The 144,179-nt window shown below is 44.7% G+C and overlaps 2 protein-coding genes across 3 annotated transcripts in view; one reads left to right on the forward strand and one right to left on the reverse strand.

Annotated features, from left to right (window-relative positions):
• The window catches only part of Snrpd1 (small nuclear ribonucleoprotein D1 polypeptide), an 18,174-nt gene extending 239 nt beyond the window's left edge, over positions 1–17,935 (forward strand). Inside the window, exons 1-4 of one of the 2 annotated variants that reach the window (XM_045135082.1) lie at positions 11,459–11,581; positions 13,079–13,155; positions 15,172–15,363; positions 17,758–17,935. In XM_045135082.1, the coding sequence (XP_044991017.1) occupies positions 11,496–11,581; positions 13,079–13,155; positions 15,172–15,363; positions 17,758–17,834 (432 nt within the window). In that variant the 5' untranslated portion in view covers positions 11,459–11,495 and the 3' untranslated portion in view covers positions 17,835–17,935. Of the gene's footprint in view, positions 1–11,458; positions 11,582–13,078; positions 13,156–15,171; positions 15,364–17,757 lie in introns of those variants that run through there. The other variant, XM_004654826.3, reaches the window with a different exon arrangement.
• Positions 17,936–42,306: 24,371 nt separating this feature from the next.
• Abhd3 (abhydrolase domain containing 3, phospholipase) lies at positions 42,307–99,930 on the reverse strand (the record flags this gene model as incomplete). The annotated part of the gene is made up of 9 exons (XM_045135133.1): positions 42,307–43,180; positions 48,451–48,616; positions 48,701–48,749; positions 51,793–51,966; positions 57,179–57,291; positions 76,632–76,677; positions 97,891–98,073; positions 98,864–99,027; positions 99,535–99,930. Coding segments are annotated over 9 exons (1,470 nt in total), but the record flags the coding sequence as incomplete, so codon positions are not given.
• Between the last annotated feature and the right edge of the window lie 44,249 nt (positions 99,931–144,179).

Consider the following 144,179-nt stretch of genomic DNA (forward strand, 5'->3'; position numbering starts at 1 on the left):
GCCTGGTCGGAGGAGGCCGGGCCGCCGCGATGGCGGGGAAGCGGGAAAGCCGCGTGCGCGGCCTGCTAACGGCGCCCGCCGCTCCGGGGCGCGCGCGCCCATCTCGGCGGTGCCGAGGAGTGCCCGAGCCCCCGGCTAAGGGTCCGGGCCGCGCCAGGCTCCGTGAGGTTTCCAGAACGTCAAGGCCGAGCCGCTTTCTTGTCGACCCAGAGGCCTTAAAGGTGCAGGCAGCGGCCCATTGCCATTGCGAGTCTGTGCAAGCTAGCTGCACTTAGGACAGTGTAGAAAGAAATAGCAGGACCCGTGTCGGGGAACGACGCCGCCCGTTTGCAGAATGTTTTAACTCAGGGTTGCGTTTACAAACTTGTGGATTTTAATATGTAGTTGTTGTTTTTTTTTTTTTTTCCCGAGGTAGGGTTTTACTGTAGTCTCAGGCTGGCCTCGAACTCATGGCGATCCTCCTACCTCTGCCTCCCTAGTGCGCCAACACGCCCGGCTTTTTTTTTTTTAAGTATATATATTTATGATTGATTATTGGAACTACATGACCCGTTCGTGTAGGTCTTTAGTTCGTGAAAGTCACCCAGGGTGGGGCATAAGTCGACTTCATACCTGATGATCGCAGGTGATAAATGTTCCCCTGTTTTTATTTCATTCTGTTGGTTAGTGGAACTGTTTGCCAGAATAAGGAATTAACTACTAACTATAAATAGATCTGAGCATAGGGGCAGAGAGACTAGATGGAAATACGTAGTGTCTTTTCCATTGGATCAAGGATTGTAGTTGTTGACCAAACTGTTATTGGACACCTGTATACTGTACACATATAATAGAGTGCTTTATAAGCATCGTCCCTGCTGTTTTTGAACTGTTTTTTTTTTTTTCCCTGAAGACAGAATAGATAAGTAACTTTTTTTCCTCCTGGGGGGGGGGTGTTCTTGTAGAGAAGACATTGAGGATAGTTTTAGCGATTTATGTATTTATTTACCTATCGAGTGATTGGTTGGTTGGGGTCCTAGAGGTGGAACCTAAGGCTTCCAGCAATTACCGTACAACTGGGGCTACAGGGCTAGCCCCAAGTTCCTTGTTTTGGGGTTTTCTAGGTAGGGTCTTGATCTAGCCCATGCTGGCTTTAAACTCAGAGATCCTCTTACCTCTGCTTTCTGAGCGCTGAGATTGAAGGCATGTGTTACCACGCCTGGCCTTTTCTGTAATTTATTTCTTTATTGTTTTTCCTGAGGTACGGTCTCACTCAATTCAGGCTGACCTGGAATTCACTCTGTATGCTCAGGGTGGCCTCGAACTCACGAGGATCCTCCTACATCTGCCTCTGAGTGCTGGAATTAAAGGTGTGTGCCACCACACTGGCTAGTCTCTCTTACTCTCTTATTTTGATGCCATCATCTTTTCCTCCTATTATTAGGGTCTTGTGGAGGTAGTGCTAGGTACTGAGAGGACATGGTTATCAAGGCCAATTTCTGTCTAACAATTGCATTGTAAGCAGTCCTTTACTTCCTTTGGCTCTTACATTCTTTCCACCACCTCTTCTGCAATGGGCCCTGAGTCTTGGAAGGTGTGACAGACTTTGTGGTGCTGAATACTCCTGTCACTTCTCAGCACCATAGTGCCTTTTGGGACATCCCAGTGGTCATGGCCATCTGAAAAGAGGAGCTTCTCTGACCAAAAGTGAGAGTAGCAGTAATATATGGGTACAGCTTATAATTTCATTCCTGTGTGTGTGTGTGTGTGTGTATCTCAGGTAGAGTTTCACTCTAGCTCAGGCTGATCTGGAATTCACTATGTAGTCTCAGGGTGGCCTTGAACTCATAGCAAATTTCCTACCTCAGCCTCCCAAGTGCTAGGATTAAAAGGTGTGCGTCACTACACCTGGTTTAACAAATATTTTATGTAAATGAAAGAGAGAGAGAGAATAGGCACAGCAGGGCCTCTGGCCACTGCAAAGGAACTCCAGACGAATTGCCACTTTGTATATCTGGCATTACATAGGTATTGGGGAATCCATCTCAGGCCTTCAGGTTCTGCAACAAAGCACCCTTAAACTGCTGAGCCATCTGTCCAGCTCTAGTCTGCATTTTTTTAAGCTTTGTATTAACAGCTTCCATAAGTATAGACAATAAAACTGTGATAGTTCCCTTCGTCCACTCCCATTCCCACTTCTCACATCCACCCTTTCCCTTCCAATTGATCTCTTTTATTTTGATGTTACCATTTTTTCCTTCTATTATGGAGGTCTTAGGTAGGTAGATTCAGGCACTGTGAGGTCATGAATATTGAGGCCATTTTTGTGTCTGGAAAAGTGCATTGTAAGCAGTCCTACCCTTCCTTTGGCTCTTACATCTTTCTGCCACCACTTCTGTAACAGACTACAAACCTTGGAGGGTGTGATAGGGGTGTTTCAGTGCTGAACCCCTCTCTGTTACTACTTCTCAGTGCTGGGGTGCCTTTTTTTTTTTTAAATAAGCCTTTCATATAAAAAATATTTTTATTTATTTACTTGAGAAAGAGGTAGAGACATAGAGAATGGGCATGCCAATGTTTCCAGCCAATGCAAACAAACTTCATATGCATGCACCACCTACATTTGGTTTATGTGGGTTCTGGAGAATTGAACCTGGGTCCTTAGGGTTTGCAGGCAAGCAACTTACCACTAAGCCATCTCTCCAGCCCTGTGGTGCCTTTGGAGTCACCCCAGTGGTCACTGCCATCTGAAAAGAGAAGTTTCTTTTCTAACCAAAAATGAGAGAAGCATCGAATATGGGTATAATCATTAAGAAAAGTGCTAACAAAGCAGTTTGGTGGGCCTAATACATGCACTTAGCCAGACACCAGCAGGTGTTACTTCACTAGGGCTGTGACCTTCCCTCGCCACAGACTTTTGACGCGGGTTTTAGTACCAGGCCTGTACTCCCTCTGGTGGAGCAGGCCTCCAATCCAGTTAGCGAGCAGTTGGTTTCCTCCACAACAGACATGGCACTAGTGCAGCAGTTGGCACATTTTAAGTAAATTCAGTCCTACTTTATTTTTATTATTTATTTGAGAGCATGAAGCAGAGGAAGAGAGAGCGAGAGACAGAAAGAAAGAAAAGAAAAGAAAAGAAAGAAAGAGAAAGAAAGGGCTTACCAGGTGCTCCAGCCACTGCACACAAACTCTAGCTGCATGCACCACCTTGTACATCTGGTTTACCTGGGTCCTGGGGTGTTGAACCGAGGTCCTTTTGCTTTGCAGGCAAGTTCCTTAACCACTAAGCCATCTCTTCAGCCCCTAGTTGGCACTTTTGGCCTAGCCAGTCTTAGGGTTTGCAGGGTCCACTCCTGTTTCCAACTGTAGATGTTTTTTCTCTCCCAAAGGGTTGCATGCAGCCTAAGCAGCGTAGTCTTTGGCAATAGGGTTTTACCGTCTAGTTCTGGTGAGCAGCCAAGACCTCCCCTATGGGGCTGGGGTTGTAGATGTGCAAGGCCCATTTTTTTTTATCTTTTCACAATTTTTATTAACATTTTCCATGATTATAAAAAATACCCCATGGTAATACCCTCTCCTCTTGCACTTTCCCCTTTGAAATTCCATTTTCCATCATATTACCTCCCCACCTCAATCATTCTACTTACATATATACAATACCAACCTATTAAGTACCCTCCTCCCTTCCTTTCTCTTCCCTTTATATATCTTTTTAACTTACTGGCCTCTGCTACTAAGTATTTTCCTTCTCATGCAGAAGCCCAATCATCTGTAGCTAGGATCCACATATGAGGGAGAACATGTGGCGCTTGGCTTTTTGGGCCTGGGTTACCTCACTTAGTATAATCCTTTCCAGATCCATCCATTTTTCTGCAAATTTCATTTTTCTTTACTGCTGAGTAGAACTCCATTGTATAAATGTGCCACATCTTCATTATCCACTCATCAGTTGAGGGACATCTAGGCTGGTTCCATTTCCCAGCTATTATAAATTGAGCAGCAATAAACATGGTTGAGCATGTACTTCTAAGGAGATGAGATGAGTCCTTAGGATATATGCCTAGGAATGCTATAGCTGAGTCATATAGTAGATCAATCTCTAGCTGTTTCAGGAACCTCCACACTGTTTTCCACAATGGCTGGACCAGATTTCATTCCCCCCAACAGTGTAGAAGAGTTCCTTTTTTTCCACATCCCCGCCAACATTTATGATCCTTTGTTTTCATGATGGTAGCCAATCTGACAGGAGTGAGATGGAATCTCAATGTAGTTTTCATCTGCATTTCCCTGACTAGTGACGTAGAACATTTTTTTAGATGCTTATATGGCAAGGCCCATTTTTAAGGCAGGGCTTTACATTATAGCCTAGGCTAGCCTTGAATTTGTGGTAGTCCTTCAGTGTCACCAATGATGGGTTCTCTTCTATATCCAACAGTTAGGCTTTTTTTCCTAAATAGATTTCTAGTTGAAGCATCATCGTTTGTTGAAACTGTATCTGTGCCTATTGGACTGACTGACTTGCACCTGGGCTCCCCAGTAATCTAGAGGTGAAAGGTGGACAGATGTCTGGTGCTCCCTTTGGAGGTACAAGAGGCCTTGATGCGCTATGCACGTGCAAGTAAGAAAAAAAATATTTTTTGAGAGAGTGAAAGAGGAAGAGAATGGGTGTGCCAGGGCCTCAAGCCACTGTAAACAAATTCCAGACACATGAGCCACTTTGTGCATCTGGCTTACACGGGTCCTGGGAAATTGAACCCACGTCCTTTGCTTTGCAGGCAAAAAAGCCTTAAACGCTAAGCCTTCTCCCCAGTCCCATAAGTATATTTTTTAAGTTGACCATATAGATGTGAGTCTGTTTGTTTACTGACCTGCTTGTTCCTTATGATCCTGTTACTGTTTATTTATCTGAGACAGGGAGAGAAAGAAAATGGGCATGCCAGGGCCTTCAGCAGCCGCAAATGAACTGCAGAAGCATGAGCCAATTGTGCATCTGGCTTATGTAGGTCCTGGGGAATTGGACCTGAGTCCTTTGGCTTTGTAGGCAAGTGCCTTAACTGCTAAGCCATCTCTCCAGCCCAAACGTGATCTTCTGTGGGGCTGAGGCGATAGGTCAGTCAGTAAGTGCTTGTCTTACAAGCAGGAGGACCTGAACCACATCAGTAATGCTGGTGTAGTGCCACTCACTTGTAATTCCAAGCAGAGGCAGGTGGATCCCTGAATTGTCAATCCCTAATTGTCAATCTCCAGGTCAGTGAGAGACCCTGTCTTCAAAAAGTGGTCAGAGGTGGGGAGGGGTATGATGGAGGATGGAGTTTGAAAGGGGAGAGTGGGGGGAGGGAAGGTATTAACATGGGGTATCTTTATAATCATGGAAGTTGTTAATAAAAATTTGGAAGAAAAAAAGTGGTCAGAGGGCTGGAAGGATTGCTTAATGGTTAGAGCACTTGTCTGCAAAGCCTAAGAACCCAGCTTCAATTCCCCAGGACCCATATAAGCCAGATGCACAAGGGGGCGCATGCATCTGGAGTTAGTTTGCAGTGGCTGGAGGCCCTGACATGCCCATTCTCTCTCTTTCTCTGTCAAATAAACAAATAAAAATAAAAAGGTGATCAGAGCTGAGCGTGGTGGTGCACACCTTTAATCCTAGCAGAGGTTGGAGGATCACCATGAGTTCGAGGACGCCCTCAGACTACATAGTCAATTCCAGGTCAGCCTGGGCTAGAGTGAAACTGTACCTCAGGGGAAAAAGTGATCCTCATGCTTGAGGATCAATACCCTCATGGCTTCCATGTGCACATACATGCATGTACACGTGCAGAAAATTGATCTTTTTAGATGTCTGCCCTCAGTTTTCTTTACAATATGAGTATGGCTTTAGCACTCTTAATTCAGCAATGGGACTTCCTTCTGTGTTTCCTAATACTAGAATTTGATCCCAGGGCTTCACCTGTTCTGGCCAAATGTTCTACTGCCAAGCTGTACCTGTTGAGCCATTTTCCCAGCCCCTCTAGCCCTCTTTATTTGTATTTACTTATTTATTTATTTTTGTTGTTGTTTTTTTGGAGACAGGGTCTCACTCTAGCCAGGTTAGCCTGGAATTCACTAGGTAGTCTCAGGGTGCCCTCGAATATATGAGGATCCTCCTACCTCTGCCTCCTGAGTGCTGGGATTAAAGGCCTACACCACCATGCTTGGTTTAACCCTCTTTGTTTTTTATTTTTATTTATTTTTTCAAGGTAGGGTCTCACTCTAGCTCTGGCTGACCTGGAATTAACTCTATTCTCAGAGTGGGTTTGAACTCACATGGCAATCCTTCTACCTCTGCCTCCCAAGTGCTGGGATTAAAGGCATGTGCCCCCACGCCTGGCCTGGCTTAACCCTCTTTGTTTTTGAGTCATGGGCTCACTTGGACTCAGTGGCTCATGCTGACTTTGAACTTAGTATTTTCTTGCCTTAGCCTTTTTTTTTTTTAATTTTTTATTTATTTATTTCAGAGCGACAGACACAGAGAGAAAGACAGATAGAGGGAGAGAGAGAGAGAATGGGCGCGCCAGGGCTTCCAGCCTCTGCAAACGAACTCCAGACGCGTGCGCCCCCTTGTGCATCTGGCTAACGTGGGACCTGGGGAACTGAGCCTCGAACCGGGGTCCTTAGGCTTCACAGGCAAGCGCTTAAATGCTAAGCCATCTCTCCAGCCCTTGCCTTAGCCTTTTAAGTAGCTGTTATTACAGCCTGTGCCACCAGGCCCAGCTGTCCTAAGGGAATTACTTCTTTTTCATTTTTTAATTTTTATTTATTTGAGAGCGACAGAGAAAGAGAGGGAGAGAGAATGGGCATGCCAGGGCCTCCAGCCACTGCAAACGAACTCTAGAAGCATGCACCATCTTGTGTATCTGGCTCATGTGGGTCCTGGGGAATCAAGCCTTGAACCAGGGTCCTTAGGCTTCACAGACAAGTGCTTAACTGCTAAGCCATCTCCAGCCCCTTTTTAATTTATTAATCCATTAGTATCTGTAATTACTTTGTATCTTGTTTTGTTTCTTTTTATTTTATTAGAGAGAGAGAATGGGCATTTCTCTAGCCTCTGCAAATGAACTCCAGGTGCATGCTGCACCATGTGCATCTGGGTTACATGGGTTCTGGGAAATCAAACCTGGGTCCTTAGATGTTGCAGGCAAGTAAGTGCCTTAACTGATAAGCCATCTCTCCAGCCCATCATTCTGTTTCTCACTCACAAGTCTTGCTTGTTTTTTTTTTTTTTTTTTTCTTTCCCTATCGTGTGTTTCCAGTCTCCACCAGGATCTGACTCCCCAGTCATGCTATGTGTACTGTGTTCTTGGAATGCTTTTGTAGTCTCCACTGTATTTTGCAATTACCGTCATATTAACATACAGACCTTGAGCCCCTGTAGAGTCCCAGCTTATTCATGTTCAGCCAAACACAGTAGCTCACACCTAGAATCCCAGCATTCTGGAACCCGAGGCAGAAAGGTTACCACAAATTTGAGGCCATCCAGGGCTACACATAGCAAGACCCTGTCTCAAGAAAGAGAGAAAAGTTACCAAGATGAAATCCTTATTACCAAGCATAGGAATGATGACATACTTATCCAAGAAATATCTTTGGAATGTGTTTTGATTTTTTTTTTTCCCAGAGGGTTTTTGCTTCATATAACAGATTAACTGATAGCTGCATTATTTTATTTACTTTGATCCTGCATATTTCCAAAAATAATTTGAAGAACTGTCACAGTGAAAGTTACTACTAAGCAGGAAAATTAAAAATAAAACCAAAGACTTGGTGGAAGGAAGCCACTGGATCAGAATTCTAGGCTAATAAACAGCTCATTGAAAGAGCCTCCTTTTTTGCTTGGGTGTGGTGTGTGTTCATGCGCACATGCCCTTTTGGTGCCCTTGTGCTCACCTGTAGCAGGGAGCACTCGCCTGCTGTGGCTGGAGCATTTTAGCCAGTTTCTTTTTTTTTTCTTTTCAAATTATTTTTTATTAACAACTCTCATGGTTATAAAAAAATGTCCCGTGATGATACCCTCCCTCCATCTCCACTTTTCCCTTTGAAACTCCACTCTCCACCATATCTCCCTCCCCAATCAGTCTGTCTTTTATTTTGATGTCATCATCTTTTCCTCCTGTTATGATGGTCTTATGTGGGTAGTGTCAGGCACTGTGAGGTCATGGATATCCAGGCCATTTTGTGACTGGGGGAGCATGTTGTAAGGAGTCTTATCCTTCCTTTGTCTCTTACATTCTTTCCACCACCTCTTCCGTAATAGACCCTGAGCCTTGGAAGGTGTGATAGAGATACTGCAGTGCTGAGCATTCCTGTCACTTTTCTTTCCAGCACCATGATGCCTTCTGAGTCATCCCAAGGTCTCTGCCACCTGAAAAGAGAAGATTCTGTACCAAAAGTGAGAGTAGCATTAATATAAGGGTATGAACATTAGTAGAAGTGCTTACTGGGCAGTTTGATGAGCACAGTATATTTAGCCAGACAGCAGCAGGCGTTACACCCCTAGGGCTCATGACTACCTCTCTTGTAGGTTTTTAGAATCAGGGATGTATTCCTTCCCATGGAGCAGACCTCCAGTCCAATTAGAGGGTGGTTGGTTTCCACCATGACAGACACGCCACTATTGCACCCATTGGCTCATTTGGCCTGGCTAGCCAATTATAAGGCTTGCAGCGTCTACTGTTGAGTGTCTTCACTGGTGATTTCTTTTTCTCCCGTTGAACTGCATGCAGTGTGGCTTCTTCCAGCTTTCTGTCAGCTGGTCTACATGGAGGAGGTTATCCGCTCAGTTCCAGCAGGATTTCTCAGTGGCCTTGCAGCCCAAGTATGTGGAGTCTTCAGCAATAGGGTCTTACCATCTAGTCCTGGTGGGAAACCAAGGACCTAAGTCTTAGCCAGAGTTTCTTACTAATACTGGAGCTTACTGTTTTTCACGAGTCCAGGCGATTCCCTGATCTCTGCTCCCCTTTGTAGGACTGGGGATTACAGGTATGCATGGCCAGCCCAGCTATTACATGGGATCTATAGATTGTAATTTAGATCTATTCCAACCCTTGTGCTTGCCCAGGAAGCACATATAACAGCTGCACTCTCTATCTAGCCTGAAACTTTACTTTTTGAAAAGGATTCAATACACATGCATTAGTATTTTTAGTTTAGGGTTTGATGTATCCAAAAGTAAGTAATTTTGAGATGGCCATCAATACCATTAGAAAGGGTGGCATTATGAGGTTGGCTTGCCTTTGGTTATTCAAACATTCAGCCAGTATTCATTGTTAATAGCCCAGGTCTAGCTGTAGAGAGGGCCCGATCCTTATTCTCACAGTAGACTGGTGGGGGGAATAGAATAGGCAATAGGATATGTGTCCTTCGGTGTGGGTGCTGTTACAGTGTACAAAGAATATTGTAGACTGCCGGGTATGGTGGTGCATGCCTTTAATCCCAGCATTCCGGGAGGCTGAGGTAGGACTATAGCTGTGAGTTCAAGGCCATCCTGAGACTACAGTGAATTCCAGGTCAGCTGGGCTAGGGTGAGACCCTACTCACAAAATAAAAAATATTGTAGAATAAAGCCAATAGTGGTACATGCCAGTAATTCCATCATTTTGGGAGGTAGAAGCAGGAGGATCAAGAGTTCATAGTCTTTTTTTTTCTCAATTTTTATTAACATTTTCCATGATTATAAAAAATATCCCATGGTAATACCCCCCCCCCCACTTTCCCCTTTGAAATTCCATTCTCCATCATATCTCCTCCCCATCTCAGTCTTTTATTTTGATGTCATGATCTTTTCCTCCTCTTACGATGGTCTTGTGTAGGTACTGTCAGGCACTGTGAGGTCATGGATATCCAGGTCATTTTGTGTCTCGAGGAGCATGTTGTAAGGAGTCCTACCCTTCCTTTGGCTCTTACAGTCTTTCTGCCTCCTCTTCCGCATTAGACCCTGAGCCTTGGAAGGTGTGATCGAGTTGTTATTCAGTACTCCAGTCACTTCTTTCCAGCACTATGATACCTTCTGAATCATCCCAAGGTCACTGCCATCTGAAAAGAGAAGATTCTCTACCCAAAGTGAGAGTAGCATTAATATAAGGGTATAAATATTAAGAGAAGTGCTTACTGGGCAGTTTGATAAGCATAGTATATACATTTTTCCAGACATCAGCCGATGTTACACCCCTAGGGCTCATGACTACCCTGTTTTAAGTGTTCAGTATCAGGGATGTATTCCCTCCCATGGAGCAGGCCTCCAGTCCAATTAGAGGGCAGTTGGTTTCCACCATGACAGACCTGCCACTATTGCACCCGTTGGCTCATTTGGCCTGGCTGGCCAATTATAAGGCTTGCTCTGTCCGCTGTTGAGTATCTTCACTGGTGGTATCTCTCTCCCATAAGAGTTCAGTCTTTTAAAGGCACCATAGTACTGAAAAGGGACAGAGGGAGTGTTCTACACTGAGACATCGCCAACACACCCTCCAAGGCTCAGGGTCCATTGTGGAAGAGTTGGTAAAAAGAATGTAAGAGCCAAAGTAAGGGTAGGACTGCTTACAATGCTGTCTTCTAGACAAAATGGCCTGACTATCCATGACCTCGCAATGCCTGATACTACCTACACAGGACCCTCGTGATAGGAGGAAAAGATAATATCAAAATAAAAGGCTAGGGCTGGGGAGATGGCTTAGCAGTTAAGGCGCTTGCCTGCAAAGTCAAAGGACCTCTGTTCAGTTTCCCCGGGATCCACATAAGCCAGATGCACAAGGTGGCGCATGCATCTGGAGTTTGTTTGCAGTGGCTGGGAGCCCTAGCACTCTCATTCTCTCTCTCTCAATTAAATAAATGGAGCCGGCTGTGGTGGCGCACGCCTTCAATCCCACTACTTGGGAGCTGAGTTGGGAGGATTGCCATGAGTTTGAGGCCACCCTGAGAATTCCAGGTCTGCTTGAGTTAGAGTGAGACTCTACCTCGAAAATCCCCCCACCAAAGAAACAAATAAGTAAAAATAATTTTTTTTAAAAAAGACTAATTGAGAGGGGTAGGGGATATGATGGAGGATAGATTTTTGAAGGGGAAAGTGGGGGGGGAGGAATTATCATGGTTTATTGTCTATAATTATGGAAGCTGTCATAAAAAATTCAGAGTTGAACCTGAGTCAATTATGAGAACCTGCCTCCAGTAAATATGTGTATCAGAGTAGAAAGTATGTATAGAAAGTGTATATGTAGTGATGTTATGGAATTATTTCATCACCTGTGATTGTGGTATTACGCTTACAAGAGAACATCCTCATTCAAAACTACATACTAAAGTATATGCCTACAACTATCAGGTAGTAAAATGGTCATGTGAGTTCTGTGTTGAAAGGTAGCGAGGGGGAGGAATGACAACGTTTTAATAATTTGAACCCTTCAATTTTTCTTTCTGTTCTGTGTACAGTATAATAAAAAATGAAGGAAACAGCCTAGATGAAATGAGGAATAGATGAGTTATTCAGTATGCGTAGAGACAACTGCTGTCCACTTGAGGAAAAGAATGAAAGCAGATTTTTACCTCATACTCACAGGAAAGAAAAGAATTCCAGGTAGATTAAATTTATAAATATAAAACTAAATGAAAAAAAACCCTGTTTATAATATAGTCTTGGCCTGGTTAACATATTAAAGCTTATGCCCCCCAAAGGACTGACAGATTTGACAGGATAAAACAGGAAAGAAAGCACGCCAGGTGTGGTAGCTGCACTTGGGAGGCTGAGCTGTGCCGTTTGAGGCCAGCCTGAGTAACTCAGAAGACATAGTCTCAACAAAGAAGCAATAGAAAACAAAGCCAGGCGTAGTGGCACGCGTGTACTGCGGGGTGGGCTAGGTAGGAGGGTGCCGAGAGTTCGAGGCCACCCTGACACTACATAGTGAATTGTTTCAGGTCAGCCTGAGCTAGGGGATCTGACCCAGGGCTTGGTGGGCCTTTAATTCTAGTGTGGACCCCCAAGGTGGGTGGTCACGTATCCTCTTGATCTTCTGCCTGCCTTACTTGAAACAATCTCTTGCTGACCCTGGATCCCATTGGTTTTCATCTAGACTGGCCGTCTAGTGAGCCTCAGTGACACTTGTGTGTCTATCCCACTCAGCTCTGGAGTTACAGGCATGTGTGATCACACCTACTTTTTTTAGTGCTGGGGGTCAAATTCAGGTCCTAATGCTTGCATAGCAAGTTTCCTTACCCTCTGGTGCAGTCAGCTTCAAGCTGCTGTATAAACTCTGACTAAGAGCAGCTTGTGGGAGGAAAGGGGTTATTTTGGCTTACAGGCTTGAGGGGAAGCTCCATAATGGCAGGGAAAATGATGGCATGAGCAGAGGGTGGACATCACCTACTGGCCAACATCAGGTGGACCACAGGAACAGGAGAGTGTGCCAAACACTGGCATGAAACTGGCTATAACACCCATAAATCCATCCCCAACAATATACCACCTCCAGAAAGCTTTAATTTCCATTTGCCATCAGCTGGGGACCTAGCATTCAGAACACCTAAGTTTATAGAAGATACCTGAATCAAACCACCACACCCTCTTAGCTATCTCCCTAGGCACCCAGTTTCTTTTTCTTTTCTGTTTTGTTTTTTTTTTTTTAATTTTTTTTAGTTTTTCAAGGTAGGGTCTCACTCTTGCCCAGGCTAACCTGGAAACATGCGTAGTCTCAGGGTGCCTCGAACTTATGGCAGTCCTCCTACCTCTGCCTCCCAAGTGCTGGGATTAAAGTTGTGCGCCACCACACCTGGCCCCAGTTTCATTTTTGTGGCTTAAAATGAGTCTAGGATCTTGAATGTCTTCATTTGAGGTCAGGTTGTATAGTGACTAGAATCGGATTTTAAAGTAAGTTTATTTGGAAATGATGCTTCTTTACAAATACTGAAGGTATGTACACTTGAGGGAATGGAAGGCACTGTGTGGGTTACAATAGGAATTGTCACCGGTAGCATTTAGCAGATTCAGATCATCTAGCAGTTTCACCCTTCCACCTTCACAAGTATGATTTTAAATTGTTAAAGGTGAAAGTCCACGAGTTTATGTCTACTTTTATAGGTTTTTGATGAAATTGAGTCATGAAACTGTAACCATCGAATTGAAGAATGGGACCCAGGTCCATGGAACAATCACAGGTAAGGAGGTGGGTTGTCTTAGAATGTTTGTTTTTGTGTGTCCCCCTTCCATTTGTGGAACAGAAATTCTTTTAGCCTTTTAGTTTGTTTGTTTATTTGAGAGAGAGTAGGAGAGAATGGGCACGCCAGGGCCTCCAGCCAGTGCATATGACCTCCAGATGCATGCAGCACCATGTGCACTAAGTGGTTTCTGGGGAAATCGAACCTGGGTCCTTAGGCTTTGCAGGCAAGTGCCTTAACCGCTAAGCCATCTCTCCGGCCTACTTTTTTTTTAAGTTTGAAATGTTTAAAGTTTATTTGAATGTTTTTTAGGAATATCACTAAAAAACATCAAACATATCTATATACATGAATAAGAACTGTCAAAAATTATTCACAGAACAAAAATCTTTAGAACAAACACAGGTAATAAAATGCAGATATGAATTTCATATATGGAACAATCTTAAGTGGTACTTAGCACAAGCCCGGCATGGTGGATTGCTGTGAGTTCAAGGCCACCTTGGCACTAGAGTGAATTCCAGGTTAGCCTGGGCTAGAGAAAAACCAAAAGTAAATAATAAAATCTTGGGTTTTTTTTGTTGTTGTTGTTCTTTTGTTTTTCGAGGTAGGCTCTTGCTCTAGCCCAGGCTGACCTGGAATTCACTCTATAGTCTCAGAGTGGTCTTGAACTCATGGTGATCCTCCTACCTCATCTTCCCAAGTGTTGGGACTAAAGATGTATACCACCACACCTAGCTAAAAATAATATTAAAAAATATTTATTTGAGAATGGGTTCGCCAAGGCCGCCTGCCATTGCAAACAAACTCCAGATGCATGTGCCACTTTGTGCATTTGGCTTTACTTGTGTACTGGGGAACTGAATAAGACAAGCAGGCTTTGGAAAGCAAGTACTTTGAACTGCGGAGTCATCATTTCAGTCCTTATGTGGGGTTTTAGTTTGCTGTTGGCTCAAGTGTATTTGGTGAAGGTTCAGACAACGAGGTGCTTCTGCGGTAGTGTCGCATATTTAAACAGAAACCTTGCTTTTATATTTTGCAATAATCAAACTAAAATAAATGGCTTAAACCAGGTGTGATGGTTCGTTTGTACTCTCAGCACTTGGGAGACAGTCAGGAGGATCAGGAGTTGCATATCAGCCAACCTGTGCTACAATGAGATCCTGCCTCAGGAAATAAAAAGTCAGGCGTATTGGTTCACAACTTTAATTCCAGCACTTTGGAGATTGAAGTAGGGGGATTTCACTATGTATATGAAGCCCTGGCTTTGATTCCTAACATTACAGAAATAAAAAAATAAATAATAAATAAAATCCCCAAACAGAAGACCAATTAAACTGGGTATGGTGGTACATACCTGTAATTCCAGCCCTTGGGAGACAGGGATGAGAAGATTGAGTTCAAGGCTAGCCTGGAATACAAGAGTAGACCCTGTCTCAGGAGGATTGGGTAGGAGCCATGTTAAGGACTTGGTAATAAAGAAACGTGCTATGGGACTATAAAGCAAGGTGAGCACGGCTTTGGCGGTGTGTGAGCCGAGGACGTTCTCAGAACCATGGGAGAACCGTGCCCTATGCTCCATCCAAACCTGAGGCCGGGGCTAAAGCCGAGGAACGTGAGTGCAGAGCCCAAGCCGCACTCAGGCCCTCCAGGGTCTGCTAACATTCAGTTCCTTTTTTTTTTTTTCCCCCTAGACATAGGGTCTTAACTCCAGATCGTCCAGGCTGACCCAGAACACACTGCGTAACACTAGTTGGCCTTGAACTCACTCATAGCAATTCTCTTGCCTCAGTTTCTTTGAATGCTGGGATTACAAGTGAATCACTACACTAATACATTTACTGATACAGGCAGTCTTAGCTATGTATTGGGGCTGGGGAATACGCAGGTAAGAGTGCTTTTTACTTGGATGAGGGCCTGAGTCTGATTCCTCAGCATCCGTGCAAACAGCTGTGGCTTGATAGGTCGCCTTTTCTGGGCTAGTAACTACTCTGCCTTTTTTTTTTTTTTCTCTAGGTGTAGATGTCAGTATGAATACACACCTTAAGGCTGTGAAAATGACCTTGAAGAACAGAGAGCCTGTACAGCTGGAAACATTGAGTATCCGAGGGAACAATATTCGGTATTTCATTCTTCCAGACAGCCTGCCTCTGGATACACTACTTGTGGACGTTGAACCCAAGGTGAAGTCTAAGAAGAGGGAAGCTGGTAAGCTTGTAGGGTTATATATGTTTTATGTCTGTATATTTCAATCTTTACCCACTATTCAAATACACTTGCAAACATTAGGGTTTTGTTTGTTTTTGGGTGGTGTTTACGATTTCCTATACAGGCAGGCGTGGTAGTGTACTCCTTTTATCCCAGCACTTGAGGTAGGGTTGCCATGAGTTCAGGCCACCCTGAGATTCCATAGTGAATTCCATTCCAGGTCAGCCTGGGCTAAAGCAAGACTACCCTTGAAAAACCGGGCTGGGTGGGGGACGGGACGGGACGACCATACGCTTAGGCTCACCTGGAATTCACTATGGAGTCTCAGGGTGGCCTTTGAACTCACGGCAATCCTCCTACCTCTGCCTACTGAGTGCTGGGATTGAAGTTGTGCACCATCACGTTCCACCGATGTTGCTTTTGAAAAGACAGGAGATGTTTCAGTGAATAAATTGCCTGCCATGCATGCGTGAGTGCCTGAGTTCAGGTCCCCAGGACCCACATAAAGCTGGACATTGGCACCAGCTTCTGTGGTCCCTGTGTGCCTGCAGTGAGAAGAGATGTAGACACGAGAGTTCCCTAGAATCTCATGGGCCAGGAGCCCACCCGGTGAACACAGCATGCTTCATTCACATGGCTGCCTGCACTCCACACCCATACCTACACCAAAAAGAGAAAGACTGGTGCCATTCTTATAGGGTGGGTAGATGGCTTGGCCTCTCGCTGTTCTCACCAGAAGATTTGAAGAGTGATTCTTTTTAATCACTTCATTCAATTCTTGCCAGAATTTATCACTGGGCCTTATAACTTATTCTCTCTCTGCATTTCTTTGTTCTATCTTCTGAGAAGTATTCTTGACCTTACTTTGTATTCTAACACAAACTTAATTTTCCAGCTTCTGATGTTGATCATTTTTCATATAATCCTGCCCTTATTTGTGGGTATCATAGTCCTCCTTGTCATTAAAAGTATATACTAGGGCATAATTTTAGTTTTGCCCCCCCCCCCTCCTTTTTTTTTTCAAGGCAGGTTCTTACTGTATACTAGTCTGACCTGGAACTCACTGTTAGAGTCCTAGGCTGGCCTCAAATGCCACATTAATCCTCTTTATCTCTGCTTCACCACACCCAGCTTTTTTTACTAATTGGTTATTTTACTAGTAGAAATTGAAAATGCTGGGCTGGAGAGATGGCTTAGCTGTTAAGGCACTTGCCTGCAAAGCCAAAGGACCCAGGTTCACTTCCCCAGGACCCACATAAGCTGGATGTACAAGGTGGCACATGCGGTCTGGAATTTGCTTGCTGCAGCTGGAGGCCCTGACACGCCTGTTCTCTCTCTCTCTCCCTCTCTCTCTCTCTCTCTCTCAAATAAATAAATAATCAAATAAATAAATAAATAAATGGCTGGAGAGATGGCTTAGTGGTTAAGGTGCATGCCTGTGAAGCCTAAGGACCCAGATTCAATTCTCCAGGTCCCACGTAAGCCAGATGTACATGGTGACACATGCATCTGGAGTTCATTTCCAGTGGCTAGAGGCCTGGCATGTCCATTCTCACTCTCCCTCTCTCTGTCTCTAATAAGTAATAAACAAAAATAAAATATTTAATAAATAATTAAAAAAAATAAATTTGAAAACACTACTAATCCCATGTCATTAGCTGTCTGGAGTGAAATAAGCAGTCCCGGTGCTTCGTTCTTTGTTGGTGACAGTGAGCTAGAATTAAGATGACCAGATTCCAGGGATATAGCTGTGTGCATTACAGTTCTAGAATGTGGTTAGGTGAAGTAAGTTATAAGATTCTGATGTTATGCAATTTTTTTTTTTTAAGGTAGGGTCTTGCTTTGTTCCAGGCTGACCTGGAATTCACTACAGGGTGAATCTCAGGGTGGTCTTGAACTCACGGCAGTCTTCCAGCCTAGCCTCTGCCTCCCAAGTGCTGGGATTAAAGGCGTGCACCACCATGCCTAGCTATGATTGTTTTTTTCACATATGAACTTAAACTTTCCTGGCTTTGAATTAACTTGCTGGGATTCTATTTGGTAATTGTGTGAGTACAGTGTTCATCTCACTGAGAATCTCTTTTACAAACTCTGTGAGGCTAAATCATTTACATTTCAGTTTGTGGTAAATTTGAGAAGATGCAAAGAACACGTGTTTCTAAAGAATTTCTCAGTAAGTATTAGGTGAAACAAATGCAGTTGTGTCCCTGCCAGCAGTTCTTGGTTCTGCATAGTACTGGTCCTCATCTGAGAGAAACTGAGTTAAAGTTTCTCATACCATAGCTGCTAACTGAAAGCCATGGGGCTGGGAGAGAGGTGGAGTGTCAGTGCTACTTGGATGCCGGGTGGCCTCGCTGCGGAAGAGAACTTAACCTGCCTTGTTTCTTCCCTCAGTTGCAGGAAGAGGTCGAGGCCGGGGAAGAGGACGAGGACGTGGCCGTGGCAGAGGGAGAGGGGGTCCTAGGCGATAATGTCTCTCAAGATTACTGTTTCAAAGTGTTCGGCAATTTGGGATATTTTTTGTACAGGTTTTGTTTGTTTGTCAGTTTTTAATAAACTTAAATGTGGGATAGAGTTGTCTCCTGATTCTATCAAATTGGAGTTCTACTTGTTTCTGTTGTAGACAGACACTATAGGTAGCACAGCTCTTAGATGCTCGGTCACTGAATTTTAGGAATATGTGAAATAGAAGGGATACCCTTTTTTCCACATGTAGTGTTTATGCATTTTATTTTCTTGATTTATATTTCTTGATTGTGTGAAGCCTTGGAGGTGAAATAAATTCATTTTAGTGTTTGTGAAATTTGAGTCCTTTGGGATGGGACCTGAAACATTCTACCTTCCTATTTTAAGATACTCCATGGAAACCTAGATGTAAAAGTTGATATTGTCTTCTAAATCAGAAGCCATTGGTTTTAGGCTGGAAATATAACTCAGCCATAGAGCCCTGACCTAGCATGACAAAGGCTGTAAGTTCAAATCCCAGTTCTGGAGAGGGGTAAATTACATTGATTATTTTTGTGTGTGTATGTGATTGTTATGGTTTTATTTATTTGTTTATTTGCAAGTAGAGAGATGAGAGAGTGGGCGTCCCGGGCCCTCTAGCCACTTCAGACAAGATCCAGATGTGGGCACGACTTTGGGAATACAACGACACATGGGTACTGGGTTGATAGGCCTTTCAGCAAAGCAGCTAAACCTCTGATTTTTTGAGGTACAGTCTCACTGTAGCCAGGGCAAGCTGGTCTTGAATTCGGCAATTCTCCCACCTCAGCCTCCTGAGTGCTGGGATTAAAGGTGTGTGCCATCAGGACCAGTATTGTTAGTGTGTTCTTTTGTGGTTTTTTGTTGTTGTTGTTTTGTTTTGTTTTAATGAGAGAGAATTGATAAGCAAGGGCCTCTAAGCCACTGCAGTCAGACTCCAGATACATGTGCCAACTAGTGTGCATGCATGCTTGCATGACCTTTTTGCTTTTCAATGGGTTATTAATAGAATATACCTTTCTGTTCTGAATTAAAATTCCAGATCATGATCTTTGAGTATTTGTGAACAGTGTTGACCTCTTAATGTGGACTGTACCAGTCAGTGGCTCCTTTATCACATATTCTTATGAGTCTTAAAACAAAAGATAAAAGACCATTTTATTTAATAGCAGAATGATTCTAATAGTTTAATAAGGATTTTTAGTTTTTTTTCCCTGTAGGGTTTTGCTCTAGCCTGGGCTGACTTGTAATTCACTGTGTAGTCTCAGAATGGCTTTGAACTCATTACAGTCCTACCTCTGCCTCCCAAGTGCTTTTTGTGTTTTTGAGACAGGGTCTTGTAGTCCAGGCTGTCCTTAAATGCTGACCTTAAACTCCTCATCTTCCTGCCTCCCTCTCCCATGTGTTGGGGATTGGAGATGTAAACGACTACTTTTCACCAGATGCACATGGTGGCACATGCATCTTTAGTTCTTTTTGCAGTGGCTAGAGTCCCTGGCATGCTCATTCTCTCTCTGCCTCAAAATAAGTAAAATGAAATAAAAATTTTAAAAAGGAACATGATTTAAAGGGTGGGAGGCTTGAGAGATGCCTTAGTGGTTAAGGTACTTACTTGCCTGTGAAGCCTTAAGAGCACCTCTTTGAATCTACAGGTCACATAGCCAGATGCAAGTGTGCAACGTCGCACATGCCCACAAGGGGGTATGTGTCAAGTTCATTCACAGCAGCTGAAAGGTACTGGTATGCCCATTTTCTCTCTCTCTGTCCCTTTGTTTCTCTGTGTCAGTCTCAAAAATTTAAACAAAATAGGGCTGGAGAGATGGCTTAGCGGTTAAGCACTTGCCTGTGGAGCCTAAGGACCCCGGTTTGAGTCTCGATTCCTCACGACCCATGTAAGCCAGATGCACAAGGTGGCACATGCACCTGGAGTTCGTTTGCAGTGGCTGGAGACCCTGGCATGCCCATTCTCTCTCTCTCTCTCTGTTGCTCTCAAATAAATTAATTAATTAAATAAACAAAAAAAAATTTAAAGAAAGGTTTCCCAGTACCCACGTAAGCCAGATGCACAAGGTGGCACACGTGTCTAGTGTTCATTTGCAGTGGCTGCAGGCCCTGGTGTGCCCATCCTCCCTCTCTCTGATAAAAAAATTTTGAAAAGCAAAAACACCAAGTGTGGGGTAATGGAGAGATGGGTCAGTGGTTAAGGTGCTTGCCTGCAAGGCCTATATAGACCTGAGTTCAATTCCCCATTACCCACATAAATACAGCCAGATGTACAAAGTGACATATGCATCTGGAGTTCATTTGCAGTGGCTAGAGGTCCTGACCTACCCATACTCCCTCTACGCTCTGTAGTCTCAGCGTGGCCTTGAACTCATGGCGATTCTTACCTCTGCCTTCCTAGTGCTAGAATTAAAGGCATATACCACCACACTGGGTGTTTTGTTTTTTTTTTTTTAAAGCATGTGTTGGACTAAAGGCTGGGGAATTGCTGTGAATTTGAAGTCAGCCTGTCTTAAAAAAATATTGCCGGGTGAGGTGGCGCAAGTCTTTAATTCCAGCACTCTGGAGACAAAGGTGGGATCACTGTGAGTTCAAGGCCACCCGGAGAATAGAAAGTGAGTTCCAGGCCAGCCTGGACTAGAGAGTGAGACTACCTCTGGGGGAGGCGGGGGTTGGGGGGGAGGATGCCCCATGTGGAGTGAGTATCAAAACCAGGGCCATGTGAATGCCAGGCACGCTCTCCACCAAGTAAGCTATATTCCCAAGCCCTTTCCTCTTTTTATGTCTTTTTTTGTTAAAGGAACTTATTTATGAATTTGCAAGCAGAGAGAGAAGAGATACAGAGAATAGGCACTCCAGGGCCTCCAGCCGCTGCAAACAAGCTCTAGACATATGTACCACTTTGTGCATCTGGTTTTACATGGCACTGGGAAATCGAACCCAGGTCAGGCCCTGCAAGCAAGCACCTGAGCTATCTCTCTAGCTCCTTTACTCTTCTTGTTTCTTGTTTTGAGCCAGTCTAAGCCTAGACTGGCTTTGAACTAATTGTTTCTCAGGCAGGATTATAGCCATGAACCACAACACTCAAGTATCTAGCTATGAATTTTTCTTTTCTCTCTCTCTCTCTTTTTTTTTTGAGGTAGTGTCTCACTCTGGCCCAGGCTGACCTGGAATTCACTATGTAGTGTAGTCTCGGGGTGGCCTTGAACTAATGGCAGTCCTCCTACCTCTGCCTCCCGAGTGCTGAGATTAAAGGCATGTGCCACCATTATTCAATTTATTTTATTATTTTATTAGCTTTTTCAATCAGAGAGAATGGGCATGTCAGGGCCTCTAGTCACTGCAAACAAACTCCAGATGCATGCACCACCTTGTGCATCTGGCTTTATGTGGGTACTAGGTAATCGAACCTGGTCGTTTGGCTTTGCAGGCAAGCACCTTAACCATTAAGCCAACTCTCGAATCCCTAGCTATGAATTTTTTGTTAGGAGACAATTTTTTGTACCCCTGGCCTGCTTGGAACTTGCTTTGTAGACCAGATTGACAACAAATTTGTAGAAAATTCTGCCTCTGCTTACCAAGAACTGGGATTACAGGTGTGTGCCACCAAACCTGGTTATGAGTATTTTTTCATAGTAAATATAGTTCCTGATGTGACCCCTCTATACCCTATATTATGACCCAATACATTAATGTACATGTGTGAAAGTTGTCAAAAAGTTGGGGGTGCACACTTGTCATTTTCAAAACTTAGGAGACAGAGGATAAGGAGTTCAAGGCCAGTCGGGGATTCTTGAGACCTAGTTTGAAAAGGTAAATTTAAAAAACATGTCTGGCCGGGAGTGGTGGTGCACGCCTTTGGAAGGCAGAGGTAGGAGAATCACCATGAGTTCAAGGTCACCCTGAGACTATATAGTGTCAGCCTGAGCTAGAGTAAGACTGTACCTAAAAAAAACAAAACAAAAGTCTGGGGGGATGGAGAGATGACCTAGTGGTTAGAGCCCTTGCCTGCAAACCCAAAGGACCTAGGTTCAATTCCCCAGGACCCATGTAAAGCCAGTTGTACAAAGTGGTGCGTGCATCTGCAGTTCATTTGCAGTGGCTGTAGGCCCTGGCATGGCCATTCTTTCTCTCGTCTCTGCTTGAAAATAAATAAAATTAAAAATATGTCTATACTGAGTATGTATAAACACTTTGTGTCATCCCCAATACAGGACAACATACAACTTTATGAAAAAATACATCGTATTTGGTGTCAGTAATAGAGAAGATTTAAGTTTGGCAGTGAGGAGGCTGGGCCTGTAGCTCAGTGGTAGCGTTTGTGTGTGTGTGTGTGTGTGCGCGCGCGCGCACGCGCACAGTCCTGAGCACAAAGTATAAAGATTATACTCTGGTTTCTCTTCAGATCGCATAAATCTTTCACCTTTTACAAAGTATGCAGGCTAGAGTGCATAGGTTATGTTCAAATAACTGCAGGAGGTACAGGACCCAATCCAAGTAGCAGCAGTTATGTGTTAAGATACAATCAGCATAATAAGTATGTGATTTTCTGGACAAGTTCTCACTGTACAGCCCAGGCTGGCCTTGTATGAACTATCCTGCCTCATCTGAGTCATGTCATGACTACAAGTGGGTGTCACCATGCCCCACCTCCATGATTTATTATTATTTTATTTACTTTAAAATTTTTCCCTTATTTATTTGAGAGAGAAATAGGCAGGGAGAGAGAGAGAGAGAATGGGAGTGCCCTTTTATGCATCTGGCTTACATGGGTCTCAGGGACTCAAACCTGGGTCCTTTGTAGGTAAGTGCCTTAACTGCTAAGCTATTTCTCTATTCTCTAGCCCTGTTACTGTTTTTTTTTTTTTTTTTTTTTTTTTGGCTTTTCGAGGTAGGGTCTCACTCCAGCTCAGGCTGACCTGGAATTCACTATGTAGTCTCAGAGTGGCCTCGAACTCACGGCGATCCTCCTACCTCTGCCTCCCAAGTGTCCCAAGTGCTGGGATTAAAGGCGTGCACCACCACGCCTGGCTGTTGTTTTTTTTTTTAATCATTATTTTATTTTTATTTATTTATTTTTGGTCAGACAGGATCTTACTCTAGCCTAGGCTGATCTGGAGCTCACTCTGTAGCCCCAAGCTGTCTTTGAAGTCTTGGCAGTCCTACCTCAGCCTCCTGAATGCTGAGCGCCATACCTAAAAAAAAAGTGTGGGGCTGGAGAGATGGCTTAGCGGTTAAGCCCTTGCCTGTGAAGCCTAAGGAGGCTCAATTCCCCAGGACTCACATTAGCCAGATGTACAAGGGGGCGCACGCATCTGGAGTTCCTTTGCAGTGGCTGGAGGCCCTGGCACGCCCATTCTCTCTATCTGCCTCTTTCTGTCTGTCACTTTCAAATAAATAAATAAATAAAATAATTTTTAAAAAAGTGTGGGACTGGAGAGATGCGTAGTGGTTAAGGTGCTTGGAAAGCCAAAGGACCCAGGTTCAATTCCCCAGTGCCCATGTAAAGCCAGGGGCACAAGGTGGTGTGTGTGTCTGGAGTGCATTTGTAGTGGCTAGAGGCCCTGGCACACCCATTCTTTCTCTTCTTTCTCTCTTTCTCAAATAATTTTTTTTAAAGTGGCCTGGCATGGTGGTGCACAGTTTTTAATTAATTAATTTTTTTATTAACAACTTCCATGATTGTAAACAATATCCCATGGTAATACCCTCCCTCCCCTCACTTTCCCTTTGAAACTCCACTCTCCATCATATCCCCTTCCTCTCTCAATTAGTGTCTCTTTTATTTTGATGTCATGATCTTTTTTTCTTCCTATTATGGTCTTGTGTAGGTAGTGTCAGGCACTGTGAGGTCATGGATATCCAGGCCATTTTGTGTCTGGAGGAGCACGTTGTAAGGAGTCCTACCCTTCCTTTGGCTCTTACATTCTTTCCGCCACCTCTTCCACAATGGACCCTGAGCCTTGGAAGGTGTGATAGAGATATTGCAGTGCTGAGCACTCCTGTCACTTCTTTCCAGCACCATAATGCCTTCTGAGTCATCCCAAGGACACTGCCATCTGAAAAAAGAAGGTTTTCTACCAAAAGTGAGAGTAGCATTAATATAAGTGTATGAACATTAATAGAAGTACTTACTGGACAGTTTGGTGAGCATAGTATATACATTTAGCCAGACAGCAGCAGGCATTACACCCCCAGGGCTCATGGCTAGATGGTTCACATTTTTAACCACAGCACTTGGAAGGCAGAACTATGAGGATCACCATGAGTCCAAGGTCACCCTGAGACTACACTGGATTACAGTCAGCCTGGGCTAGAGTGAGACCCTACCTTAAAAAGAAAAAAGTGTGGGCTGGAGGGATGGCTTAGCGGTTAAGGTGTTTCCCTGCAAAGCCAAGGAAAGGACGCAGGTTTGATTCCCCAGGACCCACGTTAGCCACATGCACAAGGGGGCACATGCATTTGGAGTTCATTAAAGTGGCTGGAGGCCCTGGTGCACACATTCTCTCTCTCTCTGTCTCTCTCCCTCTTTCTCTGTCAAATAAAATAAAATAAAATAAAAAGTGTGTGTGTATGAACATACCAGGATCTCTTGAAATGAATGTCAGATGGCATTATTATTATTATTATTATTATTATTATTTTGGTTTTACACTCTAGCCCAGGCTGGCCTGGGATTCACTGTGTAGTCTTAGGGTAGCCTTGAACTCTCAGCAATCTTCCTATCTCTGCCTCTGGAGTGCTGGGGTTAAAGGCATGCGCCACCAGGCCTGGCTATTTTGTTTTGACAGAGTGTCTAGGATGTTTGCAATGTTTTAGTGACATGGGTTCCAGGTGAGTTTAGTCCACTAGAGGTCATCATTTCATTTTCATGTGAAAGGGCTAAAATTGGGTGACTAAGAAGTTGTTTGAACTGACAAAGGTGCTTTGCATTGTAACCCGTTTCTCTTCCCTGTCCCCAAAGAAGCTTGCGGAATCTTAGTGCTGCTGCAAAAACCATCGACATCTCAGGATTCTTTTCTCCTTCTCCTCCTCCCCCTCCCCTCTTCTTCTTCCTCCTCCTCCTCCTCCTTTTTTTTTTGAGGTAGGGTTTCCCTCTATCCCAGGCTGACCTGGAATTCACTATGTAGTCTCAGGGTGGCCTCGAACTCATGATGATCCTCCTACCTCTGCCTCCCCAGTGCTGGGATTAAAGGCATGCGCCACCACACCCAGCAGGATTTTTTTTTTAATTATTAAAGAATTATATTTATTGAGGAAACTAGAGCCAAGGAAAGGCACCCATGTGGCTAGAGATCCCACGTGGATGGCCTGGGGAAAAAAAGTGTGGAAAGAAAAGAGAAAAGAACGTTCAAGGAGCTCCTGCCATGCGGAGAGTTGGAGGGGATAAAGAGCCCATGTGGAGAGTTAGGGCTGGGGACCCCCTCCCGCCTGGGCCCAGCCTAGGGAAAACCTCACCCACAGCTGGAAGTTCCCAAGTGACAGAGAGCAGGATTTTTTAAATATAAAATTTAATTTACCTTTTACAAGATTGATTACAAAAAAGCCCTAAGAAGCTGTGATTGCTAAGGTTTGCTAGCTCTCTCATCTAAAGAATTCATGAGCTCCACGTTGACTCAATGAGCAGCCCTGTCTCAGAGGATAAGGTGCAGAACACCCAAGAAAGATCCTCCACAGGGACAGACAAAACCTCAGGAAAAACATCAGAATATCAAATTTCACAGAACCTTTTAAAATATGTTGTAATTTTATATATATTGTTTTAAATTATTTATTCGAAAGTGACAGAGAGATAAAGAGGCAGATAGAGACAAAGAGAATGGGCGCGCCAGGGCCTCCAGCCACTGCAAACAAACTCCAGATGCAGGCACCCCCTTGTGCATCTGGCTAACATGGGTCCTGGGGAATTGAGCCTTGAACCGGGATTCTTAGGCTTCACAGGCAAGCGCTTAACCTCTTAGCCATCTCTCCAGCCCTATATATATATATTTAATAGTTTACCCCCCATTTATTTATTTGAGAGAAAGAGGCAGGGAGAGGGAGAGAATGGGTGCACCAGGGCATCCAGCCACGGCAAACAAACTCCATACACATGTACCACCTTGTGCATCTGGCTTACATGGGTCTGGGGAATCAAACCTGCATCCTTTGGCTTTTCAGGCAAACGCTTTAACCACTAAGCCATCTCTCAACCCTGTTGTAATTATATTTTTACATCATTATGACTAAATATTTTGAAATGTAATATAGTTATCCCACAATTCACATGATCCTCTGATAGTTGTCAACATGACACAAAGAACAGCTTACTGTGCATGCCTGTAGTCTCAGAATTCAGGAGGATCAGAATACAATTTAGCTACATAGTGAGTTCCAGACCAGCCTGGGCTACATGGGACCCCTCCCCCTAATCTAGAAATCAGCAATGACAATAAAAAACTCATTCCTGAGCATCTTTTAAAAAATATTTTATTAATTAATTTATTTATTTGACAGAGAAAGAGGGAGAGAGAGAGAAAAGAATGGGCATGCCAGGGCCTCCAGCCACTGCAAATGAACTCCAGACGTGTGTTTCCCTTTGTGCATCTGGCTAACGTGGATCCTGGGGAATCGAATCTGGGTCCTTTGAGTTTGCAGGCAAACATCTTAGCCACTAAGCCATTCCTCTAGCCCCTGAGCATCTTTTTTTTTTTTTTTTTTTTAAAGAAAACTGACATGATTTTATTTTTCATCAGATTTACAACTAAGAGGGCTGGGAGTGTGGGTCAGTGGCAGAGTGCTTGCTTAGCATACAGGAGGTCCTGAGTTCAGTCCCCAGTACTGCCAATACAAAACACAGCCCTCAGATTTATAACTTAGACTAGATGTCCTGGAACAAGAGCCTGCCCTTCCCAATACATTGAACAACAACAAATAGAATAATAAAACAGCTTCCATACTAAGAGGCATGCCACCGTTAAAAATATATTTATTTATTTGACATAGAAAGAGGAGGAGAGAATGAGAGAGAGTGAATGGGCGCACCAGGGCCTCCAGCCACTGCAAATAAACTCTAGGTGCATGCGCCCCCTTGTGCAGGTGGCTAAGGTGGGTCCTGGGGAATCAAACCCCTGAGCACCTTTTTGAAAATATTTATTTATTTATTTATTTGCAAGGAGAGAGAGGGGGAGAGAATGGGTGCACCAGAGCATCCAGCCACTGCAAATGAACTACAGACGTATGTGCCACCTTGTGCATCTGGCTTACTTAGGTAGGTACTGAGGTATTGAACTTGAGTCCTTAGGCTTCACAGGCAAGCACCTTAACCACTAAGCCATCTCTCCAGCCCCTGGACATCTTTTAAAAAATGTTTTTGAGAGATGGCTTAGCGGTTAAGCGCTTGCCTGTGAAGCCTAAGGACCCCGGTTCGAGGCTCGGTTCCCCAGGTCCCACGTTAGCCAGATGCACAGGGGTCGCACGCGTCTGGAGTTCGTTTGCAGAGGCTGGAGGCCCTGGCGCGCCCATTCTCTCTCTCTCCCTCTATCTGTCTTTCTCTCTGTGTCTGTCGCTCTCAAATAAATAAATAAATAAATAAATAAATAATTTTTAAAAAATGTTTTTGCCGGGCGTGGTGGCGCATGCCTTTAATTCCAGCACTCGAGAGGCAGAGGTAGGAGGATCGCCGTGAGTTCAAGGCCATCCTGAGACTCCTTTGTGAATTTCAGGTCAGTCTGGACTCAAGTGAGATCCTACCTCAAAAAAAAATTTAAAAAAAAATTATTTATTTATTTATTTATTTGAGAGTGACAGACACAGAGAGAAAGAAAGATAGAGGGAGAGAGAGAATGGGCGCACCAGGGCTTCCAGCCTCTGCAAACGAACTCCAGACGCGTGCGCCCCCTTGTGCATCTGGCTAACGTGGGACCTGGGGAACCAAGCCTCGAACCGGTGTCCTTAGGCTTCACAGGCGAGTGCTTAACCACTAAGCCATCTCTCCAGCCCCCCCAAAAATGTTTTTTATATATTTATTTGCAAGCAGAGAGAGATAGGAACCAGGCAGTGAGAATGGGCATGCCAGGGTTTCTAGCTATTGCAAATGAGCTCCAGATGCGTGCGCCACTCTGTGCATCTGACATTATGTGGGAATCAAATCTGGGTCGTTAGCTTTGCAGGCAAGCCCCTTAGCTGCTGAGCCATCTCTTCAGCCCCCTCATTCCTGAACATCTTAACTAGATAATACTTCCTTAAGAAATATGAACCAGGCCAGACATGGTACCTTTAATCCCAGCATTTGGGAGGCAGACGTTAAGAGGGTCTCCATGAGTTCAAGGCCACCCTGAGACTACATAGTGAATTCCAGGTCAGCCTGTGGTAGAGGGAGACCCTATCTTGAAACACTGTCTCCCCAAAAAAAGAAAAAAATATCAGGGCTGGGTAGATAGCTCAGAAGCTAGGTGCTTGCTTGCAAAGCCTGCTAACCTGGGTTCAACTCCCCAGTACCCACATGAAGCCAGATGCACAAAGTGGTACACGAATCTGGAATTCTTTTTTAAAATTAATTAAATTAAATTAATAAATTTGTTTAAGAGAGAGAAATATACATATATATATATATGTGTATATATATATATTTAAGACAGAGAGTGAGAGAAAGAGTCAGAATGAGCATGCCAGGGTCTTCAGACATAGCAAACGAACTCCAGATGCATGTGCCACATTGTGCATCTGGCTTACGTGGGTACTGGGTAATTGAACCTAGGTCCTTAGGCTTTGCAGGCAGGCACCTTAACTGCCAAGTGATCTCTTCAGCCTACTTCTTTCTTTCTTTCCCTCCCTTCCTCTCTTTCTTTCTTAACACAGGGTCTCCTAGGCCAGTCTGGCCTTGAACTCACTAGGTAGCTGAGGATGACCCTGAATTCCTGATCCTTTTGTCTCTACCTCCAGAGTGCTGAGATTACAGTTCTGCATCAGCACACCTTGCTTGTTCTTTTTACTTTTTTGTTTTTTCGAGGTAGGGTCTCACTCCAGCCCAGGCTGACCTGGAATTCATTAGGTAGTCTCAGGGTGGCCTCGAATTCGCAGCGATCCTCCTACCTCTGCCTCCCGAGTGATGGATTAAAGGTGAGTGCCACTACACTTGGCTTTGCTTTTTTTTTTTTTTTTAATGCTTTATTTTATTCTCTTGATTTACTAATGTCTCACTCAAGGCCAGCCCTACCACAATTCATATCTAGCTACACAATTCCCCTGGGTCCTTTGGCTTTGCAGGCAAGCACCTGAACTGCTAAGCCATCCTTCCAGCCTAAACTTGGCATTTTTTGGGGGGGGGGGGCGGGGGAAACCATGTACATTATCTGAGGGATATGTATTCAAAAATGCTGGTAGAGGGGCTGGAGAGATGGCTTAGCGGTTAAGCGCTTGCCTGTGAAGCCTAAGGACCCCGGTTCGAGGCTCGATTTCCCAGGACCCACGTTAGCCAGATGCAGAAGGGGGCGCACGCGTCTGGAGTTCGTTTGCAGTGGCTGGAGGCCCTGACGCACCTATTCTCTCTCTCTGTCTATCAGCCTCATTCTCTCTCTGTCTGTCCCTCTCACATAAATAAATAAAACAGAAAAAAAATTGGAAAAGTGCTGGTAGATTCAAGAATGCCTAGGCACACATCTTTAGTCCCAGCACTTGGGAGGCTGAGGGAAGAAGGTTGCTGTGAGTTCAAGGCTACTCTGGGGCTACAGAGTGAGTTCAGGTCAAACTTGACTAGAGTGAGACTCTACTTTGAAGAAAAAAAAAATAAGATTTAAAAAAAGCCAAAGCTAACCGAGCCAGGCATGGCGGTGCATGCCTTTGATCCCAGCACTTGGGAGGCAGAGGTAGGAGGATCGCTGTGAATTTGAGGCCACTGTGAGACTACCTAGTGAATTCCAGATCAGCCTGGGCTACAGTGAGACCCTACCTGGAAACCCTCTCCAGACCCCCCCCCCCAAATAGCCAGTAAACTTAACAGGGGACTGCTATAGTGCCTTCTATAGACACAGCGGGTAGGAGAAACATGGCCAGATTTATGACAAGGAATTGTTGGCTCATGAGCTCCGCATCAAGGAGGGCAGTCTTGAACAAGCTCATCTTATCCAGAAACAGTGCTACAGATGCAGCTGGAAACACTGTTTTATCAAATGTCTGGACACTCCTGACCTAGTCAAGTAGACGCAGAGTTAACGGCCACAGGACCCAGCTTGTCTGTCTCGGTTTCCTCAGTTGACTATTTGCTCGGCATAGGCTACTTTCATCCTATCCGCATTTTTCCCGCCCACTAAACCACACTTGTGCTACTCTGAATGTCTTTGAACATTGACTCCTTTTGTGTATAACACTGACAATATCTATGCTTTAAATTTGTTTAATTTTTATTTATTTATTTGACAGAGAAAGGGGAGGAGAGAGAGAGAATGGGCACGCCAGGGCCTCCAGCCACTGCATACTCCAGACATGTGCACCCTGTTTGCATCTGGCTAACGTGGGACCTGGGGAATTGAACCTGGGTCCTTAGTCTCCGCAGGCAAACGCCTTAACCGCTAAGCCATCCCTCCAGCTCTGTATGGTTTTTTTAAAAATATATTTTATAAATTTGAGAGAGAGAAAGGCAGAGAGAGAGAGAGAATGGGCACGCCAGGGCCTCCAGCTACTGCAAACGAACTCTAGATGCATGTGTCATCTTGTAGCTTACGTGGGTCCTGGAGAATCAAACCAGGATCCTTTGGCTTTGCAGGCAAACACCTTAACCGCTAAGCCATCCCTCCAGCCCCTGTATGTGTTTTGTTATCGTCTGTAGTAGACAGCTCCACAATGCTGGGATGAACTTCCAAACGGACACCGTTTGTGGAAGGAACGGGATTTATTTCAGCTCACAGATCCAAGGACGTTCCATCAGTGGTGGAAGAAGCTGGTTCCCTTTCATAGACACAAGCAGAGGGGAACCCCACAAACCAGCAAACACCAACAAGCAGCAAACAGGAGCTAGCAGCAAATAGGACCCCAGAGCTCAGACTGCTCCCTTACACCTTTGGGCTGCAATTCAGATCTGCCCCCGGGACAACTTAGGGCTAGACTCCAGTTCTTGCCCCCCAGTGACACCTCTTCCAGCCAGGTAGCTGGAGATCCAAGTTACAAGCTTAATTTTAACATCTGAATCAATGGGGAATTGACTCACACCAGGGCCTCTTGCCACTGCAAAAAAATTCCAGACACATGTGCCATTTTGTGTATCTGGCTTTATGTAGGTACTGGGGAATTGAACCCAGGCTGTCAGGATTTGCATGCAAGCACCATTAGCTTTCGATCCAGCTCTCCAGCCCAATTTATTTGTTTATTTTTTTCCTTTGAAGTAGGGTCTCGCTCAAACCCAGGCTGACCTGGAACTCACTATGTAGTCTCAGGGTGGTCTTGAACTCACAGTAATCCTTCCACCTCTGTGCTGCACTTTTGGTTTGTGAGGTAGGGTCTTACTCCAGCCCAGGCTGACCTGGAATTCACTATGGAGTCTCAGGGTGGCCTTGAACTCATGGTGATCCTTCTACCTCTGCCTCCTGAGTGCTGAGATTAAAGGCATGCACCACCTGAGTGCTGGTATTAAAGACATGCACTGCCATACCTGGCTCTCCAATTTATCTTTTTTTTTAAGTTTTTTTTTTTTAACTTTTATCTTATTTATTTGAGAGAGGGAGGGATAAAAGCAAATATATATGTATACATACATATATATGGAGAGAGAAAGAGAGAGAATGGGCATGCCAGGACTTTCAGCCACCACAAAGGAACTCCAGATGTGTGTGCCACCTTGTACATCTTGCTTATGTGAATCCTGGGGAATAAAACCTGGGTCCTTTGGCTTTGCAGGCAAGTGCCATAACTGCTAAGCCATCTCTGCAGCCCCTATCTTTTTTTGTTTTTTGTTTTCCAAGGTAGGGTCTCACTCTAGCCCAGGCTGACCTGGAATTCACTATGGAGTCTCAGGGTGTCCTCGAACTCACAGCAATCCTCCTACCTCTGCCTCCCGAGTGCTGGGATTAAAGGGGTGCAGCACCACACCTGACCCTATCTCTTTTTTTTCTTTTTAATAATTTAGTATTTATTTGTAAGCAGGGAGGAGGGGGGGGGTATGGGCACTGCATAGCCTCTTGCCACTGCAAACAAACTCCAGACATATGTGCCATTTTCTGCATCTGGCTGTATGTGGATAATGGGGAATTGAACCTAGACTGTCAGGTTTTGCAAGCAAGCATCTTTTTTTTTCTCAATTTTTATTAACATTTTCCATGATTATAAAAAAATATCCCATGGTAATACCCTCCCCCCCCCACTTTCCCCTTTGAAATTCCATTCTCCATTATATCCCCTCCCCATCTCAATCATTCTACTTACATATATGCAATACCAACCTATTAAGTACCTTCCTCCTTTCCTTTCTCTTCCCTTTATATCTCCTTTTTAACTTACTGGCCTCTGCTACTGGGTTTTTTCCTTCTCACGCAGAAGCCCAATCATCCATAGCTAGGATCCACATATGAGGGAGAACATGTGGCGCTTGGCTTTCTGAGCCTGGGTTACCTCACTTAGTATAATCCTTTCCAGATCTATCCATTTTTCTGCAAATTTCATAACTTCATTTTTCTTTACTGCTGAGTAGAACTCCATTGTATAAATGTACCACATCTTCATTATCCACTCATCAGTTGAGGGACATCTAGGCTGGTTCCATTTCCCAGCTATTATAAATTGAGCAGCAATAAACATGGTTGAGCACGTACTTCTAAGGCAATGAGATGATTCCTTCGGATATATGCCTAGGAGTGCTATAGCTGGGTCATATGGTAGATCAATCTTTAGCTGTTTTAGTAACCTCCACACTGATTTCCACAATGGCTGGACCAGATTGCATTCCCACCAGCAGTGTAGAAGGGTTCCTCTTTTTCCACATCCCCGCCAACATTTATGATCCTTTGTTTTCATGATGGTGGCCAATCTGACAGGAGTGGGGTGGAATCTCAATGTAGTTTTTTTTTAAATTTTTTTGTTCATTTTTATTTATTTATTTGAGAGTGAGAAAGAGGCAGATAGAGAGAGAAAGAGAATGGGCGTGCCAGAGCCTCCAGCCACTGCAAATGAACTCAGACGCATGCGCCCCTTTGTGCATCTGGCTAACGTGGGTCCTAGAGAATTGAGCCTCGAACTGGGGTCCTTAGGCTTCACAGGCAAGCGCTTAACTGCTAAGCCATCTCTCCAGCTCTTAATGTAGTTTTAATCTGCATTTCTCTGATGACTAGTGACATAGAACATTTTTTTAGAAGATTATATGCCATTCGTATTTCTTCCTTTGAGAACTCTCTATTTAGCTCCACAGCCCATTTTTTTTAAATTTATTTTTATTTTTATTTATTTATTTGAGAGTGAAAGACAGAGAGGAGGCAGATAGAGAGAGGGAGAGAGAATGGGCACGCCAGTGCCTCCAGCCACTGAAAACGATCTCCAGACGCGTGCGCCCCCTTGCGCATCTGGCTAACGTGGGTCCTGGGTAGTCGAGCCTTGAACCGGGATCCTTAGGCTTCACAGGCAAGCGCGTAACCGCTAAGCCATCTCTCCAGCCCCATAGCCCATTTTTTGATTGGCTTGTTTGATTCCTTATTAGTTAACTTTTTAAGTTCTTCGTATATCCTAGATATTAATCTTCTGTCAGATATATAGCTGGCGAAGATTTTTTCCCATTCTGTAGGTTGCCTCTTTACAAGCAAGCATCTTTAACCACTGGGCCATCTCTCCAATCCTCCCAGATAAGCAACATTTAAAAAATATATATTTTTATTGCTGGGCTTGGTGGTGCATGCCTTTAATCTCAGTACTTGGGAAGCAGAGGTAGGAGGATCGCCATGAATTTGAGGCCACCTTGAGACTACATAGTGAATTCCAGGTCAGCCTGGGCTAGAGTGAGACTCTACCTCACAAACCAATATATATATATATTTGCAAGGAGGGAGAGAGAGAGAGCATATCAGGGCCTCTAGCTGTTGCAAATGAACTCCAGCTACAGGTATCACTTTGCGCATCTGGCTTTATGTGTGTATTGAGTCATTAGTCTTTTCAGGCAAGTGCCTTAACTGCTGAGCCATGTCTCCATCCCAGATAATTTCTTTTCTTTTCTGTTTTTCTTTCGAGGTAGGGTCTCACTCTGGCTCAGGCTGACCTGGAATTCACTATGTAGTCTCAGGCTGGCCTCGAACTCATGTGATCCTCCTACCTCTGCCTCCCTAGTGCTGGGATTAAAGGTGTGCACCACCATGCCCAGCTTTCCAGATAATTTCTTAAAGGGATTTTTTTCTATTGCCATGCACAGAGTCCAGAGGAAGGCAGCATGGGGTCAGCAGCTCAGGAATGTTAGGAGCCAGGTCTCCAGTTCTCTCAGACTTTCCTTCAACAACGAAAGCGAACTGCTATAGCTTGAGGTTTCATCTGTACTATCGGGAGGACAAAAGGAAGAAGGAAGGGAGAAGAGGAGGGAAGGAAGGATAGAAGAGTAAAAGGCCCAAGCCAGATGAGACTGTCCCTTTTATCTGAAAATAGTTTTCCCAGAAGCTCTTATGAGAGATTTCCATTTATATATCATGAATTGGAACCAGGTCATAGGGTTTCCACTTAGTACAAGGTAGCTGGGAAATAAGAGTTTTCTAAAAACATTTTTTTAAGTTTACTTATTAACATGCATGAGAGAGACAGAGGGAGAGGAAGAGGGAGAGAGAGAATAGGAGTGCCAGGGTTTCTAGCCACTGCAAACGAACTCAAGATGTGATGATGCACCATCTGGCTTATGTGGGTTCTGGGGGGAGTTGAACCAGAGTCCTTAGGCTTTGCAGGCAAGCGCCTTAACCACTAAACCATCTCTCCAGGTCGAAAACAAAGCTTTTAAAACTAGCTACATCCCATTTCACATGCTAATGCTGGCACTTGGGAGGTAGATGCTGTAGGATCAGGAGTTCAAAGCTTGCGATGGAGGCCAACCTAGGTTACATGATACCCTGACTCAAGAAATCAGTGCTGGGGGCCAGAGAGATGGCTTCACGGTTAAGCTCTTGCCTGGAAGCCTAAGGACCCTGGTTCGAGGCTCAATTCCCCAGGACCCACATTAGCCAGATGCACAAGGGGTCGCTCACGTCTGGAGTTTGTTTGCAGTGGTTGGAGGCCCTGGTGCGCCCGTTCTTTCTCTCTCTGTGCCTCTTTCTCTCTCTGTCTGTCTGTCACTCTCAAATAAAAAAAAAATAAACAAAAAAATTAAAAAGAAAAAAGAAATCAGTGCTGGAATTAAAGGCATGTGCCCCCATGTCCGGCTGCAAAATATTTTATTTATTTTTATTTGATACAGAGAGAAAGGGAGATTAAGAAAGAGAAAAAGGGAGAGAGAGAGAGGAGAATGGATGCACCAGGGCCTCTAGCTACTGCAGACAAGCTCCAGACATATGTGCCACCTTGTGTGCCTAGCTTATATGGGACTTGGAGAATCGAACCTGGGTCCTTAAACTTCACAGGCAAGTGCCTTAACTGCTAAGCCATCTCTCCAGCCCTCCTTTTATTTTATTTTGATTTTTCCAGGTAGGGTCTCACTCTAGATCAGGATGGTCTGGAAATTACTCTGTGGTCTCAGGGTGGCCTTGAACTTAGGGTAATCCTCCTACCTCTGCCTCCTGAGTGCTGGGATTAAGGCATGTGCCACCACACCCAGCTCTTTAAAAAAATACTTTTAATACATAAAAATATATAAAGCTAGACACATTCATATTTTTCCTCAAATCAGGCTCAGTTAAAAATAGAGAATAGAGCCGGGCGTGGTGGCGCATGCCTTTAATCCCAGCACTTGGAAGGCAGAGGTAGGAGGATTGCTATGAGTTCAAGGCCACTCTGAGACTCCATAGTGAATTCCAGGTCATCCTGGGCTACAGTGAGACCCTACCTCGAAAAACCAAAAAAAAAAAAAAAAAAAAAAAAATAGAGAATAGCAGGCTGGAGAGATGGCTTAGTGATTGAGCGCTTGCCTGTGAAGCCTAAGGAATTTTTTTTTTTTTTTGACAGCGACAGATCCAGAGAGAAAGACAGATATAGGGAGAGAGAGAATGGGCGCGCTAGGGCTTCCAGCCTCTGCAAACGAACTCCAGACGTGTGCGCCCCCTTGTGCATCTGGCTAACGTGGGACCTGGGGAACCGAGCCTCGAACCGGGGTCCTTAGGCTTCACAGGCAAGCGCTTAACCGCTAAGCCATCTCTCCAGCCCAAGCCTAAGGAATTTTAAAAAATTCTAGCCAAGTGTTGGAGGAATGGCTTAGCAGTTAAGGCGTTTGCCTGTGAAGCCTAAGGACCCTGGGTCAAGGCTCAGTTCCCCAGGACCCACATTAGCCAGATGCACAAGGGGCGCATCCGTATGGAGTTCATTTGCAGTGGCTGGACGCCCTGATGCGTCCATTCTCTCTCTTTATCTGCTTCTTTCTCTGTCGCTATCAAAGAAATAAATAAATAAAAATAAAAAAAATAGAAAATAGCCACTCTGAGTTCGAGGCCAGTTTGAGATTACATAGTAAATTCCAGGTCAGCTTGAGCTAAAGGGAAACCCTACCTCGTAAAACAAAACAAAACAAAAAAATAGAGAATAGCAGCCAGGCATGGTGAGGTAGGAGGAGCATCATGAGTTCGAGGCCAAGCTGGGGCTACAGAGCAAGTCTCTACCTAAAAAAAAAAATAATAATAAAAGACAATAGTGTATACAGACTAGTTATTGGGTCAGTGAATAACAGCGCATGCTGTAGACTCCACAAGGTAAAACCTACCAAATTTCAATTTTTGACATTCATGACTCGTAGTTGACCTCAAAAAAAAAAATTTTGGAATTCACTATGTAGTCTCAGGGTGGCCTCGATCTCACGGTGATCCTCCTACCCCTGCCCCCCAAGTGGATTAAAGGTGTGCACTGCCACGCCCAGCAGAGTGAGAATGGGCGCACCAGGGCCTCTAGCCACTGCAAACAAACTCCAGAAACATGCACCATCTTGTGCATCTGGCTTTACGTGGGTACTAGGGAATCGAACCTGGGTCCTTAGGCTTCACAGGCCTTAACCACTAAGCAGTCTTTCCAGCACCCCAATTTTTTATTTGTTTATTTATTTATTTGTTATTCTTTGTGTGGAGAGAAAGTATGAGCTCACTATGGTCTTTTGCCATTTGCAAACAAATTCCAGATACATGCAGCACTTTGTGCATCAGATTTTACGGGAGTACGGAGAATTTGAACCCTGGCCAGCAGGCTTTGCCAGTAAATGCCTTTAACCACTGAGCCACCTCTCCAGCCCAAATTGCTCTTACTTCTATTATGTTTCTGAATGTCATCCTAAATTAATTTAGGGTCTTCTTTATATTTTATTTATTATTATGGAGAGAGAGAGATCAAGTATGGGCTCACCAGTGCCTCTTGCCCCTGCAAACACTCCAGATGCACGTATCAGTTTGTGCATCTGACTTTTTGTGGGCACTGGAGAACTGAACCTGGGCCAGAAGGCTTTGCCAGCAAGTGCCTTTAACCACTGAGCCATCTCCCCAGCGATGAATTCGGATTCTAATAGAGAGTGCTCAGACTCTTGCTATACTTTTTTTGGTTTTCATTCTTGTCCATCGGGTTTGTTCAGCTAACTCACTAGGGACAAGATGAATCAGCAAGATAATGATTTACACTTCGTGCAGTTTGGCAAGCCTTTGCTTGTGTGTCAAAGAGCATATGAGGTTTTTATGGAACAAAGTGATATTGCAGTGTGTCTTCCAGAGCTTTAGATCAACAACGATGCTTGTGATATACTGTGGCACTGTCTGCTTGCAGTAGAATTTTTATTATTATTTATTTATTTGAGAGTGATAGAGAGAAAGAGGCAGAGAGAGAGAGAAAGTGGGTGCACCAGGGCCTCCAGCCACTGCAAACTCCAGATGTGTGTGCCCCCTTGCGCATCTGGCTAATGGGTCCTGGGGAATTGAGCCTTGAACCAGGGTCCTTAGGCTTCACAGGCAAATGCCTTAACTGCTAAGCTACTCCTCCAACCCTTGGCTAGAATTTTTTAAAATTGGAAATTAGCTGGACATGGTGGTGCATGCCTTTAATCCCAGCACTCGGGAGGCAGAGGTAGGAGGACTGCCTTGAGTTAAGGCCACCCTGAGACTACGTAGTGAATTCCAGGTCAGCCTGGGCTAGAATGAAACCCTATTTCAAAAAAAAAAAAAAAAAAAAGGAAAGTAATTATATCTTTTTAAAATAGGTATCTTCCACTGGAATTATATTTTGTCCTTTTCATCTTTCTTTCTCTCTCTTTTTCTTTCTTTCTTTCTCTCTTTCTTTTTTGAGGTACAATCTCACTTTCTAGCTCAGGCTGAACTGGAATTCACTATGTAGTCTCAGGGTGGTCTTGAACTCACAGCAATCCCCCTACCTCTGCCTCCTGAGTGCTGAGATTAAAGGTGTGCACCACCATGCCCAGCTCCTTTCATTGTTTACTATTTTATTTTTATTTACTTATTTTAGAGAGAAAGATAGAGAGAGAGAGAGGCAGATAGAGAAAGAATGGGCATGCTAGGGCCTCTAGCCTCTGCAAACAAACTCCAGATGCATGTGCCGCCTTGTGCATCTGGCTTAGTGGATCCTGGAGAGTTGAACATGGGTCCTTAGGCTTTGCAGGCAAGTGCCTTAACAGCTAAGCCATCTCTCCAGCCCTTGTTTTCATATTTTCTTTGTGTACCTTTCAAACACATGTAGAATTGCACACGAAGATCCCTACCTTCAACCATTATCAACTGTGGCCAACCTCATTTCATGTACATTTTACGTAAGCCTGCCTCAGCATCCACACTTTATCCACTCAGATATCTTTCTAGCCCACATTTTTTTTTGTTCATTTGTATACTTTAAAAAAATATTTTATTTATTTATGAGAGAGAGGAAGAGACAGATAGAAAGAGAAAATGGGTGCATCAGGGCCTTTCTGTGCTTGAAAATAAATAAAAAATATTAAAATTATTTATATATATATGGGTTAGGGAGATGTTTCAGCAGTAAATGTCACTTGCTTGATAAGCCTGCAAACCAGGGTTCGATTCCAGTACCCACATAAAGTCAGATGCACACATTAGCTCATGCAAATAGAGTCTGTTTGCAGCAGCAGCAGCAAGAGGCCCTCGTGTGCCCCCGCCCCCCACATTGTTCTCGCCTCGCAAATAAATAGATAAATAAAAATAGCCAGAGCTGAGTGCACCAGTCCATGCCTGTAATCCTAGCACTTGGGGTATAGAGGCAAAGATTAGGAGTTAAATGTCAATCTGAGCCATTAAAAAAAAAAAAAAAAAGTCTCAGAGGCCCGGGATTGGGAATCCGGAATCAGGACAAATGCAACAGTTGAGAAATTCACAGTTTCGGCGCGCTGCCAATCAGCCTTCGGGAAGGAGCGAGCTGAGGCGATTGAGCCAATAAGGTTTCACGTTAGTCCAGGTTGACCAATCAGGATTCACCATGAAATCTCAGGGCGGCCTCAAACTCACGGTGACCCTCGTACCTCTGCTGGGATTAAAGAGACTCCTTCCCCAGCTGAACACAGAGCCAAGGTGGATCATACTGTGGTCGCAGCTCAGGGTTCTCAGGCTTCCAGAAACGTCAGCGACGATCCTGAGGTCATCGAGCTGCAAGATATTTCAACCTTCCAGCCTCTTAAAAGCGCTGGGCGTCGCGGGGCGTGGTGGTGCACGCCTTTAATCCCAGCACCCAGGAGGGAGGCAGAGGTGAGGAGGATCGCCGTGAGTTCAGGCTACCCTGAGACTACTTAGTGAATTTCAGGTCAGCCTGGATCAGAGTGAGACTCTACCTTGAAAAACCAAAAATAAAATATAAAATAAATAAATAAATAAAAATAAAAGCGCTGGACGTAGAAGATCATGGCATCTGGGCATCTCCCTGTCATCTGGGGAGAGCCTTCCAGGTGCGTCATGATGTGTTGGAGGCTATCACATGGCAAGATAGAGCAAGCTTGATATTTCCTTGTCTCTGTGTCTTAAAAAAAATATTTTATTTATTTATTTATGAGAAAGAGACAGATAGAAAGAGAGAATGGGCACGCCTGGGCCTCTAGCCACTACATACGAACTCCAGACACATGCGCCCCCTTGTGCCATCTGGTTCACATGGGTCCTGGGGAATCGAACCCGGGTCCTTAGGCTTCGCAGGCAAATGCCGTAGCCACTAAACCATTTCCCCAGGCCCTCTTGTCTTTAATTAAGCCATGCATGCTCTCATGGGGCCCCACCCTTAGGACCTCACCTAAACCTAATTACCTCCCAAAGGTCCCGCCCCCACATGCCTGCTCTTCATATATGATTTGGGGGACTAAGTTTCGCCACAAGGAGATGACAACCTGGTATAATAGAACATAAAACATCTTAGGTAGCCATTTGTATTAAAATGTACTTCTGGCCCCACTGCCAGGTACCGTCCTGGTAATCTTACATCACTAATGTTGTTTAAATGGCTCGGGCAAGAGGGCTGCACTTGGCCTTCTTCCCTGATTTCAAATGCTCCATGCTGTACTTCTTCACGACAACCAGCCGTGCTTTAGGTGATCCTTGTGTCCTTTTTTTTTTTTTTTTTGGTAGGATCTCCCTCTGGCCCATGCTGACCTGCAATTTACTATGTAGTCTCAGGGTGGCCTCAAACTCACTGCAATCCTCCTACCTCTACCACCCCGAGTGCTGGGAATAAAGGCATGCTCCACCAAAAAAAAAAAAATAAATAAAATAAAAATAAAAAAGAAATTCACAGCTTCCCATTACATATAGCCAAAGCAGACAACATTGTTCTTCCATTAGCACAAACCCCACAAAAATAGACATACCCACCTCATTACTTACAAATAGGTCTTAACGGGGCTGGAGAGTTGGCTTAGCGGTTAAGGCGCTTGCCTGCAAAGCCAAAGGACCCAGGTTCGATTCCCCAGGACCCACATAAGCTAGATGCACAAGGTGGTACATGCATCTGGAGTTCATTTGCAGTGGCTGGAGGCCCTGGCATGCCCTCTCTCTCTCTCAAATAAACAAATAAATAAAATATATTTTAAAAAAAGAAATAGGTCTTAAAATTAAAATTACATGCTGTCATTTTTACACCATTAGGTTTCTATCAATACTGATATTATAATGTAGAATAAAAGAATATAGTTTTTATTCTGCAAGCAAGTGCCTTTAATTGCTGAGCCATCTCCCCAACCCCTAGTTTCTGTTCTGTATCTTGGCTTGTTCTTAGAAAAATGAAGGGCCAAAATATTGTCTTTTAGAATGAGACCAGGAGCTAAAATAGCGTATTTCCTAGGCATTCGTTGTCACCTGACCTTGTGACTTGTCCTCAATGGCTCTCAATTAGGTTGGAAGAAGCTAAGTGCTTACCTTGTGACGAGCACAATACTGGGCTCAGCGTATCTGTGAGATTTGTTGTTATTGTTGGTTTTTCGAGGTAGGGTCTCACTCTAGCCCGGGCTGACCTGGAATTCACTATGTAGTCCCAGGGTGGCTTTGAACTCACAGCAATCCACCTACCTCTGTCTCCTGAGTGCTGGGATTAAAGGCATGCACCACCATGCCTGCTTCTTTGTCCTTCTTTCCTTCCTTCCTTTCTTTCTCTTTCCTTCTTTCTTTTCTTTTTTTCCTTCTCTCATTTTTTTTTTTTTTTTTGAGGTAAGTTTTCACTCTATCCCAGGATGACCTGGAATTCACTATGTGGCATTAAAGGCATACACCACCACACCTGGCAATGCCAAGTTTTATGTGGTACTGGGGATCAAACTTGGGGCGTTCTGCATGCTAGGCGAGTACTCAACCAGCTGAGCTGCACCCCAACCCTGTGTATTTAAGTATAACTGATAGACCTGGATGCGGTGGAGCAAATCACTTTTCATTTTTCTTATGAATACGCTCATGAAATTACCATAAATTATTTTTCAGGGATTACTTTTTGGGCCCATTTTTGTGGATTAAAAAATCCCAAAGGAGGCTCCTTAGCAGTTAAGAAGCATGCAGGTAAAGCCAAAGGACTCAGGTTCAAACCTTCAGTACCTACCTAAAGCCAGATACACAGGTAGCATATGTATCCAGAGTTCATTTACAGTGGCTGGAAGGACTGGTGTGCCCAGTGTCTCTCTCTCTCTCTCTCTCTCTCTCTGCCTCTTGCTCTTTCAAATAAATAAATAAAGTACAAAAAAATATCTCACAAAGAGCAGGGTGTGGGTGGCGCATGCTTTTAACTTGGGAGGCGGAGGTAGGAGGATCACCATGAGTTCAAGAAGATGCTGAGACTACAGAGTGAATTCCACGCCAGCTTGGGCTAGAGCAAGACCCTACCTCGAAAAAAAAAAAAAAAAAACAACTCACAAAGAAACAATTTAAAATGATATAATTTATTTTAATATAGTGATATATATGTATGCACACATACTATTTTAAAAATAAGCATTACATTATAATAATTATAAAACATAAATCAGCCCTAATTTAATATAATCAGAGTAAAAGAGCATGTACAGAAGGCATTCTCACATTGTTGCACTTGCCTCTTAAAGTCAGCACACAGAAAATATCTAGCACATTATAATTTATCTTTCTTCAGTTTCACGTACCGTTAAAGTATAAATACTCTTAGGAATGTGCCATCTCATAACTTACATTCGAAGACTCAAAATACCTTAACAGTTATCAAAGTACTATGAAATCACCTAAACTGAGTGGTCTACAAAATACGAGCCTAAATTAAAACCCTGAGGAATTAAAATCTTTCCACAACAGTTTTGGTTAAGTGCAATTCGTGTGTGTAAGGACTACTTTATTTAAGGTCATACTTGGTAAGGCGTAGTAAAAATAAAATCTACGTAAGTAACAATCTAAACTATATTTCATTTCTTGCTACAAAGTTGTTTGTTCCCCTCCCCCACACACCAAAAGTCATTTTTGCGTGTCATTCTGGACCTCTTGACCCATCTGCTGGCTTATCTGCTTTATTATATACAGTGGTTAAAATCCGTGCACTAAGCTGAGATGCCTTTACCACGGTGGTTCACACGTAACACACCCTGAGAACTACATGGTAGACAGTTCGTGGCCATGCTCCACCATGGCCTGCACAAACTGCTTGAAGACACGATCCATATATGTGCACTGCCTAGGCCAGATTCCTTCCAGAAAACCAATATGGCCTCCATAAGAAGTAAGGACCAGAGCGACGTTAGGGTTCTTCTTAGCAGTTTCTATTGGGATAGCTTGAGGGAGGGGAGAGTGGCAGGAGACGAACCAGGGAGACATGGGAAAGGGCGAGAGGAGAGAGGGAGAGATCATTAACATTTTCTGTTAGGAAAATTACACAAGCCTGAATGATTTCTACTCAATATTACATAAAAACACTACTAAGCAAGTGCTTGTAATGAATGCGGCTAAGGAATGAATGGCTAATTTATAGCATTCATCTAGATGCTTGTAACAATTCATATTTACAATCATGTACTGGGTCATCTTTTTTAAAATTGTATTTACTTATTTGCAAAGAGAGAGAGACAGACAGACACAGAGACAGAATGGGCACATCAGGGCCTGTAGCCACTGCAAACGAACTCCAGACGCATGTGCCTCTTGTGCATCTGGCTAACTTGGGTCCTGGAGAATCGAACCTGGGTCCTTTGGCTTTGCAGGCAAATGGCTTAACTGCTAAGCCATTGCTCCAGCCCCTGAATTATCTTTTGTGTGTGTGTGTGTGTGTGTGTGTGTGTGTTTTGTTTTGTTTTTTTTTTTTCCAGGTAGGGTCTTGCTCTAGCCCAGGCTGACCTGGAAATGACTATATAGTCTCAGGGTGGCCTTGAACTCATGGCGATCCTCCTACCTCTGCCTCCCGAGTGCTGGGATTAAAGGCGTGTGCCACCACACCCGGCTCAAAGATGGTTTTGTCTTTCCATATCTTCTCTGAATTACTGTTTATACTCTAGAGAAAGAATTCAGTGTAGAAAATAAAGTTGCTGTATTAGGGCTGGAGAGATGGCTTAGCAGTTAAGGTGTTTGCTTGCAAAGCCAAAGGACCCCGGTTCAATTCCCCAGGAACCATGTAAGCCAGATGCACAAGGTGGCGCATGCGTCTGGAGTTCATTTGCAGTGGCTAGAAGCCCTGGTGTGTCCATTCTCATTCTCTCTCTTTTTCTCTCTCAAATAAAAAAAAATATATATTAAAAAAAAAAAGACCCAGGTTCAATTTCCCTGGATCCATGTAAATCAGATACACAAGGTGGTGCATGTGTCTGGAGTTTGTGTGTAGTGTTTGGAGGCCCTGGTGTGCCCATTCTCTCTCTAGCTTTCAAATAAATAAATAAATAAAAATAAATAAATAAATATAAATATACATATACATACATACATATATATATAAATGGCTGGAGAGATGGCTCAGCAGTTAAGGCGCCTGCCTGCAAAACCTAATGACCTGAGTTCAATTCCCCAGTACCCACTAAAAACCAGATGCACAAAATTCCCCAGTTCCCACATAAAGCCAGATGCACAAAAGGGGCACATGCATCTAGAGTTCATTTGTTTGTAGCAGCTGAAGGCCCTGGTGCACCCTATTCTCTGTGTCTTTCTATCTCTCTCTCCTCTCTGCTTGCAAATAAATAAAAATATTTTTTTTAAAAAAAGAAAATATAGTTACTGTATTAAATACAATTTGCTAGTAATAACCTTTTCATGTACTCTACCAAGTCAGCTCTGAGCAGAAACTTAAGGATGTGAGTTAAAGTTGTTTCATTTTCTCCCATGCTAGTTCAGACAATGAAAAAGGAAGCGTGTGTGTGTGTGTGTGTGTGTGTATGTGTGCGCACACACACATGCATGCACATATGTGTACCAAAGATTAGAGAAGCTTCACCCCCAAGCTTCACTCCCAGACTTGCTTGGAAATGTTCAACCCTGATGGTTACAGTCATATAAGAACAGAAGTTTGCACCACATTGGAGTCGTGTGAAAAATGTTGACTGCTGGTTCTCTCGGCCAGTGGACAATTGTCTACTGTGTGGCAAGGCTATTTTAAGGGCTTGGGGGTGGGGGTGAAGAAAGAATGAGCTCAAACATCTCCCTAGTATGTTAGGCTGAATGCTGGAACATTTCTGTTGGTAGCGGGGCCAGTGAAATAAAAAATGGATGGAGAAACAATAGACTTCCTTAACCTAATGCAAATATACTAGCAATCACTAAGTCATTTCAATGTTATGAAAGATAGTTTCATTTTCTGATTGTAAATGAAAGGTCAAAAATTCTTGCTATGAAGCCAGGTGTGGTGGTGCACGCCTTTAATCCCAGCACTACGGAGGCAGAGGTAGGCAGATCACTGTGAGTTCAAGGCCACCCAGAGACTACATAGTGAATTCCAGGTCAGCCTGGGCTAGAGTAAGACCCTGCCTGGAAAAACCAAAAAGAAAAAGAAAAAAAAAAAGTTCTACCTATGGACTTGAGAGACGGCTTAGTGGTTAAGGCACTTGCCAACAAAACCAAACGACCCAGGTTCGAGTCCCCAGTGTTCACGTAAAGCCAGATGCACAAGGTGATGTGTGCACATCTAGAGTTTGTTTGCCGTGGCTAGAGGCCCTGGCAAGCCCATTCTCTCTCTCTCAAATAAATAAATAAAATATTTTTAAAAAAGTTTTAGCTATGGAGCCTGGAGTGGTGGTGCACACCTTTAGTCCCAGCACTAGGGAGGCTGAGGCAGGAGAATTGCCATGAACTCCAGGCCATCTTGGAACGAGAGAATAAATTCTAGGTCAGTTTAAGCTAGAGTGAGATCCTGCCTCAAAAAACAAAAGCAAAAACAAAAAAGTTCCAGCTATCAAAAATTACTTATGGTGGGCTGGAGAGAAGGCTTAAAGGTTAAGGCACATGCCTGCAAAGCCTAAGGATGGAGGTTCAATTCTCCAGTACCCACATAAGCCAGATGCACATGGTGGTACATGTGTCTGGAGTTTGTTTGCAGTGGCCAGAGGCCCTGACATGTCCATTCTCACTCTCTCTCCCTCTCTGTCTCTAATAACTAAATAAAAATAAAAAATTAAAAAAAATTACTTATGGGCCCATTCTCTCTCTGTCTTCTCTCTCTAGCTCTCTCTCTCTGCTTGCAAATAAATAAAATCAAATTATACATAAAAAAAAGATGCAGGGAATGGTGTCACACACCTTTAATCCCAGCACTTGGGAAACAGAGGTAGGAGGATCACTGTGAGTTCAAGGCCACCCTGAGACTACATAGTGGAGTCCAGGTCAGCCTGAGCTGCTAGAGTGTGACCCTATCTTGAAAAAAAAAAAAAAAAAAGATATGGGCTGGAGAGATGGCTCAGCAGTTAAAGCACTTGCCTGTGAAGCTAAGGGACCCAGGTTTGATTCCCCAATACCCATGTAAGCCAGATGCACTTGGTGGTGCATACATCTGGAGTTTGTTTGCAGTGGCTAGAGGCCCTGGTGTGCCCATTCTCTCTATCTGTCTCTTCTCTCTACCTCTCTGCTTGCAAATAAATAAATTAAATTAAATTAAATTATTAAAAAATGCCTATGGAAAGGTGGCTCAGGGGTTGAAGGCACTTGCTTGCAAAGCCTGAAGGTCTGGGTTTGATTCCTCAGTACCCACTTAAAGTCAGATGCACAAAGTGGCTCATGTGTCTGGAGTTTGTTTGCAGTGGCATTAGGCCCTGGCATGCCCATTCTTTCTGTCTCTCTTCCCTCTTTGGTTGCAAATGAGTAACAAAAAATATTTTAAAAATTACCTGTGGTTAAATGAGATCTTATAGAAAAATGAGAGATTAAAAAAAAAGACATACTTTAGGTCTTTTTTTGTTTTTTGTTTTTGGAGGTAGGGTCTCACTCTGGCTCAGGCTGACCTGGAATTCACTATGTAGTCTCAGGATGGCCTAGAACTCATGGTGATCCTCCTACCTTTGCCTCCCGAGTGCTGGGATTAAAGGCATGTGTCACTATGCCTGGCTACTTTAGGTCATTTTTAAAATGTGTCTTACCTGTAATCAGGTTGATTTTTTAGTATTTTATTTTTATTTATTTGGGAGACAAGGGGGGTTGGAGAGAAAGGGTGCACCAGGACCTCCAGCCACTGCAAAAGAACTCAGATGCATGTGCCACCTTGTACGTTTGGCTACATGGGTCTTGGGGAACTGAACCTGGGTCCGTTGGCTTTGCAGGCACACACCTTAACCACTAAGCCATCCCTCCCGTCTCCAGAATGCTTTTGTCTTTTGGTGTTGTGACAGAACTCAGAACCTTATACGTGCCCTTCTCCTATATCCTAGGCTGGCCTTGAACTCTCCTGATCCTCCTCTCCCCATCTCCTGAGTGCTGGAATTACAGGTATGTGCCACCATACCTGGTTAAATTTGATGTTGTGGATCGAGCCCAGGGCTTTGTGCATGCTGGGAAAGCCTTCTATCAACTGAGCCACTCCTTAGCCCCAAATAATTATATTTATGGAAGTGTTTGGGAAAATGCTTTTTAAAAAAAATTTTAAATGCTTCTTTATAAAAGCCTATTTTGGGGAAAGTAATGAGAAAAAGTTTCATAAAATCCTTTTTGAGCCAGGTGTGTTGGTTCACACCTATAATCCCAGCACTCAGAAGGCTGAGGCAGGAGGATCAATAGTTCAAGGCCAGCCTGGGCTATAAGTGAGTTCAAGTCCAGTCTGAGTGACCTGAGACCCTATTTCAAGAAAGAAAGAAAGAAAGAAAGAAAGAAAGGAAGGAAGGAAGGAAGGAAGGAAGGAAGGAAGGAAGGAGGGAGAAAAAAAAAAGAAAGAAGGGAAGAAGGAGGGAGGGAGGGAGGGAGGGAGGGAGGGAGGGAAGAGAAAGAAGGAAGAAAAGAAAGAAAGGAAGAAAGAAATCTTTTTGAAATTTTCTGAGAATAAAGTTAGAGGCAGAGCCTAGTGACCTTTGAGTTGATGTGATCATGTCTCATCATTACACATTACTCCAGCAGATAAACATTGAGTGGATGGAGTCGCTACGGAACTATGTATTTCTTTCATTAAATTTTTTTTTCTTTTTATTTATTTGAGAGAGAGAAAGGCAGAAAGAGAGAGAATGGGCACGCCAGGGTCTCTAGTCACTGCAAACGAACTGCAGACGCATGTGCCACCTTGTGCATCTGGTTTTACGTGGGTACTGGGGAATTGTACCTGGGTCCTTTGGCTTTGCAGGCAAGTGCCTTCGTTGCTAAGCCATTTCTCCAGACTCTGATACACGCACGCGCACGCGCGCACACACACACACGCGCACACACACACACATATGTATAATTTTTTTTTGAGGTAGAATCTCACTTTAGCTCAGGCTGACCTGGAATTCACTATGTAGTCTCAGGGTGACCTTGAACTCACAGTGATCCTTCTACCAAGGCCTCCCAAGAATTGGGATTAAAGGCGTGCACCCCCACACCCGGCCAAGAGCGATTCTTTTAAAAATAAAGGTTAACTCATTTTCCAAGCATGCAGAAGCTGTTGGTTTACCGTGGCTGGGTGAGAACACGTCATCAACAGAGTTCAGGCACAACACTGGAATCCTTACGGAGTTCAGCCGGCGGTGTGGACTGGCATCTGTGTAGTAATCATCAATTGTTCGGTATCCAAACATGACAGAAGTGAATCGCTTGTCAAACTCTCTGATAGATTTAGCCTGAAGAAAAATAAGAATAGACCGTTATCTACTTTTGGATTCAAATGAGAAAACGAAAGTATTACAAAAAAACTTCTCTCCTACCTTCATGACGTGGTCCATATCAACTTGCTTTACAAACATGTGTCGGTGCCTGGAACAAAAGAATTTTAAAACTGAAAATTAAGGTCATTCTTTTTTTTTTTTTTTTTTCAAGGTAGGCTCTCACTCTAGCCCAGGCTGACCTGGAATTCACTATGGAGTCTCAGGGTAGCCTTGAACCCATGGTGACCCTCCTACCTCTGCCTCCTAAGTGCTGGGATTAAAGGTGTGTGCCACCACGACCGACCATAAATTCTTATTTATTTTATTTTTGTTTTTTTCAATACAGGGTCTCACTCTAGCCCAGGCTGACCTGGAATTCACTATGTAGTCTCAGGATGGCCTTGAACTCATGGTGATCCTCCTACCTCAGACGCTTTAGTGCTGGGATTAAAGGTATGCATCATCATGCCCGGCTATTTGTTTGTTTATATTTTTTAAGAATCTAGCTTTTTAAAAATTTTAATTCATTTATTAGAGACAGAGTGGTGGGGGGAGAGAGAGAGAATGGGCACCCCAGGGTCTCCAGCCACTCAAGACACATGTACCACCTTGTGTGTCTGGTTTATGTGGGACCTGGAAAATTAAACCTGGGTCCTTTGGCTTTGCAGGCAAGTGCCATAACCACTAAGACAGCTCTCCAACCCTTGATTATTTATTTATTCACATTTTTATTAACAACTTCCATGATTTAAAAAAAAAAATCCCATGGTAATACCCTCCTTCCCCCCACTTTCCCCTTTGAAACTCCATTCTCCATCATATCCCCTCCCCCATCTCAATCAGTCTCTCTTTTATTTTGATGTCATGATCTTTTCCTCCTATGATGGTCTTGTGTAGGTAGTGTCAGGCACTGTGAGGTCATGGATATCCAAGCCATTTTGAGTCTGGAGGAGCACATTGACTATTTTTTGAGGCAAGCCCAACAGACTGGCTTTCTTTTTTATGTGAGAGAACAAGAGTGGGAGAGAAAGAGAGAGAGAAAAAAAGAGAGAGAGAGAGGGAGAGAGAGAGAGAGGGAGAGAGAGAGAGAGAGAGAGAGAGAGAGAGAGAGAGAGAGAATTGGTGTACCAGGGCCTCCAGTCAATAAAATCAAACTCCAGACATGTGTGCCACCTAGTGTGCATTTGTGACATTGAATACCTGCATCACCTTGCATCTGGTTTACCTGGGACCTGGAGAGTCGAACGTTGGTTCTTAGGCTTCTCAGGCAAGTGCCTTAACCACTAAGCCATTTCTCCAGCGCCCCCATAAATTCTTTTTTTTCTTTTTCCTTTTTTGAGGTAGGGTCTCACTCTAGCTCAGGCTGACCTGGAATTCACTATGTAGTCTCAGGGTGGCCTCGAACTCATGGCGATCCTCCTACCTCTGCCTCCCGAGTGCTGGGATTAAAGGCGTGCGCCACCACGCCCAGCCCCCCATAAATTCTTATTTTGATAGCAAAATAGCCACCTGGAAAACCCACTTTTTGTGACAAAATACAGAAGGCTTGGTCATATTTAAATCACTGAGAACTAGAGAGAAATGCTATCTCAAACTGTAATATTAACTGTAATAATAGACATTACATCCATAAACATTTTCCCAGTCCTTATTGTAGGACTGCACAGAGCATTTGCCACATGGCAAACTAGTGTAGCAGAGAAGTCAAAGCAAAACACATAGATCAATGAAGGAAAACCACCAGAGTAAAACTGTTAAAACCAAGCCAGGCGTGGTGGCGCACGCCTTTAATCCCAGCACTCGGGAGGCAGAGGTAGGAGGATCGCCGTGAGTTTGAGGCCACCCCGAGACTCCATAGTGAATTCCAGGTCAGCCTGGGCCAGAGTGAGACCCTACCTCAAGCCCCTCCCCACAAAAAAGGCCTTACTTAAGTCATAATTTTTCAACTGGTAAAGTTATCTGAATAAATTACTTCTTAATCCTCCTACCTCTTATCTCCTGAGTGCTGAGAGTTCGAGGCCACCCTGAGACTACATAGTGAATTCCAGGTCAGCCTAGGCTAGAGAGAGACCCTACCTTGAATAACAAAACAAACCAAACCAAAAAAAAGTAAAATAAAAAAATGGAAGAAGAGCCGGGCATAGTGGCACATGCCTTTAATCCCAGCACTCAGGAGGCAGAGGTAGGAGGATCATCATGAGTTCGAGGCCACCCTGAGACTACATAGTGAATTCTAGGTCAGCCTGGGTTAGAGTGAGACCTTACCTTGCAAAAACAAAACAAAACAATAAAATAAAATAAAATGAAGAAGACCAATGACAATTTAATTGTTAGAAGATACACAATTTCAGGGCCGGAGAGATGGCTTAGCGGTTAAAGCGCATGTCTATGAAGCCTAAGGACCCAGGTTCGATTCTCCAGGTCCCACATAAGCCAGATGCACAAGGTGGCGCAGGTGTCTGAGTTCGTTCACAGTGGCTGGAGGCCCTGATCTCCCATTCTCATTCTCTCTCTCCCTCTCTGTCTCTAATAAATAAATAAAGTAAATCTTTAATTTTTTATTTTATTTTTTGGTTTTTCGAGGTAGGGTCTCACTCTAGTCCAGGCTGACCTGTAATTCACTCTGTAGTCTCAGGGTGGCCTTGAATTCACAGCAATTCTCCTACCTCTTCCTCCCGAGTGCTGGGATTAAAGGCATGTGTCACCACGCCTGGCTTGTTTGTTTCTTTAGAATGATTTAGAACAGAATTTTTCAAAAAGAGGCACAGTAGCCTTTAATCCCAGCACCTGTGAGGCAGATGTAGTAGGAAGATCCCTGTGAGTTCGAGGCCAGCCTGAGACTCCGTAGTAAATTCCCAGTCATCCTGGGCTAGTGTGAAAACCTATCTTGAAAAACCAAAAAAAAAAAAAACCCCCCCCCCAAAAAAATTACAGAAAATAACAGAAAGAATGTGCTATGACTTGTATCTATATTTTTAGATTATATTTAAAAATTTTTTTGCATGCATTTACAATATAGAAGCTATGTTTGTACAGTAGTAAATGCACATGATAAATATATATTTATTGGAAGTGCTATGTTATTTCAAAGGTCACACTGTTGGGGCATACAATCTAAAACACTTGAAAACAGAGTTCTAAAGATGACTTACTTATTCACTGAAGACTGGAGGCAAGTCGTCAGGTAGTAATTAAAAAGCAGCCAGTTAAGTGGCTTTTCCAAGGACTCTGAGCAAGCAAACGTATTCCAGCCCACTGAAAAAGTTGCGGCTGCCATCAGAGGCGTTTTGGGTCCAGTTTTGCCCAAGTAATTTAGAAGCAGCATTCTAAAACGAGAAACAGGAAACTTGGCGATTAAGTCCTTACGCCTCTGTGGAGGAAAATATAAGACAGCGAACTGTGTTTAAGTAACCAGTGTATTTAAGTTGTTCTTTCTTTTTACTATTTTTGAGGTAGGGTCTCACTGTAGCCCAGGCTGACCTAGAATTCACTATGTAGTCTCAGGGTGGCCTCGAACTCACGGTGATCCTCCTACCTCTGCCACCCGAGTGTGCTGGGATTAAAGGCATGCACCACCACGCCCAGCTCCTCTTTTTACTATTTTGTTTATTTATTTGCAAGTAGAGAATGAGAGAGGAGGGGAGAGAGAGAGAGAAGGGGCATGCCAGGGACACAAGCACCAATTTGTACATCGGGCTTTATGTGGGTGCTAGGGAATTGAAGTTGGGCCAAGAAGCTTTGTAAGCAAGAGCCTTTCGTTAACTGCTAGGCCATCTTCCCAGATTTACCCTTCCATCTTTTTTTTTTTTTTTTGAGATAAGTTTCCATGTAGCTCAGGCTGGCCTTTTGGAAGGCAGCTATGTTCACCACTAAACCACCAACGCCGCACTGGGCTGGCCTTTTGAACTTAGGCGAGGATGACCTTGAACTCCTGATCCTTCTGCCTTAGCCTCTCCAGTGTACCACCATATCTATTAGCTTGGAAAGACATGTCAGTAGCATGTCTTTTTTTGTTCTTTTGATTTTACTTACTTTTTGTATCTGTGTTCTTTTCTCACATTCATGTATGTTTATTTTTTGTTTTCTTTCTTTTAAGTATTTAATTTAATTAATTAATTTGACCGAGAAAAGAGGGGGGGGAGAGCGAATGGGTGCTCCAGGGCGTCTAGCCACTGCAAATGAACTTCAGATATGTGTACCACCTTGTGCATCTGGCTTACATGGGTCCTGGGGAATTGAACTGGGGTCCTTAGGCTTCGCAGGCAGACACCTTAACTGCTAAGCCATCCCTCTAGTCCAGTTTTCTTTCTTTCCCTCCCCCTTCCTTCCTTTCTTCCTTCCTTTTCTTTTTTGGTTTTTCAAGACAGGGTCTAGCTCCACCCCCATGTTGGCCTGGAATTCACTATGTAGTCTCAGGCTGACCATGAACTCACAGCCATCCTCCTACCTCTGCCTCCCAAGTGCTGGGATTGAAGGCCTGTTTAAAACTTTTTTACTGACATTTTTTATACATGCATATAATATAATTTGATCACAATCCTCTTACTTTCTTCTCTTGTTCTCCCCCCCACCCCCGCTTCCCCATGTTGTTTTTTGAGATAGAATCTTGAGCCCAGACTGGCCTGAAACTTGCTAGTCTCCTACCTCAGTACCCTAAACTGCTGAAACTGCAGGAATGTTCTATCACACATGGCTTGAAAATGACTCTCTCCAATGATCTGTATATAACTGAGGTTTCACTCAGCTCTTCAGAGAACAGTTCTGTCTTGCCAACAGCTCATTCTAAGGGGTCTAGTTTTGGTGACTTTACTCATCAGTTGGAGGTCAGATATTGCTTGGAGGCAGGTAAAATGCACAAACTAGGGCTGGAGAGATGGCTTAGCGGTTAAGCGCTTGCCTGTGAAGCCTAAGGACCCTGGTTCGAGGCTCGGTTCCCCAGGTCCCACGTTAGCCAGTTGCACAAGGGGGCGCACGCGTCTGGAGTTCGTTTGCAGAGGCTGGAAGCCCTGGAGCGCCCATCCTCTCTCTCTCCCTCTATCTGTCTTTCTCTCTGTGTCTGTCGCTCTCAAATAAATAAATAAATAAATTTTTAAAAATGCACAAACTAGAAGGGAAACTCAGAAATAGAAAGACCTAGAAACAGCTTTTTGAAATTAATATTTTATTTATTTATTATTTATTAGAGTGAGAATGGGTGCTCCAGGGCCTCTAACCACTATATGTCTTTGGACTTTTCTGTTCACTTAAAATGCATTCACCAACTCATTGGAAAGCCAGAGTCTGGGTCTAAGGTGCCATCAGTTTCTTGACTTGACTCGGACTCAAAGCCTGCACTTGGCTGCAGGCCTCACAGGCTTGGGGGTGACCCCCGCCCACGGCTCCCTGGGCACAAGGCTCTCCTCTCAGATCATGCTTTTTGTCAGCTGCATGTCGAAAGGAAAAAAAAAGAAAAAAAAAAAAAAAGAGAAAGCCCGCATCCACTTGGGAACGTGTCACAGCGCTAGGCAACTAGAAAGGGTGAGTTCTTCCAGCCATTTACAAGCCAGCTGGAAAGGCCACCTTAAGGGTCAGACCCCGCCTTCGGGCACCAGGGCCCCAAAGTGAAGGGAGGCGGCACTTCCCAGGAGGTTCTGAATAGAGAATCTGAGCCTCTTTATGTAAGGTCTGGCCTTGAGAAAAGTCAAGAATTTATGCGATGGAGGGAAAACTGTTCAGCCTTCACTGTCTTTTAAAGCTTGCGTGGCCACGGGAAAGAAACGATCAATTGTGTCCGTGACGCACAACTTGCAAACTCGGCCTGGCTTCGCTGCATTGAGCGGGACCTCTTCCTTTACTAGGGCGAGTCAGACCTTCCATGCTAATGTAAGAGGTGTGTTCTGGGTTTTATGTTTATCAGAGTCTAAAATGCTTTGGCTGAAGCCTACTCACCAGAGCCAAATCATTCAAAAGGATTTTTTTGTTGTTGTTGTTTTCAAGTGCTGAAATGACAGACAACCCCAGTATAGAATTCAGAAAAATATAATTTTCTACTTCAAATGTTTACTGACTTTAGAAAGCAGTTTTTTTTTTTCTTTTTTAAAGGCAAATGGGCTGGGCATGGTGGTGCATACCTTTAATTCCAGCACTTGGGAGGCACAGGAAGGAGGATCACCATGAGTTCGAGGCCACCCTGAGACTACATAGTGAATTCCAGGTCAGCCTGGGCTAGAGCGAAACCCTAACTTGAAAAATCGAAAAAAAGAAAAAAGCAAAGGAAAATGGGTTAGTATATTTAGTATCCCTGAGTACTAAAATAACTTACCATAAAATATATATATGGTAAAATATTCTAGTGATAAAGAGATAAATAACATTAATTTCTTAGGGTCAGTGGAGGAAAAAAGTCATGTTGGAGTAAGGGATGTAACTCAGTGGAAACATGATTGTGTTGTATAAATAGAGCCAAGTGGTTCAATTTCTAGTACTGCAAACATGAATTAATATGCCGGGTGTGGTGGCGCACGCCTTTAATCCCAGCACTTGGGAGGCAGAGGTAGGAGGATCGCCGTGAGTTCGAGACCACCCTGAGACTCCATAGTGAATCCCAGGTCAGCATGAGCTAGAGTGAGACGCTGTCTCAGAAAAAATAACAACAAAGAATTAATATAATTTACAAGGTTTGGATGGTGGTGTAAAGGATCTAGAGTGAAATGACAGTAATGGGCCTTTTAGATCTCCTTAAGCTCACTGTCAGTAAAACAAAATATGAACAATTATTTGCAAAACATAAGCCAAAACAGAAATAGGACCATGTCAAGTGAAAGTCCCCAAATGAGCCTCAATGGAAGGGACAAGCAGGACATGCCACCATATTCACGTGCTTAACACAGCAGATGAAGTACAGATTAGCAACCAGATCTGTTTCTTTTCTTCTTTTGCCCTTCCTTCCTTTTTCTCTCTCCCTTCCCTCTATCCTTTCTTTCCTTCCCTTAAAAAATATTTAACTAATTAACTTATTTGAGAGAGAGCAGGAGAGAGAAAGGGGGAGGGAGGGAGGGAAAGAGAGAGAATTGGATGCACAAGGGCCTCCAGCCACTGCAATGCATGCGCCGTCTCGTGCATCTGACTTATGTGGGTCCTAGGGAATCAAACCTGGGTCCTTTGGCTTTGTAGGCAAGTGCCTTAACCGCTAAGCCATCTTTCCAGATTCCCCCGCCCTTTTGTTTGAGGCAAGGTCTTACTGAAGCCCAGACTGGCCTCAAGCTCATAGCACTCTACCTGCCTCAGCCTCCTGAGTGCGGGGTTTACCGCATGCCTATGCAAACGTTCAGTTTCTACCAGAGCATTCCACAGGTCTATTTGCCTAGAAGCAAAACAAAGCACAACAGACCACGAGCTGGAGAAAACACTCTGGAAGGCTACTTGGTGGGAAAGTGATGCTTTCTGTGCCTGGAGTGATGAATCCCATGGCACAGGTTCAGCTTCCCAAGGTCAAGGACAGCAGCAGGGACTCAGAGGTCAGCAAGGCAGTGGGGCGACGTGATTCAGATTCGTGGGGTCATACAAACCTGAGTGTGTCTAAGGAAAGACTGTATGCTCTCCATCATAGAATCAAGGAGACTATTAAAATTTACCCAAATTCCTTCTTTCTTTCCTTCCTTATGTCCTCTTTTCCTCCCCCTTTCTTTCCTTTTTTCTTTCTTTCTTTTTTTTTTTTGGTTTTCTGAGGTAGGGTCTCACTCTAGCTCAGGCTGACCTGGAATTCACTCTGTAGTCTCAGGGTGGCCTTGAACTCAGGGTTGATCCTCCTACCTCTGCCTCCCGAGTGCTGGGATTAAAGTCATGTGCTACCATGCCTGGCCTTTCTTTCTTTTTTAATATTTTTATTTTATTTTAATCTTTTTGAGACAGAAAGAGAAAGAGTCAGAGAGAGGGAGAGAGAATGGGTGTGCCAGGGCCTCCAGCCACAGTAAACTTAACTCCATATATAATTTGTAAGCAGAGGGCTGGAGAGATGGCTTAGCAGTTAAGCGCTTGCCCGTGAAGCCTAAGGACCCAGGTTCGAGGCTCGGTTCCCCAGGACCCACGTTAGCCAGATGCACAAGGGGGCGCACGCGTCTGGAGTTCGTTTGCAGAGGCTGGAAGCCCTGGCGCGCCCATTCTCTCTCTCTCCCTCTATCTGTCTTTCTCTCTGTGTCTGTCTCTCAAAAAAAAAAAAAAATTGTAAGCAGAGAGATAGAAGAGAAAGAGAGAGAAACTGGGCACACCAAGGCCTCCAGCCACTGCATATGAACTCCAGATGCATGCTTCACTTTACGCATCTGGCCTTATGAGGGTACTGGGGAAGTGAACCCTGGTCCTTAGGCTTGGCAAGCAAGCGTCTTAACCACTGAGCTATCGCTCCAGCTCCTTTTCTTTCTTCTGTCTTTCCTTCATTTAGCCACATAATACAATATGATACGATCAGACATTTATTTTGAAATGTATAGCTAGCTTATAGTCCTCTGAAAGAGCTTGCCAATGAGGTCCCCTGCCCCTCAGATGAAAAAGAGCTCTTACCCTCCCATGGAAACTCCTGCTGCCAGAAAAGGGGCACAAGGGTACAGGTCGTGGACGTGCTTAATGACCGTCTCCAAGTCTTCAGTGTTGGCACAACAGTAAGTCCTTGGCGTCTGGAAGCGTTGGCAAAGAAATCACAAAAATTAAAATGGGAGGTGAATGCTTTGTACAACACAGATATGTAAGAAACCAGGAGTAAGAATTCATAAATAACGCCGGGCGTGGTGGCGCACGCCTTTAACCCCAGCACTCGGGAGGCAGAGGTAGGAAGATCGCCGTGAGTTCGAGGCCACCCTGAGACTCCATAGTGAATTCCAGGTCAGCCTGGGCTAGAGTGAGACCCTACCTCGAAAAACCAAAAAACAAAAAGAACTCATAAATACATATTAAAAAAAACTTTTGTTTGTACATTTTCTTTTCTTTTTTCTTTCTCTCTTTTTTTTTCGAGGTAGTGTTCTGTAGTGCTCATTCTTTTTTTTAAACTATATTTTCATTTTTATTTATTTACTTGAGAGAGAAAGAGGCATACAGAAAAAGAGAGAATAGGCGTGCTCCAGCCACTGCAAACTCCAGATGCATGCACCACCTTGTACATCTGGAGTTACATGTGTACTAGGGAATCAAAATCGAGTCTTTAGGCAAGTGTCTTAACAGCTGAGCCATCTCTCCAGCCCACAGCTATATATTCTTAATAACAGTAATACTGTCTTGTCTTCCAGCACATATATCTGCTATTTAAAAATCTACATGAGCCGGGTGTGGTGGCACACACCTTTAATCCCAGCACTCGGGAGGCAGAGGTAGGAGGATCGTCATGAGTTTCAGGCCACCCTGAGAATACAGAGTGAATTCCAGGTTAGCCTGGGCTAGAGAGAGAGCCTACCTCGAAACACCCCCCTCCAAAAAATAAATAAAATGAAATCAATGCGAGGGCTGGAGAGGTGGCTCAGCAGATAAAGGCACTTTCTTGCAAAGCCAGACAGCGTGGGTTCAATTCCCCAGTACCTACATAAAGCCAGATGCAGAAAGTAGCTCATGTGTCTGGTGTTTGTTTGCAGCAGTCCTAGACCATGACACATTCATTCTCTCTCTCTCTCCCCCCGCTTGCAAAAAAGAAAGAAATATATATTTAAATAAAGTTAACACGATTTAGGTTGGCACTAACCAAAAGGCTGCCCATGCATCAACACAAACAGGGTAAGGGCAGTATAAGTCCTTCCAATTGAACAGGCAGAAAAGTGTCTCCACATTATTAAGAGCAGTCAGTTGAGGAAGAAAATGAAAGGCATTACATGTGTTCCTTTTTTTAAAAAAATATTTTATTTATTTATTTACTTATTTGAGAGAGACAGAGAAAGAGGCAGATGGAGAGAATGGGTGTGCCAGGGCCTCTAGCCACTGCAAATCCAGACACGTGCACCCCCTTGTGCATCTGGCTAGCGTGGGTCCTGGGGAATCAAACGTGGGTTCTTAGGCTTTGCAGGTAAGCGCCTTAACCGCTAAGCCATCTCTCCAGCCTCTGTTGTTTTGTGAGGCAGGATCTCACTCTAGGTCAGGTTGACCTGGAACTTACTCTGTAGGCCAGGCTAGCTTCGAACTCACAGTGAGCCACCAGGTCTGGCAAGAATTACATCTTCATAGAAAAAAAAAAGTGTACCCCCAAAGAAAAGGCAAAATAATTCTGTTAAAAACAAGCAAGCAAGCTAGGTGTGCTGGTACCTGCCTTTAATCTTAGCACTTGGGAGGCTGAGTTAGCAGGATTGCCAGTGAGATAGTTAAAAGCCAGCCTGAGGCTATAGAATTGTTCCAGGTCAGCCTGGCTTACAGCGAGACCCTACCTCCAAGAAACAAAAAAATAAATTAACTAAAAAAAAATAAAGCTGGCTTAGCAGTAAAGGCATTTGCTGTGAAGCCTAAGGACCCAGGTTAAATTCTCCAGTACCCACGTAGGCCAGATGCACAAGGTAGCACATGAGTCTGGAGTTTGTTTGCAGTGGTTAGAGGCCCCAGTGAACCCATTCTCTCTCTCAAATTTAAATATATATATTAAATATATATATTATAATATAATATATATTAAATATATATATACACACACACACATACATACACATGTATATATTTTCGAGGTAGAGTCTCACTCTAGCTCAGGCTGACCTGGAATTCACTACGTACTCGGGGTGGCCTCAAACTCACAGTGACTCTCCTACCTCTGCTTCCCAAATGTTGGGATTAAAGACATGCGCCCCCACACCTGGCTAAATAAAATATTTTAAAAAGTTAACTAAAAATAAGGCCAGGCATAATGATTCACACCATTAATCCCAGCACTTGGGAGGCAGAGATGGGAGGATCTCTTTGAGTTCCAGGTCACCCTGAGAATATACAATGAATTCCAGGTCAGCCTGAGCTAGAGCGAGACCCTACCTCAAAAAACCAAAAATAAATAAATCAATAAATAAAAATAATAAACAAAGATATTCAAATAGTGCTATTAAGGTGTGGCTAGTTTCTAACTAGAGAATTCTCCACCCACAGTGCTATCTGCCCAGTGAAGGAGTGAGGTTTCTTGGGCACTGCCTTTACTCTAGATAAGGTGATATAGAATCTTACTAATATTTTCTTTCTCTTTTTAAAAAATATTTTATTTATTTATTTGAAAGACAGAGAGAGAAAGAGGCAGATAGAGAGAAAGAGAGGATGGGTATGCCAGGGCCTGTAGCCAGGTCAAATGAACTCCAAACACATGTGCACCTGGATCTGGCTCATGTGGGTCCTGGGGAATCGAACTGGGAATCTTAGGCTTCTCAGGCGAGTGCCTTAACCGCTAAGCTATTTTCCCAGCCCAGTATTTTCTCTGATAATAGTATCTATATAGTCCCAGCTATGCTACACGTGCAATAGACATGTCAAATGCAAGATTATGTAAAGCTGACTATGCGTCAATACGTTATGCATTCAGTGGGGCATTCACCAATGAGGACTTTGTGTTCCTCAGAAGGACGTCACAGGCGCCTCATCTGTGCTGTGGGTGAGGAAGGAACCCTCTGAAGAGATATGTGTGTGATGAATAGTGTGTCTGAAAGCAAGAATCTGACAGTTAGTGACAAGATGAATTTATTTATTTATTTATTTTTCTCAATTTTTATTAACATTCTCCATGACTATAAAAAATATCCCATGGTAATACCCTCCCTCCCCCCACTTTCCCCTTTGAAATTCCATTCAAGATGAATTTATTAACATGAGTAAAACGGCAACTAGTAGTCCACGCCACCCTAATTTTAATATTCTAATAAACTATAATCATACTGGGGAAAGGTTACCTATCATTTTCCATTCAATCACTAACGAATACTTGTAGAAAGTTACAATTATCCAGTGGCCTACCCAATGAAACTCATCCCTAAACCACTGCCTACTGCCTCGTCATCTTTTTGTTTGTTTGTTTATTTCTTTATTTTGGTTTCTCGAGGTAGAGTCTCACTCTGGTCCAGACTGACCTGGAATTCACTATGGAGTCTCAGGGTGGCCTCGAACTCACGGTGATCCTCCTACCTCTGCCTCCCGAGTGCTGGGATTAAAGGCGTGCGCCACCACGCCCGGCTCACCTCTTGTCATCTTTTTGAGATATGAATATATGGACTGCTTCAAAGGACAAATATCACCCTGCTGGCATTTAGAACAGCTAAGATCTCCTGAATAATTGAATATATGTCCACTGAAGCCTGAGGAATGGCTCTGTTACTACATCTGCGGTAAGTGAGGAAATGGAAGTTAAAGGTTAATAGCTCCTATAACATTTTAACAGCTAGTAAGTGACTACACTTAGATACTGTGAAAAAATTCTCTGTGATTAAATGCACTTGAGGGGCAAAACTTCAGTGAAAAATCTAAAAATAACATGATCTGTCATGCTCATTTGTAGTGATTACAGAAATTGTCATGAGAAATGAAGAAACATGTTCCTACACAGTGTTTTTATTAAGTGTCCACTCATGCTACATTGGCTTAAAATATTTTATTTATTGATTCGAGAGTGCTTGAAAGAGAGAGAACAAAAGGCAGATATATATAGAGGGAGATAGAATGGGCATGTCAAGGCCTCCAGACTCATGCATTACCTTGTGCATATGGCTTAGGTGGGTCCTGGGGAATTGAACCTGAGTTCTTAGGGTTTGCAGGCAAATGCCTTAACAACTACACCATCTCTCCAGCCTACTACATTGGTTTAAAATTTCTGATTACTTAGAGTCTCCAATATGTACTCCTCTTATATAGGCTTTAAATAAATGTATGTATGTATATATAGGGACATAGGCATATATGTATGCACACACACAGGATACAAGAAAAATGAGTCAGAGCTGGGCATGGTGGTGCACACCTTTAATCCCCACTTGGGAGGCAGAGGTAGGAGGATTGCTGAGAGTTCAAGGCCACCCTGAGACTACATAGTGAATTCCAGATCATCCTGGGCTAGAGTGAGACCCTATCTCAAAAAAAAAAAAAAAAAAAAAAGAAAGAAAGGACCAAAAAGGAAGAAAGGAGGGAAAGAGAGAGGAAGGAAGGAGGGAAAGATGGAAGGAGGGTAGGAAGGAAGGGAGAGAAAGGAAAATGGCCTCTAGAAAATTAGCAGGCTGGGCTGGAGAGATGGCTGAGCAGTTGTGCTTGATGGCAAAGCCTGATAGCCTGGTTTGATTCTCCAGTTCCCACATAACGTTGCATGTGTCTGCAGCTTATTTGCATTGGTGGGAGAACCCAGACCCATTATTTAAAATTTTGTTTTTAATAATTTCATTTATTTATTTATTTATTTATTTATTTATTTATTTATTTATTTATTTTATTGAGAGTGACAGACACAGAGAGAAAGGCAGATAGAGAGAAAGAATGGGCACACCAGGGCCTCTAGCTGCTGCAAACGAACTCCAGACACGTGCGTCCCCTTGTGCTGCGTCTAACGTGGGTCCTGGGGAATTGAGCCTCGAACTGGGGTCCTTAGGCTTCACAGGCAAGTGCTTAACCACTAAGCCATCTCTCCAGCCCTTAATTTTTATTTAGTTATTTGAGAGAGAGAGAGAGAATGGGTGTATCAGGGCTCCTAGCTACCGCAAACGAACTCCAGATACATGTGCCACCTTGTGCAACTGGCTTACATGGGTCATGGGGAATCGAACCTGAGTCTTTTGGCTTTGCATGCAAACACCTTAACCGCTAAGCCATCTCTCCAGCTGCCCCCCCCCATACTCATTCTTACTCATATTCTCTCTCCACCTTGAAAAAGAAAATTAGGAGGCTCACAAAATCCTAGTGCCAGGAAAGACCATAGATACCACCCAGCTCCTTATTTTCACATTAGTAAATTGAAGTCCAGCAAAGTTCAATGATTTGCCAAAGGTCACAAAATGGCAAAAAAAAAAAAAAAAAATGTATTTACAATCAGCACACTAGTTCTGGTAAAGCACTGGCCTTCCACGAGATAGACAGCTATTCTGGGAGGAGACTGATGAGTTAATCTGAGGGAGAAGCCGTAATAGGATCCTGTTCTCTGCGGGGCTGGAATTGCCACTATATCTAATACTACGTCAGGCCACCTAAGATTTTAGTTTTCTGCTCTGTGAAATGAAAACTGAAAAAGAAACATTTGTGCTTTTTTTGGTTTTATTTTTATTTGTTTATTTGAGAGCAACAGACAGAGAAAGAGGCAGATAGAGAGGGAGAATGGGCATAGCAGGGCCTCTAGCCACTGCAAGTGGGTCCTGAAGAATCAAGCCTTGAACCAGGGTCCTTAGGCTTCATAGGCAAGTGCTTAACCACTAAGCCATCTCTCCAGCCTGTTTCTTTCTTCTTCTTTTTTAATCATCTAAATTTCACATTTTTTGTTATGTCTTGGTAATCATCAGGAACTTATATTTTAAAAAATATTTTATTTTTATTTATTTATTTGAGAGAAAGAGAGAATGGATGCACCAGGGCCTCTAGCCACTGCAAACCCCTGACACATGTGCCGCCATGTGCTTCTTGTTTACATAGGCACTGGGGAACTGAACCTGGGTCCTTAGGCTTCACAGGCAAGTGCCTTAACTGCTAAGTGATCTCTCCAGCCCAGATTTATTTAATTTATAGGAGAGAGAGAGAGGGGGGGGGGAGGGAAAACACACACACACGCAGAGGGGGGGAGGGAGAGGAAAAGAGAGAGAGAAAGAGAATGGGTTTGCTAGGACCTCCAGCCACTGCATATGGACTCCAGATGCATGCACCACCTTGTGCATCTGGCTTATGTGGGTGCTGGGGAATTGAACCTGAGTCCTTAGGCTTCTCATGCTAACACTTTAACTGCTAAGTCATCTCTCCATCTGGTGCATGCCTTTAATTCCAGCACTCAGGAGGCAGAGGTAGGAGGATCCCTATAAGTCTGAGGCCACCCTGAGACTACATAGTGAATTCCAGGTCAGCCTGGGCTAAAGTAAAACCCTGCCTTGTAAAAAAAAAAAAAAAAAAAAACCCACAAAATTTCTTTTATTTATGTATTTATTTATTTGAGAGAGAGAGGCAGATAGAAAGAGAGAATGGGCATACCAAAGCTTCTAGCCACTGCAAACAAACTCCAGATGCATGCACCACTTTTTGTTTCTGGCTTTATGTGGCTAGCTTTTGCAGGCAAGCACCTTAACCACTGAGCAAGCTCTCCAGCCCAGAACTCACGTGCTAATCGCCAGGTCCCATGTAGCCAGACGCATAGTGACGCAAGCACACAATGTTGCACATGGGCCACCAGGGGGCGCACACATCTGGAATTCATTCACAGCAGCTGAAGGTCCTGGCGTGTCCATTCTCTCTCTCAAAATAAATTAAAAAAGAAAAAAAAAAAAACACAACAATAACAGCAGCAACAACAAAACACCATGAAACAAAGGTTTTATGAAACAGAGCAATACCCTAGTCAACTCCGAGCCCAGGGTGACCTGTGTGCCACTTTCCTGATTCTCCAGATGACCCCGACCCACGCACAGCACAGGCAGTTAGTTCTGCTCATGCTCCAAGCAGGTCAGCCAGACCTCCTCAGTCTGATAAGGTAGATTTCACCCTCTTCCACGGCTGGGGATGGCGCCACATGTGACAGTCCTGGGTCAGGGAGACTGCCACATCACAGGGACTTTTAACCCTGTCTACATGTGACATACATTGAATAATGTTAAAAATAAAAAGCTGGAAGCTGGGCGTGGTGGCGCACGCCTTTAATCCCAGCACTTGGGAGGCAGAAGTAGGAGGATCGCTGTGAGTTCGAGGCCACCCTGAGAATACATAGTGAGTTTCAGGTCAGCCTGGACTAGAATGAGACCCTACCTCGAAAAACCAAAAAAATAAAAATAAAAAAATAATAAAAAGCCGGGCATGGTGTTGTGCACCTTTAACCCCATCACTTGGGAGGCTGAAGTAGAAAGATGGGTAAGAGTGTTTTTTTTTTTTTAACTTTTTTCTTTTTTAAAAATATATTTTTAAAGCCAGGCGTGGTAGCACATGCCTTTAATCCCAGCACTCAGGACGCAGAGGCACGGGTAGGAGGAGCACGTGAGTTTGAGGATAGAGTGAAACCTTATCTTGAAAAAACCAAACCAAAAACAAAACAAAAAAGTATATATCTTATTAGAGAGAGATGCTGGAGGAGGGAGAGGATGGGCACACCAGGGCTTCTAGCCATTGTAAACAAACTCCAGATGCATGTGTCATCTTGTGCTTACGTGGGTTCTGGGGAATTGAACCTGGATCCATAGGCTTTGCAGGCAAGCACCTTAACCACTAAGCCATCTCTCCAGCCTCAGGAATGTTCCTTTTAAAATATTTTGTCTACATTTTATTTGTTTATTCATTTATTTGTTTGAGAAAGAGAGAGAGAGAGACAGGCAGATATATAGAGAGAATGGGCACACCAGGGCCTCCAATCACTGCAAACGAATTCCAGACATATGTGCCTCCTTGTGCTTCTGGCTTTACATGGGCACTGGGGAATTGAACCTGGGTTGTTTGGCTTTGCTGGCAAGCTCCTTAATCGCTAAGCCATCTCTCCAGCTTGATGGATAGGAATTTGAGGCTAGCCTAGGTTACTGAGTGAGTTCCAGATCAGCCTGGGCTAGAGTGAGACCCTGCCTCAAAAAGCAACAACAACAAAATAATGAATAATAAAATAAAATAAAAGGGCTGGAGAGATAGCTTAGTGGTTAAAGTGCTTGTTTGCAAAGGCTGATGGTCTGGTTTCCATTCCCAAGTACTCATGTAAAGCCAGATGCATAAAGTGACACGTTTCTGGAGCTTATGTGCAGTGACAGGAAGCCCCGGCATACTCATATTTATTTTCTCTTTCTCTTTGCAAATAAATAAAAAATATTTAAAATATTAAAAAAAATACATTCAGGGGCTAGAGAGGTGGCTTAGTGGTTAAGTCATCTTCCTGCAAAGGCAAAGGACCCAGGTTCAATTCCCCAGGACCCACGTAAGCCAGGTGCACAAGGTGGCACATGAATCTGAAGTTCATTTGCAGTGGTTGGAGGCTTTGGCACGCCCTCCCCCACATTCTCTCCCTCTCTCTTTCAAATAAATAAATAGAAATTTAAAAATTCACACAAAACAAAAACAAAAATTCCAGACACCTGACTCCCAGACTCAAGAACTCCCAGAGTCTCTAGGGGGATGAAGCTCATGGATCAGTATGTTTCAAAAGCTTCCTGGGGACCTTAATGTGCAGCCAAGGTTGAGAACCACTGCTCTAAGAGAATAGAGGCAAAGGAAGCTGAGCCAAGAGTGGAAAGGGACCACAGTGACAAGAATGATAAAACCAGGCATTAGGGAGAAGGCTCAGTGAGTGACGCGCTTGTGGCACAAGCCTGATGTCCCAAGTTCAGATGCACAGACACCATGTAGACCCAGACCTGAGAGAGGAGATGGAGTCAGGGGAACTATGAAGCTCACAGGCCAGTTGAGCCTGGTAAATGCAATGAATAAGGGCGCTACTGGCTGGAAACAAGCTGGAAATCAGGTGGTGGCACACGCCTTTAATCCCAGCATTCGGGAGGTAAAGGCAGGAGGACTGCTGTGAGTTCAAGGCTAGCCTGGGCTAGAGAGATAGACCCTACGGGGCGGGGGTTGGGGAGACACCAAAAAACAAGAAAGAAAGAAAGAAAGAAAGAAAGAAAGAAAGAAAGAAAGAAAGAGTGAGAGAAGGAAAGAAAGAATGAGAGAAGGAAAGAAAAAGAAGGAAGGAAAAAAGAAAGAAGGAAAGAAAGAAAGATGGAAAGAAAGAAGGAAAAAAGAAAGAAGGAAAGAAGGAAAACACTCTCTGGACAACAGAAGCACCATGCCAGGATTTGCATATAGACCTGAAGGAGGCTACCTACTTGATAGCCTGAGGGAGGAGGAGCAAGGATCTCGAGGGCAATGCCAGCTGGGGCACAGTTCAGTTGGCAAATGTGCTCCTGTCAGCACTTCTTTGCCCAAGTCTTTTTCTTCTGAAAGAAACGGAGTACTTCGTTCTTCAGTAATTGAGAAGTCTTAGAACTCATAATAATTAACTACTGTTGTCTGAATACTTAGCATGTGCCAGGCGGTTCTGTGAGATCTGAGGCCTAAAAGGAGGCACTGTCCCCAATACAACAGTGAATTCCAAAACGTTCACCCCTCCCTCCAGCTAAACTTGCCTTCGCTCAAGTCACTAGATGGATTTTATTGTTCTTTTGTTTTTGGAGGTAGGTAGAGTCTTGCTCTGGCCCAGGCTGGCCTGACCTGGAACTCACTATGAAGTCTCAGGCTGACTTCAAACTCACAGCAATCCTCCTGCCTCAGCCTTCCAAGTGCTGGGATTAAAGGTGTGCATCATATGCCTGGCCCCATATTTCATTTGTTTTTTGAGGCAAGCCCCACAAACTGGCCTTTTTTTTTTTTTTTTTTTTTTTGTAATGAGAGAGAATTGGCATGCTAAGGCCTCTAGCCACAGTAATTGAACTCCAGATGTGTGGACCACCTTCTGTGCATGTGCGACCTTGAGCATGCATCACCTTGTGAGTCTGGCTTAAATGGAATCTGGAGAGCCAATCTCAGGTCCTTAGGGTTCACAGGCAAGCGCCTTAACAGTTAAAACATCTCTATAGCTCCATATTTCTTTTCTTTTCTTTTCTTTCTTTTTTTGAGTTAGGGTCTTGTTCTAACCCGGGCTGACCTGGAATTCACTATGTAGTCTCAGGGTGGCCTCGAACTCACAGCGATCCTCCTACCCCTGCCTTCAAATTGCTGGAATTAAAGGCATGTGCCACCACACCCGGCTCCATATTTATTTATTTATTTATTTATTTATTTATTTTTAATTTTTATTTTTTATTTATTTATTTTTTTTATTTATTAATTTGACAGCGACAGACACAGAAAGACAGAGGGAGAGAGAGAGAATGGGCGCGCCAGGGCTTCCAGCCTCTGCAAAGGCAATCCAGACGCGTGCGCCCCCTTGTGCATCTGGCTAACGTGGGACCTGGGGGAACCGAGCCTCGAACCGGGGTCCATAGGCTTCACAGGCAAGCGCTTAACCGCTAAGCCATCTCTCCAGCCCCCATATTTATTTTTTAATTGATAAGTAGCCATTGTAACCATTGGCAGAATAGGAGAATATTTTGAAATATATCCTAAGGGCAAAGCCATTGTCTCACATAGTTTGTGTGTGTGTGTGTGTGTGTGTGTGTGTGTGTGTGTGTGTGTGTGGTAAGCACACTTAACATCTACTTTCTAGGGCTGCAGAGATGACTCAGCAGTTAAAGGTGCTTACTTGCAAAGCCTCCTAGCCCAGGTTCAATTCTCTAGCACCCACATAAAGCCAGATGGAAAAAAGTGATGCAAGTACCTGATGTTCATTTGCAGTAGCAAGGGACCCTGGTATGCCCATACATTTCTCTCTCAGTCACACACACAGAAATAAATAAATAAAAATATTTTGAAAATTGAATTTTTAAAGTTGGGCATGCAGGTGCATGCCTTTAATCCCAGCACTTGGGAGGCAGAGGTAGGAGGAGCGCCGTGAGTTCAAGGCCACCCTGAGACTACATAGTGAATTCCAGGTCAGCCTGAGCTAGAGTGAGACCCTACCTCAACCACGCCCCCCCAAAAAAATCTAATTTTAAATTTTATTTTACTTTTTGTTTTTTCAAAGTAGGCTCTCATTCTAGTCCAGGCTGACCTGGAGTTCACTATGTAGTCTCAGGGTGGCCTCGAACTCCCGATGGCAATCCTCCTACCTCGGTCTTCCACGTGCTGGGACTAAAGGCGCACACCATCGCACCTGATTTTCTTTTCTTATTTTTTATTTATTTAGTTTTTGAGACAAGAGCTCACTATATAAGCTATGATGGCTTCAAACTCTCCTCCTGCTTAAATTCCCAAGTTCGTGGCTATTTCCCAGTATTCACCCCTTGAGTTACCATAGGCGTCACGTTGTACCACAGCTCTCTTGCACTTTTTCCTCCTGACACGTTGTGTCCTTTGATAGCTCTGACCAGCATCAAACTATAAGTGGAAGTGAGTCACCAGACTACATTCTGAGCAGCTTGGTCTTGAAGTGTTTGGGCTTTTTTATTTTCCTCCTCCATTTCCACAGGGCTGAGGGCTGCATGCTAGGCAGACATTCTACTCCCAAGCTTCTCTCTCCCTCTCCTTTAAAATACTTGTTTAATTGATGGGCTGGAGAAATGGCTTAGCAGTTAAGCGCTTGCTTGTGAAGCCTAAGGACCCCAGTTCGAGGCTCGATTCCCCAGGACCCACGTTAGCCAGATGCATAAGGGGGCGCACGTGTCTGGAGTTCCTTCACAGTGGCTGGAGGCCCTGGCACGCCCATTCTCGCTCTCTCTGCCTGTTGCTCTCAAATAAATAAACATAAATAAAATAAAATACTTGTTTATTTGATGGGCTGGAGAGATGGCTTAGCAGTTAAGCGCTTGCCTGTGAAGCCTAAGGACCCCGGTTCGAGGCTCGATTCCCCAGGACCCATGTTAGCCAGATGCACAAGGGGGCGCACGCATCTGGAGTTCGTTTGCAGAGGCTGGAAGCCCTGGCGCGCCCATTCTCTCTCTCTCTGCCTCTTTATCTGTCACTTTCAAATAAATAAATAAACATAAAAAACTTCAAAAAAATTTTTGTTTATTTGAAAATGGCCCGGATATCCATGACCTCACAGCGCCTGACACTACCTACACAAGACCACCATAATAGGAAGAAAAGATCATGACATCAAAATAAAAGAGAGACTGATTGAGAACGGGAGGGGATCTGATGGAGAATGGAGTTTCAAAGGGGAAAGTGGGGGAAGGGAGGGAGGGAATTACCATGGGATATTGTTTACAATTATGGAAGCTGTCAATAAAAGGTATTTAAAAATACTTATTTATTCATTTGAGACAGAGACTGAGAGATAGAGGCAGACACAAGAGTGAAAATGCATCCTTCAGGGCTTCTTGCCTCTGTAAAACTCTGGACACATCTCTCTGGGTTGACATGGGTACTGAAGGATCGAACCTGGGCAGTCAGGATTTGCAAGCCAAGGGCTTTGAACCACTGAGCCATCTCTCCCCAGCCCAGGAGCTTCTCTTTTTAACTGCTTGCGATATGCTGCGTGCATCATACCACAGTTTTAGAACATTTTCATCATCCCCGAATGAAAGCCTCTCACCACCAGCCTACTTTCTGCTGGCACACATCTGCCCGTTCGGAGGACGCCGTTCATTCATAGGAGCGGAATGTGCGCCTGTGGTCTGCTGAAGCCGCCTTCTAGCGTAACGCTGTCAAAGCAAGTCCACCAGCCTCTGGCTTCTGAGACCACACCCAGCTTTTTACTGCATTTACTTCATGGGGCTATCTGTCTCTCACAGCCAGCAGCCCCAGCAAGGCAGGGTGCAGACTTCTTATTTCCAGGAGGGGAAGCCCTTTGGCGGTCCCTCATCCTCACAGTGACTAAAGGGAAAAAGAGAACGACATGGTACCAGGTGCTGTACCAGTCCTGATACATTCTCAGTATATTTCTAACATGTTTCAATTAAGCCTTCACTTTTGTAAGCTTCTCTCTCTCTCTCCCTTCCCTTCCTTCCTTCCTTCCTTCCTTCCTTCCTTCCTTCCTTCCTTCCTTCCTTCCTTCCTTCCTTCCTTCCTTCCTTCCTTCCTTCCTTCCTTCCTTCCTTCCTTCCTTCCTTCCTTCCTTCCTTCTCTCCCCTCTCCTAGGAAAACTGCTTACCTTAAATTTCATTTCACCTTTCCTAGTTCTTCTGGGTTAATTTCAGTTAGAGACTGCTCCTTCCTGTTTGATCTTTGCTGACTCATTCTTCTGATCTTTTTTATGCCTACCCTAAGGTCTTTCTTCCTCTGGGGTTCAGCCACATTAAATTCCTTCTGGAACAAGGAGAAGTATAAATAAACATAAGACATCTTCTAGCCTGAAACAGAAATTGTTCGTAGCTCTAAGACAGAAAAAAGAGAGAGAGAGAGAGAGAGAGAGAGATCTGAGTGTAAGTTAGCTCTTGATGATGATACTGGCATCTTGTTTTGTAATCCAACTTTGGAAATAATTAAGGCTGTTGGATGACCAAACTGTAGTAGAATTATGTTCTTTTAGAAGAACAAACTACATTGTATTTTATTGAATGACCAAAATGTAACTATATATATTTTTTTTTTTCAAGGTAGGGTCTCACTCTAGCCCAGGCTGACCTGAAATTCACTATGTAGTCTCAGGGTGTCCTCAAACTCATGGTGATCCTCCTTCCTCTGCTTCCTGAGTGCTGGGGTTAAAGGCATGCGCCACCACACCCAGCTAATTGTACTTTTTTTTTTTTTTGGTTTTTTGAGGTAGGGTTTCACTCTAGCCCAGGCTGACCTGGAATTCACTATGTAGTCTCAGGGTGGCCTCAAACTCACAACGATTCTCTACCTCTGCCTCCCGAGTGCTGGGATTAAAGGCGTGCACCACCATGCCTGGCTCTAATTGTATCTTTTTAATACTTAAGAAAAGAAATATATTAAAATTGGTAACACATGTTGATTTATTAGTAGTAAATATGTACTTCATGGATTCTAATAATCTAATGGGTTAATACAATAACAATTATGTCTTGGATGGTAAAGTGCTTTATTTTACAATTTATTTCATATTCAAGGGCTGGAGAGATGGTTCAGCAGTTAAAGGTGCTTGCTTGCAAAGCCTGATTGGCCTGGGTTTGATTCCCCAGTACCCATGTAAAGTCAGATGCACAAAGTGGCACATGCAATAAGAGTTCATTTGCAATAGCAAGAGACCCTGGCACATCCATTCTATTTCTGTTTTCAAATTAGTTAGTAAAGATATTTTTAAGCTGGGTGTGGTGGTGCACACCTTTAATCCCGGCACTCAGGAGACAGAGGTAGAGAATCGCTGTGAGTTTGAGGTCACCTTGAGAGTACAGAGTAAATTCCTGGTCAGCCTGGACTAGAGCGAGACTGTACCTCAAAAAACCAGAAAAAATATACTTAAAAAAATACATTTTCAGTGACCCTCCCCCAGGTGATGTACTTAAATCCTTAATCCCCAGGATCTCAGAGGTTATTAAGATAAAATGCATCTGTGGGGTGGGTCCCTTATCCAATCTGACTAATATCCTCTAAAAGGGATGTGCCACCCTGTGAAGACGCACCAGACCAGCCAAGGAGAGACCACAGTGGAAGCCTGCCTGGTCTACTTCTTGACCTTGAATTTGTAACCTTCAGATCACTGAGAAAAATAAATGTGGTTTTCCAAAGTCAAAAAGCTATTTTCATATTCATTATCCCACGTGAACTTCAAATATCTCCATGGAGGGGTATGGGTGGTCTTTTCATCCTCCTTGAAGAACATCCAGCCACGTGGCGGAGGCAGGCGTGGCCACAGGGCTCCGGTGAGGTTGGGCTGCTCTACCCTAGGCTGCTGCCCCGATGGCCTCCGGCAAAGCTCAAACTCTACCGTGCCCCTTCTGGGCTGGTGGGTTACCTGCTGGCCTGCTACTGGGCAAGTGCTTACTCTGACTCACTGCCACTGTCGCTGGTGGGACTGGTACCGGGCTGTGCTCTGCCCTGTCCTCACTGGTTTGACTATTATGAACCAGGTAAACAATGCCTACTTCAATCACAAGAGGATTCAACCATGAGCTCTTCCTAGCCTCAGCGTAGGAGCCAGGGCTGGAGACCTCCTGGATTCTGTCAGCTGATTGGGTCAGGGGATATTAGGTACTGGTAGACTCAGGGACAAGCAACCTGTGTGGCCCTTATTTTTAAATTTAAATATATTTTATTTATTTATTTGAGAGAGAGAGGAATGGGCACACAAGGGCCTCCAGCCACTGCAAAGGAACTCCAGATACATGTGCCCCATGTGCATCTGGCTTATGTGGGTCCTGGAGAATCGAACCGAGGTCCCTTGGCTTTACAGGCAAACACCATAACCACTGAGCCCCCATGTGGCATTGTTGCTCCTCATGCTTCAGTGCCTCTCTTTTCTTTTTCTTCCATCCCAGAGGAGTGTGGATTGTGTGTTTGGACGAAGCTGAGGTTGTAATACTGTCTCCCTAGCAATGCAGCCTTTTTTGTTTGTTTTCGAGGTAGGGTCTCAATCCAGTCCAGCCTCATCTGGAATTCACTCTGTAGTCTCAGGTTGGCCTTGACTCACAAGTGATCCTCTTACCTCTGCCTCCTGAGCACTGAGATTAAAGGCATGCACCACCACGCCTGGCTTAATGCAGTTTATTATTTATTTTATTTTATTTATTTGAGAGAGTGAGAGAGGGAAAGAGGCAAACAGACACAGACAAGAGAGAAAGAGAGAGACAGAACAGGCGCCCCAGGGCCCTTCAGCCACTGCAAATGAACTGCAGATGCATGTGCCCCCTTATGCACGTGGCTAACATGGGTCCTGGGGAATCGAACCCGAGTCCTTAAGCTTCACAGGCAAGTGCCTTAACCACGAAGCCATCTCTCCAGCCCATAAAATATTTTTTCAAAGGTTAAAAAGAAAAAAAAACTTGCCACTCTGATTATAAAAAGTTTTCAACCTCCCCAGTCAATCAGTTACCTTTTTACCTTTTTTTCCCTTTGTGTTCTGTGGCCTTAATAAATCTTGGCATAGTTCCACTTGGGCTGGGCTCACATCTATCTTTGTGCCCTTCCCTTGACTCCTGAAACTGTGGCTTGAGCTGCTACGGATCAGGGTTACGTCTCATTGATGAGTGCATTCCTTACCCTATGGCCTCACGTCTTTGTTCAGTGGACAGATCGCCGTCTACTTTATGGGCCCTAAGCAGGAACCGTGCTTGAGGCCTGCTATCGCTTTGAGATACTCAGACAGTGTTTTTCTCATCTTCACGTCCAGGAAGCGTGTGCAAATAAATACCTGGCGAACAGGAACTGTTCCAAAACAATGTGCTGGGCCAGGGCCACAGCGGCCATCGAATCTTTCCCTTTAAAGCATCAGCGAATTCCTACAGGGCTAGACTAAATGAGGAAATGTGAACTTTGACATCAAGCTTGTTTATTTGAGGCTCCTGAGTAAGAGCTGAAGCACTTCCTAGCTTTGGCTTTGGTAATCATTATTGATCTTGGTTCTTCCCAGGGCCGCAGTCAGCCCAGGACACAGCTGATTTCTTGGAAAGTGCTCATGCACCCTTGCCATTGGTGACATGACTGCATTTTTATTACCACAGCACTTAACTATTTATAATCTTTTTTTTAAAATTTTTTATTTATTTATTTGAGAGCGACAGACACAGAGAGAAAGACAGATAGAGGGAGAGAGAGAGAATGGGCGCGCCAGGGCTTCCAGCCTCTGCAAACGAACTCCAGACGTGTGCGCCCCCTTGTGCATCTGGCTAACGTGGGACCTGGGGAACCGAGCCTCGAACCGGGGTCCTTAGGCATCACAGGCAAGCGCTTAACCGCTAAGCCATCTCTCCAGCCCCTATTTATAATCTTAATGTCATTCTCTAGTGACAATTTCAAGAAAGTTTCTCTCAATTCTGGAAGGACTGTCTTTAACTTGTTGAAGTGGTGAGGAGCTGAAAATTTGAAAAGCTGCCAGACAGACTCAAAACTCATCAAAGCGGGGCGGAAGAAAAGGCTTAATGGTTAAAGCGCTTGCCTGCGAAGCCTAAGGACCCAGGTTCGATTCCCCAGTACCCACACAAGCCAGATGTACAAGGTGGTCCACGCATCTATCTGGAGTTCATTCGAAGCAGCTAGAGGCTCTGGTACACCTTTATTCTCATATTATCTCTCTTTCAAATAACCAAAACAGAATAAAATACAATAAATAAACTCATTAAAGTGATGAGGAGAAGCAACAGTTAAATGCTCTGCATTAAATGAGACCTGTCAGGGGTTGGAGATATGGCTTAGTGGTTAAGGCGCTTGCCTGCAAAGCCTAAGGACCCAGGTACCCAAATAAACCAGATGTACAAGGTGGCGCATGAGTCTGGAATTTGTCTGCAGTGGCTAGAGGCCCTGGCACATCTCTGCTCTCTATCTGCCTCTCTCTGTCTTAAACCAACAAAGATATTACAGACAGTAGGTTGGAGGGAAGAAAGGGCTCAGTGGAAGAGGTAATGAGATAGGAGACAATGGAAAGTGATGATAAAAATATATTATAAATTATATTTTATTTATTTGATAGAGAGAAACAGGCAGAGAGAGAGAGAAAGAGAGACAGAGAGAATGGGCATGTCAGGGCCTACAGCCACTGCAAACGACCTCCAGATGCATGCCCCACCCTTGTGCATCTGGCTTACGTGGGTCCTGGAAAATCAAACCAGGATCCTTTGGCTTTGCAGGCCAATGCCTTAACCGCTAAGCCATCTCTCCAGCCCCTGTTATAAATTATATAAGAAAATTGTCAACAAAAATTTTCAAAAAGCTTGCCAGGTGTGGTGGCGCACACCTTTAATCCCAGCACTTGGGAGGCAGAAGTAGGAGGATCACATGAGTTTGAGGCCACCCTGAGACTCCACAGTGAATTCCAGGTCATCCTGAGCTAGAGTGAGACCCTACCTTGAAAAAAAAAAAAAGTTTTTAAAAAGCTTCAAGAAAACTTTAGTGTATTAGTCAAATTTGTGATAAAATACCTGAGAAACAAGTGAGGAAGGATTTTGCTTAGTTTCAAAGGATTCCCCCAGCAGACCCATCCAGGAATGTGCTTTGGTAATCTCACAAACATTTCTCTGGGTTATTTTTATTTTTATTTATTTATTTATTTATTTTGAGGTAGGGTCTCACTTGAGCCCAGGCTCATCTGGAATTCTCTATGTAGTCTCAGGCTGGCCTCAAACTCACAGCAATCTGCTTTCCGAGAGCTGGAATTAAAGGCGTGTGCCACCACCACACCGGCCTTTGTTTTGGTGGGATTTTTTTTCTTTTTTTTTTTGGGAGGTAGAATTTCGCTCTAGTCCAGGCTGACCTGGAATTCCCTATGTAGTCTCAAACTGGCCTCGAACTCATGGTGATCCTCCTACCTCTGCCTCCTGAGTGCTGGGGTTAAAGGTGTGTGCCAGCACGTTTTTTTTTTTTTTTTTAAATTAAATTTAGTTTTAAAAATGTATTTAAGGGCTGGAGAGATGGCTTAGTGGTTAAGCGCTTGCCTATGAAGCCTAAGGACCCCGGTTCGAGGCTCAGTTCCCCTGGTCCCACGTTAGCCAGATGCACAAGGGGGTGCACATGTCTGGAGTTCGTTTGCAGAGGCTGGAAGCCCTGGCGCGCCCACTCTCTCTCTCTCCCTCTATGTGTCTTTCTCTCTGTGTCTGTCACTCTCAAATAAATAAATAAAAATACTTTAAAAAAATGTATTTAATTATTTGAGAGAGAAAGAATGGGTGTACCAGGGCCTCCAGTAACTGCAAACAAACTCCAGATGCATGTGCCTCCGTGTGCATCTGGCTTTATGTGGGTACCTGGGGAAGTGAACCTGGACCCTTTGGCTTTATAGGCAAATGCCTTAGCCACTAAGCCATCTCTCCAGCCCCTGTCTTTTTTTTTTTTTTAAGGTAGGGTCTCACTCTGGCCCAGGCTGACCTGGAATTCACTATGTAGTCTTAGGGTGGCCTTGAACCCACGGCGATCCTCCTACCTCTGCCTCCCAAGTGCTGGGATTAGAGGTATGCGCCACCATACCCAGCTCCAAGAATCTTAATTGTTACGAAAATAGAAATATACTACACATCCACATATATTATCCAAATAAATACAGAATAAGGGAATATCTATGGTTGTGTAATTTTGGAATCATGGAAATTTCATTTTTTCTTTCCTGTTTAGTTTTATACTATTAACCTATATTGATAATATAAACAGTTATTTTAAATAAAAAGAAGATACCTTTCATTATAAAATTGGAAATAATTCTTTCACAAATTAAGACTTGTCATTTAAATTTACTTACCAAGAGATTTTCTCCTGCCACTCCTCTGTTATTAAAAACCACACACCTAAAAGTGAGCAAAGAAATTTTGTTATTTCTATACACATTTTTTTTCTCCTTGGCTTTTGGAGATAGGGTCTCCCCAGCACTGGGGAGGCAGAGGTAGGAGGATCACCGTGAGTTTGAGGCCGCCCTGAGACTACATAGTGAGTTCCAGGTTAGCCTGGGCTAGAGTGAGATCCTACCTCGAAAGAAAGAAAGAAAATTTATCGTGAAGTGACATTAATTTTACTACCAAAAGAGTAGATATTTCATAACTTCTTGGACATAAAAACATATGCCCCTGGTAGGCATTATTAAAGCAAGTGTAAATTGAAGTCAAATTTCAAGGTTTTTGCTACAAATATATCCTTTACCTAACGTATTTATAGCACCAAGGATCTATTTATATGCTAGAAAACCCATTCTTGTTTCTCAAATCTTAGCAAACATGGGAGTCCAGATTTTTTTTTTCCCCGGAGGTAGGGCAGCCCTACAGATTTCAACACACACCACATCCATTGATGGTGGAGTTCTAGATCTATCTGTGCAAAGTAATCCTTTCCTACCAGTGACATGACATCTAGAGGATTTTTAAAAATTTTTATTATTTATTTATTTGACAGAGAAAGAGGGAGGGAAAGAGAGAGAGAGAATGGGTGCGCCAGGGACTCTAGCCATTGCAAACAAAGTCTAGACGCGTGTGCCCCCTTGTACATCTGGCTAACATGGGTCTTGGGGAATCGAACCTGGGTTCTTTGTCTTTGCAGGCAAATGTCTTAACCACTAAGCCATCCCTCCAGCCCGTCTAGACAATTCTTATGAGGTCTAGCTAAAAGGAATAAAACAGTTAAAAACTCATCTAGAAATATTACTTTTTTTGGGGGGGGGGTTCTGAGGTGGGTCTCACTCTAGCTCAGACTGACCTGGAGGTTCACTATGTAGTCTCAGGTGGCCTTGAATTCACAGTGATCGGCCTCCCTCTGCCTCTAGCTCTGCTGGGATTAAAGGCGTGTACCACCATGCCCTGCTCTTCTTTTATTTTAAATTTTACTTACATTTGCCCAGACTCATCCCTTGGCCTCCTGAGCAGGTAGGGCTATTGGCACATTGAACCACACCTGGCTCTCTTTTTATCTTTTTTTTTTTTTTCTTAACAGAATGGCAAGAGAGACTAGCTATAAATAAAATTTAAGTTGGCCACTTACATTCACTTGCATAAGCACCTAAGTCACACTGGAATTGTCACCTTGAGGTCCAAAACAGATAAGAATCCATTATTTTTTTTTAAAAAAATTGCTTCTGAAGCAAAGTATCATCATGTGACTGCCACTTTGAGAGGCCACGAAGCCAGCCAGGTAGGGGAAGAAAGGGCAGATGTGCTAACTCATGGAAAAGCAGCCAGTACACCTGGAATCTTCCACTGAGCTGCAGCCTAAGGCCACTGTGGAAAGTGGATCACAGCTCTGCTCTCTTGGGCGAGGACAAGACAAACTGACCTTTCCATCCATCCTTATTCCAGACAATATTCTCTGGCAATTGTCATTGTATATATATATATATTTTTAAATATTAAAAAAATATTTTATTAGTTTATTTGAGAGAGAGAGAGAGAGAATGGGCATGCCAGGGCCTCCAGCCATTGCAAACAATCTCCAGATATATGCGCCACCTTGTGTATCTGGCTTGATGTGGGTATTAGGGAATAGAACCTGAGTCCTTAGGCTTCGCACGCAAGTGCCTTAACCACTAAGCAATCTCTCCAGCCCTTTTTTGTTGTTTTGTTTTTCAAAGTAGGGTTTCTTTATAGCCTAGGCTGACCTGGAATTCACTATGTAGTCTCAGGGTGGCCTCAAACTCTCAGCAATCCTCCTACCTCTGCCTCCCCAGTGCTGGGATTAAAGGTGTGTGCCACCACGCCCGGTTATGATTATTTATTATTTGAGGGGGTGGGTGCCAGGGCCTCAACCAACTACACACACACACACACACACACACACACACACACACACACACACTACTTTGTGTGTCTGGCTTTACATGGGTACTGGGGAATCGAACCCAGGCTGTCAGGCTTGGCAAGCAAGAACCTTTAACCACTGAGCCGTCTCTCCATCTCAAACTCTAGTTTTCATGTGGGGCAGAAGGATGAGGAAGAATGAGCAGCTATTCACCAGGAGGTGAATATCAGATTCCCATGTTTAATCCCTTTGCTTAAGAGCTGCTTGTAAAACTATTCTCTTAAGGAGCATTGAGAAGGCTGTTAATAGCTCTCTCCAAACAATTTTGATAGTTTATCCCAGATGGCTTTAAACAGTTGTGTACACAAGGAAAACTGATCTGCAAACTTTTTTTCCCCTACATATTTTAACTATTTGATTGTTCCCAAAACAAAGAAAACAGGACTGGGGAAATAGCTTCAATCCATAAAGTGCCTCATTGCACAAGCATGAGGTCCTCAGTTTGGATCTCCAGCACCCATAAAAAAAAGTCGGGTTCAAAGCGGGTGTGGTGGTACATGCCTTTAATCCCAGCACTTGGGAGGCAGAAGCAGGAGGATCACCCTGAGTTTAAGGCCCCCCTGAGGAATTCCAGGTCAGCCTGAGCTAGAGTGAGACCCTACCTTGAAAAACAAAAAAAGGGCTGGAGAGATGGTTTAGTGGTTAAGGAGTTTGCCTGTGAAGCTTAAGGATCCAGGTTCAATTCTCTAGGTCCCACGTAAGTCAGATGCACATGGTGACACATGCATCTGGAGTTTGTTGGTAGTGGCTAGAGGCTCTGATGTACCCCTTCTGTCTCTCTCTCCCTTTCTCTAATAAATAAAAATAAATCTTAGAAAACTGTCTCTCTCATTCCCTACAAAAATATTAATAAATAATGTTTTGAAGCCAGGCATGGTGGTGCACACCTTTAATCCCAGCACGCGGGAGGCAGAGGTAGGAGGATCGTCATGAGTTCGAGGCCACCCTGAGACTATATAGTAAATTCCAGGTCAGCCTGGGCCAGAGTGAGACCCTACCTCGAAAAATCAAAATAAATAAATAAATTAATAAATTTTAAAACAAAGAGTCTGGAAATTTACTGTGACTACAGTATCTGCAGGCGGGACCCTGGAAGGTTCCAGGGAGTGGACAAGATCTCCAGGGTAGTATTCCCATCACTGAACACTGACGGCTTTTCAGGGAGAGCGAGAGACCAGGACGCACAGGGGATACTCCTAACAGGAACACAGGGTTTCTCCATCTTCAGCTCTGCTGATGTTTCAGATCAAGTAATTCTCTGGGGGGAGGGCTGTTCTGCGCATCTTAGGAAGCACAGCGGCCATCTCTTGTCTCTACTAACCAGAAGCTGGTGGACCCTGCCTCAGTGACACCATGAAAAATGTTTCCAGGGCTGGGGATACAGATCACACGTAAAGAATGGACTAGTGGGCTGGAGAGATGGCTGAACGGTTAAGGCTTTTGCCTAAGGACGACCCAGGTTCGATTCCCCAGTACCCATGTAAGCCAGATGCACAAGGTGGCACATGTGTCTGGAATTCATTTGTAGTGTCTAGAGGCTCTGGCACACCTATTCTCCCTCTATTTGCCTCTTATTCTCTCAAAATAAATAAATTAATTAAAAATTTAAAAAATATTTTTATCTATTTATTTGAGAGACAGAAAGAGGGGGAGAGAGAAAGAATGGGCACACAGGGCTTCTAGCTACTGCAAACAAACTCCAGATGCATGCGCCTTGTTGTGCATCTGGCTTACGTGGGTAATGGGGAATCGAACTGAGGTCCTTTTGGCTTTGCAGGAAAGCGCCTTAACCACTAAGCCATGTCTTTAGCCCCATTTTTTTTTTTTTTTTTTAAGAAAAGACTAGCATATGTGAGGGCCCGGGTTCAATCTCTAGCACTGCAAAAAAGAAGAAGTCTTTAGATGGTTCCAAGGGTTTCTCAACCCACTGGTTGAGAAACATGGCTGCTATGAAATGGGTCTGATAGCTTTGAATCTGTTCAGAGTCTACCAGAACATACCTGCTCTTTCCTACTGCACATATAGGACCAGACTGAGTTTGGACATCTAGAAAAAGCAGTGTGAAGTAGAGAAAAATAGTCCATGTGGGTTGGAGAGATGCTCAGCTGTCAAGGGCACTTGCTTGCAAAGCCTGACAGCCCAGGTTCGATTCCCCAGTACCCATGTAAAGCCAGACGCACAAGTAGGCACATGTGTCTGGAGTTCATTTGCAGTGGCAGGAGGCCCTCATGCACGCATTCTCTCTCTCTCTTTCTCTGCCCATAAATAAACAATAAATTTTAAAACACATAAAAATAGGAAATGCTCTAGGTTTCATTTTTAAATTTTTTAATTAATTTACTTGAGAGAGCAAGTGAAGAAGGAGAGAGAGAGAGAGAGAGAGGGAGAGAGAGGGAGAGAGAATAAGCACGCCAGGGCCTCCAGCCACTGCAAACAAACTACAGACGCATGTGCCACCTTGTGCATCTGGCTTACGTGGGTCCTGGAGAATTGAACCGAGGTCTTTTGGCTTTGCAGGCAAGTGCCTTAACTGCTAAGCCATCTCTCCAGCCCCTCTAGGCCTCATTTCTAAATATGTAAGATGAACATATTTTATCCGCCTTAAATATTTTCCAGTTCCCATTAAATATATGTATTATATATACATATGTATGTAAGATGTACATATTACACACACATGGGCAAACATATATATTTTAACATTTTATTAATTTATTTGAAAGAGAGAGAGAGACAAAGAGGCAGCTAGAGAGAGAATGGGTGCACCAGGGCCTGTATCCACTGCAAACTCCAGATGCACGCACCACCTAGTGCATCTAGTTTACATGGGTTTTGGGGAATTGAACCTGGGTCCATGGGCTTTGCAAGCAAGCATCTTAACTGCTAAACCGTCTCTCCAGCCTTATTAATTAATTTATTTTTGGTTTTTCAAGGAAGGGTCTCACTCTAGCCCCAAAGAATAAGAGGATCGCTGTGAGTTTGAGGCCAGGCTGTGACTCCATAGTAAATTCCAGGTCAGCCTGGGCTAGAGTGAGACCCTACCTTGAAACAAACAAAAAGGTATTTTATTTAATTTAGAGAAGAAGAGAATGGGCACACCAGAGCCTTGTAAATATATTTGTAAATATTTTTTCCAGTTCTAATAATTCTCCAAATCTTTGAGTCTCACAATAGATACAACAATCAATAAAGGGTAGAGTGAGGGCTAGAGAGATGGCTTAGTGGTTAAGAGCTTGCCTGTGAAGCCTAAGGATCCCGGTTCGAGGCTTGATTCCCCAGGACCCACATTAGCCAGATGCACAAGGGGGCGCATGCATCTGGAGTTCGTTTGCAGTGGCTGGAGGCCCTGGCACACCCATTCTATCTCTCTCTCACACACACTCTTTCTCTCTCTGTCACTCTCAAACAAACAAACAAACAAACAAACAATAAAGGGTAGAGTGAGAGGAACCTGCAGAAATCAGCTCCTGTCACTATACTGATTTCAGATAATGATAATAATACTGTATCCATGTTTACTATATGCTGGATCAAGTTTTTTTATTTTTTGTTTTTGTTTTTTGGTTTTTGGAGACAGGTCTCATATAGCTAAGGCTGGCTTTGAACTCCTGATCTTTCTGCATCCACCTCCCAAGTGCTGACATCACAGGCGTGCACCACCACACGTGGCTGTCAGATCATGTTTTAAGCACTGCATGTGAATATTCGTATTAGAATGCCCCATTCATTCAAAACTCCATTAAACCAAATGTCTACTGAACTCAACTTCTCTGTAGTCGAGGAACACAACAAAACAAGGTTCCTCAGGGAGATGACCCTCTCTCTACTTATGACGGAAAGCTATGAACTCTCCTTTCAGCCAATGAAGTGATGTGCCTCAGTAATAATACAGGATTCAACGCCCAGTGGACGGTCTGGATAGTAAAGCCCAGTGAGGTCAGGATGGGCAGCAGTGGTTAGGAATGATTTCACAGAAAAGGCGCATAAATCTTATGCTGAGCCCTGAAAAGACGCTAAGGATTTCAGCAAGAGGAAAACGTGGAGCTTATACGTCGTGAGCCATATGAATAAAGATACAGGCAAGACTATAGAAAACGTTCTGTGGGGTGCAAAATAAAGTCTTTTATATGAAGCATGGCTACTTAGGGGCCTCTGACAGAAAGTGAGGAAGGAAAAATCAGTTAGGACCCAGAATAGGCATAGAGTTCTCTTTTTGTTGTTGTTGTTTGTTTTGTTTCTTAAGGTAGGATCTCACTCTAGCCCAGGCTGACCTGGAATTCACTATGTAGTCTAAGGGTGGCCTCGAACTCACAGTGATCCTCCTACCTCCTACCTCTGCTTCTCCAGTGCTGGGATTAAAGGCGTGTGCCACCATGCCCGGAAGGCATAGAATTATTTTTTTAAAAAATTTATTTATTTATTTATTTGAGAGCAACAGAGAGAGAGAGAGAGAGAGAGAGAGAGAGAGAGAGGGAGGGAGGGAGGGAGGGAGGGAGAGAATGGGCGTGCCAGGGCCTCCAGCCACTGCAAACGAACTCCAGACGCGTGCGCCCCCTTGTGCATCTGGCTAACGTGGGTCCTGGGGAACCGAGCCTCGAACCGGGGTCCTTAGGCTTCACAGGCAAGCGCTTAACCGCTAAGCCATCTCTCCAGCCCCACACCCAGCTTCTTAGAAGAGATTTTAATGACTGCTTGTCATGGAAGAGACCAAGCATGATAGCCAAATTCAAATGATCTGCCTGACAAGACAAATAAAGAAAAATCAGAACGCCTTAGGAAAAATGGAATGGAGTCCAGAGACTATAATGGAGCCATCAAAATATTCATAGCAGGCTGAAGAGATGGCTTGACGGTTAAGCACTTGCCTGTGAAGCCTAAGGACCCCGGTTCAAGGCTCGATTCCCCAGGACCCACGTTAGCCAGATGCACAAGGGGGCGCACGTGTCTAGAGTTCATTTGCCCTGGCTGGAGGCCCTGGGGTGCCCATTCTCTCTCTGTCACTCTCAAATAAATAAGTAAAAATAAACAAAAAGATTTTAAAAATATCCATAGCATGGGTTAGGGGGATGGCTGGGTGGATAAAGGGCTTGCTGCTCAACCTGGAGGTCCGGAGCTCAACCACCAGATAGAAAAGCTGGAAGCCACAGTGGGCATCTGCTGCCGATGCCGACCATAAGTCAACAGAGACAGGAGAAATTCCCAGATGGAAGACGGCAGAGTGAGACTCTAGTGGGAAACCCTGCTTCACATGAGGTGGACGGGCGAGGAACAACCCGAACACTGCCTGTGTACACACACACACACACACACACACTATTTTTTTTAATTAAAAAAATTTTTGTTGTTGTTATTTTATTTATTTTAGAGCGACAGACAGAGAGAAAGAGGCAAAGATAGATAGAATGGGCACGCCAGGGCCTCCAGCCACTGCAAACAAACTCCAGATGCGTGCACCCCATTGTGCATCTGGCTAACGTGGGTCCTGGGGAATCGAGCCTCGAACCGGGGTCCTTAGGCTTCACAGGCAGGCGCTTAACCGCTAAGCCATCTCTCCAGCCCAACACGCACACACTTTTTAAAATGTCCATTCCTATGCAAGCATGAGGCCTGGGAGACCACTTGGGCTCAATCCCTAGGCCTCATGTAAACATCTGTAATCCCTGTTCTGTAGGGAGCGAAGGTCTGAGAATTGCTGGAGTTTGTGAAGAAACCGCAAGCTCTAGGGTCAGTGAAGAGACTCCGTCTTGAGGGGAAGTAGATGATCAGTGGAGGAAGACCCCAACTTTCTCCTCTAGCCTCCTCTGCGTGCAAACAGAGCACAGCATCTGCACAAACAGGTGCATACCCCCCACGTGTACCACACCCTATCACACCTACTACAAACACACATTAAAAAAAGCAAGAATTATTTTTCAAAGTGATCTCTTAGCCAGATGCGGTGGCACATGTCTTTAATCCCAGCACTTGAGAGGCAGAGGTAGGAGGATCGTGAGTTGAAGGCCACCCTGAGACTACATAGTGAATTCCAGGTCAGCCCGGGCTGGAGTGTGACCTTACCTCAAAATAAAACAACTGGGGCTGGAGAGAAGGCTTAGCAGTTAAGCGCTTGCCTGTGAAGCCTAAGGACCCCGGTTCAAGGCTCGATTCCCCAGGACCCACGTAAGCCAGATGCACAAGGGGGCGCACGTGTCTGCAGTTTGTTTGCGGTGGCTGGAGGCCCTGATGCACCCATTTTCTCTCTCCCTGCCTCTTTCTCTTTTGGTCTGTCTGTCCCACTCAAATAAATAAATAAAAATAAACAAAAAAATTAAAAAAAATAAAACAACAACAACAAAAGTGACCTTGGGCTGGAGAGATGGCTTAGCGGTTAAGGTGTTTTCCTACAAAGCCAGAGGATCCTGGTTCAATTCCCCAGGACCCACGTAAGCCAGATGCACAAGGTGGTGCATGCATCTGGAGTTTGTTTGCAGTGGCTGAAGGACCTGATGAGCCCATTCTCTCTCTCGTTCCCTTTCTCTACCTCTTTCCCTCTCTCTTTCTCTCTTAAATAAATAAATAAAATGTATTTGTTTTAAATTGACCTCTTCTTAAGCCACTTGCCTGGAATCTCCCTTTTCTACCCCATCGTCTCTGATCCTAAAATATTTTCTAGTGGCTTTCTGCTGGTCTCATGATGACGTTTGAATCCAAGGGCAGGTCTCCGATATACTTTACAGATTCTGTCTAAACACTTGGCTGAGTTAGCTGAGTGCTCCACGTGCATCGTGTTCATAGCGAACAGTCAAGTCACAAGACAGGGCTAGGAGCTCCGAAACAGACCTGGCTACAGCAGCCACGCTCCTCAGCAAGGCATTTCCTTCCTCCTCCTTGGTCTGCCCACTGCCCAGCCAGGCATTCTCTCTAGCTAGGCCTTTTGAGAACGGTTTCTCTCTGGAAATAGGGTCTGCCAGTACCTCCTTTCTATCTGGTCACCCTAGAATATTAAGGCTCTTCCCTAAGCCACACAACAGCCCTGAATCACTCCATTTTTATTTATTTATTTGCAAGGGGAAAGGGGGGGCGGTGGAAATGCACCAGAGCCTCCACCTACTGTAAACAAACTCCAGATGCATCTGGTTTTGTTACATGGGTACTGGGGAACTGAACCTGAGTCATTATCATTAGGCTTTGCAGGTAAGCACCTTAACTGCTGAATCATCTCTCTAGCTCAATAATACTTTTTTTTTTTTCCCCGAGATCGGGTCTCATTCTAGCCCAGGCTGACCTGGAATTCACTATGTAGTCTCAGGGTGACCTTGAACTCAAAGTGATCCCCCTACCTCTGTCTCCCAAGTGCTGGGATTAAAGGCGTGCCTCACCACACCTGGCATTAATTTTTTTTGATACTTAAAAGAATTTATTTTTAATTTATTTATGTTAGAGAGGAGAGAAAGAGATAGAGATAAAGAGAGAGAGAGAGAAAGAATGGGTGCACTGCAAATGAACTCCAGATGTATGTGCCACCTGTACATCTGGCTTACATGGGTTCTGGGGAATCGAACCTGGGTCCTTTTGCTTTACAGGCAAGCGCCTTAACCAGTAAGCCATCTCTCTAGCCCCGATAATACTTTTTTTTTTTTTTTTTTTTAATTTTGAGGTAGGGTCTCACTCTGGCCCAGGCTAACCTGGAATTTATTATGTAGTCTCAGGGTGGTCTCGAACTCACGGTGATCCTCCTACCTCTGCCTCCCAAGTGTTGGGATTAAAGGCGTGCGCCACCACGCCCGGCACAATAATACTCTTTTTTTTAAATTTTTTTATTTATTTGAGAGCGACAGACATAGAGAGAAAGACAGATAGAGGAAGAGAGAGAATGGGCGCGCCAGGGCTTCCAGCCTCTGCAAACGAACTCCAGACGCGTGCGCCCCCTTGTGCATCTGGCTAACGTGGGACCTGGGGAACCGAGCCTCGAACCGGGGTCCTTAGGCTTCACAGGCAAGCGCTTAACCGCTAAGCCATCTCTCCAGCCCCACAATAATACTCTTAAATGTATATTCTTGGCTAGGGACTAGTCAATGTTCTGCAGATGCATCATATGCAATCCTCACATTCTGGAAGATGTAAGGTATTCCTATAAATGAGGAAACTGAGTTGCTGGAGACTAAGCTGTTCTTAGAAGTGTGTGACAGCTGGAATCCGAACCCGGAAGACCTGTTTCAAGAACGAAGGGTTTGTCCCTTTCCCAGCGCACTGTGCTGTCCCAGCTACCTAAGCTGGAAACATTCTAGTCTCTTTTCTCAAGGATGATGGGAGTTCTGAACACAGAGTCACCCTTATGGGCATGCTAACTCTGATAAAAAGAGCTCTGTCCTTGAAAGTTCGTTGATTAAGGGTTCCTTTTCTTTTCTTCCCTTCCTCCCTCCCTCTCTTTCTTTCTTTTCAGGGCTGGGAAAGAACCCAGGGCCTTGAGGCAAACATTAGCCACTAAGCTGTAGCCCCAGCCTGACGTATTATTTCACAGTGAAATATCTAAAACAATGAGCTCTCTGGAGAAAGGGATCTCCTGTCAAGATCTGCCATAATTTTTTTTCCCAGGATATCAATAAATAATCTAAGCTTTTCATTTAGCACTTTCTAATATGCATAACTTAATCTAACTGATCTCATGAATAATCAATTAGTTGGCTTATTCCTAATTGTTTTTAAAAATATTTTACTTATTTGAGAGAGAATGAGAGTCAGAGAGAGAGAGAATGGGTCTACCAGGGCCTTCAGCCACTGCAAACTAACTCCAGACGCACATGCCACCTTGTGTAGCTGGCTGGCATGGATCCTGGGGAATGGAACCTGCGTCCTTAGGCTTTGCAGACAGGTGCCTCAACCACTTAAGCCATCACTCAGCCCCTAAACATTTTTAAATTACTTAAAAAAAATTTTTTTTTTTCAAGGTAGGGTCTCACTCTAGCTCAGGTTGACCTGGAATTCACTATGCAGTCTCAGGGTGGCACTGAACTCACGGCGATCCTCCTCCTACCTCTGCTTCCCGAGTACTGGGATTAAAGACGTGCACCGCCACGCCCAGTTTTAAATTGCATTTTTTTTTTTTGCTTGTGTGTGTGTGTGTGTGTGGACCCTTGTACGATCCTATGCTCTTGCCTGTGGTGGAGTCCGTTCACCTGTGGTGGCCAGAGCCACACATTGGCTATCCTGTTCTATTGCTCTTCCATCTTTTATTTATTTATTTATTTTGGTTTTTTGAGGTAGGGTCTCACTCTGGCTCAGGCTGATCTGGAATTTACTATGTAGTCTCAGGGTGGCCTCGAACTCACGGCGATCCCCCTACCTCTGCCTCCCGAGTGCTGGGATTAAAGGCGTGCGCCACCACGCCCAGCTCCATCATTTTTTATTAACAGCTACCATGATTGTAAACAATATCCCATGGTAATGATTGTAAACAATATCCCATGGTAATGCCCTCCCTTTCCCCACTTGATCTTCTTATTTTTTAAATATATTCTTTTATTTAAGAGAGACAGAGAGAAACAGGTAGACAAAAAGAGAGAGAGAGAGAGAGAGAATGGGTGCACCAGGGCCTCCAGCCACTGCAAATGGACTCCAGATGCTTGCGCCCCCTTGTGCATCTGGCTTATGTGGGTCCTGGAGAGCTGAACCCAGATCCTATGGCTTTGCAGACAAACGCCCTAACCACTAAACCATCTCTCCAGATCCCACCACATCATTTTTAACAACAACAAATGAGTTACCAAGGTAAAAATGTTTGTTTGCTAAATTAAAATAATTTCTAAGATAGTGCTTTCAGTTGGAAGGGGGCGAGTCAAAATTCAGTCTTTTGCTGGGCGTGGTGGCGCATGCCTTTAATCCCAGCTCTCAAGAGGCAGAGGTGGAAGGATCACCCTGAGTTCGAGGCCATCCTGAGAAACACATGGTGAATTCCTGGTCAGCCTGGGCTAGGGGGAGACCCTACTTTAAGAACTCCCTCCTCCACAAAGTTGTTTTTTGTGCCTCAATTTTCCTTCCCTCATCCTTCTTCCCTTAGGCAGAGTCCGCAGGCGACCCTTAGGGCCCCCTAATGATGCCAGAAATATCATCAAAATACATAAAATTTGTGGCTCTCACTCCCCTAAAATTTGGGGGTTGGTCTTATATAAAAAAATTCCCTGGCCCAAACCCTAAATGTGAAAGCAAAAAAGTTAGAGTTTAACCACTTTTATATCATCTCCCACTTTGAGTCTCTCAGACAGAAAGTGGCATCTTTTTTTTTTCTTCCCTGAGGCAGGGTCTTACTCTAGCTAACACTGGCATCTTTGCTGCCAGTGGGTAATCTCTGCAGCGCGTAATCGGCCGTGATCCTGGCAGACCATCGGGGAGCCGAGGGGGGGGGGGGATCAGTGCTTTCTCTATGTGGTAACACAAAACAAAACAAAAGGAAACAACAAACCAGTCTTTGTTACTTGGGAGTTTTCTGTCAGTTGCAGCCAATTCTGTTCCAGAGTCTCGCATAACTCCTCCTTCTGCCTACTCAGTCAGCTCGCCTCTGTGCCCCTGGGAATACAGGTCCTCAACACTGCACGGTACCAAAATACTTAATGACTAACCTAGATCTCCATGAACTTGTTATTAGATAATTCTGGATGGGTCACTCTTTAGTATTAATTGGGGGTGAAGCATAATGATAAATGGTTAAAAAAAAAAAAAGGTCAAGGTAAAGATGATTCAGACATTGTCAGAATTAGGGGTTGGGAAGATGGCTCAGCAGTTAAAGGCACTGCCTTGCAGAGCTTGTCAGAATTACTGTTTTCTTGTTTATTTTTAAAATTTTTATTTATTTATTTGAGAGTGAGAGAAAGAAGGAGAGAGAGAGAGAGAGAGAGAGAGAGAGAGGGAAGGAGAATGGGCACATGAGGGTCTTCAGACATTGCAAAGTCCAGACACATGCCTACCTTGTGCATCTATCTGGCTTATGTGGGTCCTGGAGAATCGAACTTGGGTCCTTTGGCTTTGCAGGCAAGCGCCTTAACTGCTAAGCCATCTCTCCAGCTCAAAAGCATTTTTTTTTTTTTTTGTCCAAAGTAGGATCTCACTCTATTCTAGGCTGATCTGGAACTATGTAGTCCCAGGCTGGCCTTGAACTCACAACGATCCTCCTATGTCTGCCTCTTAAGTGCTGGGGTTAAAGGTGCGCGTTGCCATGTCCGGCTATGTTTTTGTTTTAGCACTGGAAATCAGTTCAGAGAAAGGGAAAAAGATTTATGAAAACAGGCCTTTTTCCCCCCTTCAAATGGGGATCTTGCTCTGTTGTCCAGGCTGGGCTCCAAACTCATAGGCTAGGAGGGACCTTAGGTATGTGAATGAAGATTTAAACAAATATATACTTTAATGTTAATTTTATTTATGTGAGAAAGCGAGAGCAACAGAGATAGAGAAAGAGGTAGACAGAAAGAGTGAGTGTGGGCGAACCTGGGCTTCCTGCGCTGCAAATGAACTCCAGACACATGCACCATTTTGTGTGCCTGAATTTATGTGGGTCCTGGGGAACAGAACCTGGGTCAATGAGCTTTCAGGCTTGCCAAGTAAACAAGCTCCTTTAACTGCTGAGCCATCTCTCCAGCTCAAGTAGTCTTTCTTTTCTTTTCTTTTCTTTTTTTGGTATGTGTGTGTGTTCATGTATGTGCACAAGTGTGTCATGGCACATGAGTGGAGGTCAGAGGATAACTTTTGGGTGCTGGTCCTGACCTTCCACCTCATTTGAGGTGACCTCTCTTGTTCTCCACTGCCCATGTCAGGATAGCCAGTCTGAGGGCTTCCAGGAAATTCTTCTGTCTCTGCTTCCCTTCGCACTGTAGGCATGCTGGGATTACAGATGCCTATCACGGTGTTGAGCCTGATACTGGTTCTAGGGATCTTCACTGAGATACTAACATTTGTGTGGAGAGCACTTTATCCCCTGAGCCATCTTCACAGTGCTGGGTGTGTGTGTGTGTGTGTGTGTGTGTGTGTGTGTGTGTGTGTGTGTTGGTATTTCGAGGTAAGGTCTCACTCTAGCTCAGGCTGACCTAGAACCCACTATATAGTCTTAGGCTGACATCAAACTCAACAGCAACCCTCCTACCTCAGCATCCCAAGTGCTGGGATTAAAGGCATGCACCACCATGGCCAGCATGTATTTAAAAATTTGTTTTTGTTTTGTTTATTTTTATTTATTTGAGAGCGACAGAGAGAGAGAGAGAGAGAGAGAGAGAGAGAGAGAGAGAGAGAGAGAGAAAGGGGCAGAGAGCGAGAGAGAGAATGGGCGCGCCAGGGCTTCCAGCCACTGCAAACGAACTCCAGACGTGTGTGCTCCCTTATGCATCTGGCTAACGTGGGTCCTGGGGAATTGAGCCTTGAACTGGGGTCCTTAGGCTTCACAGGCAAGTGCTTAACCACTAAGCCATCTCTCCAGCCCCAGCATGTATTGTTTTTTTTTTAGAAAACCGACACAGTGATGCATGCCTGCAATCATATGCCTGTGATTATACTTGATTTATATTTATTTATTTATTACAGACAGAGTGAGTGACAGAGAGAAAGAAAGAGAGAGAGAGAGAGAGTGAGTGAGTGAGAATGGGTGCACCAGGGCCTCTAGCCACTGCAAATGAACTCCAGATGCATGCGCCACCATGTGCATCCGGCTTACTTGGTACCTGGAGAATCGAACCTGAGTTCTTAGCCTTCACAGGCAAGTGTCTTAATCACTACGCCATCCCTCTAGGCTCTGTGATTGTACTTGAGAGGCTGAGGCAGAACAACTGAGATTTAAAAGCTAGCATTGGCAAAACAGTGAGCTCTAACCTAGCCTAAGGCTATATGTGAGACCCTGTCTTAAAAACAAAGCAGCAAGGTAGGAGGATCTCCGTGAGTTCGAGGCCAGCCTGAGACTACATAGTGAATTCCAGGTCAGCCTGGGATAGAGCGAGACCCTACCTCAAAAAAAAAAAAAAAAAAAAAAAAAAAAGTAAAAAGAATAAGATTTGTTGTAACAACAACTTTATCAATCAGACAGTTGTAAGTTATTAGAGGAAATGGCCTTTATCTTGCACCTGATTTCCATGAGGCTGTTATCTCTGTAAACCTACTCCTGGCTTCTTTTCCTTTCTTAGTTTACTCACTTTCCAGGAAGCGGAAAGCTTAACTGATTGATGAAATTTGGAAGAACCTATCTGTCTCAGCAATCTTTTCCTCTCGGCTCTCTCCAAGAGCAGAGACTATTCTGCATCAACTGCTTCCTCCATGAAGATGGCCACAGCAGAGCAGGCCACACATTCCCTGGCTTACTCCATTTACCTTAGACCCAGTTAGGAACACCTTTGCTCGTAATTACCTGACACAAACTTTGACCTACTTTCCATCTCATCAATCATTAGTGTGTGTGTGTGTGTGTGTGTGTGTGTGTGTGTGTGTTTCCAAGGTAGGGTCTCACTTTAGCCCAGGCTGACCTGGAATTCATTATGTAGTCTCAAGGTGGCCTCACACTCATGGCGATCCTCCTACCTCTGCCTCCCTAGTGCTGGTGTAGGCTGGAGGGAAGGCACTTGCCTATGAAGCCTAAGGACCCAGGTTCGATTCCCCAGGACCCACATAAGCCAGATGCACATGGGGGCACATGTGTCTGGAGTTCGTTTGCAGTGACTGGAGGCCCTGGTGTGCCCATTCTCTTTATATGACTCTTTCTCTCCCTCCCCTCTCAAATATATAAATATATAAATAGGGCTGGAGGGATGGCTTAGCAGTTAAGCGCTTGCCTGTGAAGCCTAAGGAGCCCGGTTCGAGGCTCGATTCCCCAGAACCCACGTTAGCCTGATGCACAATGGGCACACGTGTCTGGAGTTCGTTTGCAGTGGCTGGAGGCCCTGGCACGCCCATTCTCTCTCTCTTCTCTCTCTGCCTCTTTCTCTCTCTCTGTCACTGTCAAAGTAAACAAATAAAAATCAACAAAAAATTAAATAAAAAAATATATATTTATAAAAGCCAATAGTGCATCCTTGTCCCCTCAGTGATAGGGATACCGAGACAAACGGATCCCTGGGACTTAATGGCCACTTAGTCTAACCTACTTGGTGAGCTTCAGGCCAGTGAAAGATTCTGCTACTGAGGAATGACACCCGATGTTGTCATTTGGCCTGTGCACACATGTACGTCCACACACTCAGGCATGCGCATACACACCCAAAATAAAACACTCAATCAGCCTCGTGCCAAACTTCCCAAGGTATGCTGTATTTCAGTGGTCTTTGAAATGACCTGTGCTCTGTGCCAGACCTCCAAAGCATTCCGTAGGTCTTTGTCTCAAGGGGCCAAGGACTCTGTCCCTCCTCTGACTCCACAGCGGCCACATGACCAGCTATGGCAGGTAGCATGCTGCAGAAGCGATTACTCTAGGAATTCTCTGTTCGGGCCTCTGCAGATGTGGCAGCTTCTGTTTGGTGCTCTTAGGACCCTCTGCCACCAAATGAACACACTCATGCCTGGCTCCATTCTACTTCTTTCAAAGGCAGTCTGATTCACCATCAGAACTCCGTAAACCTGAAAAGATTAGTCTTCAAGCTGCTGGCCTTGATCTAGCCTGGGCTTCTTCTCACAAGTACAATTTTTCAACCTCTGAACTTTAATAATATTAAATCATATATCCCTATTATCCTTTGTTGAACTTTTTGTTTGTTTTTTGTTTTTTTCAAGGTAGGGTCTCGCTCTAGCCCAGGCTGACCTGGAATTCCTTATGTAGTCTCAGGGTGGCCTTGAACTCATGGCGATCCTCCTACCTCTGCCTCCCGAGTGCTGGGATTAAAGACATGCGCCATCACGCCCAGCAAGGACAATTTTTCAAACTCTGTATCTCTTCATAGAACCCAGTACAAGCCTTCCTGTATCATACGTCCTCAAGAAAAATTTCTGAATCAATAGAAGAGAGATAATTTTAACCCATAGGAAAGTGAGAACCTTTCAAGTACTCTGAAGCCTGGGGTAGTGAAGGTTTGGGAGTAAGTTCTCGCACTGTTTATTAGGCATGCATACTGGTAACACTGGAGCTAAAATACCAGGGATAAAGCAGTTTACTCCTTGAGTTTCAGCTACATTGTTTGTTTGGTTTTTCAAAGTAGGGACTCACTCTAGCCCAGGCTGACCTGGAATTCACCCTGTAGTCTCAGGATGGCCTTGAACTCACGGCGATCCTCCTACCTCTGCCTCCCGAGTGCTGGGATTAAAGGCTTGCGCCACCACGACCGGCTGTCAGTTACACTGTTTTTTTGTTTCTTGTTTTCTGGTGCTGAGAATCAAACCCCTGGGTCTTGCGCATATTAAGCATGCACTCTATAACTGAGCATCATTTATAGCCTCTCAAGTACACAATTTTTTATTTTTATTTATTTATTTAAGAGTGACAGATAGAGAGAGAAAGAGGCAGAGAGACAGAGAGAGAGAAGAGGAGAGAGAGAGAGAGAGAATGGGTACATCAGGGCCTCCAGCCACCGCAAACAAACTCTGGACGCATGTGCCCCCTTGTGCATCTGGCTAACGTGGGTCCTGGGAAATCGAGCCTTGAACCAGGATCCTTAGGCTTCACAGGCAAGCGCTTAACCAGTAAGCCATTTCTCCAGCTCAAGGTTGTTTTTTTGTGGGTGTGTGGTATTAGGAGTTGAACCCAGGGCCTTGTATGTACTAGGTAAGGGCTCTCCATGGGGTTACATCCCTGACCCCATCAACTAAGTTTCTGTTTATTTTTAAATATTTCTATTTATTTATGAAGAAAGAGGGAATGAATGAATATGACCTGTGGGTCGTTTCGTACATTATGTGTGTACTGGGAAATCAAACCTAAAGTGGCGGGTGTTGCAAGTGTCTTTAACCACTGTGCTATCTCCCCAACCCAGTTACCTTTTTTTTTTTTTTTCAAGGTAGGGTCTCACTGTAGCCCAGGCTGACCTGGAATTCACTGTGTAGTCTCAGGGTGGCCTCGAACTCACAGCGGTCCTCCTACCTCTGCCTCCCGAGTGGTAGGATTAAAGGTGTGTGTGCGCCACCACGCCCTGCCAGCTACACTGTTTTTAAAAACAGTTTCCAAGTTTTGGGAGACAGGCCAGGTCATATCCAGAATCAGCAATTTAAATACTACAGAAGGATTTATGAGAGGCCAGGGATAGAGTTGGTAGAGGGGTTGTTTTCAGCATGCACAAAGGTGTGGGTTCAAGCTCCAGGACCCCATACACCTGGTATGGTGGCACTTGCTTATAATCCCAGCACTTGGAGAGGCAGAAGAATCAGAAGTTCAAGGTCATCCTCAGCTATGAAGCAAGTTTGAGGCCAGCCTGAGCTACATAATACCCTATCTCACAAGAAAGAAAGAGGCTGGAGAGATGGCTTGGCAATTAAAGGCACACGTCTGCAAAGCCTAACAACCCAGGTCCAATTCTCCAATATCCATGTAGAGCCAGATGCACAGAGTGGCACATGTGTTTGGAGTTTATTCACAGTGGAAAGAAGTCCTGGTGTGTCCACACTCACTGTCTGCCTCATTCATTCTGTTTTTCTGCCTCAAATAAATAAAACTTAAAATCAGGGCTGGAGAGATGGCGTAGCGGTTAAGCACTTGCCTGTGAAGCCTAAGGACCCCGGTTCGAGACTCGGTTCCCCAGGTCCCGCGTTAGCCAGATGCACAAGGGGGCGCACACGTCTGGAGTTCGTTGGCAGAGGCTGGAAGCCCTGGCGCGCCCATTCTCTCCCTCCCTCTATCTGTCTTTCTCTCTGTCTGTCGCTCTCAAATAAATAAATAAATAATAATAAAAAATTTTAAATCAAAGAAAGAGAGGGAGAGGAAGAGAAAGAAAAGAGGAGGAAATGAAGGAAGGAAGAAAGAGGGAGGGAGAGAAATGAAAAGGCAATGAGAAGATAGTTCAATGAGTAAAGCGTTTGCTTTATCAGCATGAGGCCCTCAGTTCAATCTCTAAAACCTAAGGGCGGGGGCCGGGGGAGGCCAGGAACGGTGGCTCATGCTTAGAATCCAAACACTGGAGAAGACAAGGTAGGCAGATCCCTGGGGCTCAATAGCATGTGAGTACAAACTGTGAGCTCCATGCAACGAGAGACACTATCTCAAAAGAATGGTGGATGGGCTAAAGAGATGGCTTAGAGGTTAAGGCACTTGCCTGCAAAACCCAAGGCTCAGGTTCGATTTCCCGGTACCCACATAAACCAGGTGCACATGGTGGCGCATGCCTCTGGAGCTTGTTTGCAGTGGCTGGAGGTCCTGGTGTGTCCATTCTCCTTCTCTATCTGCTTCTCTCACTCTCTCTCACAAATAAGCTTTTGTTTTGTTTTGTTTTGATGTTTTTCGAGGTAGGGGGTCTCCCTCTAGCCCAGGCAGACCTGGAATTCACTATGAGTCTCAGGGTGGCCTCGAACTCAAGGCGATCCTCCTATTTCTGCCTCCTGGGTGCTGGGATTAAAGGCATGTGCCACCATGTCTGGTTTCTCTCAAATAAATAAATAAATATTTTTATAAATAAATAAATATTTTTAAAAAGGTGGACAGTGCTTGAGGAACAATGCATACACACATACATGCATCCCCAATGGAACATGCACACACACATACACACACACACACACAAGAAGAAAAGCTGCTTCATGAAACCTTATATCTAGCTAGACGGTGCTTTAACGTGGGATGACAGTGATCACCTGCTACTGCTTAGCAGATTTCTGCAAACCATGATTCTGCAATACTCTATCGTAGGTTTTGAGAGAATGTGACGTCATGGGCTTTTAAAATAGGCTGTATCTGTAAAAGATTGGAGTTAACTTGTCAAAATGGAACTCACCATTGACGTCATTTCCTTTTTTTTTTTTTTTTTTTTGAGGTAGGTTCTTGCTCTAGCCCAGGCTGACCTGGAATTCCCTATGTAGTCTCAGGGTGGCCTCGAACTCATGGCGATCCTCCTTCCTCTGCCTCCTGAGTGCTGAGATTAAAAGGCGTGCACCACTACACCTGGCTTCCTTTTCTCTATCAAAATGCTTTTAGTAACATAAAACAACTTCAGTTTTTCCACATCAACTAGTGTTTCAAGTTGAACAAAAGATATGACTCTAAATACAAGTCACAGAGTGTACCATTACAATAATTACCATCAGCTAAAAAAGACTAAGGCGTGTGCGCATGCGTACACACACACACACGCACACCTGCCAGGTATGGTGGTGCACGTCTTTAATCCCAGCACTCAGGAGGCAGAGGTAGGAGGATCGCCATGAGTTCGAGGCCACCCTGAGACTCCATAGGGAATTCCAGGTCAGCCTGGGCTAGAGTGAGACCCTACCTCGAAAAACCAAAAACAAACAAACAAGAAAAACAAAACCAAACACCTTTCATCATGACCCAACTATAGGATTCTAGCCGGACCTGAAATTTAAAGCTGCTAAGTCACTTGGAAAAATTAAATTGTACTTGGTGGCCAATCTGAATAATGGTTCCTCAAAAATGCCGTGGCATCAATTGGACACTAGCCACGTGCACCTGCAAGCTCTAGTGGACAGAAGAGGCATAGATTGCCTTTGGCAAAAAAGTAAGGATGCTGGATCATTTTGCCACTTGGGAGGCAAGGCAGGGAAACAAGATTAACAAATCCAAGGCGCAAATACAGAATGCGCCATGAGAACCCCTGTGCACTCTCTCAGGAGCTGGTCACTGCTATTTTCCATGTGACTTTCTCCAGTGGGGTCTACTGCATCCTGGGTGATTCTAGTTTCATTTGCTCATTCAACCTAAGCTTGCTGAGTGGCTTGTACAGTACATGTCATTTCTCGTGAAATGATTTAGTTATGCACCTTTTTTGGGGGGGGGGGAAAGGAGAGGAAAGGGGGCTGGAGAGGTGCCTTAATGGTTAAGGCACTTGCCTGCAAAGCCTAAGGACCCAGGTTTGATTCCCTAGTACCCATGTAACCCAGATGCACAAGGTGGCACATAGAATCCATATGCAGTGGTTAGAGGCCCTGGTGCACCCACTCACCCATTCTCTCTCTCTCTCAAATAAATAATATTTTTAGAAAAAGGAAAAGCAGCAGCAAATAATAATGTAAGGAACAGCTTCATCTACATAAGAGGCAATATATATTCCTAAAGCATCTATCTATATATATTTGTATTTTCGTAGGGATTAAATGAAAAGTGGGAAAAGCGCTTTCACTGGTACCTGTATCCTAATTCTTCACTGAGCTGGATCATGTGAAGGATGTATGATTCCTTGCTCGTCCCCGTGAGGCCAGGTAACAACAAGATAGTGGGTCTGGTGCTGGCTTCCATATAACATGTGCTGTTGTCATTGTCAAACCAGTCCAGTGAAATCTGTCCTCCGTCGGCAGTTTTAATAAGTTCGCTGAAAGGAACAATTCAAAAGACGTTTTACTCATGAAGTATTATCAGTTCTGCTGTGATGTTAGTTTTTTCACTTTTATAAATGTGACACTATTTGGTCACTTTGAAATAACTTTTTACAGCATTCACTCACAGGGACCTATTTATGTCACTGTCTTTCATGACAAAGCACGTAGTATACATGAACTTAACAGGATTTCCTGACAGCTAGTTTCAGACAACAAAAGAACTCCAGTAAGACTCGATGACTCAGGAAAATTAAGAAGAAGTACCATTTAAATCTCCTGGTTACTGATATGTTTTGAGGACATATGTCCAACACCTCAAGGACACTGTCATCAAAGAACACACTTGCTTGTCATTAGGAAGCCCTTTTACAGGAGCAGCACAAAACCTGAGGGACGCACATTTGTCTCACCCTGGCGTCAAGAGTGGCTGTGATATAATCAGTACAATTTGCGCATCTCACCAAAGGGGCTAGGTCCTCAAGGACATATGTATGACAGACCGGAAAGATAGTAACCTGGAGCACTTCTCGGGTTCTAGGTGTATATAAGCCATTTGCACTGTGCGTGGGAGATGAATATCTGAATGTTTTCCTGCAACCCAAGGAGATAACGGAGCATCTCTTTATTTCCTTTCCCCCTTTTCGGGTCCATATACTTACTAAACCAGAGCTTCTATTAAAACCTAGACCTGGGTTGGGGGTGTGTGTGGGGGGGGCGGGGGGGGTGCAGACAGAAAGCTGTGGAGTTGGAAGATTAAATTTCCGAAGGTGGACGTGAACTTACTTTCTGTACCGCACGGGGGGCTTGGACGTGATGAAGGGTCTGAGCAGCGTCTGTCCCCGGCTCTCCCAGCACCACACAGTGGGGTAATAGGTTTCTGTCACCACGGGACAGTGATCCTGGAGGAAGCGGCTGAAACTCTCCCCTCCGGTCACTAACTGGGGTTTCTGGAGGGAGAACCGAGCAGCGGTGAAGGACGGTCCAGGACAAAGTTTCAGCCAATCCATCAAGCAGGACACCCAGCGACTGCGTGGGCTTGCGCTGGTAGCTGTTCCCCCAGTTCCATCATCCCTCACCCCCCCCCCCCCACGCCCTGCCTCTAACACTCCTGGCATCTCCCGGGCAAAAGAGTTACGATCACAACAAGTCTTGCACGGTGGTGGAGGGCAATCCTGCCCACCCACCCCGGGGGAAGGGGAGGATAGGTGACCGCGCGCGTATCATCCTCCCAAATGCAGCGCCGTGCCAACAGTGGACCCGGCAGCTGCAGCTTGGGCACAGGATCAGGCATGTGATGGGAAGTCCACCCCCCCCACACACCAATAAAATAAAGTAAATAAATAAAACAATAAACACCCATCCTTGGGGGTGAGGCACCGTTCCCCCCACCTCTCCGCCCCGCCACCCTAAGCCAAGCCATTCCCTCCTGCAAGCCACCCCCATCGCCGGCTCACCTTGGCGATGCTGCTCAGGTAGTAGCAGGCGTACGCCACGCTGAAGCCCAGGATGAGGGACAAGCCCACCCCGGAGCCGAAGAAACCCACCCGCACCTGGTGCTCCAGGTAGAGGGACAGGTCCCGGGAGAGTAGCCGCAGGTCCATGCCGAGGCGCGGCACGAGCCACCCGGGGCTGGAGAAGGGGATCTCCGGGGGTGCGTGCGTGCACCCGAGCTCCGGGGACCGGGGAGAGAAGGGTGGGGGGGACACCTCTCCGGGGACGGCTGGTCGGGAGGAGGGGATGACCGCAGGGGGCGCCCCTCGGTGTCCTCCCGGACTCTCTCCACGGCTCCTCCACCGACTGCTTCCGCCCAGCGGGCGAGGCGAGCGGTCCTCCTCCTCCCTCTCCTCCTCTCTCTCCTCCTCCTCCTCCCTCTCCTCCTCCTCCTCCTCTCCCCCCTCCGGCAGGGAGGCGTGGCCCCCCGCCCTGCCCGCCGGCTCCGCCCACACCTCCTGGGCGCCTCCCCTCCCCCGCCGGACACTCGGGAACCTTCCAGACGATCGCGCTTCCTCCGGGGCTCCCGGGATAGGGGCGGATCGGGGAGAGGAGGTCACCGGGACCCGGGGTTCGGGGGTGTGTGTAAGCGTGGCCCGAGGGCGCGCGGGGAGCCGAGGAGACACGAGATCGCGCTGTGCGCCCGCAGGGTTCACCGGAGGCCGCCGGCCCCGGTGACCTTGACCGACTCCGTCCCTCTTCCGTCCCCCCCTCCCCCGCCCTCCCGGGTCTCGGGCTTACTGACCGCACGCGGGCGGCTGGCTGGAGGCGGGACGGGAAAGCAGAGGCGCGTGGGGTGGGGTGGGGTGGGTTGGGGGGGTTGTCTAGCTTCGGCAAGTTTTCGTGCACGCTGACCCGAGTGAATCCTAGCGCCCCCCCCCCCCACCCCAATCCGAGACCATCAGCCAAAGAGCGGAATGATCCTTGAGAATGGACTCAGGGCAGCTCGTACTAGACTTTTCAGTTCTCTCTATGCATCTAGCCCAGGCTGACCTGCAGTTCACTGTGTAGTCTCAGGCTGGCCTCGAACTCACGGCCAGCCTCCTTCACCTCGGTCTCTCTCCAGAGCTGAGCATTCAAGGCGTGTGCACCGCCACGCCCCGGGCTGCCTCTGGGGGTCTTTTCAAGTAGCTTAGGGTCTTCAATGAAGGACTCGAAAAGGTCAGCATAAGAAAGTAGGATTTGGGGCTGGAGAGATGGCTTAGAGGTTAAGGCGCTTGCCTACAAAACCAAAGCACCCCGGTTTGATCCCCCAGGACTCATGTAAGTGCACACATCTGGAGTTCGTTTGCAGCAGCCGGAGGCCCTGCTGAGCCCATGCTCTCTCTCTCTCTGTCTCTACCTGCCTATTTCTCTCTTCCTCAAATAAATAAAGATAAAACTTTAAAAAAGAAATTATCAAGAAAGTAGATTCGATCGCGTGTGGGTTGATTGCTTCTAGAGCTGTGGAGAAATCCAGGCTGATCCCGGTGGAGGGCACACAGGAGACCGACCGTTTGTGAAGCTGGGTCTCCGGGGCTTGTGCATGGGCACCATGACAAAAGCCAGAGGGTACTTTAAAAACCAGGGTGGCAAGAGAAACGGGACCCTAGGAAGGTACTCCCTGAGATGGTGAGAAATGTCACCGGATTGGCATTGCATCACATACGGTGCTCATTTTATTTTATTTTATTTTATTTTATTTTATTTATTTATTTATTTATTTATTTATTTGAGAGCGACAGACACAGAGAAAGACAGATAGAGGGAGAGAGAGAGAATGGGCGCGCCAGGGCTTCCAGCTTCTGCAAACGAACTCCAGACGCGTGCGCCCCCTTGTGCATCTGGCTAACGTGGGACCTGGGGAACTGAGCCTCGAACCGGGGTCCTTAGGCTTCACAGGCAAGCACTTAACCGCTAAGCCATCTCTCCAGCCCGCGGTGCTCATTTTAATCAGCACTTAGTGAATGTGTATGTGTATATTTATGGGATATTGTGTGAGATTTCAATACATGTCTACAATCCGTAATGATCAGATCAGGGGAATTAGTATATCTTTATTTATTTATTTATTTATTTTATTTATTTATTTATTTGAGAGCGACAGACACAGAGAGAAAGACAGATAGAGGGAGAGAGAGAATGGGCGCGCCAGGGCTTCCAGCCAGTGCAAACGAACTCCAGACGCGTGCGCCCCCTTGTGCATCTGGCTAACGTGGGACCTGGGGAACCGAGCCTCGAACCGGGGTCCTTAGGCTTCACAGGCAAGCGCTTAACCGCTAAGCCATCTCTCCAGCCCGAATTAGTATATCTTCCACCTCAGACATATGTCGTGTGTGTGTGTGTGTGTGTGTGTGTGTGTGTGCGCGCGCGCGCGCGCGTGTGGCTGGGAACATTGAATACTATCTTCTCTACTAGCTATTTTTAGTGTGTATGGTGTGTGTATGTGTGCGTGTGTGTGTGTGTAAAACGTTGAGTATACCCTCCACTATTTATGTGTGTAACGTTGAATACTATCCTCTCCACTAGCTATTTTTCGTGTGTATGTGGTGTGTGTATGTGTGTGTAACACTGAATATCCTCTCCACTATTTATGTGTATAACGTTGAATACTATCCTCTCCACTAGCTGTTTTTCTGTGTATATGGTGTGTGTGTGTGTGTGTGTAACACTGAATATCCTCTCCACTGTTTATGTGTATAACATTGAATACTATCCTCTCCTCTAGCTATTTTTCTGTGTATATGGTGTGTGTGTGTGTGTGTGTAACACTGAATATCCTCTCCACTGTTTATTTTTGGTGTGGGGTGTGTGTCTGAGTAGGTCAAAGGGCAACCTCAGGTTTGAGTCCTCTCCTTCCACCTTTGAAAGGGAGGCGCTCTTGTTAATGTTTTGCTTCTGAGAAGGCCAGACTCAGCTTCAGGAATCTCCTGGCTCCACCTCCCATTGCCATAGGAGCTGGGATTGCAGGAAGGCACTGTGGCTGGCTTTCCTTGGGTGTTGGGGATTGTACGCAGGGTTGGTAATCAAGTGCCTTTAAACCACCGAGGCCTCTGCCCAGCCCTCCACTAACTATTTTGAACTGGTCGATTAATCGTTGTCAGCCGTAGGTAAGACAGTAACTGAATGCTCTGCCACTGGCTAGAGAAATGGGATGAGCTAGATGTGAACAGTTCCTTTGGCTTTGAAGCTTGTTGGTGATTAATGTCTAGAATAAGTCAGTGGCTTAAATTGAATCTCAGGTTCTCAGTTTCCTCTCCCTCCTCCTGCCCACCCCAGACAGAGAACGACTCCAGAGTCGGGGCTGGCCTGAAACACACTCTGTAGCCCAGGCTAACCTCAAAGCTCATGGCAATCTCCTACCTCAGCCTACCCATACCACGCCCAGATCTTTGTCTTTTTCTGTTTGGTTTTTTTCAAGGTAGGGTCTTGCTCTACCTAGAATTCACTATGTAGTATCAGGCTGGCTTTGAGCTCACAGTGATCCTTCTACCTCTGCCTCCCAAGTCTAGTAAAGGGATTGCACCGCCACATTTGGCTCATTTTCTTTTTTCTTCTTTTATTTATTTATTTTTTATTGACAACTTCCATAATTGTAGACAATAACCCATGGTCATTCCCTTCCTTTCCCCTTTGAAACTCCATTCTCCATCATATCCCCTTCCCCTCTCAATCAGTCTTTTATTTTGGTGTCATGATCCTTTTTTCTTTTCTTTCTTTTTTTTTTTTTAGTATTTTTTTAAAATTTTATTTATTTATTTGAGAGTGACAGACACAGAGAGAAAGACAGATAGAGGGAGAGAGAGAGAATGGGCGCACCAGGGCCTCCAGCCTCTGCAAACGAACTCCAGACGCGTGCGCCCCCTTGTGCATCTGGCTAACGTGGGACCTGGGGAACCGAGCCTCGAACCGGGGTCCTTAGGCTTCACAGGCAAGCGCTTAACCGCTAAGCCATCTCTCTAGCCCCCTTTTTTCTTATTATGAGGGTCTTGTGTAGGTAGTGTCAGGCACTGTGAGGTCATGGATATCCAGGCCATTGTGTGTCTGGAGGAGCACGTTGGAAGGAGTCCTACCCTTCCTTTGGCTCTTACATTCTTTCCTCCACCTCTTCCGCAATGGACCCTGTCGGCTTTTTTTCTTAAATCTGTCAAATAACTTTTACCATATGGAATTGCTCAGAGGACTAAAGGACTTACTGTGTGTTCTTGCTGTGTGTATTTCCACATGCAGCAAACACTAACACACGGGCTAGGGGCCACACTGGCACGTTTCATGAAACATTTGAGTGGTTTTTTTTTTCCAAAACAAGATCTCATGGGGTAGCTGACCTCCAATGCATAATCATTCTGCCTCAGCTTCCTGAGTTCTGGACTTATAGATGTGTGCCACCATGGCAATGGGGAACATTCTTTTTGTTGTTGTTGTTTTGCTTTTCTTTTTTGGTTTTTCGAGGTAGGGTCTTACTCTAGCTCAGGCTGACCTGGAATTCACTCTGTAGTCTCAGGGTGGCCTCGAACTCTCAGCGATCCTCCTACCTCTGCCTCCCGAGTGCTGGGATTAAAGGCGTGCGCCACCAAGCCCAGAGGAACATTCTTTTTTAAAAATTTTTATTTATTTATTTATTTTCGAGGGAGGCTCTTGCTCTAGTCCAGGCTGACCTGGAACTTACTCTCTAGTCCCAGGCTGGCCTGAGACTCACAGTGATCCTCCTGCCTCTGCCTCCGGAGTGCTGGGATTAAAGGCATGTGTCCTCCCCCCCCACTTCACTTCCTTCTTTCCATCTTTCTCCTCTTTTTGAGACACGGTCTTGCTATATAGGATGCCATGGAACTCTCTATGTAGACCTGAAACTCACAGGCCTCCTGCCTTAGTTTCCCAAGTGCTGGGATTGCAGATGTGCATCACCACACCCAGGCCTGGGCCAAATGCCCAACAGCAGGCACCTTTTTTGTTTGTGTGTTTATGGTGCCAGGGTTGAATGCAGGGTTTAGTGCGTGCTAAGCAAGCGTTCTTCCACTGAGTCATCGTCCCAGCGTCTCTCTTTGTGATGCGAGAGTTTCTTTCCTATTAGGAGATCATTCATAGTGTGGTCTCACTTAACTGGTGCCTGACTCTCGGTTTATTATAGGTGAGAAAATGAGTTCGGAGTTGTATTTATTTTCAGCCAGCTTCTCGATGAATAGCAGATCAAAGGCTTGACAGTTAGTTGTAACAGAGGAGTAAGTGACTAAATTATAGTGAGTCTGGTGTAGGCGGGTGTGGAGGGGAGCTAAAGGGTTCTTAGTAAAAGAAAAAAAAATCAATTTTTAGATGCTTTCTTATTTTTCAAGGTAGGGTTTCACTCTAGCTCAGGCTGACCTGGAATTCACTATGTAGTCTCAGGGTGGCCTCGAACTCATGGTAATCCTCCTACCTCTGCCTCCCAAGTGCTGGGATTAAAGGTGTGTACTACCATGCCCAGCTTTTTAAATGCTTTCTTTAAAAAAAAATTTTTTTTAAATTATTTATTTGCAAGGAGAGAGAGGGAGAGAATGTGAATGAACACACTTGGCCCTCCTGCCACTGCAAATGAATTCCAGACACATGTCACACCTTGTGCATCTGGCTTTCCATGAGTACTGGGGAATTGAACCTGGGCCATCAGGCTTTGCAAGCAAGTATCTTTAACCACTGAACCATCTTTCCAGCCCAATCCCCCCAAACTTTTATAATATATTATTATTTCTTCTTCTTCTTTCTTTTCTTTTTCTTTTTTTGGTTTTTCAAAGTAGGGTCTCACTCTAGCCCAGGTTGACCTGGAATTAACTATGTAGTCTCAGGGTGGCCTCAAACTCACAGTGATCCTCTTCCTGCTTCCGAGTGCTGGGATTAAAGATGTGTACCACCACACCTGGCTTATAATGTATTATGATGGCATTTGATAGTGGATGAAATCTCTACAAGAGCCAGAGCCAGGCTTGGAAGTTAGAACAATACCTTCAAAAGATGTAGATTGGGGATGGAAGGGAGCAGCTCAGTTACTAGTGTACCTGTCTGGAATTCATGAGGCCCTTGGTTTTATCACTAGCACTGAACAAATTGGGTATTATGGTACAGTCCTAGCATTTAAAAAGCAGAAATGGGGCTGGAGAGATTGCTCAATGGTAAAAGGTGCTTGCTTGCAAAGCCTGATGGCCCAGGTTTAATTTCCCAGTAAATGTCTCTCTCAAATAAATAAATATTTTAAAATAAATAAATAAATAAATAGGGCTGAAGAGATTGCTTAGTGGTTAAGGTGCTTGCCAGCAAAGCCAGATGCACAAGGTGGCGCATACATCTGGAATTTGTTTTCAGTGGCTAAAGGCCCTGGAATGCCCATTCTCTCTCTATCTGCCTCTTTCTTCCTCTCAAACAAATAAATAAAAATAAACAAATAAAATATATTTAAAGAAAAAAGGAGGTAGAAACAGGAGGTTCCAGAGTTCAAGGCCATCCCCAGCTACATAATAAATTTGAGGCCAACCTGAGCTACATGAGACCCTGTCTCAAAATGAAAAAAACCTGTACTAGTGGAGCTGGAGAGATGTCTCCACAGATAAGGATCTTGCCTGGGAAGCAGAAGGACCCAGGTTCGGCTCCCCAGAACCCACGTAAGCCAGATGCCCAACGTAATGCATGCACATAAGATGGCGCATGTGTCTGGAGTTCGACTGCAGTGGTTAGAGGCCCTGGAGGGCCAATTCTCTCTCTCTCTGTCTTTCTGTCTCTCTCACCCTCTCTCTCATAAACAAAATAAATAAAAAAATAATCATTTAAGTTGCGCTGCTGATCCCACGATCACAACACCGTTGCCTGCTCGGAGTTTTACTCCTGGAGTGGACATCCACCCCTCACCCCCTCGCTGGGTGCTGGTTCTGCTCTGGACCCGACACTGATGCCTTCAAAGCAGGAGCTGCTGTTTCTGCCCCCTCTACAGTGGGGTGCCCTGCGATCTGCTCCTTACCTTCTCTGCGATGAGAGCAGCTGCCTACTGCAGTCTAGGCTGCATTGTAGTATCCTGCCTGCTATGGACTTGGACTTCAGAAACAACTACTTGGCTTTTTTAAAAAAAATAAATTTTATTTTATTTATTAATTTTTTAATTTATTTGAGAGAGGGAAAGAGGCAGAGAGAGAAAGAGAGAGAGAATGGGAGCGCCAGGGCCTCCAGCCACTGTGAAAGAACTCTAGACACATGTGCCCCTTTGTGCATCTGGTGTATGTGGGTCCTGGAGAATTGAACCTGGGTCCTTTGGCTTTGCGGGCAAGCACCTTCACCACTAAGCCATCTCTTCAGCCCAATTTTTTTTTTACATATTTATTTATTTATTTATGAAAGAGAGAGAAAGAATGGGCATACCAGGGCCTCTGGCCACTGCAAGTGAATTCCAGACACATACGCCACCTCGTGCATGTGGCTCATGTGGGCACTGGGGAATCAAACGTGAGTCCTTGGGCTTCGCAGCCAAGCATCTTAACAGCTAAGGCTTCTTGCTGTGTGCAGTGCTAAGGACCGAAACCCGTGGTCTCACGCATGCCAGGCAGGTACTTTACCACTGAACGACACCCCAGATCTTACTTTTCACCTTTTGGGGGAGGAGGTACTCTGCTTCATGTGATGAGGATGCCCCAAGCACAGGCGACCATTTAGATGCTGAGCAGGCAGTAAGAACAGAAATGTCGCCTGACGTGGTGGCTCACACCTTTAATCCCAGCAGAGGTAGGAGGATCGCTGTGAGTTCGAGGCCAGCCTGAAGCTACATAGTGAATTCCAGATCAGCCTGGGCTAGAGTGAGACTCTACCTTGGAAAAAAAAAAAAAAAAGTCCACTTCAAGCACATAAGGAGGTAACTTGACAGTAATGACCTGGACGTGAACAAATCCTTAGAATTTTCGTCCATTTTCTGTTGCTATAACAAAGTACTACCGAATGGGTGATTCATACAGGAGGGTTGGCTAGCTTACATTTCTGGATCTTGGAAGGCCAAGATTGGATGCCCACATCTGCCATACGTAGTGGGGGTCAGAAGGCAAGTAGGCTATGCAGGAAAGACAAAATGGGAGGAGTGACGTGCTCTTCCAGTAAATTGAGTAGTCCCATGATACTGAACACCCACTCGCTTCCATGAGAATTAACCCGGCCTTTCAGGAAAGGCAGTGACCCTTCTCACATCCTATCAACCTCTCTCAAGATGGCTACACTGGGGACCGAATTTCAACACAAGTTTTCAAAGTTGATCCATGATGTCCAAACAACAGCACTGAGCTAAAAAGAGATGGAGATAAGGTGTTTCAAAGGAAAAGGGGACTGCATCCGGTGGGATCTGCGGATGGAAGGGTACAGCAAGATGAAGAAATTTCCTGGGCTGGAGAGATGGCTTAGCAGTTAAGGCACATGCCTGTGAAGCCTAAGGACCCAGGTTCGAGTCTCCAGGTCCCATATAAGCCAGATGCACATGCATCTGGAGTTCATTTTGCAGTGGCTAGAGGCCCTCACATGCCCATTCACACACACTCTCCTTCTCTCTGTCTCTAATAAATAAATAAAAATAAAATTAAAAAAGAAAGAAATTTCCTTTCTAAGGGGAAGAGCTGAGGTTAATGCTAGATGCCTGCAAAAACTGATTTCTTCTTTTTAATTTCTTCCTTTCTTTCTTTCTTTTTTTTTTTTTTTTCTTGAGGTAGGGTTTCACTGTAGCTCAGGCTGACCTGGTATTCACTATGTCATCTCTGGGTGGCCTCGAACCCACAGTGATCCTCCTATCTCTGCCTCCCCAGTGCTGGGATTAAAGGCGTTCCACCACCACACCCAGATTTCTTAATATTTTATTTATTTATTTATTTATTTGAGAGAGAGAAAGATAATGGGCACTGCAGATTCTCTAGCCAGTGCAAAGGAACTCCAGATGCATGTGCTACCTTGTGCATCTGCCTTACACGTGGACCCTGAGGAATCGAACTTGGGTCATTAGGCTTTGCAGGCAAGTGCCTTAACCACTAAGTCATCTCTCCTGCCATTCTTTTTTTAAAATTTTATTTATTTTTATTCATTTATTAGAGACAGAGAGAGAGAGAGAGAATGGGCACACCAAGGCCTCTAGCCACTGCAAACAAACTCTAGAAGCATGCTTCACCATGTGTCACCTTGTGCATCTGGCTTATGTGGGTCCTGGGAAATTGAATCTGGGTCCTTTGGCTTTGCAGGGTAATGCCTTAAAGGCTGAGCCATCCCTCCAGCCCTCTTTTGTTTTAAGTGAAAAAAGTAAACGAAGTCACTTTATTTGTACAGAGGTTAAAAAAATAAGAAAAAGGGAATGGTTTTTATTTTTTTCTATTTTTATATATTTCTTAAATTTTTTATTTATTGACTTTTTGCATAAAAAAGCTACACACATAGACCCCTTCCCCCATGCCCCAATTTTGCTGAGGGTCTTTGGTGGGGTTATTGGTATTCATTGTGGGGACCAAGAGGCTTCAGTCAGTGTCTTCAGGGATGGGAGAAACACCGTGTCTCAGAGTATTCCCGCCCACCCTGAGGCTATTACAATCTTTCCGCCCCCTCATCCCTGAGCTTTGGCAAGCAAGATAGAAACCTGACTCAGTGGTGCTTTCTCTGTGGACTCTGGATCTCTGTTTTTATGAGGTTTGAGTGGCCACAGTGTCTGTCACCATTTTCCTGAAACTGGTTTTCAGGCTGGTGGTGAGAGCAGTATTCCGTCACCTCTTCCTCTGTAATGACTTCTGGGCCCGGGCAGATGAGGTGGAGGTGACCCGTCTCCTGGTAGACAGCTCTCTTCTTGACATATTGATGTATCCTTGTTCTCCCCAGCACTGTCCTCTATCTGTCTCCCATGAGCCACCAGGGAACACCCCCCTCTTTTTTGATTTGGTTTTTCAAGATAAGGTCTCACTGTAGCCCAGACTGACCTGAAATTCACTATGGAGTCTCAGGGTGGTCTTGAACTCACGGTGATCCTCCTACCTCTGCCTCCCGAGTGCTGGGATTAAAGGTGTGCGCCACCACGCCCGGCTTTCACTATATTTATTTTTGAAGTTCTGACATAGCCTGTACTTGAAGTAAAAAGAGCGAAGCAATGTACTCAGCCTTTATAACTTGGTGTAAAACGCTCATGAACCCCCTGTGTCATTTTCTGCTAAATCTATTATTTGTATCTCAAGGAGAAATCTTGATGACATAAAGCATGTGTCGTAGACAGACTTAAAAATGATCACCAGAGCAGATAGGGCTTGTGACTTACTTCTCACCAACAGAATATTGCCAGGCGATAGATGTCACCACTTCCATGATTGCTTTGTCCTACGAGACTCTTAGGGGACAAGAGCTAGAGTTGTCCTGCCAACCTTGAGGAAGGAAGCCACCAAGGGGGACAGCCACGCAGCAGAAAACTGGGAATGGCCTCAGGGGCTTACAGGTGGCTGTCAGCTGACGATGAACATGAAGGCGCTTACTCTCAGGGCTGCAGGGAAATGAACTTGAATGCAGATTCCTTCCCAGTCCAGTCTCCAGATCAAAACACAGCCTTCAGCGCTGGAAAGATGGCTCAGCTGTCAAAGCACTTGCCTGCAAAGCCTAACAACCTGAATTCAATACCCATGTAAAGCCAGATGCACACGGTGGCGCATGTACCTGGAGTTCGTTCGCAGTGGTTAGAGGCTCTTGTGCACCCATTCTCTCTCTCTCTTACAAACACACACACACACACCCTTAATGCCAGAAGCAGAAGTAGGAGGATCTCTGTGAGTTCAAGGCCATCCTGAGGCTGCATAGTGAATTCCATGTCAGCCTAGGTTAGGGTGAGACCCCATCTCATTAAAAAAACAACAAAAAACCCCAAAAACAAACAACAACAACAACAAAAAAAACCAGCCTGCTAAACACTGTGACTTCAGTCTTATGAGATCCCAAGCAGAAGACCCAGGTAAACTTGCTTAGACTCTTTTTAAACAATATTGTTGTTTTTTTTTTTAAATTTTTTATTTATTTATTTGAGAGCGACAGACACAGAGAGAAAGACAGATAGAGGGAGAGAGAGAGAATGGGTGTGCCAGGGCTTCCAGCCTCTGCAAACGAACTCCAGATGCGTGCGCCCCCTTGTGCATCTGGCTAACGTGGGACCTGGGGAACCGAGCCTCGAACCGGGGTCCTTAGGCTTCACAGGCAAGCGCTTAACCGCTAAGCCATCTCTCCAGCCCACAATATTTTATTTTATTTATTTATTTGACAGAAGAGAGAGAAGAGAGAAAGAATGAATGTGGCAGGGCCTACAGCCACTGCAAATGAACTCCAGACGTGTGCACCCCCTTGTGCATCTGGCTTACATGGATACTGGGGAATTGAACCTGGGTCCTTTGGCTTTGCAGGCAAATGCCTTAACTGCTAAGCCATCTCTCCAGCCCTTTCCTAGATTCTTGAACTACAGTAACTGTGAGATAATAAATACATGTTTTTACACTGCTGTTTGTGGTCATTTGGTATGTAGCAATAGAAAATGAATAGAGACTTTTAGAAAAGTCCCACAAATCTCATGGAAAATGCTAATAAAAATTAAAAAAAGAAAAGTCCCACAAATCTATTCATGGTCAATAAATATTGGTAACTCAATTTTACCTATGTATGGAGAACATTTTAAAATAAAGTTTCAGGCTGGAGAGATGGCTTAGCGGTTAAGCGCTTGCCGGTGAAGCCTAAGGACCCCGGTTCGAGGCTCGTTTCCCCAAGACCCACATTAGCCAGATGCACAAGGGGGCACACGCGTCTGGAGTTCGTTTGCAGTGGCTGGAGGTTCTGGCGTACCCATTCTCTCTGTCTCTTTCTCTGTTGCTGTCAAATAAATAAATAAATTTAAAAAATAAAATAAAATAAAATAAAGTTTCCACTTTTTAAGCAACTATTCAAGCGTATGGAACCCACTGAGATTTTTTGTTTTGTTTTGTTTTGAGGTAGGGTCTCACTTTAGCCCAGGCTGACCTGGAATTTACTATGGAGTCTCAGGGTGGCTTTGAACTCACGTTGATCCTCTTACCTCTGCCTCCCGAGTGCTGGGATTAAAGGTGTGCGCCACCTGCCAGGCTTAGAGCTTAATTTTTTTTTTTTTTGAGATTTTTTTACATGTTTCTGTGCTTAAATGTCACAGTGAACATTGATCAAACAGTAAAAATGATATTTTTAAGCACAAAGTCATTGTATAGATAACACTTACACACACACACACACACACACACACACACACATCTAACTAAAAGGAAGGCTGAAACTTTTCTCTCCCTTTCTTTCTTTTTGGCAGGGTCTTGCTAAATAGCCATGGTGGCTGACCTGGAACTTTCTATGTAGACTAAACTGGCCTACAACTTGCAACAACCCACCTGCCTCTATCTCCTAAGTGCTGGGATTACAGGAATGCACCTCTTCGTCTAGCTGAAACACTAATATATAGTAGTAGATGAGTTTTAAATAGGAGCACATCATCACAATTTTATATATATATATATAAAACATAGAAAATTTACCTCTCAAGTAGATATCCCAGACGATGCAAAAGATACTAAAAACAGTGGCTGCCTTCAGAGAGTGAAAATGTGATATGAAGGGCAGGAGGAGAATTATTTGCCACTAATGTCCTTTTTGTACCTATTAAATTTCACATCAAGTTACACAGTAGCATACAGAACTTGATTAGTTAACATTGTTTCAAGATTCAAAGCTAAGGCCGGGCGTGGTGGCGCACTCCTTTAATCCTAGTACTTGGGAGGCAGAGGTAGGAGGATCGCTGTGAGTTCAAGGCCACCCTGAGACTACCTAGTGAATTCCAGGTCAGCCTGGGCTAGAGTGAGACCTCGAAAAACAAAACAAAACAAAAAAGATTCAAAGCTAAGCCAAATAAAGTATCTTACCTTATAATTATTTATTTATTAGAGGGAGGGAGAGAGAGAGAGAGAGAGAGAATGGGTGTGCCAGGGCTTCTAGCCACTGCAGACGAACTCCAGACACATGCACCACCTTGTGCATCTGGCTCTACCTGGGCACTGGGGAGCTGAACTTGGGTCCTTAGGCTTTGCAGGCAAGCACCTTAACCATTAAGCCATCTCTCTAGCACTTTGTTTGTTTGTTTTCAAGGTAGGGTCTCAGTGTAGCCTAGGCTTTCCTGGAATTCAGTATGTAGTCTCAGGGTGGCCTCAAACTCACAGCGTTCCTCCTACCTCTGCCTCCAGGTGCTGGGATTAGAGACTTGAGCCACCATGCCGGGAAAACATTTTGCTTTTAATCTTACACATAGGAACCTTTGAGGAGTGGATCAGTTTGCTGTGTAGAGGCTGCAACAAGATCTTATGATCCCAAGGATGCGTTAGTGGAACTCTCAGGAACAACTTGAACAAAACCTAATGTAAACGGGGAAGTCAGAGTCAGACCTGCTGGGAGCCCACTTGTACCATCATCACATTTTGTTAGCAATCCCACAAACATTATTTGTTAGGGTTCAAACAAAGGGTCTGAAACACTTTTATTATTATTTTTCCCAAGGTAGGTTCTCATTCTAGCCCAGGCTGACCTGGAATTCACTATGGAGTCTCAGGGTGGCCTCGAACTCATGGTGATCCTTCTACCTCTGCCTCTCGAGTGCTGGGATTAACGGCGTGTGCTGCCATGCCCAGCTTGAGACACACTTTCTTTAGGGTACACACTTAAGTTCACTTATTAGCAACTCCCAGCAGCCCGGGTTAAGGTGGGAAGGGCAGGTCAGGGAGAGTGGGGGAGACCATAGCTGTGGCCACCATTGCAGCTGCTGTGACATGGTCCAGCTGAGCAAGTGGCGCAAATCCTAGGGTGGATTGGGGAGGAAAAGCAGGGGAAGCTGTGTCTAAGGTGGGAAGCAGGATGAGAGAGAGAGAAAAGAGTGAGAGAAAGAGAAGGGAAGCCTGGTGTGGTGGCATACACCTTTAATTCCAGAACTCTGGAGGTAGAGGTAAGAGGATCATCGTGAGTTCAAGGCCCCCCTGAGACTCCATAGTGAATTCCAGGTCAGCCTGAGCTACAGCGAGTCCTTCCCTAGGGGAGAAAAAGAGAGAGAGAGAGAGTAAGAAGGGAGACAGAGATAAAGAGGTGCATGCGTAGGGAGAGAGGCAGATGAGAAGCTGAAACAGAGATAGATGGAGAGAATACACACCTTACTTCAGAAAGGGGGTTGAAGAGAGAGAGAGAGAGAGAGAGAGAGAGAGAGAGAGAGAGAGAGAGAGAGAGAGAGGGAGAGAGAGAGAGGGAGAGAGAGAGAGAGGGAGAATGGCATCTGGGGGCTTTTATACAGATTGTCCAGTTAGGGGAGAACCTTGTGCAGGGGCTGGGAGAGGAGCCAGTGGGTTAGATCTACTGTTGAGTTTTGGCCCAGTGGCAGGGGGAAACATATGAGATTTGGAGAATGTTTGTTTTGGTTCGGTTCCGGGTGCTGGAGACCGAACCCATCTTGTTCCTCCTACACATGTGCTCTGTCCGTGACCTGTGCTGTTCCCGCCCTGGGGGAAACCAGAAAGAACAAACAGTATTCTAAGTCAGGCGTGACTGCGGCTGTGACTTTGGCCAGGGCAACATGATGTTGATGAGCTCTTTCCTCTTGTCCTGGAGTTGAATGGGATCTATATCCATGCATGGGGTGTCAGGTACCAAAACCTGTGGGCCTACACAGCTCTCTGGGTGTTGCGGGGCAAACGATTCCCCTGGGGAGCCTGGGACACATGTCTTCACCCCAAATAGGGTTCAGATGTCAGAGCCAAGTATAGTTACACCAATACCAGTTTGGTAAACCAATGAGTTTATGGGGGGGTGGTCACAGAGCACAAAGAGGAATGTGGGCCCCCCCCCAAAGCAGCCACTCTGATGGAGATTCCTGTGTTAAAGTTCCTCTTTGAAACTAGAAGACCAGCTAGCAGTTCTAATACAGTCCAACAAAGAGAAAGACAAACTAATGGGAAGGTATGAATGGGAATTTCAAGATATTCAGGACACTATGAAAAGATCAAATAGGGCTGGAGAGATGGCTTAGCGGTTAAGCACTTGCCTGTGAAGCCTAAGGACCCCGGTTCGAGGCTCGGTTCCCCAGGTCCCACGTTAGCCAGATGCACAAGGGGGCGCACGCATCTGGAGTTCGTTTGCAGAGGCTGGAAGCCCTGGCGCGCCCATTCTCTCTCTCTCCCTCTATCTGTCTTTCTCTCTGTGTCTGTTGCTCTTAAATAAATAAATAAATAAAAGAAAAGATCAAATATAACAATTCAGGGCATAGTAGAAGGAGAAGAATTTCACTCCAAAGGCATAGTAGGTGTTTTCAACAAAATCATAGAAGAAAACTTCCCCCAAATTGGGAAAGAGAAGCCAGTGAAGATACAGGAAGCCTTTAGAACACCAAGCAGACAAAACCTGGAAAGAAGCTCTCCTCGCCATGTTATAATTAAACTACCAAACACACAAACGAAAGAAAATATATTGAAAGCAGTTAGAAAAATCGAGTCACATACAAAGGCAAGCTCATCAGGATAACAGCAGATTAGTCAACACAAACTTTAAAAGCCAGAAGGGCTTGGAATGATGTTCTGAAAGATAACAACTGTCAACCAAGATTACTTTATCCTACAAAGAAATCCATTCAAATAGATGGCGAAATAAGGGCATTCCACAAAACAAAAGCAGGCTAAGGAATATTTGAAGACAAAACCAGCTCTACAGAATCTTGAAAAGGATCTTCCATGCTGAAGAGAAGGAAAAGCAAACATATAAGGAACCTGGAAAAAAAAAGAAAACATACTCAAGGGCTGGAGAGATGGCTTAGCGGTTAAGCGCTTGCCTGTGAAGCCTAAGGACTGCAGCCACTGCAAATGAACTCCAGATGCGTGCGCTCCCTTGTGCATCTGGCTAACGTGGGACCTGGGGGACTGAGCCTCGAACCGGGGTCCTTAGGCTTCACAGGCAAGCACTTAACCACTAAGCCATCTCTCCAGCCCTCAATAATAACTCTTAATATCAGCAGCCTCAATGCCCAAACCAAAAGACATAGGTTTGCAGACTGTGTTAAAAAGTAGGATCTTTCAATTTGTTGCCTCTAAGAAACTCATCTTTCTACAAAGAATGGACACTATCTTGGCATGAAAAGTTGGAAATGGTGTTTCAAGCAAGTGGGCCTAGAAAATAAGCAGGGGTTGCTATCCTAATATCTGACAAAGTAGACTTCAGTCCAACATTAGTTAGGAAAGATAAGGAAGGTCACTTTATATTGATTAAAGGCACACTCCAACAGGAGGACATTACAATCCTAAACATATATGCACCTAACATGGGGGCTCCCAATTTCATCAAACAAACCCTATTAGAACTGAGGTCACAGATTACACCAAACACAGTGGTGGTGGGTGACTTCAACAGCCCACACTCATCAATTGACAGGTCATCCTGGCAAAAAATAAACAGAGATGCATCTGGATTAAATGAGGTCATAAAACAAATGGACCTAACAGATATCTATAGGATATTTCACCCAAATGCTGCAGACATTCTTTTCAGCATCACATGGAACATTCTCTAAAATAGACCGTATATTATGACACAAAGCAAATCTTATCAAAATTCCTCCTTGGGGATGCACAGGGGATGCACACATCTGGAGTTTGTTTGCAGTGGCTGGAGGACCTGGCACGCCCATTCTCTCTCTCTCAATAAATAATAAATAAAAATCAAAACGGTTTAAAAATGTTGCTGCTTGGAAGAGCCAAAGGAAGGGTAGGACTCCTTACAACGTGCTCCTTCCAGACATAAAATGGCCTGGATATCCATGACCTCATAGTGCCTGACACTACCTACACAAGACCCTCATAAGAGGAGGAAAAGATCCTGACATCAAAATAAAAGAGAGACTGATTGAGATGGGGAGGGGATATGATGGATAATGGAATTTCAAAGGGGAAAGTGTGGGCGGGGGAGAGGGAGGGTATTACCATGGGATACTTTTTATAATCATGGAAAACGTTAATAAAAATTGAGAAAAATAAATAAATAAAGATGTTACTGTTTGGATGCTCTTCCCTCAGCCTCAGGACAATGATTTACTTACAGAGCATCAGGTCCCCAGAACAGCTGCACCATGGAGAAATCTCATCATACCCTAAATGCCAACTTCCCTGTGGATGCTTCTAGAAGTTCCTTGTCCCTGTCCAGGAGTATGACTGCAGAGCAGCCCTTCAGTGGGACTCGCTCTAACGGGATTACTTGTGATGCTCCACCCTCAGCCAAGGGGTGAAGGCTTACTTAGAGAGCATGGAGACTCCAGAGACACCACCTCAATGGAGCTGGTTGTTTCTAGATCTTTTCCTCCTACAGACTCTATCTTTCCACACCTCAGGTCACGAGATCTTGTGCATTATTGTATCCTATTGTTATAACGGGGGGGGGGGTGCTTAAATCTCAGCTAGAGGGTATCTGATGACCCTCCCCACACCTTCTCTGGTGAGTTGGCCCAGCTGCTTTTTTTTTTTTTTTTGAGGAAGGGTCTTGCTCTAGCCTAGGCTGACCTGGAATTCACTATGTAGTCTCACAGGGTGGCCTTGAACTCATGGCAGTCCTCCTACCTCTGCCTCCCGAGTGCTGGGATTAAAGGTGTGTGCCACCACGCCTGGCTCCAGTTGCTTTTTTTTTTTTTTTAAATAACATTTTTAATAGAATGTGGGCACTGGTGAATCAAACCCAGGGCAGTAGGCTTTGCAGGCAAGCACCTTAAGCACTGAGCCATCTCTCCAGCCCCCTCATATATATCTTTTTGTTTGCTTTTTCTTTTTTTTTAACTTTTTATTAGCATTTTCCATGATTATAAAAAAATACCATGGTAATTCCCTCCCCCCCCACACTTTCCCCTTTGAAATTCCATTCTCCATCATATTACCTCCCCATCTCAATCATTGTACTTACATATATACAATATCAACCTATTAAGTACCCTCCTCCCTTCCTTTCTCTTCCCTTTATGTCTCCTTTTTAACTTACTGGCCTCTGCTACTAAGTATTTTCATTCTTACGCAGAAGCCCAATCATCTGTAGCTAGGATCCACATATGAGAGAGAACATGTGACGCTTGGCTTTCTGGGCCTGGGTTACCTCACTTAGTATAATCCTTTCCAGGTCCATCCATTTTTCTGCAAATTTCATAACTTCATTTTTCTTTACCGCTGAGTAGAACTCCATTGTATAAATGTGCCGCATCTTCATTATCCACTCATCAGTTGAGGGACATCTAGGCTGGTTCCATTTCCCAGCTATTATAAATTGAGCAGCAATAAACATGGTTGAGCAATCAGTTGCTTTTGATAAAGCTTGCAATAGTTGTTTACACCTTTCAATGTGGAGGAAATTTGCCATGCAACACTGGGTTATAAAAAAATACTTGGGTCAGGGGCTGGAGAGATGGCTTAGCCATTAAGGCGCTTGCCTGCAAAACCAAAGGACCCAGATCAATTCCCCAGGACCCAGGTAAGCCAGATGCACAAGGTGGCGCATGCATCTGGAGTTCCCTTGAAGTGGCTGGATGCTCTGGCACACCCATTCTTTCTCTCTGTCTCTCCCCTACCCTTGCTTTCTCTCTCTCAAATAAATAAATAAATAAATAAATAAATAAATAAATAAATAAATAAATAAATAAATAGATAGATAAATAAATCATTAAAAATATTTTTAAGAAAATGTTTGGATCAGCCTAAATAACCAAAACACCTCCTTGGTGGAAGGCACACAGATACTAGCTGTCTTGAGAGGAAAATATGAGCTCTTTGTTTGGAGTGTGGAAGAAATGTGAGATAAGGTCTCTCAAGTGGGCCCAGAGCTCACCAGTTCAGCTAACCTAGCCAGCCAGCTTACCCCCGAGATCCTCCTGTCTCTGCCTCCTAAGTGCTGGTGTTACAGGTGGGCTGCCACACTTGCCCAGCATTTGTTTATTTATTTTTAATATTTTTATTTTTATTTATTTATTTATTTGACGGAGAAAGGCGGGGGGGAGAGAGAGGGGGGGAGAGTGGTTGTGCCGAGGCCTCCAGCCACTGCAAATGAACTCCAAACACATGTGCCACTTTGTGCATCTGGCTAACGTGGGTCCTGGGGAATTGAACCTGGATCCTTTGGCTTTGCAGGCAAGCACCTTAACCGCTAAGCCATCCCTCCAGGCCTTGCCCAGCATTTATGTAGGTGCAGGTTCTTGTGCTTATGTCATAAGCACTTGACTGACTCAGCCATCTCCTGGGCCCTGCATAGCTTCTTGCACCTCTGGGAGTCTTCTGGTGCAGAGGCCATGGGAGTGCCTGCCTTGTCCTTCCAGCCTACCATAGGGGCTGTAACTTGCCCTCTGGGGTGATCTGATTTTTTTTCTTACTTTAAAATTTATTTTGGGCTGGAGAGATGGCTTAGTGGTTAAACACTTGCCTGTGAAGCCTAATGACCCCAGTTCGAGGCCTCTAGCCACAGCAAACAAACTCCAGATACATGTGCCACCTTGTGCATTTGGCTCATGTGGGACCTGGGGAATTGAATCTGGGTCCTTTGTATTTGCAGGCAAGCATCTTAACCGCTAAGCCATCTCTCCAACCCCTTTCTTGTTTTCTTTCTTTCTTTCTTACAATTTTAAGATTTTATTTATTTATTTATTTGAAACAGAGAGAGGGAGAAAGAGAGAGACAGAGAGAGAGAGTGAGAATGGGCACACCAGGGCCTCTAGCCACTGCATACAAACTCCAGATGCATGTGCCACCATGTGTATCTGGCTTACGTGGGACATGGAGAATCAAACCTGGGTCCTTAGACTTTACAGGCATGTGCCTTAACCACTAAGCCATCTCTCCAGCTTCCATAACACAATTTTAAATGAGAGGTTTTAGAAAAATCTCTGGCTCAGAATGAACTCTACATTCATTTCTTCCTCTTCTTTTTTTCTTTCTCTCCCTCCTTCCCTTCCTTCCTTCCTCTCTCTTCTTTCTCCTTCCTTACTTCCCCTTCTCCTCTTCCTTCCTTCCTTCCTTCCTTCCTTCCTTCCTTCCTCCCTCACTCCCTCCTTCCCTTCTTTCTTTTTTTTTTAAATATTTTTTTGACAACTTCCATAATTAGAAACAATATCCCATGGTAATTCCCTCCCTCCCCCCATTTTCCCCTTTGAAACTCCACTCTCCATCATATCCCCTCCCCCTCTCAATCAGTCTCTCTTTTATTTTGATGTCATCATCTTTTCTTCCTATTATGATGGTCTTGTGTAAGTAGTGTCAGGCACTGTGAGGTCATGGATAGCCAGGCCATTTTGTGTCTGGAGGAGCACGTTGGAAGGAGTCCTACCCTTCCTTTGGCTCTTACATTCTTTCCGCCACCTCTTCCACAATGGATCCTGAGCCATGGAAGTTATGATTAAGATATTTCAGTGCTGAGCACTCCTCTGTCACTTCTTCTCAGCACCATGGTGCCTCCTGAGTCATCCCAAGGTCACTGCCATCTGAAAAGAGAAGGTTTTCTACCAAAAGTGAGAGTGTCATTAATATATGGTTATGAATGTTAAGAGAAATACTTACTGGGTAGTTTGGTGAGCATAGTATATACTTTCAGCCAAACAGCAGCAGATGTTACACTCCTAGGGCTCATGACTACCCCTGTTGTAGGTTTTCAGTATCAGGGATGTATTCCCTTTCCATGGAGCGGGCCTCAAGTCAAATTAGAGGGCAGTTGGTTTCCCCCATAACAGATGTGCCACTGTTGCACCCATTGGCTCATTTGGCCTGACCGACAAATATAAGGCTTGCAGTGTCTACTGTTGGGTATCTTCACTGATGATTTCTCTCTCTTCCATTGAACTGCATGTAGTGTGGCTTCTTCCAGCTCTCTGTCAGCTGGTCTACATGGAGGAGGTTGTCAGCTCAGTTCCAGCAGGGTTTCTCAGTGACCTTGCAGCCCAAGTATGTGGAGTCTTCAGCAATAGGGTCTTCCCATCTATTCCTGGTGGGAAACCTATAGTGCCTTGGCAATGGCTTGTAATGTTTGGGGGGCATCAGGGACCTCTCTGGCCAACAACTCACTGGAAGGTATCCCATCCCTGGCACTGAAAATTTTCTATTAACAATCTATGGCTCCTGTGTGTTCCATTGTCCAAAAAAAGTAGGTTTCCATATGACTTATTTATATCTTCTTAGATTTTGATTAGCCCTCCCTCCACCTTTCCTTTACTCAGTCTCTTTCCCTGACCTCATTTCACTCCCATTAATCTGTTCTTCTACTTACATATATACAATACCATCCTATTAAGTCCCTCCCTTCCTCCCTTTCTATTCCCTTTATATCTCCTTTCTAGCTTACTGGCCTGTGGTACCGAGTTTTCTTCCTACTTACACAGAAGTCCAGTTATTTGTAGCTAGTATCCACATATGAGAGAGAACATGTGACGTTTGGTTTTCTGGGCCTGGGTTTCTTGCTTTTTTCTTTAAAAATATTTTATTTGCCAGGCATGGTGGCACACACCAACGCCTGGGAGGCAGAGGTAGGAGGATCACCGAGAGTTCGAGACCACCCTGAGACTACATAGTTAATTCCAGGTTAGCCTGGACCAGAGTGAGACCCTACCTCGAAAAGTAAAAAAAAAAGTTATTTTATTTTATTTATTTACTTGAGAGGTAGAGATATTTGAGAGATAGGGAGAGAGAAAGAAGCAGAGAGAGAGAGAGAAAATGGCTATCCAGGGCCTCTAGCTACTGCAAACGAACTCCAGACACATGTGTCACCTTGTGCATCTGGCTTACTTAGGTCCTAGGGAATCAAACCTGGGAATTTTGCCTTTGCAAGAAAGCACCTAAACCCCTAAGCCATCATTCCAGCCCTGGAATCTGATTTTTTTTTTTTTAATTTTGGTTTTTCTGAGGTAGGGTCTCACTCTGGTCCAGGCTGACCTGGAATTAACTATGTAGTCTCAGGGTGGTCTCGAACTCTCGGTGATCCTCCTACCTCTGCCTCCCAAGCGTTGGGATTAAAGGCATGCACCACCACGCCTGGCGAATCTGATTTTTGAGGCTATGTCATAGAAAGCTGTGCAATTTCTGTCTTTCTTTCTTCCTTCCTTCTTTCCTTCCTTCCTTCCTTTCTTTTTGAAATAAGGTCTCACTCTAGCCCAGGCTGACCTGGAATTCACTATGTAGTCTCAGGGTGGCCTTGAACCCATGGCAGTCCTCTTACCTCTGCCTCCTGAGTGCAGGGATTAAAGGCGTGCGCCACCACGCCCGGCTGCTGTACAAGTTCTAACTTGGCCTTTGAAACAGGGGATGCGAGCTGCTGTGAAAAGCCCTTGTACTCTGAGACCACTGTGTAGCGACAGGAAGCTCACTGTAGCCCCGTGGACAGGCTGTTCATCTTAAAACACCTATGTAGGCCATAGATGTTCCTGCCAAGCCAGCAGAAGCCAGTCATGTGAGCCAAGAAGCTTCCTTGGGTGTTCCACCTGACCTATCCTGTAGATAACTCTGGCCCTAGATACCATCTGCCCATAACCACACTACAGCCTCAAGCAAGAACTGTCCAGCTGTTGGAGGAGGTTATCAGCTCAGTTCCAGCAGGGTTTCTCAGTGACCTTGCAACCCAAGTATGTGGAGTCTTCAGCAATAGGGTCTTTCCATCTATTCCTGGTGGGAAACCTAGTGCCTTGGCAACGGCCTACAATGTTTGCGGGGGGGGGGGGGCATCAGGGACCTCAACAACCTATAGCCAACCTACAGACCTCAGACATCATCACGCATTACTGTTTCAGTGACTAAGTTTTGGGTGGTGTCTGAGGCAACGTTAGTTAACCAAAGCTAGGTCTTTGCTACTAGTTGAGACACAGGCAAGAGCTTTTGAGTTTAGCTACCTTCCCTGGTATTAGTAAACCAAGAACCATATAGAATCATATAAGCCAGTAGTTAATTTGTAGTGTTTTCTGAATACTGGTCCTCAATGGATGAGTAGTATCAATTATCTCAAAAAAGACCCAGTTTTAAACATTTATTTTATTTATGAGAGAGAGAGAGAAGGAGAATGGGCACGCCAGGACTTCCAGCCGCTGCAAATGAACTCCAGATGCGTGCACCGCGCCACCTTGTGTGCATGCGCAACCTTGTGCATCTGGCTCAGGTGGGTTCTGGGGAGTTGAACCTGGGTCCTCAGGCTTAGCAGGCAAGCACTTTAACCACTAAGCGATGTCTCCACCCAAGCCCCATTTGTTTTTCAAGGTAGGATCTCAGTTTGGCCCAGGCTGACCTGGAATTCACTAGGTAGTCTCAGAGTGGCCTTGAATTTATGGTGATCCTCCTACTTCTGCCTCCCAAGTGCTGGGATTAAAGGAATGAACCACCATGCCCAACTAAAAACTAGACCCTTTAAAACTTTTGTTTTACTTTTTGTTTGTTTGTTTTGTTTTTATTGGGGTGGTGTCTCACTCTAGCCCAGGCTGACCTAGAACTCACTCTGTAGTCCCAGGCTGACCCGAATTCACAAACGAACTTCTTACCTCTGCCTCCCAAGCACTGGGATTAAAGGCACGCACCACCGTGCTAATAGACCCCTTTTAAAAAATACTTACTATTTATGTATTTATTAGAGACAGAGAAAGAGAGAGAGAATGGGGGCACCAGGGCCTCTAGCCATTGCAAACGAACTCCAGGTGCATGCACCATCTTGTGCATCTGGCTTATGCGGGACCTGGAGAATTGAACGTAGACCCTTAAACTTCACAGGCAAGCACCTTACCGCTAAGCCATCACTCCAGCCCTAATAGACCCTTTTACTATGCGTACTTTCAAAAGCAGTGACATAGAATTTCTCCTTTCCGATAGGTTTTCCCTGATTTTATTTTATTTTTTTTGCCACTGATGAATGTGTCAAAACAAAATTTTCAAGACTATGAAATGAAGAAGCTTATGTAAACATTGCATAGCAGCCCAAATATGAGTTTCCAAGGATAACATGTTCCCTTTTTGTATGTGTGCATTTTGAGATCGGGTCTCACTCTATAACCTAGATTGAAGCCAGGCATGGTGCACGTGCCTTTAATCCAAGCACTTGGTAGGCAAGGTAGGAGTATCACTGAAAGTTCAAGGCCACCCTGAGACCACATAGTGAATTCCAGGTCAGCCAGAGCTAGAGTGAGACCCTACGTCAAAAAACAAAACAAAACAAAGAATTCCAGAAACTATAGCCCAGGTTGTGTGGGTACACACTGAGCTGGCTTCAAATGTGTGGCGATCTTCTTGTCTCTGCCTCCAGGGTACCTAGATTATAGGTGTGAACCTCCATGGCCAATCAAACTCACCTTTTAAAAAAAATTACATGAGACAATAAGAAATATGAAGGCAGGATGGATATTTAATGAAAATAAGGGGTTATTTTGCAGAAATATTGCATGTTATTACTGTGTTTATGTTTCCTGTTTTTATTTTTATTTCTTATTTTTGAGGTAGGGTATTACTCTAATCCAGGCTGACCTGGAATTCACTATGGATTCTCAGGGTGGCCTTGATTTCACAGCGATACTGCTACCTCTGCATCCTGAGTGCTGGGATTAAAGGCGTGTGCCATCATGTCTGGCTATGTTTCCTGTGTGTTTTTAAAAATATTTTTGTTTATTTTTATTTATTTGAGAGCGACAGACAGAGAGAGAAAGAGGCAGAGAGAGAGAGAGAGAAAGAGAAAGAGAGAGAGAGAGAGAATGGGCACACCAGGGCCTCCAGCCTCTGCAAATGAACTCCAGATGCATGCGTCCCCTTGTGCATCTGGCTAACGTGGATGGGGAATCCAGCCTCGAACCGGTGTCCTTAGGCTTCACAGGCAAGCACTTAATCTCTAAGCCATCTCTCCAGCCCTATGTTTCCTGTTTTTAAAGTATGTTGGTGGGCTGGAGAGACAGCTCAGCATTTAAAGGCACCTGCTTGCAAAGCCTGATGGTCCGGTTTTGATTCCCCAGTACCCACATAAGCCAGATACACAAAGTAGTGCATGCATCTGGAGTTCATTTGCAGTGGCAAGAAGCCTTGGTGTGCCCATACTCACTCTCTGTCCCTGCTTGCAAATGAATAAAAGATTTTTTTTTAAAAGAGTGTGTTTAGGGCTGGAGAGATGGCTCAGAGGTTAAGGACTTGCCTGTAAAGCCTAATGACCCAAGTCTGATTCCCCATTACCCACGTAAAGCCAGATGCATTGTGGCACATATATCTGGAGTTCGTTTGCAGTGGTGAATTACATATATATGTGGGTTGGGGAGATGGTTCAGTGGTTAAAGGTGCTTGCTTGCAAAGCCTGATGGCCTGGGTTCAATTCCCTGGCACCTACATAAAGCCAGATGCGAACATGGTGCAATCATCTGGCATTTGCTTGCAGTGGCAAAAGAACCTGGTGTGACACACATGCACATGTGCAAATAAACAAAGGAATTTAAAATATCTATTATAGTTTTACATGAATTATTATAAGGAGTCACAAGTATCATTAAATTACTTATTTATAAAGTAGTGTGACCCCCACCTTAGTTCTATGTCTTATTGTAATAACAATAGCCCTAAATTTAGCACTAGTCATATAAGTGCTGACATTTCAAGTAGAAAAAGAATTTCAATTTTTTTAAAGATTAAAAAAAATTATTTATGGGCTGGAGAGATGGCTTAGCGGTTAAGCGCTTGTCTGTGAAGCCAAGGACCCTGGTTCGAGGCTCAATTCTCCAGGACCCACATTAGCCAGATGCACAAGGGGGCGCACGTGTCTGGAGTTCGTTTGCAGTGGCTGAAAGCCCTGGCGCGCCCATTCTCTCTCTCTCTCTGTCATTCTCAAATAAATAAATAAAAATAAACAAAAAATTTTAAAAATTATTTATTAGAAACAGACAGAGAGAGAGAAAGAGAGAGAGAGAGAGAGAGAGAATGGGTGCGCCAGGGCATCGAGCCACTGCAAATGAACTCCAGATGCATGCGCCACCATGTGCATCTGGCTAACATGGGACCTGGAGAATCGAACCTGGGTCCTTAAGCTTCTCAGGCATGCGCCTTAACCATCTTTCTAGCCCCATAAGCCATCTCTCCAGCCCCTTATTTTTAAAAATATATTTGTTTGTTAATTATTTGAGAGAGAGAAAGAGGCAGAGAGAGAGAGAGAATGGGTGTGCTAGGGCCTCTAGCCACTGCAAACAAAGTTCAGATGCTTGTGCCATCTTGGGCATCTGGCTTTACTTGGGTACTGGGGAATCAAACTCTGGTCCTTAGGGTTTGCAGGCAAGTGCCTTAACCAAGCTGAGCTATCTCTCCAGCCCTATTATTTTTTAATGTTTTTCATATTTTTATTTATATATATATATTTATATTTAGTTATTTATTTATTTGAGAGCAACAGACAAAGAGAGAAAGAGGCAGATATATATAGAGAGAGAATGGGCACGCCAGGGCCTCCAGCCACTGCAAAAGAACTCCAGACGCATGCGCCCCCTTGTGTATCTAGCTAATGTGGGTCCTGGGAAATTGAGCCTTGAACCGGAGTCCTTAGGCTTCTCAGGCAAGCGCTTAACCACTAAGCCATCTCTCTAGCCCTTCATATTTTTATTTTTATTTATTTGAGACAGAGAGAGAGAAAGAGGCAAATATATACATATACATATACATATACATATACATATACATATACATATACATATACATATACATATACATATACATATATATACACATACAGAATGGGCACACCAGGGTTTCAGACCACTGCAAGTGAACTCCAGACACATGCACCACCATGTGCATCTGGCTTACATGGGTACTGGGGGAATCAAACCTGTTTCCTTATGCTTTGCAAGCAAGTGCCTTAACTGTTGAACCATCTCTCCAGCCCCTATTATTATTATTATTATTATTATTATTATTATTATTATTAGTTTTTTTGATACAGGCTGGCCTCAAACTCATGGTAATCCTTTTGCCTTGGCCTCCCACGTGCTGGGATTTCAGTAGTGTGTCACCATGGCCACTGCCCTGACAGATACCTTTTGTAAGAGCGCTCAGCGCTCTATCCTAAGAAATGAGGGTGAGAAATCCTCAGGTTGAGAGGAGTGAAAATACAGAAGGCAAAAAGAACTCACAAGAGAAAGGAGGAATGGCTAGGTGGGGAGGCTTAGGGAAGAAGCAGGTGGAATGCCTTGACGGTTTACAGAGGGGTCAAGGGGCAGATGTATGAGCACTGCTCCCCGCCCCCCCCCCCCCGCACACACACACACCTGCCATTTGACTAGTTAGACATCACTAGAGTTCTGAGTAGAAATCTGTTTACAGCTTTCATCAGCATCACTTGGTGTTTATTACATTCACAGTATGGGAGCAGAGCCGTATCCATAATAGGGACATGAATGATCCCTGCTTCCTCCAAGGTGACTGGTGCCCTTTGGGAATATCCTCCTGTGGAGGGGATGAATTCACAGACCATAGCTCAACTGGAGGGGGGAAAAAAAACCCACAAAGATACCCAAAACCTAATGCTGTTTCTTTCTACTTCTCGAGGAGAAAGTCAAAAGACATTTTTTTTAAATTCATTGTTTATTTATTTATTTGAGAGCGACAGACACAGAGAGAAAGACAGATAGAGGGAGAGAGAGAGAGAATGGGCGCGCCAGGGCTTCCAGCCTCTGCAAACGAACTCCAGACGCGTGCGCCCCCTTGTGCATCTGGCTAACATGGGACCTGGGGAACCGAGCCTCGAACCGGGGTCCTTAGGCTTCACAGGCAAGCGCTTAACCGCTAAGCCATCTCTCCAGCCCTCAAAAGACATATTTTGTGATACAAAGAAAGAAAGAAGGGAAGGAGAAATGGAGGGAGCGAGGGAAGGAGAAAAGATAACATGGGTTATAAATGCAATGGAAGATCAAAATCACAACTGAAGCGAGGTGCGGTGGCACATACCTTTCGTCTCAGAGGTAGGAGGATGGATGTTCAAGGTCACCCTGAGACTACATAGTGAATTCCAGGTCAGCGTGGGCTACAGTGAGAACCTACCTCAGAAAACCAAAATAAATAAATAAATAAATAATAATAAAAAATAAATAAATGAGATAAATAAATCACAACCGAACTCCAGTATAATTTCTCTGTTCCTTTTAATGCAGAGATGCGATTTTCTGATCATGTGGAGTTGGAAAGAGAAATATTTTTGGCCACCTTGATTCTGTGAAAACACCCTGTCTTGTTAATTCCTAAGTAGCTTGTTTGCAAGGAAATGTATCTGCAGCCAGTGAAGAGTGGTTATGTGAAAAGCGGCGAGGATGTGCTAAAATCAGTTCTTCTCTCTCTCCGTCAGTCCTCCACTCAGCTTTCTCTTGAAAGTTTTTCTTTTTTCTTTTTTCATAAGTGTGTGTGTGTGTGTGTGTGTGTGTGTGTGTGTGTATGTGTGTGTGCTGTATGAGTGGGCATGTGCATACCATGGCATGCCTGTGGAGGTCAAGAGGTCAACTCCAAGTGTTGGTCATCACCTTGTTTAAGGCAGTGTGGTGGTTTGATTCAGGCGTCACCCATAAACTTAGGTGCTCTGAATGCTAGGTTTGGGAATTAAAGCCTCCTGGAGGTGAAGTATTGTTGGGGGCGGGCTGATGGGTGTTAATAGCCAGTGTCCCCATGCCAGTGTTTGGCACACTCTCCTGTTCCTGTTGTCCACCTGATGTTGGCCAGGAGGTGATGTCCACCCTCTGCTCATGCCATCATTTTCTCCTGCCATCGTGGAGCGTCCCCTCGAGCCTGTAAGCCAAAATAAACCTTTCCCCCCCATGAGCTGCTCTTGGTCGGGTGATTTCCGCCAGCAATGTGAACCCGACTGTGACAGGTGGGTGTCAAACAAGGGTTTTGTTCGCCACTGTGAGCTCCAGGCTGGCGGGCCTGTGAGGTTCCCGGATTCGCCTGTCTCCACCTCCCCTCTCGGCGCAGGCGGGTTCGGATTACAGACACTCTTGCTTCCGCCTTTTATGTGGGCTCTGGGGATCTGAACTGAGGTGCCCACACTAACTAGCATGGCAAATGCTCTACCCGCTGAGCCATTGCCTCACCAGTCCCCCTTATTTATCCTGAATTGTTTTCTGATTTTTTTTTTTTTTCCTGAGGTAGGGTCTCACTCTAGCTCAGACCTGGAATTCACTATATAGTCTCAGGGTGGCCTCGAACTCATGGCAATCCTCCTACCTATGCCTCCCGAGTGCTGGGATTAAAGGCGTGCACCACCACGCCCAGCTGATTATTATTATTATTGAGGTAGGGTTTCACACTAGTCCAGGCTGACCTTGAATTCACTACGTAGTCTTAGGGTGGTCGTGAACTCATAATAATCCTCCTACCTCTGCCTCTCAAGTGCTGGGATTAAAAGGGCTCGCCACCAAGCTTGGCATTTAAAAAAGTTTTTTTTGTTTATTTTTATTTATTTGACAGTGACAGACAGAGAGAGGAAGAGGCAGAGAGAGAGAGAGAGAGAGAGAGAGAATGGGCGCGCCAGGGCCTCCAGACACTGCAAACAAACTCCCGACACGTGTGCCCCCTTGTGCATCTGGCTAACGTGGGACACCTGGGGAATGGAGCTTTGAACCACGGTCCTTAGGCTTCACAGGCAAGTGCTTAACCACTAAGCCATCTCTCCAGCCCCATTTTTAGCATTTTGAGACAGGGTCTTCCTATGACTCCCTGGCTGGCTTTGATGTGTGACAGTCCTCCTACCTCAGCTTCTTCTTCTTCTTTTTAAATATTTTACTTTTATTTATTTATTAGAGAGAGATTGAGAATGGGTGCACCAGGGCTTCCAGCCAGTGCACATGAACTCTAGATGCATGCCCCCTCCACCCCTTATGCATCTGGCTTACGTGGGTCCTGGGGAATTGAATCGAGGTCCTTTGGCTTTGCAGGCAAGCGCCTTAAGCACTAAGCCAGCCCTTCCTTTTTTAACATTTAATTTTTTTTGGTTTATTTATATTTATTTATTTATTTGAGAGCAACAGAGAGAGAAAGAGGTAGAGAGAGAGAGAGAGAGAGAGAGAGAGAGAGAGAGAGAGAGAGAGAGAATGGGCGTGCCAGGGCCTCCAGCCTCTGCAAATGAACTCCAGACACGTGCGCCCTCTTGAGCATCTGGCTAACGTGGATCTTGGGGAATCGAGCCTCGAACCAGGGTGCTAGGCTTCACAGGCAAGCGCTTAAGGGCTAAGCCATCTCCCCAGCCCTAACATTTAATTTTTATTTATTTACTACAGACAGGAGGGATGGGCACTCCAGGGCCTCAGTTAAGTTGCATTTCTACAAACTTAAGGGGTGTACACATATAACAAAGGTCAAAGGTGAAGGCAATGTCCCTTCCTATTCTAGGTGACACTTTGGTAGGCAGAATTCTAAGGCACACCCCCTTGAGGGTTATCCCCCTGATGTACACAATGTTGTTTTCATCTTCGCCCCTTGAGGGTGGGAAGGATGGTGAAGATGGTGGAGCATCACTCCTGTGATTGTTACTTTCAATTTTATTTACTTATTTGACAGAGAAAGAGGGAGGGGAAGAGAGAGAGAGAGAGGGAGAGAGAGAGGGAGAGAGAATGGGCACACCAGGGCCTCCAGCCATTGCGGATGAACTCCAGTCACATGCGCCCCCTTGTGCACCTGGCTAATGTGGGTCCTGGGGAATCGAGCCTGGGTTCTTTGGCTTTGCAGGCAAACGCCTTAACGGTCCCTCCAGCACCTGTGATTGTTACTTTATATGATAAGGGTAAAGGGATTTGCAGATACCATTAAAGTACCTAGTCAGATGACTTTGAGTTCTTAAGAAGATCATCTTGAGCCAGGCATGGTGGTGCACGCCTGTAATCCCAGCACTCGGGAGGCAGAGGTAAGAGGATTGCTGTGAGTTTGAGGCCACCCTGAGACTACATAACACTAAAAAAAAAACCCACAAAATTATCTTGGGCAGAACTGATCTTACCTGGGAGCCCTTTAAAAGAGAGGCAGGGGGCTGGAGAGATGGCTTAGCGGTTAGGCGCCTGCCTGTGAAGCCTAAGGACCCTGGTTCGAGGCTCGATTCCCCAAGATCCACGTTAGCCAGATGCACAAGGGGGCGCACGTGTCTGGAGTTCGTTTGCAGCGGCTGGAGGCCCTGGGGAGCCCATTCTCTCTCTCTCTCTGCCTGTTGCTCTCAAAAAAAATTAATAAATGAACAAAAAAATATTTGACAAGAGAGGCAGGGCTGGGGAGCTGGCTCAGTGGGTTAAGTACTTGTCATGCAAGCAAGAGCCCTTGCGTTCACATTCCCACAACCCACCCAAAGCTGCACGTGTACAGCTTCAGCAAGATGGGAGGTAGAGGGCTGGAGAGATGGCTTAGCGGTTAAGCGATTGCCTGTGAAGCCTAAGGACCCCGGTTCGAGGCTCGGTTCCCCAGGTCCCACGTTAGCCAGATGCACAAGGGGGCGCACGCGTCTGGAGTTCGTTTGCAGAGGCTGGAAGCCCTGGCACGCCCATTCTCTCTCTCTCCCTCTCTCTGTCTTTCTCTCTGTGTCTGTCGCTCATAAATAAAAAAAATTAAAAAAAAAAAAAAAGATGGGAGGTAGAGAGGAGAATGCCCCCAAAGCCCATGAGCAGCTTGGACTACACAGTAAATTCCAAGTCAGCCTGGGCTACAGCAAGACCCTACCTCCAAAAAACAAAAACAAAAACAAAATTCCCTAAAATATAAGAAGAAAAAGAAAAAGACCTTGGAGGCTGGAGAGATGGCTCAGTGGTTAAAGGTACTTGCTTGCCACCCAGAGTTCAATTCCCCAGTACCCACATATAGCCAGATGCACAAAATGGCACATGCATTTCAAGTTTGTGGTTTGGCAGGCAGTATCAGAAAAGGGATCCAGTCCCTCAGTCCCTTCATGTTGTGCTTTCATCTATTTACCCATCTTACTCCCTCCCTCTGTGGCTTTCTCTCTCTCTCTTTTTTTTTTTTTTTGGTTTTTCGAGGTAGGGTCTCACTCTGGTCCAGGCTGACCTGGAGTTAACTCTGTCATCTCAGGGTGGCCTTGAACTCACGGCAGTCCTCCTACCTCTGCCTCCCGAGTACTGGGATTAAAGGCATGCGCCACCACGCCCGGCTCTCTCTCTCTCTTTTTTAAAATTTTTTTATTTTTTTGGTTTTTTCGAGGTAGGGTCTCACTCTAGCCCAGGCTGAGCTGGAATTCACTATGTCTCAGGGTGGCCTGGAACTCACGATGATCCTCCTACCTCTGCCTCCCGAGGGCTATGATGAAAGGCATGCGCCAACACACCCGGTTTTTCTCTCTGTCTTTTTAACTTAAAAAATAAATATGTGTCTGGAGTTCGTTTGCAGTAGCTAGAGGCCCTGGTGCACCCATTCTCTAATTGCCTTTCTTTCTCTTTCTCTCAAATAAATAAACGAAATAATTAAAAAAAAATGCTCCTTCCCTTCCTTTGGCTCTTACATTCTTTCTGCCACCTCTTCTGCAATGGTCCCTGAGCCTTGGAGGGTGTGATAGAGATGTCTCACGTGGTGCTGAACACTCCACTGTCATTTCTCAGCACTTTGGCTTTTGAGTCTCCTCAGCAGTCATCACCCTGGCTCTTTCTGATAAGCAATTAAACCAGCTCAAGCCTTTCCTATCTTACAAATCTATTCCTAATCACACGTCTCCCCGTAGTTACTGATCTATCTGCTTCCCACATCATAGCCAAATATCTTGAAAGAGTGGTGAGGGAGATAGACGTTTCATATAACTTATATGTGGTGTTTAGTTAAGATAGGGTTTTGTTTTTCTTTCATGTGGAGGCCAGCAATCTAGGGCGTTGGCACGAGCTCAAAGGATGCCCTTGCTGTACTAAGCTGCTGCTTGCCAGTGCTTTATGTAGATTCTTGTGGATGGTTTTTGGTGTACGTGTGTACATAATGTGTCTGTGTTCATATGTGTGAGTGCAGGCAGGCATGTACCGTGATGTGATGGTGAACGTTTCCCAGAAGGATTAACTGAGAGGGGAAGCCTGTCCCCCAGAGAGAGCAACACCTTTGGGTGGTGGCACAGATTTAAAGATGTCTGAGGGGGGCTGGAGAGGTGGCTTAGCGGTTAAGCGCTAGCCTGTGAAGCCTAAGGACCCAGGTTCGAGGCTCGATTCCCCAGGACCCACGTTAGCCAGATGCACAAGGGGGCGCACGCGTCTGGAGTTCGTTTGCAGTGGCTGGAGGCCCTGGCGCGCTCATTCTCTCTCTCTGTCTCTATCTGCCTCTTCCTCTCTCTGTCACTGTCAAATAAATAAATTTAAACAAACCAAAATATTTTTTAAAAAATTAAAAAAGATGTCTGAGGGCAAAGCTTTTGCCTGCCTATCTCTGCTTCTTGCTGGTGAGCCCATCTCCCCTGTTTGTTAGCACTGTTGCTTCTGCCTTTGCTGACCTCAGAACCCAGCTTCTCCAGCGTTCCACCATGGTGTGAAGACCAGCGGTTTTCCAGGAATCCTCCAGGCCTCCAGTGCCAGATTGGGACTGCAGAGGCACCCAGCCTTATTGTCTGAAGAACTACTGAGCTCCCAGCCTCTCTGGAGTGCAGATAGTCATTGTTGGGCCACACATCCTGTATTGTATAAGCTAATCTAATAAATCCCCTGTGGTAGCTTGAATCAAAGGTCCCCAACTGTGGCAGTTTAAAATGTATGTCCCCCCATAGTCTCAGGTGTTTTATGTTATTATTTATTTGCGAGGAGAGAGAGAGAGAGTAGGTGCACCAGGGCTTCTAGCTACTGCAAACCAACTCTGGATGCATGCACCACTTCATGCATCTGGCTTTACGTGGGTACTGAGAAATTGAACCCGGGTCATTAGGCTTTGCTGGCAAGTGCTTTAACTACTGAGCCATCTCTCCAGCCCCCAGGTGTTTTTATTAAAGCTTGAGACTTGAACTTCCAGCTGAAAAGAGACGTGTCTGGGAGTGGATCCTGGGGTCTAGCCCCTAAGGTATGTTTGGGGGGCGGATCTGAATTCCAGCCTAAAGGTGTGCAGAGTGGTTTTGAGCTCTGGCCGTGCTTATTTGAGGTGCTGGCTGTTTGGTGGTGTTCGGCTTTGTGAATGGGAACCAGCTTTTTTCTCCATTGATGGAACTTCCCCTTGGATCTGTAAGCTGAAATAAACCCTTCCTCCTTTAAACCATGTCTGGTTTGGATGTTTGTCCCAGCAACACGAAGCTCACTACAACACCCATAAAATCAAGTGTTTTGAACCGGGCGTGGTGGCGTACGCTTTTGATCCTAGCACTTGGGAGGCAGAGGTAGGAGGATCACCATGAGTTTGAGGCCACCCTGAGACTGCATAGTTAATTCCAAGTCAGCCTGCACCAGAGTGAGACCCTACCTCAAAAAAAAAAAAGAAAAGAAAAAGAAAAAAATCAGGTGTTTTGAATACTTGGTCCCCAGCTGATAACAACTTGGGAGGTGGAACCTTGCTGGAGGAGGTGTGTTGCTGGGGGCAGGCTTTGTGGTAGTATAGCCTAGCTTTCTCTTTGCCAGAACTCACTTTCTTGTTGCTTTCTTATTTATTTTGGGAGAGAGAAAGAAAGAGGCAGATAGAGAGAGAATGGGCATGCCAGTGCCTCTAGTCACTGTAAATGAACTCCAGACACATGTGCCAATTAGGCATCTGGCTTACGTGGGTACTGGGAAATTGAACCTGGCCCTTTGCAGACAAGGGCCTTAACAGTTAAGCCATTTGTCTGGCCCTCTCTTGTTGCTTTCTTTTTATTTATTTATTTATTTATTTATTTATTTATTTATTTATTTATTTATTTGAGAGCGACAGACACAGAGAGAAAGATAGAGGGAGAGAGAGAGAATGGGCGCGCCAGGGCTTCCAGCCTCTGCAAACGAACTCCAGACGCATGCGCCCCCTTGTGCATCTGGCTAACGTGGGACCTGGGGAACCGAGCCTCGAACCGGGGTCCTTAGGCTTCACAGGCAAGCGCTTAACTGCTAAGCCATCTCTCCAGCCCTCTCTTGTTGCTTTCTACCAGCTGCTGTGGCAGGAAGCAATGTCCAGCCTCTGCTCTGCCATTCTTTCCTGTAGTGCTGAAACTTCCCTTGATTCACTGAGTTCCCTTTTAAAAATATTTTATTTACTGGGCTGGGGAAACTGCTTAGTGGTTAAGGCGCTTGCGAAGCCTAAGGACCCAGGTTCGATTCCCCAGGACCCACATAAGCCAGATGCACAAGGAGGCGCACGCATCTGGAGTTTGTTTGCAGTGGCTGGAGGCCCTGGTATGCCCATTCTCTCTTTCTTTCTATCTGCCTCCTTCTCTCTCTCAAAAGAATAAATAAATAAAATATTTAAACAATATTTTGTTTATTATTTGTTTGCAAGGAGAGAGAGAGAATGGGCAGGCCAGGACCTATTGCCATTGAAAATGAATTCCAGATGCATGTGCCACCTTGTGCAACTGACTTTACATGGGTACTTGGAATTTGAACCCAGGGCCATCGGGCTTTGTAAGCAAGTGCCTTTAACCACTGAGCAATCTTTCCAGTCCACTTACCCCCCCCCCCCCTTTTGAGGCAGGGTCTAACTGTAGGCCAGGATAACATGGAACTTAGTCTGTAGTCTCAGGCTGGCCTTGAACTCACAGTGCTCCTCCTGCCTCTGTCTCCTGAGTGCTGGGATTAAAGGTGTGCGCCAATGCACTCAGCTTCCAATTCCCTTGTTTAAATTTTTTTTAATTAATTAATTATTTATTCCTTAGAGACAGAGAGAGAAGGAGGAAGGGAGGGAGAAGGGATGAATGGGCACACCAGGGTTTCTAACCACTGCAAATAAACTTCAGATGCATGCACCACCTTGTGCATCTTGCTTAGATGAGACTTGGAGAAATGAACCTGGGTCTTTAGGCTTCTCAGGCAAGTGCCTTAACCACTAAGCCATCTCTCCAGCAGCCAATTCCCTTTTTTTCCCCTCGTTTATTTTTATTTATTTATTTGAGAGCAACAGACAGAGAGAGAAAGAGGCAGATAGAGAGAGAGAGAGAGAGAGAGAGAGAATGGGTGCGCCAGGGCCTCCGGCCACTGCAAACGAACTCCAGATGCGTGTGCCCCCTTGTGCATCTGGCTAAACAAAGAGAGAGAGAGAGAGAGAGAGAGAGAGAGAGAGAGAGGAGGAGGAGGAGGAGAAGGAGGAGGAGATGTGTAGTGGTTAAGGTGCTTGCTTGCAAAGCCAAAGGACCCAGGTTCAATTCCCCAGTGCCCATGTAAAGCCAGGGGCACAAGGTGGCGCGTGTGTCTGGAGTGCATTTGTAGTGGCTAGAGGCCCCGGCACACCCATTCTTTCTCTCCTCTCTCTCAAATAAATAAATAAATATTTTTAAAGTGGCCTAGCATGGGAGTGCACATTTTTTAAATTAAATTTTTTTAAATTAACAACTTCCGTGATTGTAAACAATATCCCATGGTAATGCCCTCCCTCCCCTCACTTTCCCTTTGAAACTCCACTCTCCATCATATCCCCTTCCCCTCTCAATCAGTCTCTCTTTTATTTTGATGTCATCATCATTTTTCTTCCTATTATGATGGTCTTGTGTAGGTAGTGTCAGGCACTGTGAGGTCATGGATATCCAGGCCATTTTGTGTCTGGAGGGAGCATGTTGTAAGGAGTCCTACCCTTCCTTTGGCTCTTACATTCTTTCTGCCACCTCTTCCCAATGGACCCTGAGCCTTGGAAGGTGTGACTGAGATGTTTCAGTTCTGAGCACTCTTCTGAAAAGTGACACTTTCATGTTCATCAGATTTTAATATAAATCAGGATTTGCCTGCAGAAATAACGGGAAGAATGGTTAACCCACTTATCTCTCAACATTGGAGGAGATAAACTTCCAGATGCTCTTCCCTATTTTTATGTTATTGGGTCAATGATCTGTATAAATAATTAAGATGCAACCATTTAATACACAGAGTTTAAGAGTCTGTAACAATCACCTTCAGTACTGTTACTCAATGTTATGTCCTGCAAATGTTTTTGTTTGTTTGTTTTGAAGTAAGGTAGCTAAAAGGCACATAGTAGAAAATGAAATTGGTAAATTACTCCGTTCTTTCCATTGGGACTTGGAAATGATACATCTCTACAGAATGGCTAAACTCTTCATGGAGAAAAGTTATGTTTCTTGCTGTGGACTGCATTTGTATTATTAGATTTGCTTTCACCTGACCACACTGTTTTGATCACTAACCAGAATACCTCAACTCTTAGGAAATTTTGTAATTTATTTCAGGTATTGTAACAAGTTTAAAACAAGCTAGGCGTATCACACGCCTTTAGTCCCAGTGCTTAGGAGGCTGAGGAGGTAGAACCAGCATGAATTTGAGACCAGCCTGGAGCTACAGAGTTGAGTTCCAGGTCATCCTGGGCTGAAGTGAGACCCTATCTCAATAAACCAAAACAAACAAACAAACAACAACAAATGCCTTTGCAGTTCTTTTTTTTCTTTTTCTTTTTTTTTTTTTTTTGAGGTAGTGTCTCACTCTAGTCCAGGCTGACCCGGAATTCACTATGGAGTCTCCGAGTGGCCTTGAACTCACAGCAATCCTCCTACCTCTGCCTCCTGAGTGCTGGGATTAATGGTGTGCGCCACCACGCCCAGCTCCTTTGCAGTTCTTAAGCACTAAGATAAATGATAAATGAGCTGACTTACAAGTAGAACTGGAAAAATGTTTGAACGTAACATATGAGTGAGGCCTCTGGTCAAGTGTGGACACATGATTCGAGTGTGACCAGTTAGCTGCCATTCTCTGAAAAAGACAATGTTCTTAAAATGAAAAAAGCAAAATTGAACAATTGTAGAATGATGATCTTAACTTTTTCTATTCTTATAATGCCATGTCTTCTAAATAGAACACTTATTGTAACTGTCCCACTAAAGTTATTATTTTTCTTTAATATAGCACTTTAACTCTAGTTTACATTCTGTCAACTTGAATTGGAATCTCTCGTATAACTTTGTAGGTGACAGACAGATCTCTAACCTACTTAATCTGTGCACTGTGGTCCAAAAATCTGAGCTTTGATATTGAAGGAAAAGCTTTAGAAATTTTTAATGTAGGCAAGCCAAATATTAGGAATGTAACTTGCAAGACAGTTCTAAGTTTGTGGTTAAAAGTTCTTAAGATTCAGTGAAATTTCACTTGCTATTAGAAATTAAATCTCAGTTTAAAATTACTTAAAATAAGGCCAGGCATGGTGGCATACACTTTTAATCCCAGCACTCGGGAGGCAGAGATGAGAGGATCACCATGAGTTTGAGGCCACCCTGAAACTACATAGTGAATTCCAGCTCAGCCTGAGCTAGAGTGAGACCCTACCTCGAAAAAAGAAAAAATTACTTAGGATAGATAATATTTACTAAATACTCTTTTTGGATATTAAATTCCCTATAAAAATATGAAGGAAAACCATTTACATTTTTCTTTTTTCAAGGTAGGGTCTCACTCTGGTCCAGGCTGACCTGGAATTCACTATGGTGTCTCAGGGTGGCCTCAAACTCACGGCGATCCTCCTACCTCTGCCTCCCGAGTGCTGGGATTAAAGGGGTGTGCCACCACGCCTGGCTGAGGAAAACCATTTTCTTAAGAAAATAAAGGTGGGCCTGAGGAGATACATGGCTCTGTGGTTAAGAGTGCATCTGCCTATGCATGAGGCACTAGGAGGGCCTGGGGGAACTTGAATTCATCTCCCCAGAACCCACATAAACTGAACATGGCCGGACGTATCTGTAACCCTAATCTGCAGTGGGGTGGAAACTGGGCTCACTGACCAAAACCCACAGCTTCATGTTGAGGGTGAGATTCCGTCTCAAGAAAGTCATTGATGAGCAATGCAGAATGCATCCAGAGTTCCACTCTGGCCTCCGCATGCACATTCACCAATATATACACGTATAGGCTCAAAGAATAGAATTTGAGGCAGAGTCTCACTATGTAGCCCAAACTGCCACCACAAACAGCCAAGTCGCAAGTTTTTTTTTGTTTTTTGTTTTTTTTTTTAGTTTTCCGAGGTAGGGACTCACTCTAGCTCAGGCTGACTTGGAATTCACTATGCAGTCTCAGGGTGGCCTCGAACTCACAGGGATCCTCCTACCTCTGCCTCCTGAGTGCTGGGATTAAAGGAGTGTGCCACCACGCCCAGCCACGTTGCCAGTTTTTGAAGACTGTTTTAAGATATTTGTAATGGTACTGGAGATGATGGCTTAGCGGTTAAGGCATTTGCCTGCAAAGCTGAAGGATCCTGGTTCAATTCCCCAGGACCCATGTAGGCCAGATGCACAAGGTGGTGTCTGCATCTGGAGTTTGTTTGCAGTGGCTGAAAGCCCTGGTGTGAGCTCTCTCTCCCTCTTTCTTTCTCTCTCTGTCAAATAAATAAATAATGTATTAAAAAAGATATTTGTAATGACTTTCAGCGATGTCTCTAGGAAAACTTACTTTTGTTTTGTTTCCAAAGAACTGTAGGATTTGGATGTATTCCTTTTAATAGTCAGCATGTCCGTTGCTGGTTAAAACATATATTTTCCTTTGCACGGGACGATTCTGTGGTAATTATTTTCCTTCGCACGGAACAATGCTGTGGTAATTATTTTCCTTTGCACGGGACGATGCTGTGGTAATTATTTTTACTATAAACTGCACTTGAGCTTTACATTGGGTCAAGGATTTTTCAGTGTCCCAAAAATATGACTGTCAGCACATTTGTACAGAGTAAGTCACCTTTCTGGTGGCCATCTGTTCTCCATGTCTACTACTGAGATTTTTCTGAAAGCCTTGTCACCTTTTTTTTTTTTTTAACGCTAACACAAATCTAATATGAAAAGGAGAGGATTAAAAAAATTCAGTTGAAGGCAAAAAAGCAACAACAAAAAAAAAAACAAAAAAAAAACACAAGGGCTGGAGATGGCTTAGCAGTTAAGGTGTTTGCCTGCAAAGTCAAAGGAACCAGATTCCATTCCCCAGGATCCACATAAGCTTTATGAACAAGGTGGCGCATGCATCTGGAGTTCGTTTGCTATGCCTGAAGGCCCTGGTGCACCCATTCTCTCTCTCTCTCTCTCTCTCTCTCTCTCTCTCTCTCTCTCTCTCTCTCTCTCTCTCTGCCTTTCCCCCCACACCCGTTCTCCCTCTCCCTTCCTTATTTAAGTTTTTATCTTAGAAGATGAAGGGATGGCTTGGAGGTTAATGTGTTTGCCTACAAAGCCAAAGAACCCAGGTTCACTTCCCCAGGCCCCACGTATGCCAGATGTACAAGGTGGCACATGAGTCTGGAGTTCATTTGCAACGGCTTTATGGAAACCTTTTATTTTTGCTTTATGGAAACCTTGCCCCATCCACCTGCTTCCAGGGAAAGCAACCACAGCACTTCCCAAAGCCCTACTGCTTTGCTATATTAAATTAAATGTGTTGCTCTTTATGTATGTCAAGAATGAGTCCCATCATCCAGCACTCAGGAGACAGAGGTAGGAGGATCGCCATGAGTTCAAGGCCAGCCTGCGACTACATAGTGAATTCCAAGCCAGCTTGGGCTAGAGTAAATAAAATAAAATTAAAATTAAAAAGTAAAAAAATAGAGTTCCATCTATTCATTGGGTCCTCCAAATTGTGATAGTCCATATATCAAAACTCCTTAAACGATCTCTTATTAACCTTGAGATTAAGGATCATCATTGTGGTGGTTTGATTCAGGTGTCCCCTACAAACTTAGGTGGTCTGGATGATAGTCTCCCCAGCTGAATACAACTGGAAGTTAAAGCCTCCTGGAGGGAGTGTATTGTTGGGGGCGGGCTTATGGGTGTTATAGCCAGTCTCCCCATGCCAGTGTCTGGCACACTCTCCTGTTGCTATTGTCCACTTTATGTTGGCCAGGGGGTGATGTCCACCCTCTGCTCATGCCATTTTTCCCCTGCCATCATGGAGCTTCCCTTTGAGCTTGTAAGCCAAATAAACCTTTTTTCCCCAGAAGCTGCTTTTGGTTAGGTGTTTTCTACCAGCAATGTGAACCTGACTGTAACAATCATCCTTCCTCTTTCTCTTGGGAGTGTGTAAACTCCCAGCAAAGATTTCTCCAAAGAAACCCTCTAATCTCACTCTCTTCCCTTTAACCTGCTAGTTGTAGGAAACCCAAGTGCTCCAAAGATATATCCTTATTTTTCTTTTTTATTTTGAGGTAGGGTGCCAATATGCTGCCCAGGCTTATCTGCAATTCACTATGTAGCCCAGGCTGACCTCAAACTCAGCAATCCTCCCGAGTCAGCCCTTCAACTGCTGGGATGCAGGCGTGAGCCACCATCCCTGGCTTCTAAGATAAATTCTTTTTTTAAAAAAAAAGTTTATTGGGCTGGAGAGATGGCTTAGCGGTTAAGTGCTTGCCTGTGGAGCCTAAGGACCCCGGTTCGAGGCTCGGTTCCCCAGGTCCCACGTTAGCCAGATGCACAAGGGGGCGCACGCATCTGGAGTTCGTTTGCAGAGGCTGGAAGCCCTGGTGCGCCCATTCTCTCTCTCTCCCTCTATCTGTCTTTCTCTCTGTGTCTGTCGCTCTCAAATAAATAAATAAAAATAAATAAAAAAATGTTTATTAATTTATTTGAGAGAGACACAGAGAGAATGGGCACACCAGGGCCTCCAGATGCTGCAAATGAACTCCAGACTCATGTGCCACCTTGTACATCTGGCTTACGTGGGCCCTGGGGAATTGAACCTGGGTTCTTTGGCTTTGTAGGCAAACACATTAACCTCCAAGCTATCCCTTCATCTTCTAAGATAAAACTTAAAAAAAAAATTTTTTTTTCTAGGTAGGATCTCACTGTAGCTCAGGCTGACCTGGAATTCACTATGTAGTCGCAGGGTGACCTCGAACTCACGGCGATCCTCCTACCTCTGCCTCCCAAGTGCTGGGATTAAAGGTGTGCACCCGGCTCCCTAAGATAAATTCTTGACTGCCTCCTGTACTAATCACACTCTAAGTCTCACACACAATTTGGAATGTGGGGATGGTATTATATGTCTTAGTACATTTGCAGAAATGAAACAAGTTGCATCATTTTATCATCCTGCTACACTAAGCTGTATGTATGCCCCCTTTTCCCCACTTCTTCAAAAAATTCTTTTTATTATTTGAGAGAGAGAGATTGAGAATTGGTGCGCCAGGGCCTCAGCCTCTGAAATCCAATGCTAGACGCTTGCGCCACCTAGTGGGCATGTGCGACCTGGTGCTTGCCTCACTTTTCTGCATCTGGCTTTTGTGGGATCTGGACAATTGAACATGGGTCCTTAGGTTTCACAGGCAAGCGCCTTAACCACCAATTCATCTGTCCAGACCGTCTTCCTCATTTAAAAATTTATTTATTTATTTATTTATTTATTTCATTGGCAAGCAGAGAGACAGAGGGAAAAATTGCATGCATGAGAGAGAGAGAGAGAGAGAGAGAGATAGGGAGAGAGAAGAGTAATAGGTACTCCAGGGCCTCTAGCCACTGCAAATGAACTCTAGAGTCATGCCCCACTTTGTGCGTTTGGCTTTATGTAGGTACTGGAGAATCAAACCCAGGTCTTTAGGCTTTGCTTTGCAGACAAGTGTTTTAACCCCTGATCCATCTCTCCAACCCTTTTATTCTTTTTCCCCCCTCTTCCCCATTTGAATGAAATTTCAGTGGAGCAGACATTTCTTCTCCTGGAGTTCTATCTTTATGGAAGTAGAGAATGATACGCTGAGTGAAGCCTCACTGTGAGGTGGGTCAACTCAACTGACACAGTACTGTCCCATCTGGGTGAGATTTGGTGCCGGAAAGAATGTAAGAGCCAAAGGAAAGGCAGGACTCCTTACAACGAGCTCCCCCCAGACACAAAATGGCCTGGATAGCCACGACCTCACAGTGCCTGCCACTACCTACACAAGACCATCACAAGAGGAGGAAAAGATCATGACATCAAAATAAAAGAGAGACTTATTGAGAGGAAGAGGGGATATGATGGAGAATGGAGTTTCAAAAGGGAAAGTGGGGGGAGGGAGGGCATTACCATGGGATATTTTTTATAATCATGGAAGTTGTTAATAAAAATTTGAAAAAAAAGAGAGAGAGAGATTGAGAGATCCTGTCTCAATAAACACAATGGAGAACAGGACTAGGAGATGGCTCGGTGGATCAAGTACTCGCTGTACGTGTGTGAGCAAAGCAGGGTTCGGCTCTCCAGACCCCATGTAAACAGGTGGAGGAGGGTGCCCTGACTACAACCCCAGCACTTGGGAGACCCACATGGGGGAAATCACTAGGACACACTGGCTGGCTGAGTCTACAAGTGACAGACACTGCCTTCAAAAAACACAATACAGCGTGACCCAAGGAGACATGCAATGTCGACCTCTGGCCTTCATGTGCACGTGCACACAAGTGCGCCACATATGCAAACATGCATGCACACGCACACCTCACCAATCTACACACACAGACGATTCAGGCCGGCCTTGGTGGTGTGGCGCACCCCTTTAATCCCAGCACTTGGGAGGATGAGGAAGGAGGATCGCCATGAGTTCGAGGCCACCCTGAGACTACAGGGTGAATTCCAGGTCAGCCTGGGCCAGAGTGAGACCCTACCTCGAAAAACCGACTTTAGCAGCCCCTTCCACTCATCATGGGCTAAGATGAGATTCCCAAGAGAGTGCAAGGGTGTTACAGGCCTTGAAGTCAAGCTGGGTGTCTGACTACTTGTCCATGTGACATATAACCAGAGAAATATGAGCAGAATACAGAGCAGGCGGGGGGAAGGGAAGAAAGATATTGATGGCTGGAGAGATTGCTCAGAGGTTAAAGGCAAAGCCTGATGGCCTGGGTTTGAGTCCCCAGTATCCACATAAAGCCAGATACACAAAATGGCACATGTGTCTGGAGTTTGTATATAGTGGCAGAAGACCCTTGTGTGTGCATGCATGCATGTGTACACACACATACACACACACACACACACACACACACACACACTTTCTCTCTCTCCCTCCCATCCTCTTTCTCTTTCGCAAGTAAAAAAATGTATATTAAAAAGAGAAAGATACTGAGTTGAGTTTGACTGCTCCAGTGAAATGTTATCATTGTGGAGATTCTGGAGGTAGAGAAATAATGGAGGTCAAGAGTTTTGCACAAGGAAATTTGTTTATTTATTTAAATTATTATGATTATTATTTGAGGTAGAGTCTCACTCTAGCCCAGGCTGACCTGGAATTCACTCTGTAGTCTTAGGGTGGTCTTGAACTCACAATGATCCTCCTACCTCTGCCTCCTGAGTGCTGAGGTTAAAGGAGTAAGCTACCACGCCCAGCTCTTCTTATTTATTTATTTATTATTATTATTATTATTTTGATTTTTTTGAGGTAGGTTCTCATTCTAGCTTAGGCTGACCTGGAATTCACTGTGTAGTCTCAGGGTGGCCTTGAATTCATGACAATCCTCCTATCGCTGCCTCCCGAGTGCTGGAATTAAAGGCGTATGCCACCACCCCCAGCTATTATTATTATTGTTGTTGTTTTGTTTTTAGTTTTTATTTATTTGA

This window comes from Jaculus jaculus, chromosome 15 (assembly GCF_020740685.1).
Source record: "Jaculus jaculus isolate mJacJac1 chromosome 15, mJacJac1.mat.Y.cur, whole genome shotgun sequence".
Lineage (NCBI taxonomy): Eukaryota > Metazoa > Chordata > Mammalia > Rodentia > Dipodidae > Jaculus > Jaculus jaculus.